This window comes from Polypterus senegalus, chromosome 3 (genome assembly GCF_016835505.1).
Source record: "Polypterus senegalus isolate Bchr_013 chromosome 3, ASM1683550v1, whole genome shotgun sequence".
Lineage (NCBI taxonomy): Eukaryota > Metazoa > Chordata > Cladistia > Polypteriformes > Polypteridae > Polypterus > Polypterus senegalus.
In genome coordinates this window covers 79,499,420-79,643,598 of record NC_053156.1, presented here as the reverse complement: position 1 = coordinate 79,643,598, position 144,179 = coordinate 79,499,420, and positions in this window count along the sequence as shown.

Here is a 144,179-nt window from a genome sequence, read left to right as displayed (position 1 = left end):
AATGCACAAGATGGTATCATCTCAGACATTTCTAGTATTGTGACTGCAGTAGCTTGAAAAATCACCAGGTGGAGCAGTGACATTTTGGAATGGTGTTTTACCATTCAAGACCTGTGTTCAAAAACTGGTCAAGGCTCAACAACAATCTTTTCTTAAATTATAGGTTTTAAACAGAACTTTTACTGTTTTTAGAATATTTCTGTATTAGAACAAGAGAAATGTTTTCATAGTTCCTTTCACAATTTTAAAAACTTAAATCACGTAACCGCTTAATCACCAATTGTAAGGAGTAGTCTGTGGCATAGTACTAATTTAAAATAAATAATCACACCCTGAAAGGTGCAGGTCTTCAATCGAGTGAGGGTGTATGTGAGTGCATTTCGCTCTTTGGTGAAGTGTGGCTGATTGTGCCACACAAATATGCATAGGAGGGTGGATCGCTTAGGTGCCTCATTGGGGCCGCAGAAAGGACCTTGCACCTACAACCAATTAGGTAGTTAAGTTAAAAGGAGCCTGCACAGGAACGAAGGCTGGAGAGAAAATCTAGGTGTGAAAAGGGAAGAAGCAGGCTTATGGGAATGTAAGCGCCAGTAGTGGATCGTGTGGCCTGTGCACAAGGGGGCTGAAGATTGTTCCTGCAGAGCTTGGCAGCAGGAGCAACACAAGAAATCCAGAGGAACTACCCCACAGAGCTGGGGATGGCAAAGGAAGGCAGAGGGAGTGGATGGTTGGTGGCACCTCGTAGATCACCATAGGATGGGTGGCAGGGACACAAGCCAGGATTGAAGGATGTCTGCAGCTGTTGGTGAACATCTCTCCGTGCTGCAAGGTCCAAATATGATAAGCCGGAGAGACGATTGTTTTAAAGGGATGCACCTGGGCTCAGGATTTTATAAGACTGCTTAATGCTATTTTTAAACTTGTTGTTATGGATATTTATTTGGATTTATTTTAACTTTCACTGTTATAGACTTTTTATGGATTATTTATTTATTTGATGAAAATTTTTGAGCACTGCATTTTTGAACACTTTTTGTTTGACTTTATTGCAATAAAAGTACTGTCACTTGATGCACCTACTCCTTGCTTAGCGTGAGTGATGTCATTTGCTCAGGTCATCCCTCTGGCATTATCTGCAGTGGCGGGTTGAAGTGGCTCCCAAAAGGACCCAGAATTGTGGAAACAACCAGCACCTTCATACCAATAACCATAAACTGAAAAACTTCCAACTACTTTAATCCTTCTTCAGAGCTCATACCCTGCAGCCGAGGAATCAGCCTAGCTGTTCTTTTCTAATATTTTTTAGCACTTCTGTGTCTTTTTTTTGTAGCCTAAAGACCAAAACTGTACATAGCACTCCAGGGGTCTCATTTATAAAACTTTGCATGGATTCAAATATGAAAATAAATGTTCGAATGCCAAAAAAAGGAAATGCATATGCCAAAAAAACAAAATTGTGTTAATAGAACCTGGCATACACACGTCTACACAATTCACATTTTATAAATCAATGACACCGTTTGAAAAACTAAAGGTTCAGCCAGTTCCATTATCGACAAGCCAGCCACCACTTATAGTACCATGACATTTGCAAATCTACTTTGCCTCAGAATAAAATCACAGGTTGACCCAGGCCACTAAGCCATAACGGTTGACAGTCTCATCTTGGCATCACAGATGACTTCTGTGTCTATTGACTGTCACTGTACACAGTTAACAAAAGCAGCTTCATTTTCACTAGGTGCCCTTATTTGAATATGACTGCAGTAAATAGCTTTGATTATGTTAGGAGAACTAGACATTGTCTTTTAATGCTGATACAAACATATTATGTTTGATGCATGTACCTCTACATCTGGGTATAACTGGGTACAACTGGGTATAGTACTTCTTTGATTGATTAGTGGCTTCCAACACAGTATGTATGAAGCTTAGTTGAGATATTCCTGACCTGTCAGCCAGTTCCCTTAGAAGTGACAACATGTAGCTGATATAAACTGATGAATAACTAAAAAGTTTATTAGTGCAAATATGCAGAATTGGCCCTCTTAAAATGGATCTAAAATAGAGTGTGTACATCATGAAATGTTTGTCACATCAACACACATTATAATAAATAGTGTTGATAAGTGAAATTTACTAAGTTATTTCTCACAGTAAATATGCTTTGTCCACTTCTGACATTGTTCACCAAATATTTTTATGGAAATTTGCCGTGTGGCTGGCTTACTTTAAGATTGTTGCTGACTTGGCCATCTATGTGTCACAAGCAGACAGGAGAAAAAATAAATGCCATGTCAGCAACTGAGATGTGGTGAAACCACCCCATCTACCCAACAGTGCTATGCAATATTTTTCCCTGTCTCTAACCACATTTGTTTCTTCCACATGTATATTCATTTTAACCCCAAAGGAATTTCAAATTCTGTGTATGGATTGTCAGTAGAATTAAAAAAAGTAAAAATGTGTCCCGAGGCCGCAAAGATTGAGAAATACTGACAAATTTCTATTCTGAATGTGTTTAAAAAGAAATAACCAAAAAAACTTGCAATATTACTAGTACTGCTAACAAATATATAATACTGCTCATTGTGTGCTCTCAACACAGCACTGTATAGCTAATTATGTAAACAAATTAGTCATGTGCTCAGCGGTGATCTTAAAACAAGCTTTAAAGGAACCCTCTCTCCCTGGTCATCAGAAAATACAGAACACACTGTGAAATAATAAAAACAAAAGGTTTATTACTATTTACAAGGCATTTCTTTATTCTTGATAGACAGTGAAAATATGAAGCACCTGCACAGATACATGGGAAACCAAAAAGAGTTTTGTGCTGTGCCTGGAGATGCAAATTCAAACAATGGAACAATCTAGTCCTTTATCACTGCTTTCTGGCATGGCCATTGTTTTTCCCAAGATTTGCACTCTCTCAATCTATATATATATAATTCACTAAGGGCAAGCAAGACGCATGCAAGACAGAGAGCGCACGCAAGACAGAGAGCCATGCCCGCCAACTCACAGAGCCTCGCCCGCCAACTGTAAGACCATTGGATACCATGGGATACGCACGACAGGGCCAGGCCCGCCAACTCCTCTGATGGCCAATGAAGAGCATTGCAAGAAGTACATACTGCGGTAGGTAGGCCAATGTTATTTTCTTGGACAGGAATGGCGGTATCTTCTTGAAAAGCAGCGTAAAACTGAATGCAATGACTGTGCATGGGGTTTGCGAGTTGACACTGAAAGGAATTGGAATGAGTTTGTAAGTGCTTCTTGAGAGCACAAGTTGTTTTGAAGCATTGCTGCAATGTTCACATTGCGTAATTTGTTCAGTGGAGTGTGATTTTAACTGTGCGTTGAGATATCTCTGCAGTCGGAAATGTTTTCGAACAAATAGTTCAGTGGAGTGTGTGTTTAAATGTACTTTGAGATATTTCTGGAGCGTGAAGGTTTTTGAGCAAATGTTGCATTGAAATTCCGGTGTGAAATGCGTTTGTAAATGTTTTTCAGTAAGAGGATAGTGGGAAGGTGACGTCCCCCAAACTGTCCTTATTCCCCAGATTTCCCTGACCCCATCAGATTCAAATTTGCCTTTTACTTTTACACGCAAGTTCCTGTTAGATTGGCGTTTGCAATGACAGTTAATAAGGCACAGGGCCAAACTTTCAAAAAAATATGCCTGTATCTGCCAAAACCTGTTTTCAGTCACGGACAATTGTATGCTGCTCTCTCCATAGTTCCATCTTTTCATTCATTTGTATCCTCAAACCCTCCCCATTTGGATTATGCTGCGTATGCTACGCCGCAGGTTGGCTTGTAATACAGTATATATTTTACATGTTTATTGCTAGTTTGTAACCATTTGCTGTATGTTATATTTGCTATTTATTCTGTCTACATTATTAATTGTTTGAGGTATGGTGACGCAGTGGTTAGCACCACTGCCTCACAGCTCAGATCACATATTTAGCCACAATAATCAATCAAGAATAGTCGGCAGACTTGTCCCTATCTCTCAGGGACAGTTAAAAGACCATTGCACCATTATAATCCACTCAAACCTGTTCAGTTTCTCCTTCCCCAATGACCTCAATGCATTTCCCAAACATTTCTGAGATTTCACTTATAAAGGAAAAGTGAATTCAACGGAGATCTCTCTTCAGTAATACTGTAATAATTGATTCGTGATATGTATTATTATTGCATATGAAGAAATTAGAAAACAAGAACTCTCGTGAAGAGTTGGGGCACCACAGGTGACCACATATAACAAATGGAAAACAAAAAATGAATAATTTGCATTCAGTTACATGGAGCCTCTTAGAATCAGTAAGTGCAGTGACTTAGTGTCCATTAATTACAACTACATTCATATAAGGAACAGAAAGGTGGTTACCAACTGCACAGTACCTTTCTCCTCATGCCCAATTGCAATCCGTTGATTCATCGATACATGTGCAACTGGGAATGATGTGTCCTACCTCCCTGCACTTGAAACACCGGAAGGAAGGTGGAGACTTTGGTTTCGGCCTTGTAATGGTTTCTTCTTCATGGTCACTGGGCTCATTTTTTGGTACACATCTGTCTTTTGGTATGGACCTCCACCTCAGTAAGCTGTGTCCTACCTGGACCTGTAATGCCTGCACATTCTCAGTCAAAACAGCCATTACCATTATGAGGTCCATCAGTTCGGTTATGTTACTTGGACAATATCCTGCCGACTATGCCACCTTAGAAATAATAAAGAAGAAAGATTGTATAGAGTTGGGGCAGCACAGTTGACCCTGTAAAATTGTGATGTAAATACAAAAATATCAATATTTAGCACACAAGTATGTGGAGCATTTTCTCAGATGTGAGTCTTCAAGTGACTGCATCAGAATGGTAGTGGAGCTGTTTATAATGCTGAGCAAGAGGGTGGGGCAGATTCAGGAGACTGTAAATGGAAAGTGACATTAGAGGTCCTTTCGCCATCAATCTTCTGATCTGAAGAGGGAGGAAGAGGAGTGGCAATTAGAGCACTTGTGTGACATGTGCGAGTCATTATTTAACTGGTTTGGCTAAATCTTCCTACTTGATCACAGCGTAACCTTGTGCTTTCTGTGTTATAGCCATTTTTGCATCAATTTACACTATTCTGAACCCATGCTGACTGTTCAGTAAAGCTCCTCTTCTTCCCATGTGTTGCTCTTTTCCTAATTATTCTTTCCATTAAAATATATGTGATGCTAGTTAATTTTGTTGGCTAATAGCTGTTTTTATGTACCCAATCACCCTTATAATATACTGGGATAATATTTTCTATTTTCAAGTCCTTAGTAATTTTCCCAATGTGCAGTGATTTTTGAAAAATATGAGTTAAGGGGTTATTTTTGCACTCATTGACCTTCTTAAGGACATAAATATAAATTTTATGTGGTTCTAGTGACTTGTTCCATTTCAGCCTATTTAATCTAAGCAGTGTTTCTCTCTCTACAATTTCCAAATCCCTCAGTACCTGCTTAGTAGTCCCTGTTACTCCTGAAGGAGGTCATCCACTTCTTTCCTTGTGAAAACTTCAGAAAAATGCAAGTTTAAAGCATTCACTTTTTCACTATCGGTATATTTTAATTCTCCCTTAGTGTTCCAGGTACACTTTAGCTCCTTCTTAACCACTCTTTTATTACTAAAATACTAAAAGAATCTGTTTAGGCCATCTTTTACCTTTAATGCAATAATCCTCTTTAACCGTTTCTTAGCATCCCAAATATTCTTTGTAATAGTTGCCCTCATGCTCTCATTCACATGTAATACAAAACAAAGGAAAGTGTAAAGTTAGATGGAACAACCATTTGTTCCCTGTACAATTGAAGATGTTAACAAAAACAATAAACACAAATAGCATATTTCCAGTCACGATTTTTCACCTAGACTACTAGAAGATGGAGGTGGAGCTGGTTATCAAATAAGGCAGGGGGAAGAGGTGGCTTTAAGAGACTAGAAACAGGAAGTTATATCATTGGTCTTCATTCAACAGTCTCCCACTCTGCAGAGGGAGGAAGAGGAGAAGCTTTAAGAGACAGCATCAACCCCCGACTCAGAGCGGAATTACCATTTGACAAGTCGTGAAGTTGTCTGCCAAGTACACATGTGTGACACGGGCCAACCCTCAATCTAGACCCATCAGGTCACACAGCCTGAACCTAAAGGTCATTTATTTGAAAAAGAGCAATAGCGTTGGTGTAGTGGGAGCCACATTGATGTTGGATCTTAAATTCTAATGGATGGCGATCCAAAAACCATCTGGTGACACACGGATTTGACTCTTTGTTCAAAACCATCAACTGAAGGAGGCATGGTCAATGAATAGAGCAAACATGCTGCAGAGAAGCTACTATTCTAGCTGTTGTATTACTATTTAAACACTAAAGCCTCCTTTTCCACTGCTGCATACTTTGTCTCCTGGACCAATAGTTTCTGGCTAAAGTACATGACAGGGTGTTCCGCACTATATATTTTATGTGTTAGCATGGCACCTAGAGCTATGTCTGAAGCATCAGCCTGGAGGGTTTAAAGCAAAGAAAAATCTGGAGCCAATTAAAATGGTTCTGACATAAAAAAAAACTGCTTCAGGTCATAAAATGCAGTCTTCACTTTTTTATCCCATATTATAATATTGTTTGCTCACTTTTTTGTGAGATTTTTCAAGATAGCATATTCAGCATATTCAGAGAAGTGAGGCACGAACCAGTGGTAGTACCCCGCTAACCCCAAAGAAGCTTGAATCTGCTGCTTGGTTCATAGACGAGACCAGTTTAATATGGTATTCACATCGGTACACTGTGGCCAGACAGTCCCCATACCCTCCCTGCAACCTCAATATTTAGCCTCAGTTAGCCAAAAAGAAAATTTTTCGGTCTTATTTGGAGACAGCATTCTGGGGCCATAAAACTCTATCCATCAGACATTGTAAGATGGCATTCCAAATTGGAGTATTCGATAACTGCAAGTGATCTCTAGGGGCGCTAAATGTGTTTTCTTCCTTAGTGGATTCTGTTAAATGAATTTGCCAGTATACTTTTGTCATGTCAAATGTGGTCTAGTATTGTGCCTTTCCGGTTCATTAAAGGAGCTCTTCCACTTGCAGCAACAGATATTTGTCAAATCGGGAGAACTGATTCAGCCGATGGAGGTTATTGCAAAAATGGCAATTGACGATTGGCTTGGGACCACAATGATATGGCTAGACCAGGGACTAAAACTCTCCTCAATAACACAAATATCTAGCATTTATTTGATCTCAAGTGTCAAGCTTCAATTCTGTGTGTTTTGCCTTCAAGTGTCAGTAAGGGTGCTCTCTGCCAATGACCCCTGGTTCTGTGATAATATCATGAACAATCAGAGAGGTTTATCATTTGCTACTTCTGAGACAGACAGAATGGCAGCTTTGAGCTCCTGTGACTGTCTGGGTACCAAACTGGAGCCAAAATTAAGCTGTCTTCTGAGAGCAAAATAAGAACAGGGTTGACCAGAGTAAAGATCTGGCTTCCATTTCTTTCTTTGTTTCAACAAAATAATGTGGTAGGCTTGTTTGGCTGGATGGCAATTTGGTTCTTTTATCAAACAGTTCACCAAGCTTTCCCTTTCACAAGCACCCTGCTGATTAGGGCAACAATTTACAATGTGAAATGGGAATGAGAATTATGACTTCACTGCATTGAACTCTCTGAGGTTTGTGCAATGGTTACATAGATGAGCCTGTGTTGTTAGCGTACATTCATTATTAGTATTTTGCAAGGGTTGAATTTTATCAAATCTATCGTAAAACCAAGATAGCAGACTATTCTGGGCCAAATGTGATTGACTCTAGGAACTTAAGGTTCAGTTATGGCAATGCCAAATGTGTTGTGGCCCAGAAATGACCCAAATGTAACCAGCCACAATTAGCGATTTACAAGGTGTATGTATTCTGGGCCAAAAGCGGCCCAGACACTATCAGCCACATGTGAAGAATGTCTGACAATACAGTTATGGGCCAAATACGGCCCAACTGTAAGCAGCGACATTTAGGAGTTGTTATGCAATTGGTATACCGGGCCAAATGTGGCACATATACATAACCAAGAATGTAATATTTTTTGGCAATTTAATAATGGGCCAAAAGTGGCCCAGCTATATTCAGTTAAATGTAAGGACTGCATGCTGTTCAGATTTTATGTAAAACACTGCCCAAATTGTGACAGTAGTAGAACCGTCACCGGATCTTTTGTCGGTGAGGGGAGTCGGAAGAACCAGCAGCAGCCACTATTTAACAAAATAAAGCACGGTAAAGAGTTGAGAGGTGCAGTGTTGAAAGGTTCATAAAGTGAAGATTCCCCCTAAGACACTTAATGTTGGCACATCATTCTGATAAATAACAGACTCCCTTTATGCTGCTAAAAGCCAGCAAGCAGCTGATTTCGCAACAGTCAGAAAGAACGAAAAGGGGAAAGCAATCGCAGTACGGATATGGTAATAGTTCTACTTCATCCATTCATGTATATTATGTCTTATTGTCGTTTAAGAATTTAGATGTAATCCCCAGGGATGTGTGAGATTGTATATACTGTATGTAGGAATAAAGTATGGATAAGGCAGTGTTCTTCCCTCTCTACCTGAATGGTAGAAGCCTATTGCCTTTAAGCGACTGGGTAGTAAATACTTAAAAGGCTCTGTGCCATTAGTAAGGGTGGGGGTGAGGATAGGTGTCGCTATTCTGCGTATTACAGAGGTTCATTTTTCCCCATGCTCAAGATTGTCTTAAATTTATTTTTCCAATCTTTTTAAGCCAGCAAGTCTCCTAGATTTTAGGGAGAACTTCAGCACTTGGAGAGAGTGAGAACTCCGTGAGAACCCTAACTACAAAGAGGACTATTTCATTTATGTTAGGTAGAATGCCCAGAGGGGACTGGGCGGTCCCATGGCCTGGAACCCCTGCAGATTTTATTTTTTCTCCAGCCGTCTGGAGTTTTTTTTTTTGTTTTTTCTGTCCACCCTGGCCATCGGACCTTACTCCTTTTCTATGTTAACTAATGTTGTCTTATTTTAATTTCTTATTTTGTCTTTTATTTTTCTTTTCTTCATTATGTAAAGCACTTTGAGCTACTTTTTGTATGAAAATGTGCTATATAAAATAAATGTTGTTGTTGTTGTTGAGAGATATGTTTCAGCTGCTACAGAGCCATTGGAACAGTTATTTAACCTTTTTCTTTCTGTAGTTTTATTTTTTTTTTTTGGTAGCTTCAGAATACAAAATTTTATGAGCCCTTACCTATAAGTACTATACACAGATTTTTTCAGTAATTTATTGAATTTGAATTGTTTGTTGGAAACGACTATTTTTGTTCTGCTGGATTGTTATATATATATATATTTTTAATTTTTGTTGTTGTGGATTTTGTCCGTTATCTCTCCCACCAATACTGGTTTGTCATTTTTTTGCAATAAACATTGGTGACCTTACTTTCAAGAGACTTTGTACTTTATCTGGATTTTGGGGTACCTTGAGCGCCATCCGGCTATGAACTACTAGCGGACACTGACTGAACACAGTGTTTCGTGACAATACAATTAAACACATGTCCAGTATGTCTGCCATTGCAGTTTTGGGAAGAAATAAGGCCTAACTATAACCAGAAACATTTAGAGGTTTTAATGGCATGTGTATTATGTGCCTAATGTTGCTCAAATGCAATTCACCATTAGGTAAAAGGTATATGTCATTTCCAATTTGGGACAACGATGGCCCAGCTATAACTAGCCACATATATCTGCGAAAGACCTCTTTGGCAGGGTCCTCTTTAACTGTAAAAATACAGGAAAAATGGTGGTATGTGCACAAATAACAAGTGAGAAAAGCAAAATAAACTATAAAAAGGTTTTACCAAATAAATAAATAACCTCAGTCCAGTGCAAAAATCTTCCTTATTTATAAAAATATGGATCTGATGCAGCCTTGAGCAAAACAAGCTCCTCTGCAGCTAGAACAATGAGGAGCCTCCACTGAAGCAGCCAGCCACTGAGCCACACTCTCCTACAAGCACTATCCCTTGTACTCTTCTTCTCTACCTCCAAGCAAGCCAGGTTATCCAACCCCTTAACGGATGATGTGTTAACACTTACAAACTGCATGTCACTTCCCTCCAGGATTACCCTGCAGCTGGACAGAACTAAGTGAAAGACAATCTGTTTCTCTTAAAACAAAACTGTACACAATACAACCTAATACAAGAAATAATAACAAAATTAATCAAGAAACAGAACACTGGGTGAAGTGATGGCTCCAGCTTGTCTGTAACAGGGAAGGCGTGTCGCAAGCAAGGCAGTATCATAAATGCATCTCTTGAAGTGAATAATAGACATTCAACCCAAGTTTAAAACTGTTCTTGAATGTGTCCTTGTGTGTATTGTTTTATTTTTAATATGATGTTTGTTTCTTTAAGAATCTTAATTTTAGGTAATACTTTTGTTGAACATAACCTGGAAAACTTTATTTGAGAAAGTACTTTGTTTAGAATTTTAACGGTCTTTAAAATGTCAAGTTGTAGTTATGTATAGTTTTATTTTCATGCGGTCTTTAAATGGACTTTTTAATATATTCTGCCAGGTTTTTGACTACTGTTTTCTAAGTTCACAAAAAGTCATTTGTTGTTTTTAAAGATAAATAAAACAGTATAATGAATGGTTACATCCAGGGTCTCATTTATAATGTGTGGATCACTAGGGGCACACCAGTGCCCAAACCCGACACAGACAGGCGTGGGGCACGAATCCCAACAGGGGTGTATCAAACTCCAACTCCCATGGAGCCCTGCGGAACTCCAAGGCACCACTACAACCCGGGGGGCTACCACCCAGCACTCCGGGAGAGGAAATGCTCTGGATACCCTCCCCCGGTCCTTCAAGCGTATTGCTGGGGCAAGGGCCCCAGCTGTATGCCACACTGCCCCTCCCTCAGCTGAGCCTTGAGGGGTGACGTGACCCATCCCACGAGGTCTGAATCTCTACAGGAGTCGATGTAGTGGGGTCCACTAGCTCATTAAGAAACTCAATAGGACAGTTCAGCATATCTTCCTCAGTTGAGTCATCAATTGAGTTTGAGCTGAGGAATGTCACAGTATCTCCTTCCAAAATGTTTAGCACCTCTTTATTTATGGTATCAACATCAGAGTTCTTTGGGCAAAGAATAGATTTTTTTTTTGCTATCTTTGAGACTTCGGCAACAGGAATTTTTTCTCCAAATAAGTCTTTGACGATATCTCCTGTGCATAAAATTTTTGAAGGGATTTCAATTATGCCTTTAGGCAAACCGTCAATGTGTGGTGTGTCACCACTGCGAACTTGGATCAACCAATTGCTGAATTCAGTGTCCACTGAACAGATATTGTTTGTAAGGTTAAGTACTTGGAAGTTTTGCCACAGTTTATTATACTTTATACATGCTTCGACAATTTTTGTCCGGTCACCATGAGGAACCACGGGGAGTGTTTGCCGAAAATCTCCACCAAGTAAGAAAACTTTTCCTCCAAAGGGTTTGTGGTTATCTATTATTTCTTTCAGCAGTTTATCGACCACTGCAAGAGCTATAGAGGGGGCCATAGTACATTCATTCCAAATGAGTACTTAGATGATCTCAAATTTTCAGCATCAGCAGAACTGAGGTGCATATTTGATATTGGAACAGGTAATTTGAACTGGGAGTGGTATGTTCTTCCACCCTCAAGAAGATTGGCTGCTATACCTGTGGAGGCTACAGGGAGTGCAATGTTACCTTCTCCACGAACTGTGCTGAAAAGGGTTTTGTAAAGATAGGTTTTACCACTACCTTCTGGACCATCCAAGAAGAAACAACGGTGGCAAAGGTTGTCATTTTTGCTTGCAGACAATATTTATTCTAAAGCAGATTTTTGTTCTCTGTTTAATGTTTTCTCCATTTCTTCAGCTGTGTGTTTTTAAAATTCCTTGTCATACGTATTCCAAAGTAGATCAGTATTTGGCATTGTGGAGAAAATCTTCACAGGTTTTGCCATGTAGTACCAGAATGTTGGATATTTCTTTAAGTGTGATGTTACTACATATTGTGCAATCATCATTGTGTTGTTTAAGTTTGTGAACTAAATCTTCAATGAGGTATTGGACATATTTTAGGAAAAGGTCATTCAAATTTTGTAATGATGCAAAAACGCAGATATATGCAAATAATTCCCTAAGTTGTTTAGGCATTGTGAATTGGACAGCATCTTCCATAGTGTTCTCCCACACTTGATCATCGTTAATAAGTCTTTTAGCTTTTGCTCCCTCTTGGAAAGTGGGATCTTCAAAGGATACTGCATCCGGAACATGCAGCAATAGTAGACGCAGACAGTAGCGCTCTGTATTTGATGTAAAATTGACAGAATACATTCGTCCAATAACTTTTTCTGCACCACATTAACGTAATTTCCAACTACAATTTTTAGAGTCAAACACATAGTGCAAAGGAATGTCAGAATATAATATGTTCTTTGCTTCCTCTTTTTGTTGATTTAATTTGAACCAAGCTGTCAATTGAGTATCACAGTTTGAAGCTCTCTGTACCGCTGTGGTAATGTTATTTGGGTTGAAAAACACTGATTGTTCTTCAGGCAAATGCACCGCTAATCTATGGATGGTATGTGATTGATAATGCATTTCAAACTTATTCAAATGCCATGCTGCTTCTGGAGCACTGACATACGTACTTTGAATTAATAAAGGTCTTAATTTTATCGTGATTCAAAGAACTTTGTTCTTGAATGACAACATTAGCACTACCTGCAAATGAGGAAGGCAAAATATATATTTTTCCAGGACTCAGGCCTGCTTCATTGGCTTCATTAAGTAAATGATTCATTATTCTTGAGCATTTTTCAATGCGCAATTTAGGCTGATTTTGACGTATATAATTGAGTCTATCGGCTTCTGTTTTTACATATGCATCAACTATATATTACTGTGTAAGGCGGCCAGCATTTAAGAACTGGTTAAAATCCTCTCTGATGGAAACACGGTAACTGTAGTATTACATTTGAGTGACTCTAACTCTAGGATTGCGTGACTGGTTTGCTAAAGTTAATAAAGCTTGTGGTCTGTTTTGCAAAAGTATGTCAATTCCCCAGCTTTGATCCCCATAGGGGAATAACAATGGGTAAATCATGGGTTCCAAATTAGGATCAAGGACACTAATTCTTTGTGTTGTTCTTTGGTTTGCATTATCTTCACTTGGTTTGCAATGTATAAGAAGATCTCTTTCAAGTGGTGGTTCTCCATCATCATTTTGAAAAATAAAAGCAACCTCATTATATTTAGGTGCGTTATAGCGCCTTTGGTCATTTTTGCGATCTTGTACTATTGTCTTGGACACTTCCTTAATAACATTGCCGGTTCTGGCAGCATCCTCTTCATATTCTTTTTCAACTTGGTACAACATTTTGCAGGCCTCTGTAAAAGGATTGAATTGCGCCATAAATGTACTTAGTGTTTGCATAAGCTCTGAATTTATTCCTGAATTGGTAGCAATTTGCATTCTTTGCTCTGCAGCTTCAGAGGGATCTAAAATGTATAATTGTGCAAACTGTCTGGTTTGGCCCTGTTGAGGATGCAGTGTTCGAAGTAATTGAAGATTTACTTTTCCTTTTCAGCAACACTGTGTAAATTTTTGATCAGAGTCTTCCTGCTTCAAAATGTTTTGCTTGACAAAAGTTGCATATGTGATTTAAATCTCCACATGTGTGGGCTATGATGTTACCCTAATTAATATTCACCATATCATTTATAAGTGCCATTCTTTCTATTTTGGCCCTTGATTGTTTTGTTTCCACTCGTTTACTCTGGGCCAGTCTCTGTAATTGTGCATGTCGCAGACATTGTAATTGTCGTTCTTCTGGAGTAAGACTTGCTTTCCTAGCTTTTTGTCTTTCGGCATCTCTCTTACGTTTTTGTCTTTGTCTTATGTCATTTATCCTCTCCTCTGTGGCTGTTGATTGATATGGTGTGTCTATTTAAAGATCTCTTATCCTGCCTCTCTTTATTTTAGCTTGTTGCTGACGAAGTGATTTTCGTTCATCCGCAGTAAGACTTGTTCTCTTTGCTCTGTGTGCTTTGACATTTTTCTGACGCTCATTTCCCTCTTCTTCAATAGATCTATTTGCTCGTCTTTGTCTTTCTCTTTGAGAATTTTTTTAAGCTCATTTTCCTGTTCTTCTATAGATCTATTTGCTCTTCTGAGTCTTTCTCTTTTAGCGTTTTTCTGACGCTCATTTTCTTTTTCTTCAATCGATCTATTTGCTTGTAATTTTCTTTGTCTTTCAGCCTTTCTTTTGTTGATGTTTACTTGCTGAGCTGACCGTTCTTCCAGGAGATGTTGCTTATATAGGATTTGATTGTCTATGTCTTTTGTCCTACTTGACGTGTCCTTTTTTTTGGGTGGCATGTTGTTAGTAGATAGTCACAGTAATATAGGCTTGTACGTCCGTAATATTTTCTCTTACAGTAATACTGGCTTGTATGTGGCTGTAATATGCGTCACTGTATTGTGTGCCTTTAATTTTCTCTTGCAGTAATACTGGTTTGTATTTCCATTAAATGCCTGTAATTTTGTGTGACAGTACTACTGGCTTTGATGTCCGTAATATTCCTTTAATTTTCTGTCACAACAGTGGGCAATCAGCAGATTCTCACCAGCATCTGATGTAATGTTTGGCGTGCAGCTGATAATCGTGCCTGTGGAGTCTCCCCAGCAAGTAATTTAATGTGTGGCATGCAGCAGCTGATATAGCCTGTGGCGTCTCCCCAGCAAGTAGTGTTCAGCTCCCCAGCAAGTATTTGAATCCGTGCTGGCGTGCAGCTGATTACTGTATGTCTTGTCTCCCCAGCAACGGTATTTATGTGCGCAGCCGCGGCTAACCAATCAGCACTCTTCCCAGCAATGATGTCCTTTATTTGCTTATCATGTGCAGTCGCGGCTAGGCCATTCACTGTGTGCTCAGCTTCCAGTGTGTGTACGTCCACGGTGCCGTGCATATGCATGGCGCAGCCCCGCGCAAGCGCACTTCACCAGAAGACACACACACACGGACACCCCTGACCCCTGGATGCATACAGGGGTTTTATTAAAGAGGATGTTTTCAAATATGTTCCACTGCTTCTCGATTGTCTTCACTCTTAAAAACTTATCCCTTTTAAACTTAAAGGTTAACTTAATAGCTTTTGTTGTTCCATGTTCACACTGCCAAAATACTGTGACCTCTACATCCTGGATTCTATCCAGATTATTATATAATGTACATGCCTCTTGAAGGACAGTATTGTGATTAGTGAAACTCAGGAATTTTATTATTAACAATTCTGGATTTTTACCAATTGGACCGAGGCATGAGAGCAGCAAAACGTGCTTATGGGTATAAAATCCAGAGTCACTTCACTGACTCAAAAGATCCCAAGCACCTATGGCAAGGCATCCAGTCTATTACGGACTATAAACTCTCCCTGCCACCCTGTGATGATAACACAGACTTCCTCAACACACTTAACATATATTTTAGCCGGTTTGAGGAAAATAATAACACAATAGTAATAAAAGCCCCTCTCACTATGGACGATGAAATACTCTGTCTTGACCACAGTGGTGTTCGGAGAACCCTACGCAGGGTCAACCCACGGAAAGCTGCAGGTCCCGACAACATACAGTGGGATGCAAAAGTTTGGGCAATCTTGTTAATAGTCATTATTTTCCTGTATAAATCGTTGGTTGTTACGATAAAAAATGTCAGTTAAATATATCATATAGGAGACACACACATTGATATTTGAAAAGTGAAATGAATTTTATTGGATTTACAAAAAGTGTGCAATAATTGTTCAAACAAAATCAGGCAGGTGCATAAATTTGGGCACCGTTGTCATTTTATTGATTCCAAAACTTTTAGAACTAATTATTGGAACTCAAATTGGCTTGGTAAGCTCAGTGACCCCTGACCTACATACGCAGGTGAATCCTATAATGAGAAAGAGTATTTAAGGGGGTCAATTGTAAGTTTCCCTCCTCCTTTAATTTTCTCTGAAGAGTAGCAACATGGGGGGTCACAAAACAACTCTCAAATGACCTGAAGACAAAGATTGATCACCATCATGGTTTAGGGGAAGGATACAGAAAGCTGTCCCAGAGATTTAAGCTGTCTGTTTCCACAGTTAGGAACATATTGAGGAAATGGAAGACCACAGACTCAGTTCAAGTTAAGGCTCGAAGTGGCAGACCAAGAAAGATTTCGGATAGACAGAAGCGACGAATGGTGAGAACAGTCAGAGTCAACCCACAGACCAGCACCAAAGACCTACAGCATCATCTTGCAGCAGATGGAGTCACTGTGCATCGTTCAACCATTAGCACTTTACACAAGGAGATGCTGTATGCGAGAGTGATGCAGAGGAAGCCTTTTCTCCGCCCACAGCACAAACAGAGCCGCTTGAGGTATGCTCAGGCACATTTGGACAAGCCAGCTTAATTTTGGAATAAGGTGCTGTGGACTGATGAAACTAAAATTGAGTTATTTGGGCATAACAAGGGGCGTTATGCATGGAGGAAAAAGAACACAGCATTCCAAGAAAAACACCTGCTACCTACAGTAAAATATGGTGGTGGTTCTATCATGCTGTGGGGCTGTGTGGCCAGTGCAGGGACTGGGAATCTTGTCAAAGTTGAGGGACGCATGGATTCCACTCAGTATCAGCAGATTCTGGAGACCAATGTCCAGGAATCAGTGACAAAGCTGAAGCTGCGCCGGGGCTGGATCTTTCAACAAGACAACGACCCGAAACCCTGCTCAAAATCCACTAAGGCATTCATGCAGAGGAACAAGTACAACGTTCTGGAATGGCCATCTCTGTTCCCAGTCCTAAATATAATTGAAAATCTGTGGTGTGAGTTAAAGAGAGCTGTCCATGCTCGGACACCATGAAACCTGAATGAACTAGAGATGTTTTGTAAAGAGGAATGGTCCAAAATACCTTCAACCACAATCCAGACTCTCCTTGGAACTTACAGGAAGCGTTTAGAGGCTGTAATTTCTGCAAAAGGTGGATCTACTAAATACTGATTTCATTTCTTTTTTGTGGTGCCCAAATTTATGCACCTGCCTGATTTTGTTTGAACAATTATTGCACACTTTCTGTAAATCCAATAAACTTCATTTCACTTCTCAAATATCACTGTGTGTGTCTCCTATATGATATATTTAACTGACATTTTTTATCGTAACAACCAACGATTTATACAGGAAAATAATGACTATTAACAAGGTTGCCCAAACTTTTGCATCCCACTGTACCTGGGTGTGCACTCAGAGAATGTGCTGACCAACTTACAGTTGTTCTCACAGACATCTAAAACATCTCCCTAAGACAAGCCATTGTTCCTCAGTGCTTCAAAGCCACTACCATTATTCCACTGCCAAAGAAATCACCAACATCATCACTGAACAACTATCGCCCTATAGTACTCACATCCATCATGATGAAGTGCTTCAAAGGGTTGGTCAAAAATCACATCACATCCAGACTGCCTGCTACATTTGATCAACTTCAATTTGCATACCTCCCAAATCGCTCCACTGATGATGCCATAACAGCTGTACTCCATCTGACACTGGCTCATTTGGAAAATAAGAACAATCATGTGAGGATGCTTTTTATTGACTTCAGCTCCGCCTTCAATACTGTAATCCCACAACACCTGGAAAAGAAACTGGAGCCATCAACAACCCTCTTTGTAACTGGTTATTAGACCAGACAGACAGACCACAGACAGTACGTCTTGGAAAAAACACCTCTGAGACTACCATCATGAACACTAGGGTTCCCCAGGGCTGTGTTCTAAGCCCCCTAATGTTTACCTTGTTGACTCACGACTGCTGTGCCAATTACAACTTGAATCACATCATAAAATTCGCAGACGACACAACAGTAGTGGGCCTAATCAGTAATGACGATGACTCTGCATACAGAGAGGAAGTTAATCAACTCATTGCCTGGTGTGGAAAAAAACAACCTTTGCCAGAATGCCAACAAAAAAAAAGATATCATCGTTGACTTCAGGAGAAAGCACATGCCACACCGGCCACTTACAATTCATGGAAACAGTGTGGAGTCAGTGAGAAGCACCAAGGTTCTGGGAGTGCACATCACAGATGACCTGACATGGACCACAAATACCACTTCTCTTGTCAAGAGGGCACAACAGCGACTTCATTTTCTCTGAAGGCTGAAACCTCCCCTCTCCTGTCCTCACAAATTTCTACAGAGGCACTATAGAAAGTATATTGACCAGCAGCATCTCAGTTTGGTATGGTACCTGCACTGTCGCTGAACGGAAGATACTTCAAAGAGTGGTGAGGACAGCGGAGAAAATCATCGGGTCCTCACTCCCATCTGTTCAAGAATTACACTACTCATGTTGCCAGAGCAGATCCATTAAGATCACAAAAGATCCCACACACCCAGCACATGGGCTGTTTGAACCTCTACCCTCTGGAAAACGTTACCGCAGTATGCACTGCAGAACGACCCGATTTAACAAGAGCTTCTTCCCCCAGGCCATCAGAATACTTAATTCTGTTAAATAATCCTTGACCTTTTGCTTTCTCAATTACTTTATTATCACAAATAGGTCTTAAGTTTACATTAAATTGTATTCATAGCAGTAGAGTGTTGTACTGTGTTAGCCATATATTGATACAGGAGAAAGTAGGGTGAAATGAAACCTTTTATCGGCTAACTAAATAGATTACAAATGCAAGCTTTCAAGGCAGCTAAGGCCCCTTCATATTAAATTGTATTGTAATATTGTACAATATTACATTGTATATATTATATATAAATATTGTATCCATATAGTGCAATAACACAATCACTGTGAAACGATGTGCAATATTTTCTTTCATATTATATTTCACCCACTGACTGGCTTACATTTATATATATCTTTTGTATTTATTGTTTGTACTGTGCTGCCTTGTGCTCTTACGCTGTCTTACCTACTTTCTGTGTAAGAAGTGAAATGTCTGTATGTTGTCTTGCGTGCACTTGTCTTTTATGCACTTGTCTTTTATGTCTGCACATTTAGCCTGGAGAAACGCAATTTCGTTCAGCTATGCATCCGTTGTTGTACTGTTGTATTGTATGAATGACAATAAAGTTCACTTACTTACTTACTTACTGGATGATTTGGATCATAATTAAGTGTGTTAATCCTGTGGCATCTAACTGCAGGTGTGAAGTTACACACGGATAGGAAAACGGCCATTACTTTTTCTGAAAATTAATGGTGTCTCCATATTCAGCATTTTCTTTCATTGTTATGATGTGAACATTATTTCTGCAATTCCTTTCTTTTAGGTCAGCCAGACGATCATACCACAATGTAGACAATGGATGTTGTAAAGATCATGGTTTGAAAGGATGGGATTCTTAGCCATAATGAAGGAAAAAAGTTTTTGAAACATGTTGACCCAAAAGATTTCATTAAACAGTCATTACATGGACATTTTTAACTTTATTCCCCTTTAACATCTTGGTTTTTATTTTAAAATCCACATTGGTTACAACCCTAAATATATTGAAGAGCCTGCTGTTTGCAGTTTAATAAATACATTCAGATAACTATTTCATTGATTAAGAACTCCAAAACCTGATTAGGCCAACAAGAAATCAGATGATCTTAATTGATTCAAACTTTGATACTAGGTTAGCACTGCAGGCAGGTGTTCTGGGGTCCTACTGTTGACATTTTAATGAGTTATCAAAGTGTTTCTGTGACCTCAGCAAACTGATGTAAAATATAATCACCAGCATCTAAACTACTTGGATATTTACTTTATATTGTGTGAAACGAGACTAGATTACTGTAGGGAAGAGAAAGAGAAATAAACACATATTAAAGAATATCAAACGGCACAAAACAATGAAAGTGAAAGACAAGATTTCCAATTTATCTAGATGAACTCTTCATGGAAGGAATCCCAAAATAAGCCGAATCATACTGAAAAGGCAATGGAAATCCAGTCATATTCTTCTTAAAAACATTAAACTGGACAACACATTAAATGTTCACAAATTAGACATTAAAAAGTAAATGAAGGGTTTTGCCCAGGATTAGGACTGAAAAGGAATATTGTATAATTTTTATATTTTATATTTTTATTACTATTCTACCATTCAAAATCTCTTGCTGCTTCACACATTTCCTGATTTTCAGCAAATGATTTCCATGAAGTGCACATTAAAGGTGTAAATATTCCCCTAAAGTATACTTATTTTAACGCAAGGTGTTTTTCCCATGTGATTCTGTACATTAAGATGTTAATTGAGCAACTTGCCACAGCAGTGCTACATGTTCTTAAAAATAAAATGCAACAATTTTTGCATTGTTCTTCAAATGGGTTTAAAGGAAGCTCAACAATATCTTTGCTCTCAAGAAAATATAACATGCTTTAGACAGCACAGCTCTACTGCTACCACTGTACTTCTTCATATAATCTTCATGACTGGAATACTTCTTGCAACATTTGGAAACCTAATTGTGATCATTTCTATTTCTCACTTCAAGAATCTTCACACACCAACAAATGTGCTGACGCTCTCACTTGCAGTTACTGATTTTCTTATTGGACTTTGTGACATGCCAATTTTTATGATAAAAGCTGTGGATGAATGTTGGGACCTAAATTAAATAGTATGCATGGCTCATCACATTTATAATACTGCTCTGACAACAATTTCTGTTACTCACCTAATATTTCTTGCCATTGATCGTTACTTTGCTGTTTGCTATCCACTAGTGTATGTAACAAAAATGACTATTAGAAGAGCCTGGCTGTTTGCTGCAGTAAGTTGGCTATATCCAATTGTATATGTGATTTGTATATCTATACTAATAAAAGGCAAAGCCCTCACTCACTCACTCACTGACTCACTCACTGACTCATCACTAATTCTCCAACTTCCCGTGTGGGTGGAAGGCTGAAATTTGGCAGGTTCATTCCTTACAGCTTCCTTACAAAAGTTGGGCAGGTTTTATATCGAAATTCTACGCGTAATGGTCATAACTGGAAGCAGTTTTTCTCCATTTACTGCAATGGAGATGAGCTTCAACGCCGTGGGGGCGGAGTTTCGTGTGACATCATCACGCCTCCCACGTAATCACGCAGTACATAGAAAACCAGGAAGACCTCAAAAAGCGCTGAAGAAAACATGCATTATATAATTGAGAAGGCAGCGAAACAATAAGAAGCGAAAGTGACATATACAACCATATTCATGAGTTCTGCTACTTCGGAAACAAAGCACGATGTAAACCTACACTTTAAATTAAGTTCATAGACAGGCTGCGCTGGCGTTTGTAATTTAGTGCCTGCCCATATAAGGCCGTCCGTCAGCGGCAATCCAATAGCAAACTGCCACGGGTAAATATTCACGGGTGAAGGACTGTGCTTATGGAGAGGAAGATGAGATGGTCAGGGTGGTGTTTGACACAAACTCAGCGAAACTGCGAGAGAAAGTTTTAAGTGCCAGGACTAAGGTAACATTAAATACAGCCATGGACATAGCACGAGATGGCACCAGCACAGCTAGGAACCTTCGATGCATGTACACCGAGTAGCTCACGTGAACTGACGCAGTGCACAGATAAAAGGCAACAGTTCCAAAGAGCGCTGAACAAAAACCGAATTACACAATTGAAAAGGCAGCAAAAAATATGAAGCGTCTCATACATACAAGCATATTCATAAATCCAACTACTGCGGAAACAAAGCACACGTTGGAAAAAGTCAATGTCCGCTAAAGGAAGACAGTGTAAAAAACCCGTGCATGCAGTGTGTCAGGTCTCAGATAAAGAAGAAGACAAGCTGTTTATTGATGCAGTAAGAAACAAATCGATGAATGAAACCTGTCATCTTTACAGCGATTGACAAACACGGAATGTAACTTGAACACAACACATCCTACAAATACGAACCTGATTGAAAGAAATAATGATAATCAAATCCTTGATGACAGCAACACTCAGTAACACTCACAAAACAAATACTGTATATTGACAGTCATGTTACGTTATTTTAAAATGTTCCCTTTTCTTTTCTAGCTTTTTAACACACTACTTCTCGCTGCGATACGCGGGTATATATATATATGTATATATATATAACCCGATCTACATACTCGAATAATGGATACTTTATTAGCCATCAGTGATTGTTTTGGTAAAGCCATACTCAGTGTATTCATTAGATGAACGGTAAAAAGTAAGGGCAAGGGGAGGATGACTTATTGAGGCATGCAGGCTGTAGTGCGCGTCAACTCTATCTGAATTGCGCGATCACATTTGAAAAATATATCTTTTCAAGTTCTATTTAGTCCATATGTGTCAAACTCAAGGGCGGGCCACATCCGCCCGCGTGTAATTATATCCGCCCGAGATCATTTTATATACTGTATTATTGTTATTAAAGCCGGGTATATGAAGCGCTGGTAACACAATAAACTACAGATCCCATAATGCAGCGCTTCAGCTGCCTTGCCGAACAGTTACGCGTTAATCAAGTCTACCTTAAGATGCTGCAAATTATTGCGAAGCTAGCTCACACGATGCTGAAGAGAAAAGTTGATTCTGAAAATAGAACCTTTAAAAACCGATGGGAGGCTGAGTATATGTTTACTGAACCCGTGTGTCTCATTTGTGGAGCTAATGTGGCTGTAATTACAGAATTTAATCTAAGACGGCACTATAAAACAAAACATCAGGGTAACCTGAAAGACCTGAATGCAATGCAGAAGATACAGAAAGCAGAAGAATTAAATAAGAATCTGACACTTCAGCGGACGTTTTACCGTGCACAATCACAAAGTGATTTCAATTGAGGCTGCTTTTATGGGAGACACAACCACTTGCCCCACTTTCCCTGTTACCAAGTAATGTTAAACCAAGTCGTCACTACGGTGTTCCCAAATCGCACTTTGCTGATAAACTGGCGCACTGAGTTTGCATGGCGCTTTGGTGACTTTGAAGAACAAAAAAAGTCCGTCTACATGCGGCTCGAACCTTTTGCATGTTTGGTAGCACATATCTGTGTGAGAAGCTCTTCTCAGTGATAAAGACTAACAAAACAGCACACAGGAGTCGCCTCACTGATGAGCACCTGCAATCCATCCTGAGAATCTCCACAACACAGAACCTCACACCAAACATAAACGAACTTGTGGCCAAAAAGATGCCAGGCGTCCAGCTCTAAAATGACATATGAGCAAAGACAACTGAATGATTTGATTTGTTATTGCTGAAAGGAACACATTTTATTTATATTTCTAGGTTTTGTTATGCAGCATGTTCATATTTGAATTTGTATAATTTTGACAGGATATATTTTTATGGAGAGCAAAATCTTTTGGGATATTTAAAATCTAAGTTTATTTTTATAAAATATAAAATTACATAAGAGTAAAGAAATTTGAATGTTTGTTCTTTTAATGTTTACTTTATTTCTAACTTGTATAATTTAGACAGGATATTTTTTATGGAGAGCAAAATATTATAAGTTGTTTAAGGTTTGAGTTGATTTATTCAGGAATAATATTCCTGTCTGTTTTTACCATTCCTACCAAAGATATTTCTGTCGACTAAATAAAAATTCCTTCTATTTAAAATTTAAATAGAACTTGAACAAATCGATAGTTCATAATATCCACGCAGACTTGCGTAAGAGCGGGTGTCATCCGTTTTAACAAACAGCGTATTGCACTGATCTGAAATAGCTGTGTGTGTATATATGTAGATATGTATGTATATGTATATATATGTTTATATATGTGTGTGTATGTATATATATATATGTATTTGTGTGTATATATGTGTGTGTATGTATGTGTGTATGTATATGTATGTGTATATGTATAGATATGTATATATATATGTTTGTGTGTGTGTGTAAATATATATATATATTTATATTTATATTTATATATATATATATATATATATATATGACAACAACACTCATCACTCACAACAGTGACAAAACAATAACATTGACAATCGTGTTACGTTATTTTCAAAATGTTTCCTTTTCTTTTTCATTGCTTCTTTAACACACTACTTCTCCGCTGCGAAGCGCGGGTATTTTGCTAGTGTAATTATATTTTTGAAACTGTATATAGTGCAGATCAACAGTGCCGAGGACTGTGTGCCATTAATGTTTTTTACACTGCTGAAGCAGTGGATTTCATATTAGCATACCTGCTTCCATTGATTGTCATCATAGCTGTATATTCAAAGATTTTTATTGTTGTAACACAGCATGCTAGAGCAATTAGAGTAGCAAAGCATGAAGGCAAATCTTTGGCACAAAAAACTGACAAAGGAGTTCATAGAAGCCAACGCAAAGCTACTGTCACAATAGGTGTATTAGTCTGTACCTTTATTATATGTATTTCTCCTACATATGTATGCCATTTTATTCAGGGACGTACATCGTCATCATTAAGATACATATTACAGTATTTCTATTTATTTAATTTTGCTTTCAATCCAATAATATATGGATTATTTTACCCATGGTTTCGTAAAGCACTGAAAATGATTGTGTCTTGTAAAATATTTATGAGAGATTCCTCTTTAATGGACCTTTTCTCAAAAAATATTTAATGTGTTATAGGTCTGTTTAATGTGCCCTTTTCAATGGGGGAGAAAAAAATTGTTTTAAACTAACACAGATTTTTGTTTTATTTTGGTTGGTTTTACTCTTTGTATGTACATACCTATATATAGCCATCTTCTTTTACCTCATGTTATGAACAAACTGAATAATTTGGTATATTAGCACAAGCTTTTTTATTATTTGTAGAATAGACTAGAGCCGCATAAAGGCTACAAATAGTGAAAGTGAAAGATTGATTTATGTAGACTTTTGCTAACTGAGGAACAGATCTCTTCAGAGTTCTGGGATCCTGGATGCAAGGTGGACCAGAAAATCTCACACAAGACACTGCTAGCACTTGTCAGTCTGGACATGGAGGTATGAGTGTGTGACAGCAGGCTGGGAATGTCTGCATGTTTGAGAGGCTGCAAGGGAGGACAGCACATCCTTTAAGTGAGGATTGTTTGAGAATGACAGCAAACTGAATGATTCATGGTTTGTATGTTTTTCAGGCATTTCCTTACACTTGTTAACATAGTACAGTGAATTCACCAGTGTAGTTAGGCACTTAGAATGCAGTGCTGCTGTATTTACTTGTTCAATAAACAAGTCTGCTATTGGGATGATGCTGTCAGCAAGAGAGCGCAAGGACTGACCGGAAATCTGGAACTGGAATTTGTATTCAGTGGGAAATGGTTGGGCAGAAGCAGCAGCAGTCTTTGCTTGATTTTAATTTAGCTGTTAGTACAGATGATGGTGAGGAATTACTATTGGCTATTAGAGGTGTGGGTAACAAACTACAATGTAATGTAAAGCTCATTAACTATTATGATTTACAGAGGCAAACAAATCTTATATGCAATCAAATTAAAAATGCTATGAGCATCATATGTCACACAAAACTGCACTTTTTACCAACATACATTTTAATTTTTCATCATCTCTCTTTGGCATTCCTGTGAAAAATGAAAAGTCTGAAGTAGGTACCATAATTGTTAGTGAATTTAAGATAATTATAAAATATACATTTTTTCTGTTTTACTGTGTGGTAGAAATTAAACATCTTATTAAAGATAAAAATATCATCTAATAGGACAAATCAGTAATCAGGCAGGAGCAAACCTATTCATTGTATCTTCTTATTATTATTTTTGGCAAAATGCCTTAGAGAGAGCATTCTTCAAAAACAGTCTGTTACAGCATGATCAGCATGGTCAGAGAAGCAAAGGAAAGAGGTTCATTTTATAAACTGTTGAATTTACATACAGTGTTGATCATTGCATACATTTACTCTGGTTGCTTTGTTGGTTTACACCCAAATGACTTATATAAAGTAAAAGTCTTGTTATATTATATTCTTGTTCTTCTTATTCCTTTGAGTGCATATAATTTCTGTCCATTCTAGTTCTTTACTGGACATCTGCTGATTTCTTTGTCATTTCTTAGCCATCGTCCAGTACATTTTATCTGGTTTCCTGATATGCCTGCAAAGGGTTCTGACATTTATTAACCCTTTATGCTGTTTCTTTAAGATGAAAGCTATGTTACCCCAAAATTATTCTTCCACAATTGCCACATGCCATTTTTAATGGGGTACTATTTCTGACTTAATATTTACAAGTGCCTGATTAGATAAATCAGTTATGTCTAATTATTGAAAATGTACTTATTATTTTGAATTATTTTTATGAACTGAAGACTTCACTACTTCTGGGTTCATGTGTTTGAAAAGTGCAGTTCTATTGAAGAACATCTTCAACTACTGAATGTTAGGTGAATTGTTGATGCCAAATTGGCCCTAGTGTGTGTGTGTGTTTATCCTGTTATGGACTGGCTCCCTGCCCAGGTTCTGCTCCTGCCTTGCACCCTATGCTAGCTGGTATACTCTCCAATCCTTAACCCTGGTCTGGATTAAGCAGATTAGAAAATAAAATGAAATAAAAGTGAATTACTTTGTAATGTGATTACTTTTTTCAGTCAGGTTTAAAAGAGGTAAAAAAAAAAAATTGAGCTGTTGAGAAATGGCAACAATACAACAACATTTATTTATATAGCACATTTTCATACAAACAGTAGCTCAAAGTGCTTTACATATTAAAGAATAGAAAAATGAAAGACATAATTATAAAAAATAAATCAACATTAACATCGAATAAGAGTAAGGTTCAATGGCCAGGGGACAGAAAAACAAAAACTCCAGACGGCTGGAGAAAAATAAAATCTGTAGGGATTCCAGACCATGATACCGCCCAGTCCCTCTGGGCATTCTACCTAACATAAATGAAACAGTCCTCTTTGGATTTAGGGTTCTCACGGAAGGGCTTGATGATGATGATGGTCACGTAGACTTCTTCCTTTTAATCCGTCCATCATTGTTGGAGCATCATGAAGCTTTGAGTAGGTGGAGGTGGCGCAGGCCACCACCACAAAGAAACCGGAAAAGAAACAGAAAAGAGAGTAGGGGTCAGTACCGATTTTAGAGCCACCATGAATAGTTGTTATGATGAATTGAACATACAGAGTATCAGGATTAAGTTAAATTACGATTAAAATGAAGTTATAAAAGGCCATGTTAAAGTAATGTGTTTTCAGCAGTGTTTTAAAGTGCTCTACTGTATCAGCCTGGCGAATTCCTATTGGCAGGCTATTCCAGATTTTAGGTGCATAACAGCAGAAGGCCGCCTCACCACTTCTTTTAAGTTTTGTTCTTGGAATTCTAAGGAGACACTCATTTGAGGATCTGAGGTTACGATTTGGAATATAAGGTGTCAGACATTCCGATATATAAGATGGGGCGAGATTATTTAAGGCTTTATAAACCATAAGCAGAATTTTAAAGTCAATCTGAATGACACAGGTAACCAGTGTAGTGACATCAAAACTGGAGTAATGTGTTCTGATTTTCTTTTCCTAGTTAGGATTCTAGCAGCTGCATTCTGCACTAGTTGCAAACGATTTATATCTTTTTGGGTAGTCCTGAGAGGAGTGCGTTACAGTAATCTAGTCGACTGAAAACAAACGCGTGAACTAATTTCTCAGCATCTTTCAGTGATAAAGAGGTCTAACTTTACTTATGTTTCTTAAGTGAAAAATGCTGGCCTAATGATCTGATTAATATGTGATTTAAAATTCAGATTACAGTCAACAATCACCCCTAAGCTTTTTACCTCCGTCTTGACTTTTAATCCTAATGTATCCAGTTTATTTCTAATAGCCTCATTGTATCCATTATTGCTGATCACTAAAATTTCAGTTTTCTCTTTATTTAACTTGAGAAAATTACTATTCATCCATTCTGAGATACTAGTCAGACATTGTGTTAGTGAATCAATAGAATCGGGTCATCAGGTGCTATTGATAAGTACAGCTGTGTGTCATCAGCATAGCTGTGGTAGCTCACGTTGTGCCCTGAGATAATCTGACCTAACGGAAGCATGTAGATTGAGAATAACAGCGGACCCAGGATAGAGCCTTGTGGAACACCATATTGGATATCATGTGTCTTGAGTTGTAATTCCCACAACTAACAAAAATTTTCTCCCTGTCAGGTAGGATTCAAACCAATTTAAGACACTGCCAGAGAGGCCCACCCATTGACTAAGGCGATTTCTAAGAATGTTGTGATCAATGGTGTCAAATGCAGCACTCAGATCTAAGAGGATGAGAACAGATAAATGGCCTCTGTCTGCATTTACCCGCAAGTCATTTACTACTTTAACGAGTGCAGTTTCTGTGCTGTGATTTGTTCTAAAACCTGACTGAAATTTATCAAGAATAGCATGTTTATTTAGGTGGTCATTTAACTGCATAATGACTGCCTTCTCTAGAACTTTACTTAAGAAGGGCAGTTAGAGATGGGTCTAAAATTTTCAAGAGCGAGGGTCAAGATTATGTTTCTTAAGTAGGGGTTTAACTACAGCAGTCTTAAGACAGTCTGGGAAGACCCCAGTATCTAGTGACGAATTTACTATGTCAAGAACATTATCAATTAGCACGCCTGATACTTCTTTGAAAAACCTTGTTGGTATCGGGTCAAGGACGAGGTGGAGGGTTTTAATTGAGATATTATTTTTGTAAATCAGGTAAATCTATCCTAGTGAAAGAGTTTAATTTGTTTATAACAGGATGTTGGGGTTTAGGGGATCCTTAGTGTTGGGGAGATATACTATGTTATTTCTAATATCATTAATTTTTGATTGAAAATACAGCGACAGCCTCACAGGTTTCACTGGAAGCACTTAGGAGGCATTCCTTTGAGCTACCTGGGTTTAGTAGGCGATCAATTGTTGAAAATAAGACTCTAGGATTACTAGCATTGTTATTTATAATATTAGAGAAATAGCAGCTCTCTCAAGACGGACAGTGTTATTGTATTCTGTTATTTTGACTTTTAATATTTCGTGGTGGATAGTAAGTTTACTCTTCCTCCATTGACGCTCAGCTCTACGGCATGTTCTCTTTAAATCAGACACTCTTTGGGTCTTCCATGGTATACCAATGCTAGAAGATTTTTTCACTGTCTTTTCAGGTGCAACTATGTCAACAGCAGCTCTCACTTTAGAATTAAATCTTTCCACCTTACTATTTACATTGTCCTCGCTATTATAGCTGGCACTATAAACGGACTGATTGCTTAAAATGTTTGTAAGTTTTAAAGCTGCTGCGAATCAAAGAAGCGTTTTTAACAATATGCTTCTCATGAGTGTTTTTATCATTATTTCTATATTAAAAGTAGAAGAAAATGGTCTGATAGACCAATATCAATGATCTGTTTTATATCAACTTTCAGTCCTTTAGTAATCACTAAGTCTAATGTATGACCTGCTTTATGTGTAGGCTGATTTATGAGTTGTCTCAAATCAAAAGAATCCAGGAGGTTCATAAATTCTTTTACTTTTAGATCACACTGATTATCTATATGAAAATTAAAGTCGCCAACTATTAGGAGTGTGTCATAATTAGTAATTAAAATTGACATTAAGTCAGAGAATTCCTCAAAAAACGACGCGTTATATTTAGGAGGTCTATACACGGATAGTATTAGAACTTGAGAATCTCCATGAATAACAACGGCGAGATACTCAAAGGACTTGAACTTACCAAAACTGACATCTTTACATTTTAATCGCTCGAGTAAATGTTAGCCAATCCGCCCCTTTTCCCTGGCGGTTTGAATGAGTAAAACTGTAATCCGGGGGGCAGATTCGATTAAAACTGACGCGGCATCTGAATTCAGCCATGTTTCATTTAGTGCAATAAGATCTATTTTTTTATCACTAATAAGATCGTTGATAAAAACGTTTTGTTAGTTAAAGCTCTGACATTTAATAGTGCCATATTTAATGTTTGGAGGTGCAGAGATGAGTACTATGTGCGTTATTGTTATTTGGAATAGGAACTAAATTATTATTATTAGCGCGCTCTGTGTATATTTTTGTTTAATCTGTGATCTGTTTTATAGTTTTAATACATTGTTCCTCTAAAATAGTGATTTTAATTAGATTATTGGAGTTTATGCCGTATTTCCTAGGTTTTCTACGTGCATTGAGATTGCTTATTACAGTATTAATGGTGTGAACTTTAACGGAAGACTCTATTAAACATTCATCATGTCCTGGCACAACAGTATTATTTCGGACGGGGTTAAGAGCAGAGATAGATAGTCAAGAAAACGAATTACCTTCGATATGTTTTCGGAGAGGACCCGGCCGAAACTGTTCGGATGCAGGCCATCACGCTTGAAGAGACGCGCCTTTCCAAAAGAGATTCCAATTGTTGATGAAGCCGACATCCTTCTTCTTGCAGAAACCCTGTAGCCAGTTGTTCAACCCTAGCAGACGACTGTAGTACTCGTTGGATCGTCTGACGAGAGGGAGTGGACCGAAACGAAGATCTTTGCCGATGGGGTCCTCTCCTTCGTGTCTCTAATCAGAGCTGCGAAGTCAGCCTTCAGGATTTCTGATTGTCGGTGCCTTATATCGTTTACGCGGCATGCAAGACGATTGATCCAACTGCCCTCTCCTTGTGTTTCGTAGACTGCTGGCGACGTTTCATTACATCTCGGACACGAGCACCGGAAAACAAGAAACAAACGATTTTGCATTAGGGCATGCGACATTAAGGTTTCTAACGATGGAATCACCTACCACTAATACATCACCAGGTGCTGAAGGCGAAATGGGGACGCGAGAGGGTCAAACCGGTTCTGAGATAAAATGCTGCCTGTGCCGATGGAGGTGCTCTGGCCTTGAACCCCGCCTGCATAGCTGAAATCCACCGAGGTCAGCAGCGGCCGCCCTACGAGACGCGGGGTGAGGTCGGCACAACGCGGGGTTGATGTTTCGCCGGTTCCAGATGGCAAGGACGGTTTATCCAACAGCCGGGCCTTCAGATTTCTCAGGTATTTCCGTCGGGACAGGAGTTTCTGAATCTTTTCATCAAGTGCTTGGAGTTCCTCAATTACGATTTCAACGCGAGTTACCCCACTGTCGGCCATTTTCTACTTCGTGCCCTAGGAGAAATGAGAGAGAGAGAGAGGTTAGAGAGCTACCGATTCCTAGGCCTCATAACAATAGTAGTTATCGTCTGAAAGCATATAACTTGAGATATATAGACTTTCAAATAGAGCATTCATTAATTCATTGCAAAGCTATATATTTATGGTGAAGTTGGTAACTTAAACTTCTGTGTGAGGTACAGTAAGTAATAAACAGAACAGAAAAATACAAATAAAAGGAATTAAGCCACCAAAGCAATACATATAATATATACTGTTGTGATGGATGGTGATGGAATAAGGTTCCCTATCTGGATGGGATGCAAGCCCTTTAGTAGCATCAGAAACAAGGTGAAGATCGTCCTTATTGTTCTGCCTCAGCAAGAACACAGGAAGATGCCACCTTGGCAGTGAGTACACTGGCCTCCCGGCAGGGTTGGACTAAGGAATAACACCTGGCTTGGAGACCAGTATAGTGGAAGGGCTATGACAGACAGCCTGGCAGGATTACATACTGCACCACCATGCTAGGTGGCATCCTTCTTGGGCAATGCTATCTATACGGAGACCCACAAGGCACACTGGGAATGGTAGTCCCATACGGCAGACTTGTCAGGTTGCAGGTAGTCATAAGGTGGTGCTGCAGTAATTAATCTTCCCTAACTTAAGAGACTTTCGATTCACCCAGAAATACTTCCATCGGGCTATGCCCTAGGACTGTAAGTACTTCCAGGTCCAACATAAAAGAAGCCACTTGACATCATCCAGGCAAGTTGGAATCAGGTGGGAGAAGGACAAAGCTCACCTGAAAGAGTGGAAGGAGAGGGGAAAAGAGGAGAAGAATTACATGTGATTGTGTTTATTAAGGAAGCCTTTTTGTAAGATATCTGTCAAAATAAATCTTTCTATTGTTCTGGGACTTGTATCTTGGTGATTGTGTCTAGGATCTGGGGTGCTGCAATGTCCCCTAGTTGTCACATTATATATATATATATATACACTGGAAACCCAAAAGAATAAGTGAAAGCATGCATACCCCTTTTAGAAGGTATCCTTATTAAGAATTAAATTAAATATTGAGAGGAAGGCCCTGTGGAACTGAATGTCGGTTTTATGAATTTTGATTTTAGCACCTGTTACAATTAGTCTGAGCCATTTTTGCTTTTTTTTAATTTTTATTTATATATATATTGTGGTCTTGAACCCAGACACAGACAGACGGACATCGTTGGATCCACCACACACTGTTTATTTACAAATATTTACAAATTAGTGCACTTGCCAGTGCCTCCAGCACCGTTCCCCAAAGTCCAGGGCACACAGTCCAACTGCCTTTCTCTTCCACCCGACTTCCACTTTCGACTGAAGGGAGGCGGCCCCTTAAATAGGAACCCGGATGGGCTCCAGCTGCTTCCCGGCACTCCTCCGCAGACACGCCCCAGTGTCCCATGTCGGGTGTCCCATGTCGTTTTCCCCCCAGCACTTCCTGGTGTGGCGGAAGTGCTGGGCTCCCGGGATATTCAGGCACCAGAGCACCGCCTGGCGGGGGCCACGGGTCCCTGCAGGGCTGGTCTCCCAAGCCCTTTACCCGAGGCCCCCAACATAACCCGGGCGGATGCCCCCTCGCGGTCTGGAGGAGGCACAAGCCCTCCTCCGGTCCTCCTGGGCGTCCCCGCTGGGCTCCAGCCCCGGCCGGATACCACAATATATATATATAGACAGGATATTTTCAAACATGAAAGCAGCTCAAAGTGCTCCACAATAGTAATACGTAAAGGGAGTTATAAAAAGAGATTTTAAATCTAACCAAAAAAAAGAAAAAAAGCAGTTATAAAGGTATATATCAAACTGTAGGAAAGGAAAACAGATGGTACATCTTTGTAGCAAATAGCATACAGTCAGGGGCCAAGGGAGGACAGGAAAACAAGAACTCCAGCCAACTGTAGAAAAAAAAAATCTCTATGGGATCCAAAGTCAACAGATCACTCAACTTCCACTGTGCATTCTCTAGTACATACATGTGTCACCACAGTATCAAGTTGGCTGCATCGTACTTTTCACAGGTGACGCTGATACAGAGCGTGAATAGCAGACAATGTAGAAAACACTCCGTACTGAGCACTGACCCATCCATAAAACAGCAAATTCGATGATTTATGTCAACAGCCATTCACCCCTCCCTCACCTTCCCCCATAAATGTTCACAACCAATAATTCACAATCCTCTACCTCATAATTTGTCTATGCAGAGGAAAACATTTTAGAATAAAGGCAGAGGGATGGAGTTTGCTAGAACCAGGAAAACAGTGGGACTGTACAGCACCCACACCAGCACTGGAGACAACCAGCTAAACGTGAAATGGCAAAAGGGTGTCAGGGTTCCATAAAATGGGTGTTGAGATAAATTTGGCTTTGATCTACTCAAATACCAGTTATGCTTCAGAAGTCTAAGTAAACACTGCCTTTAGTAAACAGGGTGATATGTGTGATGAGAGAATTAAGCCTAAAGATAAATCTTTCATAGATATTTGCAAAACCAACAAAATGTTTCACTTGTTTAATACAGTCTGGTGGTTTGCATTGAGGAATAGCAGAGACATTCTATACAGCAGCAGTAACATGTTGCCATTCATCACATTTACACTTGTTGCTGACACCCAGATTTAGGGCACCAAATAAAGATCCTTTGCATGCCTCTGATTTAAAGACAAGAACTTCTGTCTTGCACCACTGGATGCGGTATGTGGTTGCACTACCTGAAAATGAAGGTCCAATGTAACTTGACTGCATTTTTGTGAGGTTGATTAGCATGTTTCATATACGGTTGTTTCAGGGTGGAACCGGGCAAAATTTGAGGAGTGGTCATGAACACACATATAGATGATGAATGTGATTTATAAAGGTTAATTTGTGTAGAAATGTGTGTACACCAGGTTTTGTAAATGTAAATTTTTCTTGGTGTATGCCAGTGTTTCTCAACCTTTTTTCCATGTGTGCCCGATGTTTTCATATTAGCTTTTGTGGCACCCTCCCTAAAGTTTTTATGCACATTTTCAGATTTTTGATTATAATGAGATTTACCCAACAACACTAAATTTGAATTTTGGAATGCACTATTGGCAGAAGTGCTCAAGTCTCGATCAGATTGGGATCTCTAATATTTTTTTAACATCCGAATATACAGTCACACATTGCACATTTAAAATTAAAATCCATGTGATAAAATATATGTAAAATTCAAACATTTCTTCAGGTTTCATTTAATTTTAAGAAATTTTTTAGTAGTTTTAATAATTCCACATTTTAAATTATTCCATTCTATAATAATAAAAATTAAAATACAAATATTATAAATAGTCGTAAGAATACTATCATTTCTTATTTGTAAAAACAATAACTCACATACAAGCGGTTACAAAAGTTACATATAATGGTAAGAGAGAGAGGAATGAACTTGAATTATAATATTTACTTATTGGCAGACAGGCCAATACACGTGTCTAGATGAGTCTTGAAATGACAAGTGATGCCACTAATTGTAGCAGCCGTTGATTTAATTGAATTGACATGCAGAGAGACGCAGACTGGTGCCTTTATCTTTATTCATGTTTGAAACTTTACATTCTTTATGAACATTGTTATACTGTCAGAACCACAGTTAAAACTATAAACAAAAAATATAACTATACATTTTTTAACATTTTCAAAGAAAGAGAATAAATGAATAAATGAAACAAAAAATATAATCAATTGCATACCTCACTACATCTATCAAGGGTGCAACAATTTAAAAGATGACCATTTTAGAGATCAGCATTTGCCTTCTGTTATTTCCTCACTGTTTCTCCACACTTCCGGTATTCTACGTCATCACTTCCCTTATGTGCGGAATGATTTTGCGGTCTAGTGTACGGAGGTCCGGCTCTTTTGGCTCGGCTCCCTTAGAAGAGCCGGCTCTTACAGCTCCCAAATGGATCTTCATTTAGTATCACTCAAAGCCTTCTATGTTAGCCTAATTTAGCAATTACGCATGGTTTGTGTGTTGGTAAGCAATTTTTTATTCAGTGTTTTCATAAAAGCCTTACTTTTATGCATTTGTTTTTCGTTACAAAAAAGATACATTTGCTATTGTTTAACATTTTAATCAAAACTTTTAAGGAACAACTGAACACAGAACCACAGAAACCACAGCAAACAAATCAAACAAATAAAGGCCAAAGTCTTAACATTATGACACTTTAGATAAAAGTCTTCATTCAGAAATACCAGATGACTCACCTTCAATGGGTTGATACGATTTCAGCTTCTCTATGGCAACCGTGCTTTTGTGGAAAAACTCTACAACAGCCTTCACCTTGTCCACAGTTGGTTTCACCACCCTCAGCACATCTTTAATCATCAGGTTTATTGTGTGTGCAAGACATGGGTGGAGGGTCTTCTGCAAAATGTTTATGACTTTTGTTATGTTTGCTGCATTATCAGTAACACAGCACACCACTCTGTCGTCTACTTGCCACTCTCAGTAGCTCCTCTGCCAGGTTTTCTGCAGTATGTCTCTCGGCGAACTCACAACAGTCAAAAAGGCAGGATGTCATCTTAAAGTTTTCAATAAAGTGACAAGTGACGGACATGTATGAGCATGTTGTTCTGGATGTCCAGCAGTCAGTTGTCAGGCAAACTGCTGAAACATTTTGACCGTGTCTTACCACAATGCATGCTCTGTGTTATATAGTCGTGGAATAATTATTTTGGGACAAGGTTTTTCTACTGGGGAAAACATACACACGATTTAAGGCCTGGGCAAAAGTTTTAAATCCTTTGTCCTCCACAATGAAAAATGGCTGAAAGTTACTGGCTATCATTTTAGCCAGCTCCACTTATCTGTTTGGCTGGGGTAATTTGTTTTGAAATAAATGTGCTTATTTTGGTTTGAGTTACAGAAGACTGTGATATATCTGCAGTTTTTGGCAAGACAGTGGATACTGCAGCAGAAGTAGTTTAAAATAGGACAATTTTCCAGGGTCAGTGGATGGCAGCTAGAGGACAGAAGGCAAGCTCTCCTCCAGCTGCACGGACGGGTGAGCGCTTCTTAGATGTCTGTTCAGGTTTGTTGTTGACCCTGCTCTGACAGATATTTTCATTTTACAAATTCTACACTCAGCCTTTCAGTCTCCCGTATCACTGAAATGCAGCCAGATGCTGCTTCTTTTTTGGTTTTCGCTCATTTCTTTGCTATTTCCCGATGCACTTGCATTTAAATCTGGCTCCCCATCTCTCTGTCGCTTTGTGTACTTGACCTGTACCAATACACTAAATGTCTTTGGAGCATCTGCCCCCCTTCCTTCTTTCACATAATGGTATGATCCTTGTCTGTCTTTGCTTGTGATTGGCCGCATGGTCTGCCCATCAAAATAAAGTCCCACCCCCGCCTCCATGGATTCTCTGTGGCAGAAGGTTCGGCTCTTCCCAACGGTAGTTGGCTCTTTCTGTTCACTACAAAGAATTGGCTCTTAGAGCCGGCTTGTTCGTGAACGACACATCACTGTTACGGTTGTTTACACTAATACCACAGAGCCAATAGTTGACATACTCTGTGTGATTTTTTTTACCATAAACAGTTGCAATAAACAAGTTTGTTTTAATAAATAGCTTCTACTTCAATATCCATTTTTTTCATGCCCCGCCTTGTACATATTTCATGCCCCCCCTGCCCCACAGGTTGAGAAACACTAGTGTATGCATCTTCCTGTTATTCTGGGCATACGAGTATAAGGCTGCAAAAGGTGGTAACTGCTCAGAAGCACTAAGCATACGGCTCAGCGGCTTAACTACATTCAGCATAGTGAGTCTTACTATATGCTCTTCTCGTTTGTGCTCCTTTGCCCTAGCGCCTATTTTCAGTGCAATACCTAATGTGTTGTCTAGCATCTCTTCAAGATCATATTTCATGATCACAACCTTTGTTTCATCTAAGAAACTGCTGTGGAAGACCTTAATTAGTGTAGCATCATCCTGTTATGAAGATATCGGTGCTTCATGTAATTCAGTGTCTCTTCTGATTGAGTTAATTAATGTTGGATTGTGTAAGCGAGGACAGCGACACTTCACACAACTGTTGTTCCAGTGAGTGCACAATGTTTTCTTATCTAGTGCATGCACAGTCAATGGGTATAGGGGTGCACAGGACCAATGTGGAGTGATGACAAAATTTCCATCATGTGTACCCTAGAGGAGCCTTTTGCTGATGCAGACAGTTCAAATATAAATGGGACTTCATTGTTACTTGGGAAGGTTAACTCTCTTTACAACATTAAACAGTGAGCCCTGCTTAACTTAAAAATTAATTCTCATGGACTATCATTCCTGATCGAGCGCATAAAGTCTGCAGTGCACTCCTCAAACTAAGACAGGGACATAAAGCTATAAGAAAGTTTATTATTTCTACTGAAACTCTGATAGTATAAAAAAAAAAAACTTGAAGAAAGGATTCAGTGGTAATCTTTATTTGCTGTACCCCCTGGAAAAATAAACACTGGGTAGTTAAAATGGTGCATGGTATATTCTGTAGTGCTTTCATATCTACTGTGCCCCTCTGTCCCTTTTACCAGAAGGGACGGACATTTGCATAGCTCAGTATTTGCTGCAGAAATGCATGCCACCTGTATGGTGCCTGCAGCATGAATTGTGTATAGGTAAATTTCTTCAAAATGTATTTTAAATGACTATAGAAAGTCTGTATCAATTTCATATTTAAAGTGCTTCTCTGTTCTATCCAGTCAAGGGGATCTTCATTTCCACAGCTGAACCTTTGTCATGGAAATTCTCCTGTGTTTACAAAATTAACACTTGTCACAAACTTGACTCAGAGACATAGAAAGTTTTGTGGCAGCCACCCGTGTAATTGGTAGCCTGGCTGCACAGTTGTAAAATTGTATACAGCACTGCTGTGCACAAAACCAAGTCCAAAACAGAACTGTGAGGGAATAGGGAAAAGGTGGAGGCTTTTAAAGGGGAAGACAGGAAGTGACATCAAAGGGGTCGGGCTCATGAAGGTCTTTAGCCATAGGTTCGAGCCCGGACATGACATCACAGGGGCCAGAGCTGGCAATGACTCCTTCCATAGGCTCAGTCCCGGAAGTAACGTCAAGAGGACCAGGTTGAATCTCCTGTGAATGGTCTGCAGGAAAGGGAGAAAAAGAGTCAGTGCTCTCTGCCACATCCCAGTATGATTCGGAACTGCCCTTACTCAAGCCCTTTAGCTGCCTCCCATGTGCACATGTGTGATACACTTCACCGGTAAAATTGAGTAAAACACCTCTTAAAAAGACTCTAAAAAGTCTTTTATATCAATTTCTTTCCCTCCATGGCCCTTTGTCCTATCCAGTGGAGCAGACACATTTTCCTAGCTGGAGCAGAGCCATTGAAATATTTGCTTACAGCCTGCTACTTACAAAATTAACACCAGACAGCACCAGAAATGAGTGTCCCCTCCCGTGGAAGGGACAGAAGGTCAAATAGACATGAAATTGATTTTAAAAGACTTTCTACAGAATTTTAGCTCTTAGGCTGAAGTTGGTTACTTATTTGCCACCTACCTATTTGATTTGCCATCCATCTATTATCCAACTCGCTATATCCTAACTACAGGGTCACAGGGGTCTGCTGGAGCCAATCCCAGCCAACACAGAGTGCAAGGCAGGAAACAAACCCTAGGCAGGGTGCCAGCCCACAGCAGGGCACACACACCCACACACCAAACACACACTAGGGACAATTTAGTATTGCCAATGCACCTAACCTGTCTTTGGACTGTGGGAGGAAACCAGAGCATGCGGAGGAAACCCACGCAGACATGGGGAGAACATGCAAACTCCATGCAAGGAGGACCGGGGAAGCAAACCCAGGTCTCCTAAGCTACACAGCAGTACTACCACTGCGCCACTGTGCCGCCCTATTTGATTTTCCATTCCATATTGTATATTCAGCAAGTAGATGTCACTAAAAACTTATTCTTCAACATCAAAAGTTAGAAATTGTAAACTGCCACATTCACATCAGCTGTCTGAAAACCAATAACATTGGATTGCCAGAATACATATGTTTTGCTGAATTAAATTAAATTTAACTGGGGAATTTTTAATCTCACACAAATGACACTAGAATACAGAATTCCACTCCATATATTTTAAATTGCAAGAAATTGTGCTATGGAATGTTCAATGTATGGCCCTCTGGACATAGCACATTTGATCATTTCATCACTATATCGCTTCCATTCCATCCGATCTCAGACATTAACACTGCCTTCATGAATTCCATACCAAATGATATATAACCAAGTGGCCCTCACTGAAGCCTGCATAAAGGAGTATACTTAAACATGGGTTGATCCCCACCCGTGATCCATATTTATCTCCAATCATAATTACAGGTGTCACACCCCAAGCGACAGTTTTCAGGCTAAAGTGACTGTAAGAGCGATATACCTGGTTACAGTATAGTTAAGATTATGGTTGTGGGAAGGTTATCTGACTCAAATGATGGATATCTGACATCTAGGCTGCAGTGTGGACTTTTTACATTTATTGTAATTGAGAATTATGCATTGCATTTATTACTTCAACATATGGTATATCACAAACATTTCTATTAATGCATTTACGTACTACAAATGTTTGTGATGTGCCATCTATTGGAATGACAAATGCAATGCATTCTGTTACTAAATGCATTATAAAATACATTTAAATAGATGATGCACTACAAACGTTAACACTGAGGTCTACGTTGACTACTTAGATTTCAGTCTCACTGAGGGTGAGCACAGCTAGTTGATATTATAGTGCAGTTAATATGCCCTGTATTTAATAAGCACTGATCAAAATAACATCAGGTAAATGTTTTGTGCAAACTTAATATATAATACAAAATCTAAAGTTCCTGAATACAGGAATCAGATGGAGAACTTTGTTTCTTGGTGCAAAGAGAATTGTTTTCACTTTAACATCAGTAAAAATAAAGGAACTGGTTATTGACTTCCAGTGCACCAAAGAACTCTATCTCAAGTCCCTATTCAGGAGGTGGATATATATGTGGTCCACTCCTACAAGTACTTGGGAGTCCACATCAATGACAGGTTGGACTAATCACAGAACATTCTTCACATCTTCTACAAATCTGTGATTGACACTTTTATTTTCTACACTGTGTTGTACTGTGCAGTAGCATCGCTTTAAGAGAGGCCCACCAAATTAACAAGCTAATTAAAAGGGCAAGCTCAGTTATAGGACACACTCCTGACCCCCTGGAAGCAGTTGTAAAGGAGAGAATGAAAATAAAACTAATTGCCATTATGAACAATACTGCATGTTCACTCTCTGACACACTAACATTGAATGCTTTCAACTTACAAATTATTCAGCAGAAGCATGTAAAGAAACACTAATGGTGTTCTTTCGTGTGAACAGTGATATGCATATAATGCTTCACTGTGACCGTGTCTGCTGTTTTTATCTTTAGACAAGTCAGACATTTTATTTCTGTTTTGTCATTCTGGTGTGTATTGGAGATGCAGCTGGCTGTTTGTCATACTATAATATCTATCTATCTATCTATCTATCTATCCATCAAGTTTAAATCACCTTCTCCTTATTATCAAAATCAGCAGGCTATATATGTCCCAAATCAACCTTCCATCATCCAGCTAGCAGTAGCACATAATGAAGTTATCTTCACTGCAGAACATCAAGGTTTAAAAGATTTAAAAGTGGATAGAGAAACAGCATAAAGGCTTTCAGACAGGTTACAAATGCACTCACTTCAAAGGAGGCTCAGAATATTCCACTGCGATTAGAGCGCAGCCAAAGGACCCGATGTTTCGCGTGAACCCACAAGACAGGGGAGGAAGCCAGTGTACTAACCAATCTCTCTGTTCTCTCACAGAAAGGACAAACCATAAAAGAACCCGATACCTTTAATTCACCTCCAGTCTTACATTCAGATGGCCAGGCCACTTCCATATTCCACAATCACGTGTCATCCCTTTCTGATGACATCACGATCCTCCCAGGATTCCCCGCTGTTCCCGACATCCTTTTCGCCATTCCCTCCTCAGTGTGCTTCAATACAGTGGCGTAGTCGGCAGGATTGTGTCCGAAGAATGTCCAACAGGGCAGGAGCTTATTGAACACCTTTATGAACGAACTCCAAACTCTGAAGGCAGAGATGGCAAGCACCTGGACTGAGCCTTCAGAAACCAAAACACAGTTGGAGGCAGCGGAAGCGGTGAAATCAGATGCTGTTGATAGTGCCGCGGACTTACCGGTGGGAAGTCTGTGAAATGGCACACGCCCACCTCATGGGTGCCCACTTGGGAGCCTTAGAAAACTTTGGAGAGAGTGAAACTCCAGTTCCTTTGGTCTGGGATAAACGAGGAGGTCAGGTGATTTTATCAGTCCTGCCCGGAATGCCAACTCCACCAGATACCCTGGAGGTACTGTGCTTCTCTTCTCCTCATTGACATCCCCTTTGAGAGAATAAGTGTCGATCTTGTTGACCCCTTAGAGCCCTCCACAAAAGGCCATAGGTTTATCTTGGTGATGATTGATTACGCTACCCGGTTCCCAGAGGCTGTTCCCTTGTGCTCAGCCAATACTAAGAACATCACACGGGAATTAGTAGGGCTTTTTTCATGGGTAGGTATACCTAAAGAAGATCTCACAGACCAAGGTACACCTTTCACTTCGGATACTTTCAGGGAGGTTGACAGGTTACTTCGCATTACGTGTCTCAACACGCCTGTATACCATCCACAGACAGGGCTGTTTGAATGGTTTAACCAGACGCTTAAGCAGATGGTTTGCAAAGTAGTCAGTGCGGACGGTAGGAACTGGGACAAGCTCCTCCCCCTCGTACTTTTTTGCTTATCAGGAGGTCCCACAAGCCTCAACGGGGTTTTCCCCTTTTGAATTATTGTACAGGCGACAACCCTGGGGGATTTTGGATATACTGAAAGAAGGCTGGGAAGTTGAGGCCCTTCCCTCCACTAATATTTTGGAATACATTGCGCAGTTACGCAACAGATTGGCAAAGATTTGACCCCTGCTAAAGGAACACATGGTGAAGGCTCAATCAGTGCAGGTACGGAATTATAACAGAAACACCTCCTTGCAGGAGTTCCAGCCAGGAGACCGTGTTATGGTCCTTGTGCCTACTTCCAACTCTAAACTGTTGGCCCATTGGCAAGGCCCATACAAGATTAAAGAAAGAAAAGGACTCGTCGACTATTTGGTCAAACATCCCGAGTGGGTTTACCATGTCAACTTATTAAAGTTGTGGAAGGAGAGGGAAGAAGACCCTCACTCCAGCCAAACCCACTCCTTATCCTCTGACCTAATCTGGCAGTCCACCAAAAACAGGAGCTAGAATCGGTGATTCTGTCCATCCCAGAAGTGGTCAGTGAGGCACCCAGCCGTACCTCGCTGATTCAGCACGACATAGTGATAGACCCCAGGATGGTTGTCAGGGAACTCCCCCACCGCCACCCGGAGGCAAAATGTGCGGAGGTAGAGTTGGAAATCCAACACATGTTGCACATGGACATCATTGAGGAGAGCCACAGCCCTTGGTCCAGTCCCATCGTCCTCATTGCCATACCCAACGGTACATGGAGGTTCTGTAACGACTTACGCTGTCTCAATCAGGTCTCCAAATTCGATGCCTATCCCATGCCCCAGGTCGATGAACTTCTCATGCGCCTGGGGAATGCATGATATTTGACTACTTTAGATATGACTATGGGATACTGGCAAATTCCCTTAACGGCATCCATAAAGGAGAAAACTGCATTCAGCACCCCTAGTGGACACTGGCAGTACAAAGTCCTTCCATTTGGATTGCACGGAGCACCCGCGACTTTCCAGCGTCTGGTAGATAGAGTGCTAAAGCCCCACAATACCTACTGTGCCACCTACCTGGATGACGTGGTCATTTTGTCCGGCACCTGGGAGGAATGTGCTGCAGGTGTATAACATCCTCCTGTTTCTTTGGGTTAAATGAAGCTAGATATTTTGGCTACCTGATGGGAGGAGGAATGGTTAAATCACAGTGTTCTAAAATTGAAGTCATTCTGGACTGGCCCCATCCGATAACCAAGCGTCAAATACAAGCTTTCCTAGGATTAGCGAGTTGCTACTGCCAGTTTGTACCTTGTTTATTGTAGAGAGCTGTGCCCTTGACGAATTTCACAAAGAAGTGGGCCACGCTGCATGTGGTGTGAATTGAGATAACGGACTTGAAAATGGCCCTGACTACAGCACCTATATTGAAAACCCCTGATTTCTCTTTTCCTTTTATTCTCCAGACCGATGCTTCGGACACAGGCTTGGGAGCCGTTTTGAGCCAAAGCATTCATGGTGTCGAGCACCCCATGAAGTACCAGAGCCGAAAACTGCTTGACCGGAAGACAAGGTACTGTATGTGGCGGTAGAACGTGAGGCCCATGCGATAAAATGGGCAGTGACCCAACTGCGATACTACCTGCGGGAGTTCACCCTTCGTTATGGACCACACCACTCTTCAGTGGATGGCGGTGCATAAGGAGTCTAAGCCATGGGTCACCAGGTGGTTTTTGGATCTGCCTTACAGGTTCACAGTCCTTTATTGTTGGTGGTCTCTCCAGGCTAACACTGATGCTCTCTCTCATGTATATGATCTCTCAGATCAGGTCACCCGACCCGATGGGTCTGGGCTGAGGGGGGGGGGTTCATGTAACACACGCGCAATTAGAGGGCAACCAAAGGACCCAATGCATCGTGTGAATTTGCAAGACAGGGGAGGAAGCCAGTGTACTAACCAATCTCTCTGTTCTCTCACAGGAAGGACAAACCACAAAAGAGCCTGATACCGTGAATTCACCTCCAATCTTACATTCAGACGGCCGGGCCACTTCCGTTTTTCCACAATCACGTGTTGTCCCTTCCTGATGACATTATGATCCTCTGATTCCCTGCTGTTCCCAACATCCTTTTCACTGTCCCCACCTCCATAAATACTCCATCTTTTCCACGTGAAAGATGTCTTTTGTTTATGTGTACAGTTGTCTGTAAAACCATAACTTGACCTTTTTTTCCTAAACTATACGGGGACGGATCCCCAACCTTTTAACGCTGTCTCAGTTTGCTTCTTTTACACAGTCCATGTTAGGTAGATTGCCCAGAGGGGACTGGGCGGTCTCTTGGTCTGGAACCCCTACAGATTTTATTTTTTTCTCCAGCCTTTGGAGTTTTTTTGCTTTTTCTGTCCACCCTGGCCATCGGACCTTACTCTTATTCTATGTTAATTAATGTTGACTTATGTTTATCTTTTATTGTGTCTTCTATTTTTCTATTCATTTTGTAAAGCACTTTGAGCTACATTTTTTTGTATGAATATGTGCTATATAAATAAATGTTGATTGATTGATTGATTGATTGATTTGATCCCTTAAAGGTAGCCACAAAAATTTAAAAAAAAGAAAAAAGGCTATCACGAATGAATCAAGCACAAGACTTTTTTTCTGATTAGAAAGAGACTAAGCAGAATCTTTACCTTTACATAAAACTAACGAGGACCACCTGATGGCATGAAATTTGAAAAATGCCATTAATGAAACATTATTTGTACTTCTTAGGGAAAAAAAACAAACTGAAATATGAAACCCCTGTTGATTTTAAACTTGACTTGTTTCTGTTTTATGGTCAGATGATGGAAAGACTAAGGAATTTAGGAAGTTCATAGACAATATTTTTCTGGGCAATAGGTGGTCACTGTTTTAAACTTTATTATTTTTGGTTTGTGCACCATTTAAAATGCTTTCATGCTGTGAGGTGACATGAATTATTCGGCATTTAAGAATTGGTATTTACATTCATGTTGATATTTTTGTGAATAACAGTGGCCATTTTGTTTTCTGACCATTGTCAATTCTTTTACAGTGGTGTAGATAGCAGGATTTATTTGGTGATGATGGAACTGATTGACCTCACCACATTGTTGGCAGCACTAATGGAGCAGACGAGGCTCTGTGAAGACATGTTGCCAACCATGATATGAACATAGCTGAGGCGGAAGCCAGACTGACTGCACAAGAGGCATTTAGAGAAGCCTATTATAACAGGGTGAACAAAACTTATAAAACTACAACCAGCTGAAGACTAGTCCTAGCCAGGAGTAAAGAATGAGGTTCACCAGTTTTGTGTCTCCTCTCCGATATGCTAACTTTGGCAAATTTCTCAGAAGGACTGTGGTTTTCTCATTGTTTGAAATCACATTTGAATAGTTTGAGGTTGACATCATTGTAACCCTCGAACCCTCCACAAGAAGTCTTAAGTTTGTTTTGGTCCTAGATGATTATACTACACGATATCTAGAGATATATACAGTATCTATATGCATATACTTCATGGGAGCTTGTTGAAAAAAGTCCTTACACACCAAAGGACAGGCTTCACCTTGAATACATTCATACTAATGGTTTAGTGGAGAGGTTTAGTCAAATTCTCAAACAGATCTTAAGAAAAGTTTTTAAGAAACGATGACACAGACTGGGATTGGCTCCTCCATTTGGTCTTTTTTGCTTATCAGGACGTTCCAAAAAGCCTCTATGGAGTTTTCCCTTTTTAAATTATTATGCAGAAGGCAACCCCACGGCATATTGGATATTATACTGTAATGGGTTTTGCACCCTAAACATGAGGCTCAGTCTCAGCACTTTAGCAAAACCAGCTTTATTCAGCTTGAAACAGGAACAAAACGGTTATTTTTTGAAGTGGGAGCTACCACTCTCCTATACACAGATACAGCAGACAGGCAGGGTCAAGGCCAAGTAATACTGTTCCCTGCATTTACAATCTTCCTTGCATTACCCATCGCCGACAAGGGCTTATAGTGCAACCGTAATCAGCTTGGAGTTGCGCGGCAGCCCTATGAGGCTGCGGTTGCCCCGGCAATGAACAATCAATCTTTCACAGACATGGGAATTACGCTTCGTGACGCACTTTGGTGTGTCATTCCTTTGTTAGGGAGTCCCAAAAGAGTTCAGAAACCTCACAATATGAGTAAAATAAGGGTGGAGGGAAGAGTCCTCTCCTCCATAAACATTCTAGAGTTATTGCACAGGTACACTATTGATTTTCAAAAATGAGAATACTGCTTAAAGGAAATATAGAGCATGCACAGACATTCCAGACACAGCTTTTAAGGCAAGAGTGACAATTTGAACCCAAAGCAACAAAAGACACTTGAATAAGGCATTCTCTTTGTAAAAACTGTAGTTTAGGAGAAACCTGGCTGAACCTCTGGAAAAACAGCTATGGTAGTTGGAATAGTTTGGCCATTCCGTGCATTATTATGTTGTTATAAAATGATTACAATCAAGTGAATTAAATTTGTAAATGATATGCAATTAATTTCTGGGTATTTGATAAAGCCCTCGTCATGGTTAACTGCACAGAAACAGTGGCACTGCTTTGACTCTGGGTGCCGCCAGTTTGCAAAACCGAGCAGAAACTTATGTATGCATGGTCTAAAGCTGCTACGAAAAAATGTGTAACTTTACACCAAGTTTAGTTTTTATACATCTCAAAGATTGCATGGAAAGAGAAACAGCCGTATACAGTATTATTTTGCGTAAGCACCATTTATATACGGTATGAGGCCGCAGAAAATTGAAAACCGAAGCACCTCTAACATCACTTCTGATGCCCGTCCTCATGGACCCACCTCTGCCTGCCTGGCCTGTACTCAACTGGAAATGTCACCATCTTTGTCAGTCATATCTGAGAGTCGCACCCTTTGTGACATTTCTTTTGCTAAAAGCTCCATTTTGTGGTGTCTTCTTTTACAACACTTTATATATATTATATATATAATATATGTTGATATATGCTATGTGTTATGCACGTTAGAAGTTCTATATTCTCCATATTCTATATACTGTTGTATATGTTCTGCTTAGTGCTATTTCACTGTTTCAGTCTCTTCTCAAAAGCATTCCCCTTTTGTGTAATTATTATTATATCTGATTTCATCACTACTGTTTTTGATTAAGATCTATCTAATGGAAATAGGAGTCTTTTTTCACGTATATGACAAAACTATAGATATTACTGAGGGTTTCATTGATTCTTATAGCTATATTATGTTATAAATGGTAAAATGCAGGTTTGGGGTGTTAAATTTTAGCTGATATTATGTGTATCAAGTGAAATTTTTGCTTACTTTGAGTAACATCTTTTATTAACTCTCACACCTCAGAGCACAAAACTCTCAGCAGTTCATCTTCCACTCGTAGGGATGATGTCAGCACACCAGTATGTCTCAGTCCCAAGAGAGTGCAAATGTTTCCAATAATTTTATGTAGAAGATTTTAACTATAATGATATTGACTATGGACAATATTAACTATCTGATCCTAACAATGCTGTTTGTACTTATTTTTGACTCAGTAAATGGTAGTAAAGAAGGTAATTTACCAGATAACCAGCCTCCAGAATGTCCATAAGAATGCTAGAAAAGTAGTGTCTCTGTGCCTGTCAAGTGGCAATACAAAGAACCAGATTTATGAGATGCATCATCTGATTGTCAGTCAGTGTGATGCAGCTAGTTTGTGCTGCCTTAGCAAATTTAAATATGATTTTAAATGCAAACATAGTCCCTTAACAAGTGGATAAAATGCTATTATAAATGAATGCCTGTCCCTTATTCTACTCAAACAGGAAACAACTGAGATGTCTGAAGAAAAAAAGAGTGCCATCCTCAAAGAGAATCCAGATGTACTGTATGTTGCAGTAGAAGATGTTCAGAGAAGAGTACCAAGATGACAGGGGCAAAGTCTATACAGTTAGGTAGGCTTTAATGATTCAAAAGCATTCATACAAAGAGTAATTATACAATATTGTATGATTTTATTATGTAATGTGATTGTTGCTAATTTGAATTGTAGGTGTGCACCTGAAGGTGGGTTATGATCCACATACCTTACACTGGAATCCATTTGAGTGTTGGGCTTGGCTACAGTTCTTCAACCAAGATTTGAAAATATTGCATCTGGCAATCCAGCTAAGGTCCATGAGGCTGAGCAACAACTCACATCATAGTGTGCATCCTTAATGTGGTCCACGACGTAATATTCCATGGTAATCATTTTTGGTATTAAATATTTTTACTATTGGTATTTGATAGGCACCTTAATTTTAATGTGTATTTTGAATAAAACCATGTGCTCTTTAACTAATTAAAACTGTCATGTAAATGGTGCCATAATCATTGATAATCAGCCACTGACAATCTGTGAGATCTTCTGGACTTTCATTATCAACGAAGCCCAAAAAGACTGTGGAGGTGAAGAGCTACCTAACAGATACCTATCTGAACAGGTGTGAAGATGTTCTTCTAAATTTGGCAACAAAGCCTAGCTCTATGTGCAGCTCTTTGTGAACTTTCCAAAGAATATCTGTATCTGTTGGACATGGGGATGTGAAAGTAAGCTTGCACTCAAGTTGGTGAATGCATCTCTTTTTCAAGGTTCCTGGGAGTCGGTACCCTAGTGTTGACTGAACCTATGTTTGCAGTTAAATTTATGTTTCATGAAATATATTACCTACTCTGAAATTTTCAATTATATTCCTAACTGATGCTTCTTTTAATGTTTACTTTGTATGCAAGTTAAAGTATTGTAGAAAGTGTTTATTAGCTGTAATTCTAGACTGTATTTTAGAAATTTATTTTAATAATGTTTTCTAATTTGATCACTTTATTAATTGTTTGTGTAAGAAAAACATGTTCATACTATTCTGCAGTCGCATATGATATTGGAACTTAAGCAGATACCACAACTGTCTACATGACTCACTGTTATACTACATTTTTCTTTGTGTCACTATATCTGGACAATACTGTTATGAGTTTTATTCACATGTGCATGTTAAATTTGGCACACAGGGGCTCAGCAGTTAGAATTGCTAGCCAAGCATTGGATTAGATAGCCAAAGACAACTGGAGGCTTGTATAGTCAGCTTAAACACAGAATAGGGTATTTCTGTCTTCTGTCAGCACAAAATCTTCTTTCCTTATTGGGAGAATGAGAACCAGTATGTAAGCACTATGATATTTCTGTATTTTGTGGAGGAGGAATTCAGCCCTTGTTTGGAGACAGAGAAGACCAGCAAATGAAGAAGAACAGTATAAAGGCTTGGACAGCAGCCAGACCCTTCGAGGCTGTGTCGACAAAGTTCGAAAAACCTCCCAGCGTGGGGACGAGAAATGGCAGTCTGTGTTGATCGAGATTCCCACCTGGATAAAAAGTCTGTCCATTTGCCTCCCGTCTGTAACCACATTAACCGTCAGTAAATGTAAGCTAAAAGATATTTTTTCTCATGTGATTCTTGTACCGCCGTAATCACGATGGGAGGGATATCGCCTTTTCTGGTATATTATGATATTTTTTAGTTATTTAATATGCCAAAATTTCAAAAGAACACATTTCCAAGAGAGCTAATGCCTCTTCAGGAAACATCCACTGCATCAAATCTTCTAGAATGAATCTTAAACAATAAAGAACTACTTAAGTACATTTAGGCTTGGTATAATGCCAAGTAGGTATTAGGTGGACTTTTATACCCTGCAGAATTTTTAATTTTTTTTTAAATAGTATTTTAAATACTATTGTACTTATGTCCAGATTTGTTTCATTAGATTCGAGTCTCTAATGATAAGGAGTCAACTTTATCTATTACTTGTACAGTATATGTGTTGTATATGTGGAATTGATTCATTTTTACCATTTTTAGTAAGTTGCTTATTCATTCTTATTCTTACCTATTATTTATTATTTTTCTTTTCTTGCAATGTTATCTTTGACATCTTGTAAAACATATTGATCTACATTCTTTGTATGAAAATTTGCTATAGATAAAGATTAGTTATTTGTTAAAAATTAACTGAACACTTTACTTAAGTGTCATTACTTCATTAGTCTTTTTAAAAGCCTTCTGTCTTTTATACTGCTTTTATTATGTATAGTCTACACATTAAGATTTGTATAATAATTTTGATTTTTATTATTATGCAAAATACAAGTAGTGATAAACCTGTCAAAATTATCTATCAGCTGTAGCCAAAGTTTAGTTTAGACCGTTATGTTTTCTGGTTATAACTGTAGATTAAGATTTTAATGTAGATTGATTGGCAGATTTAAACACCCAATTCGATGTTGGCTCTGGCATTCTAAATCTTTTCTATGAGTGGAGTCAACATAGAATGATTAGAGTTGGCTTAACACCTTGTAATGATTTTAAATTTTCCATGAGGCTTGCTGTATTGTTTTGTGAAGCAGAACCATCTGTAGATGTCCCAGTCAGTCACATGGCACACTCAGTTGTATCAAGCGACAGACAAATGTGGAAGAAATGCAGCCACTCCAAACAAACATGAATCAGGCTAGAAATTGAGCATGAGCCTCTGGTGCAATTGTTTGAGCCATAGCTCTGCATACACTAGATTCCTGTACTAATTAATGTTGTTTTTAACTAAATCTATCAAGTCAACATCGGACCAATTCCTGCTGTATGATTGCTCGCTGATGTTTTCTGACTCTCTTAAATCTTACCATTATCTGCAATTATGAATTTCCGTGCAGAAACAGATATCACAACTGCATAAATGTTCAGTTTTTGTCAGTGATTTTCAGTGTTCATTGTCTCGCTGACAGACAATGAAATGTCATGGTATGTGCTGTTAATACAAATGGCCAGGAGATGTCAATAAAGAGATGAGTGTCAAATGCTTAGGAGCCTCGAAACAATTTACGACCTAATTGCTTTACAAGGTTTTTCCCCACCAATTACTAGATTAGTAGAACCTCATGCACAGATGGGTGCCTCTCTAAGTGATATCTAATCAAATGAGATTGCCAGAGGTGGACTGCAACCAAGATCTAGACACATCCCAAGGATAATTAAAGAAAACAGGACCAAAGTTTGGAGTGACAGAGCAAAAGGTCAGTTGTCAGTTTGTTTCCAACCTCCTTTGTCCTGAACAGGGTCGCAGGGGTCGGCTAGAGCCTATACCAGGAAGAACAGAGTGTAAAGCAGTTAACAAATCCTGGAGAAAGTGCCAGTCCATCGCAGGGCACACACAACTACACACTAGGACCACTTTAGGATTGCCAATTCACCTAACCTGTATGTCTTTGGACTATTGGAGGACACCAGAGCAACCAGAGTAAACCCATAATGAATGAATAGTTATAAACATGAAAGATTTCAATTTCTGATTTTTAAAAAATGTACAAATCTTTGCAAGTATATTTTAACTTTGTCATTATGAACTATTAAGTGTAGATTGATAGGCAAAAATGCTAATTCACCCATTTAAAATTAAATGTACGAAACAATAAAGTGTGCAGAAAGTGTACAGGTCCGAATACTTTCTGAATCCACTGTATTAATGCAATATATTTAATGTATGCAACTTTTATACCTTTTAAGTACAGTATGTGATAAATTTCTCTCTGTTTTAATGGTCCAAACTGAACTTAAGCCAATTAATTTAACCACAAAAAAGCACATAAACAAGAATACTTCTCTGAAAAGTTTTACTTTCGAAAGTATTCAGAAAACACAATTAGAAGCACAATCAGCAACAAACCAATTAGTGGCTCACTTGCTGCTACTGCGGTATTCCTCGACAGGGCAAGTGCAGATTGTTGAAATAAAGCAGGAATTTAAGTGGCAATGCTAAAGCATCGCTCCAGCTACCCAAACACATAGCCATTTTATATGGATGACAATATCGAGAGAATATGAGAGAACAACAATTTATTTCTCAGCTGGATTACATATCACCATTTACAATATATTGGTTGATTTTGTATGTACACATCTTACCTGTTTTCAGTGTCTATAAATGGTACTCCTCATATAATTTCTATATAAATTTTAATCTCACAAAGCCATGTGCTTCTTTATAGGCAAAGAACAGTGAAATGACTAGATAATAAGTTTAGTTTAATTAAGATTGAGATTCCTATTGTTAAAGTGAGTGGACAGAATTGAAGACCTTCAATTTACTTTAAGGATCACATAAGCAGTTCTCGGTAATCTAGATTTAGTCTAGGACAAAAAAAAAGTGTTAAAAGTGTTAAATACAAAAAACAAAAAAAAAAAAGAAGTGTTATCTTCAAGCCACAGCCTCATTCCTCCATAGTTTGCAAAGAAACACCTCTGGGGATCTTTTCTGCCCGCTGCTATAAGTTAATGCAGTGCTTTCTCCTGACATTCCAAACTAAATACCTGTGCTGTTAAAGTTAATTTCACAATTTCTGCACAGTTTACAATGATGTATTTAATTTGTGATAGATTTATTATATTACTTGTCCTGTAACTCTGCATCTTTGTATTTTTTATTTTTCTGCTGCTGAATGCATCTAAATTTCTCACTGGGATTAATAAAGTTAATGTAATCTAATCTATTAGACTGCTGTATTTGGCAGGGGCCACATTTATTCTTGCATCTAGGTTTTCTTATTGTAGGCCTACTGCCATCTCAAACACCCACATGCATACATTAGAACATACCACAGAATACAAAACATAAGAACATTAGAGAAAAGAAGCATAATTTGTTGTTGTTTGTGCAAGGGATGGACGTCTGAGTAGCTACATCTTCTAGGTTTCCAAATTTAAGTAGCTACTGAGTTGGTTAGGCAGGATCCAGCATCAGTTAAACACATAACAAAAGAAGTCCAATAAAGTTTGTTTTAAAAAGTATTGACTGCACTAGCTTGAAAAATCACCAGGTGAAGCAGTAAAATTCTGAAATTTACCATTCAAGACCTGTGGTCAAAAACTGGTCTAAGCTCAAAAACAATCTTTTCATTAATTATAGGCTTTAAATTGAACATTGTTTAATCTTTCACTGCTTTTTAAAAATATTTCAATATTAGAACAAGAGAAAAAGTTTGATAAGAACATGCCACGCCCAAAATTACATCAAGTCAAGATCTGAAGTTCTCTAAAGTCCTACTGTCTAACAAACTTCTTGGAAATTTATTCTATGTGCCTATGGTTGTCTTTATAAAGAAAAACATTTTAATGTTTGTTTGAAAATGACCCATAATAGGCTTCCATTAGTGACCCTGGATTCTTGTTGAACTCACTTTTGTTCCTCATTGAAGTGGGGCACAGGTTTTTCACGTTGAACACATGTGCATAGGAGGGTGGATTGGTTAGGTGCCTCATTGTGTGTGCGGAAAGGATGGCTCCTCGCATCTGCACCCACTTAGGTAGTAAAGTTAAAAGGAGCCTGAACAGGAACAAAGGCTGGAAAGAAGATATATATGTAAAAAGGGAAAAAGCAGGCTTATGGAAATGTGAGCACCAGCGGTGGAGTGTGTGGCAGGCACTCAAAGGTGCTAAAGATTGTTCCTGTAGAGCTTGGGAGCAGGAGCAACACAAGGGATAGAAAAGGGAGACAGAGGACGTAGAAGCTCGGTGGCACCTCGTAGATCAGCATGGGATTGGTTGGCCGGGGACACAAGCCAGAATTAAGGTTGCCTGAACCTGTAGGTTAACATCTCTCCGTGATACCGTGTCTGAATAGGATAAGCTAGAGAGACATCTCTTTTAAAGGGATGCACCTGGGCTTGAGGTTTTACCAGACTGCTTCCTGCTGTTTTTAACCTTGTTTTTATGGATATTTATTTAGACTTATTTTAACTACCACTGTCAATGACTTTTTATGGATTATTTATTTGATGAAGATTTTTGCGCAGTGCATTTTTTAACACTTTATGTTTGATTTTATTGTAATGAAAGTACTGTCACTTGATGTACGTACCCATTGTTTGGCATGAGTGTTCTCATTTGCTCAGCTCATCCCTCGGATTCTTTATCGGCAGGGATGGGTTGAAGAGTCTCCTGGAAGGACCCAGAGCCAACCAGCACCTTTACAACTTTTCACTTTCAGGTGAGGCTTTGCCAGTGCATTATACAGCTTAAACCTCCCTTGACTTAGACTCTACACATTATACTATATAACTGAACAGTCTAGTGTTCAGCCCACAAAGGCGGGCACATCCCTCATATTTTCAGACCACTACATTGGCTCCTTGTAGTGGCATGTATTATGTTCAAATCCTTCATGCTTGATCAGCAGCTATATATATGGAGACACTTGTGTGGTCCTGTGCCCCTTCTTGACTCTCAGGTCAGCTGATGAGTGGCATCTGGTGTGTGGCATTAAATCTCTGTCCAGACTCTTTACACATGCAGCTTCTAGCTGGTGAGATTAGCTTTCCACTTTCATTCGAAATTCTTACCTTTCAATTTGTTTAAGAAGCATTTGAAGACTCTTGTTTGTTGAATTTCTGTCTGACTGATACTAAGTGTTAAGGTATTACCTAAGAATTTTAACACCTTGTATTTTACTCTGTGCTGTCCACTTGCACTGATCAATCTTATAATTGTATTTTCTAACTCTTATACATAAACAGTCCACATACTGATGTTTATTTGTATTATGTTAACATCTTTTGTAAGTTACTTTGGATAAAATCATCTGCTAAGCAAACAAATTTAAATGTTAACATTCTGTTAGCATAAACACTGCCTAAAGGTTGGTAGAGATGTGTCCACTATGACTCCTAGGTCCATCTCATAAGGGGCATTTTCAAGTTTCAGACCTCCCATTGTGTATTTAAGTCTAACATTTTTACTTCCCATGTGTAATACTTTATATTTACTTGCCGCTTCTTTAAGTTACCATCACTGCTTGGGTTCCAAATTAAAGCCAAAATTAAGCTGTCTTTTGAGGGCAAAATAAGAACTGGGTTGACCAGAGTATAGATCTGGTTCCATTCCTTTCATTGTTTCTACAAATTAATGTGGTAGACTTGTTTGGCTGGATGATGATTCGGCTATTTTACCAAACAGTTTACCAAGCTTTTCCTTTCACAAACACCAACAATGTCAATTGGGCCAACAATTTATGATGTAAAGTGGGAAAGAGAATTATAACTTCATTGGACTGAACTCTCTGAGGGTTGTGCCATGGTTATACAGCTTATACAGCTATTAGCGCACATTCATTATTTGTATTTAGCAAGGGTTGAATTTTATCAAATCTGTTGAGCAACCCAGATAGCAGATAACCAGCCACAAATATCGATTTATATGGTGTATGGATTTTGGGCCAAAGATGGCCCAGACACTATCAGCCACGTGTGAAGTATTTCTGGCAATACGGTTATCACTAGAATTCCTGAAGCCCACCTTAAATTCCTTTGCACCTCTCCAACACTGTCATCATGGCACTGGCAGATGTAAACAGCAGCGTGGAGTACTGAAGTGACTTTAGGTGCAGGTAGAAGTCTCATTTTACTTAAGGTGCCAAGCAGAATTGTTGTGCAGTGCAGCACTCTATTAGCCAGCGAAAGCACTGTGAAGAAGATGTCAGTAGTAGTAAAGGAGTGTCACCATTATACATCATAGAATTTTGACAGGTGTATGCCCCACCCCCCTGGCATTTCCGGTACCCACCGTATGCCACCTGGTTAATGGGCATTTACCCCCTCTGTCTGTTGTCGGGTGCGCTGTTTGACCGGCATCGACCCTTTTGTCAGACGTACGAAAGGAAAATGGTTGGCCGATCTTAGCCTTGATCCTAAAAACTGGGGCCGATCACAGGTGCAGACCACGTAAGCTACAACAGACTTTATGCAATGCTAAAATCAATCCAGCTCTGTGACTGTGATGGCTGACAAGTGTTTGAGAAAATATACACAGGTCTTGAGACTTCAGCCTTGAAGTTGAACAATATTTCACACTGTGCTTAAATACGTCACTGGCCATCTTAGAGTCACTCTATGGGGAAAAAAAAGAAAAGAAATGTCAAGCGAAAAAACGTGTTTGAATGGATGAGTGGACAATACACTTACAGTGTGCACAAACCAGCACAGCTGAGGCTCAAGAGAACCAGAACAATTGTTTCAATGATCGATGACCAGTGGCAAGTAGATTTAGCAGAGATGTCTTATTACTCAAAATTCAATGATGGATATAAATTTATACTCACATGTATCGATGTGCTCTCAAAATATGCTTGGGCTGTGTAAGTAAAAGGCCAAGACAGAGAAAGAAGTTTGTAGGGGTTTTAGTTTGATCTTTAGACAGGGTAGAGTTCCTAAGAAAGTACAGACAGACCAAGGCAAAGAATTTTATAACACGTTGGTACAAAAACCACTAAAACAGAACAATATTGTACATTTTTGTCACAAACAGTCATGTAAAAGCCAGCATAGTAAAACGATTCAATAGCACCTTAAAGTCCAAAATGTGGAAATATTTTACATATGCCAATACTTTTCAGTATATAGATGTCCTGTCAGACTTTCTGCAGAGTTTTAACCACAGTTTTCACACCACGATTAAAACAAGACCTGTAGATGTGACTCCTGAAAATGCTCTGAGTGTTTGGAAAACAGTCTATGGCAGGTCAGTGCAAAGAAAATCTACTCTGTGCACTTTGAAAATAGGTGATTATGTCCGAGTTCCAAATTAAAAGGTGTATTCAAAAAAGGCTATGAGCAGTCATTTACAGATGAGATATTTATTATCGTGGACTGTTTTAAACGGATCAAAGCTGTATATAAACTAAAAGATTACACAGGTGATGAAATTCAAGGGACATTTTATGCAGAAGAGTTACAAAAAATAAACCCTGATGCTAACCAGGTGTACCGCATCCAGAAAATTCTAGCCACTCGCGGGCGTGGTAGAAACAAGCATGTGTTGGTAAAATGGCTTGGTTGGGACAAGAAAGTTGGGTCAAGGCTTCAGAAGTGAAAGACAAGGAGTTGAGAAAGCAAGAAAAAATATCTAAAGTCAGAAATGGATTTTACGTAACAATGCTGAGTAATTCATTGGCCAGAACTTTTCCCAACAACATGACAGCATCATTCACCGTTCAGGTAGCCAAGACAATATAAGTGCCCAGAGACTGGGAAGTGGCATTGGTGGAACTGACTTACCCAAAAATGTTCAATTCCATCACCCAAGAAGCACAATTTACACTAATGAATGAGGAAACGAGAGCATGAAGTGACAGACCCAGAGACAGGATGTACAAGAAGGGTTTAGAGAGAGAATCTATTACACACCCAAGGAAACTGGCAGTGCAGCCCAAACAGGTTTGATCCATTTTAAAACAGTCCACAATAATAAATATCTCATCTGTAAACAACTGCTCATAGCCTTTTTTTAATACACCTTTTAATTTTGAAACTCGGACATGATCACCTATTTTCAAAGTGCACAGAGTAGATTTTCTTTGCCCGGCCCTACCATAGATTGTTTTCCAAACACTCAGAACATTTTCAGGAGTCACATCTACAGGTCTTGTTTTAATCGTGGTGTGAAAACTGTGGTTAAAACTCTGCAGAAAGTCTGATAGGATATCTATATACCGAAAAGTATTAGCAACAACAACAACAACAACAACATTTATTTGTATAGCACATTTTCATACAAACAGTAGCTCAAAGTGCTTTACATAATAAAGAATAGAAAAATAAAAGACACAATAAGAAAACAAAATAAATCAACATTAATTAACATCGAATAAGAGTAAGGTTCAATGGCCAGGGGGGACAGAAAAAACAAAAAAACTCTAGACGGCTGGAGAAAAAATAAAATCTGTAGGGATTCCAGACCATGAGACCCCCCAGTCCCCTCTGGGCATTCTAACTAACATAAATGAAACAGTCCTCTTTGGATTTAGGGTTCTCATGGAAGGGCTTGATGAAGATGGTCATGTAGAATTCTGCCTTTTAATCCATCCATCATTGTTGGAGCATCATGAAGCTTTGAGTAGGTGGAGGTGGCGCAGGCCATATGTAAAATATTTCCACATTTTGGAGTTTAAGGTGTTATTGAATCGTTTTATTATGCTGGCCTTTACATCACTGTTCGTAACAAAAATGTACAATATTGCTCTGTTTTAGTAGTTTTTGTACCAATGTGTTATAAAATTCTTTACCTTGGTCTGTCTGTAGCTTCTTAGGAACTCTACCCTGTCTAAAGATCAAACTAAAACACTGAGAAACTTCTTTCCCCGTGTTGGCCTTTTACTTACACAGCCCAAGCATATTTTGAGAGCACATCGATACATGTGAGTATAAAATTATATCCATCATTGAATTTTGAGTAATAAGACATCTCTGCTAAATCTACTTGCCACTGGTCATCGATCATTGAAACAATTGTTCTGTTTCTCTTGAGCCTCAGCTGTGCTGGTTTGTGCACACTGTAAGTGTATTGTCCACTCATCCATTCAAACACGTTTTTTCGCTTGACATTTCTTTTCTTTTTTTCCCATAGAGTGACTCTTAGATGGCCAGTGACGTATTTAAGCACAGTGTGAAAGATTGTTCAACTTCAAGGCTGAAGTCTCAAGACCTGTGTATATTTTCTCAAACACTTGTCAGCCATCGCAGTCACAGAGCTGGATTGATTTTAATGAAGCATTATGTAAAGTCTGTTATAGCTTACATGGTCTGCACCTGTGTAAGATATATTAACTGGGTTTTGTTTAGCCTGCCGTTTGGGTTCCGAATCTCAGAATGGGCACACTTGTCTTTTACTAGTATCTAAGCCTGAGGAAATGCATCTTTGTGTTTCCAGCATCTGTCAACAGATCAGTATTAAAAGATTTATACACATGGTGTTTTATAACCCTTGTGTGGATTAAGAATTGTGAAACAGAGTAAAATTCATACTCTTAACTGTCTGAAGCAGTTTGTTGCTGAAGTAAACACTTTCGGCTTATACAAAAGATGCAGCATGCAACAAAGTCCAAGATTCGGACAGTAGCTTTTGAACTTGTCTCTAATCACCATTACTGTTATTTTTTTAAAACCAACATTAATTTACAGAAACCTAAGCAAATTGCATTATCCATGCTAAACAAGATCTGTTTGTGTTATATTTTCTGTCGACTAACTGTTTGTATTTTGTTTTGTTTCTGTTATCAGAGGAACCAAGACTCGGCAGCTAGAACAAGGAAAACCAGGTCCCTGCCCAGCATGACACGTAATACAACCTGTAGAAGGTTTTCTCCTTATATTATATCTAATAAATAAAAATTCATTATGAGCATTATTGGTCGCTCAGTCGTCTGGGCTTATGTGTTTGACTCTGTTGAACATTTAGGGAAAAAATGTACTGAATGTTAAGAGAAAAAATACATACCAGATGGACACATTTGTAATATTTGGTTCACTAAACTAATTATTGCATATAGACATAGCATCAATAAAGTTATTGTTTTTAAGACACCTTGTTGTCTTCTACTTTATGATTTGCTTAATAAAGGGCATGGTTTTACAAGGTGGGCGAGGTAACAGGATGCCCATGGGGTGTTTTGGGCTGTACTGCCAGGTTCCTTGGGTGTGTAATAGATTTTCTCTAAAGTTTTCTTGTACATCCTCTTGCTGGGTCTGTCACTCATGTTCTCTGTACTCTCTGTACACAACCCCCCCGGCGCTGTACGCAGATAGGAGCAGGATGCCTGCTCCACCCCATTGATGACTTACCTTTTGACACCTTACAGGGTCCCGAAGGTCCCTTTCAGATCACAAAGATGATCAGCCCCAGTTTTTAGGATCAAGGCTAAGATTGGCTGACCACATGACTGACAAAAGGGTTGATGCCGGTCAAACAGCGAACCCGACAACAGGCAGAGATCAGAGCGTGGGGGAGAAATGCCCATTAACCAGGTGGCATACAGTGGGTGCCGGAAATGCCAGGGGGTTGGGACATACACCTGTGAAAAGTTTATGATGTATAATGGTGACGCTCCTTTACTGCTGATGTCTGTTGTTTTGGTCCTGCCTTTGTTCAGTCTGATAGCGGTCACGGGACATTGTATCTTTGATTTCCAGCACAACAAATAGTTCTGAGATGGCATCAGCCACAGCGCTGCTCTTATGAAAAGAATGGAGATTAATGCCATCAACTCAGAGAGGGAGAGGCAAGTTTGTACCACGTGAACGTCACTGACAGAATAAAACTGAATAATATCAACTTCCTTCTCTAATTCCGGGCATATACACAAGGAGCTTGATTTTCAGTTACAAAATGTGCTCCCTGTGGTGTGGGATGTACCGTACGCTGCCTGTCAACAAGGATTACTGTATTTTTTTGTGAATGTCAAGAAACAGTCGTATCATTGTTCTTTTTTGAACAATGCCATTAGTTGTCAGAATTGAATGAGGCACGACCTCCTGAGGCAAAGTTTCCATCTGTGATGTCTTGTCTAACATCTCTGTTGAAGTGTCAGCATTATATGGCATGATGCTATAATAGTCGGTTCTGTGCTGTTCCACTATTGTTTTGTGACCAGTCCAACCCATGTATTATGGGATGTTATGGACTGTGCATAACAGTCACCATTATAGTTCGAGTGGCACCCAGCAAGGTAATCACACATGTAATCACAGGTAATCACACATGTTCCTTTTCCATTGGGTTTTCCCATGGACACAGATTAGACTGGTTTTCCTGGTTTGCCATTGTTATGGAAGCATGTAGTGGTAAGCAACAATAGAAATGTTATTCCCAGATTTGATATGTGCTGTCACCTTATTCCTATTGATTATCCTCACACGTGTATAAGGAAGAGAGGGGGTTAGCAAATGCACAATACCTTCCTCCTCTGGCCCATCTGCAATTTGTTGGCTTGTCAAAGTAAGGACAGGTCAGGATGATGTGTCCCATATCCCTACAGTTGAAACATTGGAGGGGAGGAGGAGAGTTTCAGGCAAGGCAGATGGAAGAGTAAGGTTCAGGAGGACAGAAACTGGAAGTGACCTCATGGGTCTTCAACTGTTAATCTTATGCTCTATAGAGGGAAGAAGAGGATTGGCATGAAGAGACTGCACCAATTCCTGACTCAGGGTGGAATTACAGTTTGACAGGCCCTAAACTTTTCTCCCAACTGCACATGTCTGATGGTAATCATTGCAGTTATTAGTCCAGCACATCTTATTAAGTTGTTTTTCTTTTCTTTTTCATCTCCTTATTTACTCACTGTGTAGTTTTTCCAGTTTTCATTGTTTCCAAATTTTCGGATTCTATGTTCTATATTATATGTAAAATGTTTTTAAATGTGTTCCACTGATTCTAGATTCTCTCCACTGTTAGGCTTATCCCTTTTTAACTTTTCTGCATATGCTCATAATTTGTCCTTATAAAGGTCAACTTAATAGTTTTAGTTGTTCCATCTTTGCACTGCCAAAATACTGTGACCTCAACATCCTGGATTCTTTCCTGATTATTATAAAATGTTCATGCCTGTTGAAGGACAGTATTTTCATCAGTGAAACTCAGCAATTTTAGTATTAATAATTCTGGATGCTTAGGATCATAATTAGGTGTGTTAATCTTGTGGCATCTAACTGCAGGTGTGTTTTTACACAAGGATGGGAATACAGCCATATTTTTATGTGAAAATTAATGGTGTCTCCATTTTCAGCATTTTCTTTCAATGCTAGGCAAGTTGGCCAGACGATCAAACCACAATGTAGACAATTGATATTGTAAAGATCATGGTTTGAAAGGATGGGATTGCTGGCCATAATGATGGAAAAAAGTTTCTGAAACATGTTGGCCCAAAACAGGTCATTAAACAGCCATTTTATGGACAGTTTTAACTTTATTCTCCTTTAACATCTTGGTTTTTATTTTAAAATCTCAATTTGTTATACCCCTAAATATGTTGACGAGCCTTCTGTTTGCCTCTTAAACATACCCAGATAAAACTATTTCATTGATTAATAACTCACAATAAATCACAAATTAAGCATAAAGTGAATGGAAGGGCTTTGCTCAGGATTAGGATCGAAAACGAATATTGCATATTTTTTGTACATAACTGTATATAGGAAAACAATATTTTTGTTATTCCACCATTCAAAACCTTTTGTGCTTCACACATTTTCTCATTTTTCAGGAAACGTTTTCCATGAAGTCCACATTAAAGGTGTAAACATTCCTCTAAAGTATACTTAATTTAACGCAAGGTGTTGTTCCCGTGTGATTCTGTACATTAAGTTGTTAATTGAGGAAGTTGCCATAGCAGTGCTACTTTGCACATGTTCTTAAAAATAAATAGGCATCAGTTTCTGCATTTTTCTTCAAATGGGTTTAAAGGAAGCTCAACAATATCTTTGCTCCCAAGACAATATAACATGCTTTAGACAGCAAAGCTCTATTTCTAACACTGCACTTCTTTATATAGTCTTCATGACTGGAATACTTCTTGCAACATTTGGAAACCTAATTGTGATCATTTCTATTTCTCACTTCAAGAATCTTCACACACCAACAAATGTGCTGACGCTCTCACTTGCACTTACTGATTTTCTTATTGGACTTTGTGACATGCCAATATTGATGATAAAAGCTGTGGATGAATGTTGGTACCTAAATGAAATAGTATGCATGGCTTCAGTATTTTATCATATTGCTCTAACAACAATTTCTGTTACTCACCTAATATTTCTTGCTATTGATCGTTACTTTGCTGTTTGCTATCCACTAGTTTATGTAACAAAAATGACTATAAGAAGTGCCTGGCTGTTTGCTGCAGTAAGTTGGCTATATCCAATTTTATACACTATTTTTATATGCCATTATACTTTTAAAACTTTATATAGTGCAGATCATCAGTGTCAAGGAATATGTGCCATTAATGTTTATTACACAATTGAAGTGGTGGATCTTATATTAGCATACCTGCTTCCATTGATTGTTATCATAGCTGTATATTCAAAGATTTTTATTGTTGCAACACAGCATGCTAGAGCAATTAGTTTAGCAAAGCATGAAGGCAAATCTTTGGCACAAAAAATTGACAAAGGAGTTCAAAGAAGCCAACGCAAAGCTACTGTCACAATAGGTGTTGTAGTCTGTACCTTTATTGTATGTGTTTCCCCTTTATATCTATGTCAGTTTATTCAGGGACGTACATCGTCATCTGTAAGAAACATATTACAGTATTTCTATTTATTCAATTTTGCTTTTAACCCGGTAATATATGGATTATTTTACCTATGGTTTCGTAAAGCACTGAAAATGATTGTGTCTTGTAAAATATTAATGAGAGATTCCTCATTAATGGACCTTTTCTCAAAATGTATATAAAGTATTATAGGTCTGTTTTATGTGCCTTTTTCAATGGGAGAGAAACAATCATTTCAAGCTAACACAGATTTATGTTTTATTTTGTTTGCTTTTACCGTTTGTCTGTACATACCTAATATATATATAACCATCTTCTGTTACATCATGTTATGAATAAATGGTATAATTTGGTTTATTACCACAAGATTGTTTATTATTTATAGAATAGACTATTGCCATGTAACAACTACAAACAGTGAAAGTTAAACTTTGATTTATTTGAACTTTTGATAACTGATGTACAGATCTATTCATAGTTCTGGTATCATGGCTGGAGTTTGAACTAGAAATCTCATTCAAGACACTGCTAGCACTTCCCTGTCTGGCCATGGCAGAATGAGTGTATGACAACATGTTTCAGAGGTAAGTGAGGGTTGTTTAAGAATGACAGTGAACAAAATGATTCATAGTTTGTATCAGTTTTGGAGGCATACACTTGTTGAATTCACCATTTTAGTTAGGCACTTATAATGCAGTGCTGCAGTATTTACTTGTTCAATAAACAGGCCTGTTATTGGGATGATGTTGTAGCTATCAGCTCTCAGCAGGAGTACGCAGGGACTGATGAGAAATCAGCACATATTTTAACTGGAGTTTGTGTTCAGTGGGAAACGGTTGGGGAGAAGCAGCAGCAGTCTTTACTTGATTTTAATTTTTCTTTTAGTACTGATGATGGTGAGGAATTATTATTAGAGTTGAGGGTAAATAAGTACAATGTAATACATTACTGTAACCTAATAACCTTACTTGCATTACGCATGTTTAATCAAATAATATGCAACTGCCATAAATTATTCTGAGTTTTATTTGGAAAGAAAACTTCTCAGTTGTGTAGTGCATTAAAAGAATATTATTAACACAGGGAAATTAAATCTAGTTAAAGGAAGATAAACTGTAGTGAATCACCGTGTGCCCAGGAACTTCTAAATGTACAGTCTTGATCTAGCAACTCATTAGGTATTACATTCAAAGATGTAAACAAATTTTTGATATGCAATCAAATTAAAAATACTATGAGCATCTTACATAAGATTGCACTTTTTCCCAGTATACATTTCAATTTTTCATCACCTCACTTTAGCATTCCTGTGACAAATGAAAAACCTGAAGTAAGTACCATAATTGTTAATGAATTTAAAACAGTTAATTATAAAATACACATGTTTTCTGTTTTATTGCTACATGCCACTTTTGATAGGGTTAAGAGCATTAAGAAGGGAGAATCAGAAAAACAAGGGCATGTTGATAGCGTTACACAGTCAACACTGCATGAGGCTGATCCCTCCCGATTAAAACGTTGTCTCTTCTGCTGGCTGCTATACCAGCAATAATTTTACTATTTCTGACTTAATATTTGAGTAGATAAGTGAGTTATGTCTAACTATTGATAATGTATTTATTATTTTGAATTATTTTTATGAACTGAAGATTTCTCTACTTGTGGGTTCATATGTTTGAAAAGTGCAGTTCTAATGAAGAACAACTTCAACTGCTGAATTCATTGTTTTTAGTTATTCCCTCCTTTTTAAAATACTGAACGGACATACAGGTGTCATCCTTGTACATTCTTGTATGTCCTGGGTCTATCTATGATGTTTAAACCACCTCCTCCTTATAATCAAAATCAGCAAGCTGCTGCTGCTATCCATGACCCAGGTCAACAATCCATTGTCCAGCTAGCAGTAGCACACTACAGAAGATCAAGAAAAGTGGCATTAAATTTGAAAAGGCCATCAATGAAACATTATTTGTGCTCCTTAGAAAAAAGCTGAAATATGAAGCCCTTATTGATTTTAATGTTGACTTGTTCCTGTTTTATGGTCAGATGATGGAAAGAATGACAAATTTAGAAAGTTCACAGACAATATTTTTGGGTGCTCAGCAGGTGGTCATTGTTTTAAATGTTATTATTTTTTGTTAGTGCACCATTTCTAATGCTTTCATGTATTGAAGTGACATGAGTTTTTTGACAGAATCTGTATTGGCATTCATGTTGATATTTTTGTGAATGGTAGTGGCTATTTTTTTCTGAGTATTGGTGGTGTAGATGGCAGGATTTATTTGGAGTTGATGGAACGGACTGACCTAACCACGCTGTCTGGTAGAAATTTAACATATTATTAAAGAAAGAAACGTCCTCTAACAGGACAAATCAGTTATCAGGCAGGAGAATAGATGTTCATTGTATCTTTTATTTACTCCTTGCCAAATGCATGTTATAGCATCGTCAAAATGAACAGAATGGTTCAGAAGATTAGAGGAACATTTTATAACCTATTGAATTTACATACAGTGTCAATCAATGCATACATTTTACTCTGGTTGGTTCACTGGTTTACACCGAAATGATTAAAATAATATAAAGTCTATTATTATATTCTGGTTCTTCTTATACCTTTTGAGTTAATCTACCACCCTTGAAATTTCTATGCATATAACAACTGTCCATTTTCATTTATAGGACATCTACTGATTTCTTACTCATCTCTTAGTCATCCTTCAGTACATTTTGTATTTTACATCAACCTTTCTTCTGGTACATTTTTTATTTGACCATCTCAGTATTTTTCCTAAATCAATTCTTTTATTTCAGTGTACATTATCTGTTGATCACTTGACCTTTATCTAGTTTTCTGGTGTGCCTGAACAGGTTTTTGACATTTATTAACCCTTTATGCTATTTCTTTAAGATGAATGCTATGTTTCCCTAAAATTATTCTTCCGCAGTTTGTGGCAGCACTAATGCAGTAGGTCGAGGCTCTGTGAATGCAGGTCAATAACCAAGATACGAACATAGCTGAGGCAGAAGGCAGACTAACTGCACAAGTGGCATTCAGACAAGAAAGGGCTCTGGGACCTTTCCTGGTATTAATGCCATTATGTCCTAGATATGAAAGTAAAGTATTATTAATTTTCAATGGAAAAAGAGCATGGGGTCATTGGCTGTATTTGGACTAGACATACAAAATTAGATTGCTCAATAAGCCTATTGCGACATGGATGAACAAAACTTATAAAAGTACGACCAGCTGAAGACTAGTCATGGCATGATATAGAGTGACTACCGATGGACAAACACCATCATGAAGAATAGCAGTTTAAGATAGACATCCCTCGGGTTATTTTACCCGATAGTTGAAACCATGGAGAAATTCTGCAGAGATAATTAAAGGGATACTGGTTCATGACTGGTCTATGATCAATGTCAGGAGAACTCTACCGTTACCCAATGAGTACTCAAGCCTAATTAAAAATAGGGATCCCTTAACTCAGAATGCCTCCACAACTTTTCTATCCAAAAAGAGGGGAGCTGAAGGAGTGGTCAGTGGCCACAATCTCCTGGTGTCCACTTCAGATTAATCTGAGATGTCACAGACTCTGGTAATGCCTACACAGGTCAGCCCCAAACCTTTGTCTCACTTACACTTTACTTTTAGGCAACTACCAGCATCCTTTAAGAGAGAACAGTAGAAAAAATGACTCCTTGAAATTTGGTAGAAATTCTGTGTTTTTAGTGAATGGTCAATCCAGCACTAATTCCATGCCACAAGGGGTATGTTTTGTATTAGATAATATATGTCATGTGTGTGAGAGGTCAGAAAGCTACTGTTATTTCTGCATACCGACCAGCTATAGTCTTGTGTGCAAGCGCATGCACACCTCTAGTTGCCCATTTGGAGTACACTATTATTGGCCAGGGGTAAAGAAGTAGGACAGGAGACACAAAACTGGTAAACCTATGTGCCAACTTTGGCAAATTCCTCAGAAGGCCCGTAGCCTTCTCATTTACCTAAAATTGATTGACATGTCATTTGAACAGATTGAGGTCAACATCATTGGATCAAAGTATAACATTTAAAAACCTCAGAGTATCACCCTCAAACTAATGGCTCAGTTGTATAACCAAGGCATGAGTGTCCATGAATTTAATTCTGGAAATCGTATTCTCATGTTGGTTCCTACATCACATTCATAATTATTTGTGCATTGGCAAGGACCCTATAAAATAATAGAGCATAGAGGGCTAGTTGATTATTTAGTAAGAGAGCCCAATTATAGGCCACAAGAAAAAGTCTATAATGTCAATTTGGTAGTTATGGAAGGATAATCAGCCGCCTCCTAACTCCAACTTTGCTCAGTTCACCAATGTCATTACCGCCCAATTAAATTTTAGTCACAATTTGAACCCAAAGCAATGGAAGACTCTTGAATAAGCTATTCTCTCTGTAAAAGCTATAGTTGATAACAAACCTGGCTGAACCTCACTAGTTCTGCATGACGTTGCTACCAGGTCTGAGGTAATTATCAGGGAATGTCCCTATCAGTTCCCAGAGGCAAAGTAGTGCTCAAAGTTAAAAGAATGTTGGACTAAGAAATGATTGAGGAAAGTTTTACTTCTTGGTCCAGCCCAATGGTGTAAATAACAAAGCCTGAAAGGAACTGGCACTTTGCAATGGCTACCTTACAACATCTGTTGGATACAGTCATATGGCCCAACAATGAATATAGTGCCTCCTACCTAGATAATATCATCATATATTTTGGCACATGGAAGGAACAGTTGAAGCATCTGGTAGTGGTTCTTTCCTCACTATGTGAAGCCAGACTCAGATATATAAAAATCATGTTTTTTCGGAATGACTGAGACCAGATATTTAGACTACATAGTGGGTGGTGATGGAGTTGTGAAAGCACAATGCTCCAAGGTTGCTGTAATTCTAAACTACTCCCATCTGCGAACAAAGTGACAAGTGCAGGCATTCTTGGGGCTTGCTGGGTACTACTACTGGTTTGTGCCTCGTTTCTACAAAAGAGCAGCACCTCTGACTAACCTAATATGGAACTGAGCATCTAATACTGTGTTATAAAATTCATAAACTGAAGAAGCTTTTTGTGACTCCACATCTGCTGCCCTCACATCTGCACCTGTATTCATACAGTATCTGTATTTTTCTTTGTTGTGTATTTTACAGAATGATGCTTTGGACACCGGCTTGGGCTCTGAGCTGAGCCAAAACACTGATGGTGTCTATTACCTGCTCATGTACCTGAGCCAACATAAGGCTCTAGAGATCAAATGGGCCATTCAGAAGCTGAAGTACAGTACTACCTGTTGTGATGAGAGTTGTGTAGATAAAGATGTAATAACATTTGGGATTGTCAAATAAAGATTGTCAAAGAAACAAAGATATACAATGAAGAGACAATAACGGTGTCAAATTCAAAGGAAAAAAATCACAAAAATCAAAATTAAAGGGTCAAAAAAATGAAAAGGCTCTAACCCCACACTAACTGAGCAGCTTTCCAAGAACAATAAAAAGAATGGCTACACTACAGATGCAAAATGACAAGATAAGAGCTCTAATTACAAAAAAAAAAAAATCTAGAGCTTTGCTAGGCTTAATAGGAGCCTCAATGACTACTAAGCTCAGTGCTGTGCCACACAGCCTCTCTTCTCCTTGTATATTCTCTCTTTCTTTCTAATAATCTCAATGATTATGTTAATCCGACCTCAGGCTATGGCCTCCCCATCCTTATGAAATTCAGCTTTGACCAATTTCTGCCTATTAGTTACAGTGGCACTTGGGTGCATTGTGCTTCCCAATTGGTTAAGATATTCATATGACCATAGGTCAACACAGGTCAAGCCAATTACTACTAGATTATGGCAATGGAGCAAATGTTTAATATTCCTTGATGTATAAAAACAAACCTATTGTAAATGAGTTAGTGGCAAAGTCAGTGTGAAAATTGTTCAAATAGACTGAAATTGCTACTTTTTTTTTCTCCTTTTGATCTTCGGTTTAATTCCTCTTTATTTCTTCATATTCAATTGCCTCTCTGGCTTCTGACCTCTTGCCCATTTCTGTTGAATATCCTTTTCATTGCAGTTCTAATACAAAAGAAACAAAGAAATAAAAAGAAATTCAAAATAAATTACCACCCACGTTTATTAAAAGTGAAGCCCCCGTGTGACTCATCTGCCGACTGCCCATCACCACGTGTCTGTGCCATTTCGAAGCACTTGTGGCGCTCGCATACGAACACTCATATTGCTGATGAGCAAACTAAGATGGACCCATGGCCTGACGCCTTTTAACAGTAAGCTTCCTTTTAACACCTACTGTCAGTAATTAAAGAACAACTATTAGAAGAGCCTGGCTGTTTGCTGCAGTAAGTTTGCTATATCCAATTTTATATAAGTGGTACCTCGGTATACATCCTGTGTTGACGCGAAAAATTTTACTTGGTATACGACCTTTGTTTGGAATACGACTCGTGTGCTAGAACACCGCGCGCTACCCTTGTTTACCTCTCTCAAGACAAAGCCACAACTGCCCATAAGCGTCAGTATGCCAGTTGCTAGCATTCAGAGAACAACCCACGCTATAACACTTTGTGAATTTTCACGTTATTTTGTATTTTTTCACATAAATTTGAATTGATTGTTGAAAAGTATGAAGGTGGCATGCATATCCGGGACATGGCTGCTTCATACCGTAGGCCAAGAACGACGGTATCTACGATTGTGAAAAACAAAAACGTTATTAAAAAGTAAAGTGAGGTTAAGTTTTCATTTATTTCATCTAATTGCTTTTGTATTTATGTATTTTAGTGTTAAGCAGTGTTTAAATTATTTTATACAACCCCATCAATGTACAAAGTATAATATGCCAATTACAATAGGATTTTTTTTCATGGGAACAAATTAATCATTTTCCCTTTATTTTTTATGGGAAAAATTATTTTGGTATACGTCCTGTTTGGTATAAGTCAAAGGATCTGTAACGGATTAAGGATGTATACCGAGGTACCACTGCATATCATTTTTATATGCCATTATACTTTTGTAACTTTATATAGTGCCAATCAACAGTGTCAAGAAATGTGTGCCATTAATGTTTATTACACAATTAAAGTGGTGGATCTTATATTAGCATACCTGCTTCCTTTGATTGTTATCATAGCTGTAAATTTTTATTGTTGCAACACAGCATGCTAGAGCAATTAGTTTAGCAAAGCATGAAGGCAAATCTTTGGCACAAAAAATTGACAATGGAGTTCAAAGAAGCCAACGCAAAGCTACTGTGACAATAGGTGTTCTAGTGTTTACCTTTATTAAAGTATATATGTTTCTCCTACATATCTATGCAATTATATTAAAGGACGTACATTGTCATTAGTTCATCATTAAGAAACATATTACATTATTTGTATTTATTCAGTTTTGCTTGGTTAACAAAAATAAGAATGTTGTTCAAAGAGGGACACAGAAAAGGAAACCACTGCTGTCAAAAAATTTGAAAAAATGTAAAAAATTTTCGCAGCATGTCTCAAGTTTGCTGAAGAGAGCCTGGATGTTCTACAGTTCTTCTGGGAAAATGTTCTTTGGACAGATGAGACAAAAGTTGCACCTTTTGGCTCAAATACACAATGCTGTGCTTGGAGGAAAAATGTCTCCAAAACCTAATCCCAACTGTAAAGCATGGAGGAGGGACCATCATGGTTTGGATGTGCTTTACAGCCACAGGGACCTGATTGCCTTGCAGTCATTGAGGGAACAAAAAATTCAAAGATATGTCAAGATATTTTATAGATGAATATAAGGGCAGCAGTCCATGACCTCGGGCTTAACATGGTTAGGATAGTGCCCCACGACAATGACCCAAAGCACACAAGTACATCAACTAAAGAATGGCTAAAAAAGAAAATTTGTGTTTTGGGATGACCAAGTCAGAGTTGTGAACTTAACCTTATTGAGATGCTGCGGCACGACTTAAACAGGACTCTGCCATCAATACAACCCAGAAATTAATGAACCAAAATGGAGTTGCAGTGAAGACTAGATCAAAAGTCATCCTCAATGCTTTGCAAGTCTTATAACACAGCTACAGGGACTGTTTGATGGAGGTTGTTGCAGCTAAAGAAGGATCAACACATTATTAAGATCAAGAGTTCACTTCCTTTTTCCAGTCTGCACTGTGAATGATTACTCAATGTGCTCGATAAAGAAATGAAAAGTACTATTGTTTGTGTTTTATTAGCTTAGTCAGTTTGTGTTTGTCTATAAATGTGACTTAGATGAAGATCAGACCACATTTTATTAGTATTAGTAATTAGTGCAGAAATCTAGGTAATTCCAAAGGCTCAATTAATTTTTCTTGCAACTGTTTAATGAGAATAACACCCCCTATAACTCCATGTTAATTGATGTATATTTTAAAGATAAGTTTAGTAAAAAGAAGTATCCAGTATGTTTGTCACTTTCCTATGCACCTTGAGCTTGGGAAAGGTGCTATATAAATAAAATGAATTATTATTGTTAATTGTCTTATCCAGGCTAGAGTTACACACAATGGAAAATTATATTTTTGAAAACTCTTATTTATAAGAATAGGGTGACTTGCTGTAAAATTATATATAATGTAACAAAGATTTTGTTGACCTGTGCCAATATTTTTATTTATTTCTGTGTAGAATCTGAATTGTGACTTCTTGTTGTTAAGGACACAATAATAGTGTGCTCAAGTACTATCAGCACAACAAAACCAGGAAATGGTAATGCAGCCTAAGAAAGTGGTCAGGGAATAAGCAATACGTCAAAACTGGGATGGCAATCAAAACCATGTAACCAGAAACAGAAAGGGTAAAATGAATGCAAAGGTTAAAGTCAAAAAGAGATTGCCACCTAGTGCTAGAGCATACTTGGAAGTAAAGATAATTATTGTTAAAAGTGTCAGTGTGAAAAGTCATCAATTACTTTTGTACAGTACAAAAGTTCTCCAAATGTGAATAAATCAAAAACGTTTTCAGTGTTAAAGTGCATAGAATTAAATAAATGCATCATTTTGTTCGCTTTGCTAAATATAATCACTGCTTAGTTAAGAATTTTAGTAGAATCAATGAATTCATTCATTAAGAATTTTAATATGTCATTAACCAATAAATTCTCCAGGAAATTTTGCTTAACACTGTAACCTAAATAGTCGTTTGACTTGTTAAAAGAACTGTTTTCTTAGGCACCAACATTAGTCAGTCAGTCAGTCCCCAACCCACTATAACCTAACACAGGGGTCTGCTGGAGCCAATCCCAGGGCGCAAGGCAGGAACAAATCCTGGGTAGGGTGCCACACACACACTAGGGACAATTTAGAATCACCAATACACCTAACCTGTATGTCTTTGGACTATGGGAGGAAACCCACGCAGACATGGGGAGAACATGCAAGCTCCATGCAGGGAGGACCAGGGAAGCGAACCCAGGTCTCCTTACTGCGAGGCAGCAGTGTTACCACTGCGCCACCGTGCCGACCCAGCATCAACATTACTTACCTTGAATTTGAAATTGCGGTTGATGCATCCTATGTTGGAGTGGGTGCTATCTAATTCCTTGGAACAAAGTTACAATTTTGGTCATTAACAGTTACTGGCTCTCAAGTGATTAAACTGGCTTGAGGTGATGAAATGTTCATTTGTTATTTTCACAAATCATAAAAATCTAGTGAAGATCTTGAATACAGTGAAATGACTAAATTAAATCTTAAAGTATTATCAGTCCAAAAATCTGCAGAAAATACTGAATCTACAGTATACCTCCAGGAAGTTACTGTTTCCACCAAACTTAAGGAATTCTTTCTTGGGTGCATAGTTCTAAATTGTTTTGCCAACTTGTAGTTTCTCAGACTTGGAAATTAATACAACTGTACCATTAAAGGAAGAATATGAGATGAGATGTCAGAAAACGTGTGTGTGCTTGTGAGGTTTGTTACAGATCTAAGGGGTGTTCTGGTTTACGTCTTGGGCTACTTTAGTGCATTCCTTCTTCAAAAACAACCTTAGATGTACATTACAGTTGATTTTTTTCAACAACCTTCATCTTTCACAACAATATACTTTATTACCATTTATGTGGTAGTAGATGAATTTTCTAAAAATGAATATTTTAATCCTTTGAAAAAGTCTGCTACAGTCAATAGGTTGGTTGATATTTTATGGAAAGCTGACATTTTAAGGGTAAACGACTTTCCAAAACCAGATTTTGTGCCACATTTTGGAAATGATATCGAAATATGAGATTGGTTTTATGGAACTAAATTTGATGAAGCTCCTAAATCTAAATCATAAAACAAATATATAACAATACATATTACATAAATAAATGTTGACTGGACACTACCACAAATGTACTTGATAAATATTACTTTATATAACATAAATATATCTAACATTGAGTACAAACTTCCTAATATGTGCCTATAAATTGAGTTTATTCAAATAGGTGTGTCCAGCTCAAAAAATGGAGTAGGTTTAATTCTGGGAAATGCATTGCAGAAAGGTAGTTCCACTTAAAGTAGCACTACAATGGCAATAAAAAAGCACAGCACAAATAATACTTCAATACTTAGCTACTAGTATAATACCTGCTTCCTTTCTATCCCTGCTGTAATACAATATCCCATATTTAAGCTCTTAAAAACCAGATGAGTGGGCTCTGAATTAGAAATTTTATTTTTACTCTCCAGTCATGATCCTAGGTTATAAAGCTGTAATGCCAACAAATTAAGTTACTTATTTTGCCTAAAGATCTTATAAGATGTTTTTTAAAAAGACCTCCTTTTGTTAGTAATATTGTGGCTTACTGTTTCTTCCACGGTTTATGTGTCAGGACAGAATTGGGATCAAACTGTACTAATTATTTTTTTTCAAGCAGCATAGGATCTCGGACTACATTATGAGAAGGAACAACCTGCACTCAATGAGGTAGCCATGCATTTTCAAATATGCCCCTTCGAACATGCATAGCTCAGTTCTTTATGCAGGACATGAGATACAGCAAACTGACAAGAGGTCTGGTGAGTTTTGTTTTTGTGCATTTATTTCACTCAAGGTTAGTCCTTAAGGGTGTAAGGAGCAGTTTTTCTATACATATTACTAGCATTGATTAATAATAATATCAAGGAGGGGTCTTGATAAATTAAGGTGCAGTTCTCCTAACCAAACTGGTATTAAATAAGCAAATATGTGTCAATACCAAAGCGCAGTTCAAAGTAGTGTATTAAGCACTGTTGAATCAAGTCCTGCTGAACACTTGGCTGTAAATATGGGCTGGATGTTAATAAATTGAATAAGAAATGGCAAAAATGACAGCACGAATGGCACAGTGGCTCGCGGAAGGTAATTTTAACTGGGCCAGATGGACTAATCTGAAGGATATATAGTCAACCCTCGTTTATCGCGGTTAATCCGTTACAGACTCTTCGGAAGAGTGACGCATCTCCTTGGGGTGCGTTCAGCCCCCCTCTTCACAACATGAGCAGCAGAGACGCGATGTGGCTGGCAAGCAAAGCAAGCGAGGGGAACCCCCTGGTGTGTATATATATATATATTGTAAAAGAGATAGGAGGAGACAGCAATAAGGTTTGGGTTTTTCCGGCCCCGTATATTGTCGGCACTCCACAATATACTCAAAATAACAGTCAACAAAATATAAGGGAATGGCATCGCGGCCATTTTAAAGAGGAGGGGCCGGAAGTGGAGGGATGCTGGGAAGGAGCCGTGAGGGATGATGGGATCGATGATGTCAGGAAAGATGGTGGAGGAAGGGCGGAAGTAGACGTAGTGCGGGCAAAACTCAGTCTTATGGTGGCGGAGCGTCTTTTTTTCTGAAAGGAAGCACAGGAAGAAAGTTAGTACCCCGCCATTCCCTACCGGCGAATGTTTTCCCAGGTGTGTTAAGATCCTTCCGCGGTCTCCAACTCGCGTGTGCGTGACACTATATATATATATATATATATATATATATATATATATATATATAAATACACAGTCCAATACCACAAGCGACACACAAAAATGATGATTATATAAATTATTGCAAGAGCAAGTGTTGAGACTCCACTATTCTCCTTACCAAAATTCAGCGGCGGAGAATTCGATGTGTGGGAAGGCACACAGAGTTGGTCACCCCAGTTTGTGGACTATTTGACAATTGTTTTTATCTCTTTTATATCACAACGGTGGAAATACTGTACAGCACTGAGCTACCCAAGAATGTTTTTTTTTTCTTTTTTCTTTCTTCTCCACCCACCAAATTTCTCCTCCCTTAAATAATCAGTCAGTAACCTTTATTAAAACTCCTGGCATGAACTCCTGCATACACTATTTACAGTGCTGACTGAAAGTCTCCAATGAAAAAAAAAAATGCAAAAAAATTAGGGAAACCCATATATACACAAAAACAAAAATAAAGCTGTGTTACTCCACAGTAATCCAAGTCATGAAGCTGCTCCTCCAAGCTGGGTGCATTATTTGGTTTACCAACAAAAAGATTACAAATACATAAAAAGAAAAATGTGTATAAACAAAAATAAACTGTGCAATATTAACCACAACCCGATAAACACCTCTACCAAAGCTAATCAAGAGATATTTATCAAGATATATATAAGAAGAAAAAACGATTTACAAAAATTCGAGGCACAAGCCGCAGTGCTTGGTAAAATCATTAGAACACTCCACCAAGTACCTCACACAGCGCGATCTAGCCAGAAGGCTCTGCCTAGAGGCTGGAATTTCCCTTTTGTATTCAACGCCTTCGCGCCGACCAATTAGAATCTACTTGAACCTGTCCAATGTCATCCTTCTACTTGCATGTGACAACGTGTACACACTCAGCTGTGCTGCCATTTTAGATGCGAACTGCATTTCTCTCAAAACTCAATATAAGCCTTTTTTTCTTCACCTGGGCTATTTCCCAGACAACTACCGATACAGGATCGCTTTTACATGCCATGGCAGGCTGTAACTATGGTGCTTCTCATTACAAAATCTGTAATGATTTGCCAATAGTGAAGTGCCAGGCTACAAATATCAAGCATTTCAAAAAATGTCAACAATCCCACTTTTTTAATTCAGCTTTTTTTTTTAATTACTTGCATCGGTTGTAATTGATTATAAATTGCACTGCATACATTTTGTCAGAGTTAACCTATGCTGTTTTTTCTCAGTTTTCTTTTTTCGGTTTCATTTCAGTGGTGCCATCTATTAAGTTAGCTCCAGCTGCCTGGATGCTGGAGAAAAGAAAAGCTCACAAGATCATTTTGAAATGGAATTGTGATTGGACTGAGATGGACACGTTTATGTGTACATTGGGATGTGCAAAGGGGGCTGTGCGGACTTTGGCCTGGGATCCTTGATGGCTGCAAGTTTATCTTTCTCTCTGACTATTTGAACACGCATTGTATTTATTACAAAGGACAAGAACCTCTCCATTTGCTGCTTATTTACTTTTAAAATGCCTTCAATTTTCTTTCTAACTGTATATTTTTGTAGATCAATTTGAGCTACAGTTGTAAGAAAACATGATATGGAAAATTTATTTCTGAACAAATTTTGAGGAACTGATTAGGAAACATTTCAGTTTAAATACAGTATAAGAAAAATGTTATGGGGTATTGCTGGAGAATAAATCTTTGAGTATGAGCAGTGTCTTTTTGAAAGGACAATTTTATTGTTCATAAAGCTAATGAAGCATCACCCCTTTTAACAAATTTAATAAATCAGCCACATTGTTGGTCATTTTCATTCTGTGTTTCAGTTAAATGCATTTACCATTTATGTATCTTTATGCTTACTGATTTTTCTGCTCTTTTTAACTCACACTGTTATTTATGTATACAGTTTTTTTAAAGAAATATTGTTTATTCATTTGTCATGTTTATTTCTAAATATACCATTTATTCAGTAAAAAAGTATGAAAAAATGTATTTCCTTTTTTTTAAGTTATAAAAATTAACTGGCTTTGTATTAATATAGTGAAAAAAAACTAATTGTAAATACACAATTTTTTTTTACTTTTTGTTTCTATTTGCTTTTTGATAGAGTGTCAGTGCTGAAGGACTGTGAAACAAAGTCTGCCTGCCACTGCTGTGTTTCTGTTTTGCGTAAATAAACTCACATCTTTCACCCTTTAGTTTTGATCTGTGTCTCTTCTCTCCGCTGATCCTGTTTGGCTCATGAACTGATATCCAGAGCTTAGATTGGAACAACTTTAGCACTACATGAAATATCAGAGACATTTAGATTTGACAAATGGTTGATTCAAATGATAACAGTTCACTCACTTAATTTAAGTCTGTGGATGGAAGAACGTTTTTGTAAGATTAATAGCTGTTGGAATAAAGGAGGATTTGAACCTGTTGCATTCTTCATTCTTTCAGCCTCTGACCTGATTGCAACAATTGAGAATAGAATAACAAATCTTAACAAGTGGAAAGTCACAGTTAACACTGGCATAACGGGGACAATCATCATAATGCCATGCAATACAATGTTAAATTCTTTTGTTAAAAAAGGACAATTTATTTTTATGAAACTGGTAAGCTACATTCAGTGTTGTAAACCTGATTCCTTAAGACAAATGCCAATTTTATTAATAATAATTAATATTTAATGACATTTTTTAAAGAAACACAGTTTGTCCATAAAGGGCAATTGCAACAACAGATCACAATGGAAAGGGAACTTTATAAAATTCATTACATGACTGGAAAAATAAAAAAGACTACATACTTATATATTGTGACACTAGAGGGCGCTGTCGCTTCTCTAACAGATGTCCAAGATGCCAGGTAAAAGTACTAAGAAATATTTTAATTCCTTTCTTTCTTTTATAAACAGTGCCTCTAAGCACCACAGCCATAGTACATTGGCAAGTAAATACAATAATCACACACAATAATATTCACAATTCTTTCCCTGTCTCCTCCACTCCTTCACTCCTCCCAGCAAGCTCTGTCTTCTACCTCCCAACTCCAGCTTGCTTGCTAGGTTCCCAGCAGTCCTTCAAATAGGGTCAGATGGAGAACTTAAATTGTCTTTCACCCCGGAAGTACTTCTGGGCTCCTGCCCCTGCGACTCAATAGTTACTTCCAGGCTATGTAAAAAGTATGAGTCCCCAGGATCCCCTGCAGCGTCTCCTGGTGGCACCCACTGTACCCAGCAGGGATGTGAAGTTGAACTACAGATCCCATGTTGCCCTGTGGGAATCCAGGGCACCACTAGGCTGCAGGGAGGCTTCCATCTAGCGTCTTGAGGAAAGTAGCGTCCCAAAGAGGTTGCCTTCCCCCATCCTTCTAGGCGTATATATAGGGCGTCCTATATATATCACAATATATTTCCCTATTTTATTTTTGTCATCTAAACTTGCTTTGTTGTGTAATGAAAATTAGAAAAATAACCTACAACGAATCTCTGCAGAACAATGGAATAATTCCATAATATTCTCATTATGTGGAACTGAAATTAATATGCACTACTGTCAGTGGATTGGCATGACACAGTTTAGATCGGGCGGTGCTGTAAAGTGGAATTTTTTTTCTTCATTAAGCGCATGGGGACTTGACTCAGCCCTGTGGGGCATCTTGAGACTTCTCAGGATACCCTCAAGGTTGCTGGATATCATGGCTGGCCACAGAGTGGAGGCAGAACCTCTGCGTTTTTCATAGTTTATTCCGGAGTTTGTCAGGGGTGTGTTCTTGCTCCTATTCTGTTCAGTGCTTCATGGACTCTGTGTTGGGCAAGGTCATGGAGTCCAGAGGCTGTGGGGAATCTGTTGGTGAAGAAAAAATTACTGATCTTGACTTTGCCGACAATGCTATGATTTTCATGGAATCAATGGGGACTGATAGGGGCTCTCAGAAGACTCAGTGAGGTGTCTGAGTGACTGGGCTTGCGAGTGTCCTGGATAAAAACCAAGACCCAGGCCTTTAATGACCTCCTGGGCACAGCCATCAGCAGTGTCTCTCGGCAGCTACGTTCTCTGTCTCTGGTGACTCTTCCTATGAAGTAAGTAGACAGATTGAGAGACCATGGGGCATCATGAGGTTGCTGGAAAGGAGCATGTGGTGCCACTGATATCTTTGCTAAAGGATGAAAGTCCAAGTCTTTAGAGTCCTAGTGCTTCCTGTTTTGCTATATGGCACCAAGACGTGGATGCTATCCAGTACCTGACACGAAGACTGAACTCTTTCTATACTGTGCCTCTTCTGGGAATCCTGGGGTACCACTGGTTTGACTTGTGTTGAATTAGTGATTGCTCACTAATGAGGCACATTACCTGCATTGTGAGGAAGCATCAGCTAAGGCACTATAACCATGTGATGCATTTCCCTGAGGGTAATCTGGCTCTCAGGATTCTCACTGTTGGGGACCTGAGCAGCTGGACCAGGCCAATGAGATGCCCACGTAACACCTGGCTGCAGCAGATAGATGGTCATTTCTGGTGGGGGGTGGGATGGAACTGGACCACGTGTCTGCCTGTGGGGCTGCCAAACAGGATCCTGAGCTGTTTGGCATGTGGTGGGTATGGCAACACTTTGTACCAGTGCATGCTCCCCAACCTGACCTGACCTAACCTGTGCTCATTTTCTAAACAGCAGATAGGGGGCATGCAATTCTATGGCTCTGCTCCAGTACAGGAAATGAGTGTCTCCTCCAGTGGATGGGAGGCAATGGCATAGCGTAGAGGAAAAGATATAGAAGACTACCTGCAATCTTTTTAAATCAACTTTGCATAATTTTAGCTCTCCTATGTTATTTTTTTAAGTAGCAGATAGGGGACACACGATTCTGCTCCAGCTGTGGAAATGAGTGTCCGTCGCTTCCAATGGATTAAAGTGCTAAGAAAGGTTGCCTGATAGGCTTGTTAAAGAACTGTGAACTTACTGTAAAAATGAGATCCCTCCCCACTTTAAAGGAGTGAAGGGGTGGTCATGACAGGTATCCAATTTTTTTTGATAGAATTTCAAATATTTTATTCAAATGGTTTTAATAACTCATATGGCAAAGGCTTTGAAATGGATTTTTTCCCCCTCATTTTATGCCCTGGAACAACTACTTGTCTAAATGTTTAAGAGCAAGGGATCATTATAGTGCGAAACTGGAGTGCCACATTTTTTTTAGACATTTGTCTTTTGAATGTCTTTGTACAGAGTTATTGGGTGTCAAATAATTAATTTTTATTATTATTGATATTTTCCTAAATATTGTTTTCTGTTTTTCTTTGTTGATGAGCTCCCGTTGAAGAATTTATTTGTAACAGAACATACAGTGCGCATGCCAAAGTGACTGAAAATACAACTATTTTTCAATACTATTTTAACAAAGTTTACTGTCCTCTGCAGAGCACCCTGGTAAAACAACAATGATGTTTAATACACCTGCAACCTTAGAACGCAGACTTCAAGACAGCTGTGTGTGAGGAACAGTGGGCAGGCAGCTGTGCATGTATGTTTACTGACAGAGAGGGCAGCATTATGCACAGAGAGATCGTTAAAGCAAAGCAGAAACACAAGGACATCCATAACAGACATACCCTTAATGCACTTGTGCCAAATCAGAAGGGACACCAAATTCAACGGGTCACACAAAACCTTCATAACAGGTAGATACTGGTCCCTTTTTCTTATGTACCAGTTTCTAATGATATTATTAATGCATGCATTTACAGTTAAATAGATTAAATTAGACGCAATTCTCTATTCCACCCTTTTACTTTTTGCAGAGGCATCACTGGAAAAATTTCCTCATTTTATGCCATCAGTGATTAAAACAACAATAAATGCCAAGCTTGCAGACCTCAGAGAGAAGAAAAAAGTCCCCAGAATCACAGAAAAGAAAATACCCTGATGCTTTTTGTCACCCTTCTGTTATTTTAGTATTTTATGTTATATGTTACAGTGGTGTTCTTCACATTTGTCTGATGCACCTGTTAAACAATAAATATTTTTCAGTTTCTTTCTACCTGTGTATGTATTTGAAGCAGTTGTGGCTACTTTTTACTGTATTTATTAGGGAAATAAATATGTGAAATGCGTTTTTTCATTAATATTTTGAGCTGCATTGTTTATAAAGAATTTCAGAAATCTATTCTTATAGAGCCAGTCATGTGTTTGTCCATTTAGAAAAATCATAGGCTGTATTTGGCTGAAGGGAGGGACCTGGTTGATGGATATAAACACCAGGATTTAAGGTTCATAGGAGTCGAATTTATGAGTGTGTTAACACCTTGCATACACAGTATGACATGTATTAATTATGTCCATACAACATAGTCTATATATATATATATTTTTTTTTTAAATAGAAGTAATTTTAAAACATACTTTAATACTCATGTGGCCTTTTATATGAGACATTGTAATTCCATACTAAAATAATATAAATATCTTAGAAAAAAGTATAGTAAATTATGTAGTTATATGGTCAGTATTTTGTAAGATTTCCTTTCAAATTTATATATATGTTACATATATGCCATATAGGTTTCATGTGTGAGGTTTTCTAAGAAAGTGGCCATAATCTTGCAAGAAATAAACTATGTGCTATAGGAAAAAAGTATGACAAATATAGAATACATATCACTTATATAATAAAATTCTAAATGGTAACATATAGTAATTTAGCATTCTGGCCATATAGAATCCATACTGCATTTTGCATATGGGCATACACAAGGAAACAAATGTCCTTTGAAAACAAGGAGATTAGACAAAGATTTTGTAACACTTTACAAATTGTTAAAATGAACCTAGTTCAATTTTATAAATGAAAATTTTCAGTATAATGTCTTCCCTACACCTAAGCTAAACAAAATGATCAATCTGAATTTAAATCGTTATATAGTTTTTTACCCGGAAGAACAGCAAATTCTTGTTATGTTCAAAACATAACAATAAAATTGATATAATTTTGATATATATTGACATAATCAATAAAACTGTATTTCCAATTATTACAGAGAAAGGATATTTAAAGTTTAGAGTAAGGCTAGGATAAACTCTCTCAAAGCATTCATACATTTTATTATATAATTAAAATATTAAGTAAAACAAAAAAAGTAAATCAGTTGCTTTGGTGTTAGTGTTTAATGCTTATTCACAAGTTAATGTTCATTACACAAAATGAGGATTCACTATGGCTGCCTATTCTGCTTCCAGATTTCTCCTTCATTATATTATATTATATTATATTATATTATATTATATTATATTATATTATATTATATCTGACCTCAACATAATTTTAAGCTTTGATTGTACAGCTTCTGACATTTCTGACATGGAATATTCTTGAAAAAAAATGTTTAACAACAAAACCTATGAAACAGACATAAATAAAAAACGTTAAAAATGTTGGGGGAAAAGGTTCATTAAAGAAGAATCTGTTTTAAATATGTTGCATGAGACAATAATTTTTAGTGCTTTACGAAACCAAGGATAAAATAATCCATATATCATTGGGTTAAAGGCAAAGTTGAATAAATAGAAATATTGCAATGCACTTCTTACAAAAGTTGATATACCTGTATACCCCTCTATAAACTGACATAGATATAAAGGAGAAACACATACAATAAAGGTAGAGACTAAAACACCTATTGTGACAGTAGCCTTACGCTGGTTTTGAACACTTTTATCCTGTTTTTTTGCCAAAGTTTTGCCTGCATGCGTTGCTAAACTAATTGCTCTAGCATGCTGTGCTGCAACAAAAAAAATCTTTAAATATACAGCTAAAATAACAGTCAATGGAAGAATGTATGCCAATATAAGATCCACAGTTTGAATTGTGTAATAAACATTAATGGCACATGTTCCTTGACAGTGGTGATCTGCACTATATAAAGTTTCAAAAGTATAATGGCATATAAAAATAGTATATAGAATAGGATATAACCAACTTATTGCAGCAAACAGCCAGGCTCTTCCAGTTGTCATTTTTGTCATATATATCAATGGATAGCAAACAGCAAAGTAACGATCAATAGCAAGAAATATAAGATGAGTAACAGATGTTGATGTCAGAGCAGTATGATAAAATACTAAAGCCATACATACTATTTCATGTAGGTACCAACATTCATCCACAGCTTTCACCATCATAACTGGCATGACACAAAGTCCAATAAGAAAATCAGTAACTGCAAGTGAGAGCGTCAGCACATTCGTTGGTGTATAAAGAATCTTGAAGTGAGAAATAGAAATGATCACAATTAGGTTTCCAAATGTTGCAAGAAGGATTCCAGTCATGAAGATTATATGAAGAAGTACAATGGTAGCAGTAGAGCTGTGCTGTCTGAAGCATGTTATATTTTCTTGGGAGCAAAGATATTGTTGAGCTTCTTTTAAACCCATTTAAAAGCAAATGCAACAATTGCTGCTTCTTTATTTTTAAGAACATACAGCACTGCTGCGAGCACTTGTTCAATGAAGTATTTATTCACAAGAGCACATGAAAAACAAAAAACAATTTCCCTTAAGAGATATACACATTAGGGAAATATTTATACCTTTTATGTGGACCTGATGGAATTAATTTACTGCAAATGAGAAAATGTGTGAGCCACTGAAATGGTCTATAAAGAAGCATAAAAAAGTCTTCCTTATACAGTTATGTACAGAAATACACACTTTTCCTTTTCCAGACTAGACAAAACCCCTCAGTCACTCTTACTGCTTTAACTTGTGATTGGAAAGGTCCACGTAAGGTGTTGTCATTCCTCATGCAGTGCTATAAGTGTTGTGTTCCAACAGGAACTATGTAAATTTTCACTGCCTTTTCAGTATAATTCAGGTTACTGTGGAGACTTAGAGAAATTAAACCTTTTGTCTCTATATTTTTGTATTTTGTACACACTTTGAAATAATTTTATATACCTTTATCCATTTTTGTCTGGTTTATAGCAACCTTCTCTTATTTCAACAAATATTAACAAACTCCAAGCCATTTCCTATGTCTGATCAAACACAATGTCCATGTTTTACAATAGTATGATCAACGTTACCAACTTCTATCAGATCTTTCCATTAATTTACAAAGATATCAAGTATGATTACCAAACACCTCTCTGCAATACTTACCCCATATCACCCCTTTCTTTAATTATTTCAGTCCTAAATGAGTTTTGAGGCTCCTACTCAAGGGAACTGTTTATCTGGGTGTATTTATGAGACTCCATCATTTTTAGGCCAAGGATAGTGTGGAGTGATAGAATGAAATCTGACCCTGATATTGGTACAACAGTGGTATACAGTAATCCCTTCTCGATCGCGGGGGTTGCGTTTCAGACCCCCCCGCGATAGGTGAAAATCCGCGAAGTAGAAACCATATGTTTGTATGGTTATTTTTATATATTTTAAGCCCATATAAACTCTCCCACACTGTTAACATTATTAGAGTCCTCTAGACATGAAATAACACCCTTTAGTCAAAAGTTTAAACTGTGCTCCATGACAAGACAGAGATGGCAGTTCTTTCTCACAATTAAAAGAATGCAAACATATCTTCTCTTCAAATGAGCGCCGTCAGGAGCAGAGAATGTCAGAGAGAGCGCTCGCTAAGAAAAGCAAAGAATCAAAAAATCAATACGTGCTTTTAAGTATGCAGAAGCACCGCGTTAAAGCGGCATTTTGTAGAGGAGCGTCCGTATCTTCTAGGCAAACAGCCTCTGTGCAAACAGCCACTCTGCTCACACCCCCTCCGTCAGGCAGAGAGAGTGAGAGAGAAAGAAAAGCAAACAATCAAGCACCGCGCGGGAACCATATCTTATATCATTGAGGAGTTTTAGTTAATATGTAATACATGCTCTGATTGGGTAGCTTCTAAGCCATCTGCCAATAGCGTCCCTTGTATGAAATCAACTGGGCAAACAAACCGAGGAAGCATGTACCATAAATTAAAAGACCCAATGTCCGCAGAAAGCCGCGAACTAGCGAAAAATCCGTGATATATATTTAGATGTGCTTACATTTAAAATCCGCGATAGAGTGAAGCCGCGAAAGTCGAAGCGCAATATAGCGTGGGATTACTGTACCACTGTATTTGTAAAGTGCCTTTCATTCTTTATAGATTATAGAAAATAATCAGCTGGTAACATTATACCCTGTGATATATTGTCTGGAATGGCATTTACTCTGAAATGGGCCAATAGTGTTTTTTAAGCAAGTACAAGTGATCAACTTGTGATTACTATAGCATAAAGTCCCAATAAACCATAGGAAAAAGCCCCCAGAAGAAGAAGGATTCATTAACCTTTGGCTTGTACTGTACATATAAAGGACAGATGAAGACTCTTTTCAAATAAAAATATTTATCACACAAAAAATACTCTTCTTGACAAATAGCTGACAATAAAATACCAAGGAGACAAAAAGCACAGCAGGAGTCATCTGAAAGGCAATAGTAAATCAAACAAGTTTCAAAGACAAATTCAGCAAGAATGGTCAAAAAATGGGGCCTTAACGTCACAAATCCAGGAAATCACAAAAAGGCACCGTAAATCTCTATAACTTGCTGAAATGACCAGGCACATTCAAAAGACTCGTAAGGGACTGCTTGCTTTCTCAGACTTTATAGGGCTGAAGGCAGTCCCCTTGATAGTGATAGGTAGTTGGCCCTGTCTCTTGGGGAACCTCCCACAAAACACATGGAATATGGTAAAAGGCACCTAAAAACTAAATATTCAACAGTATTGACAAAGACTACATAATTATACAAATAATACACATGAATCACAATATTAACATAAGCTGGGGTGAACCATGATTGAAACATATAATAGACTGTTAAGGGTTTTCCAGAAGAATGGTAAAATATGTTTTCCAATGTCAAAACAGTAGTCAAAATATGTATCCAAAAGTTTAAATGGAAAAACCAAATTGTTTTCAAAACAAAACAAAGTTATAACCAAAGTGATTTCCTCAAGGATTTGTTTTTCTGTAGCACAGGACTTTACTATTTTTTCCCTTAGCATAATTAAATATTTAGACTTAATGTGCACAGCCATCTTATATATCATGGCCATCATGATGTCATAGGTCACATGGTACATGCATGACAAACCTAGTAAAAATGCAGCAGCTTCATAACAACCAGAACCACGAAATGGCAGCACTCATGTTAAAAAATAAATGGTGGTTGCCATAGAAAAAATGAAGAAAATGGTGATGCAATGATCACAAGTAACTGAAAAAAAGTAAAAATAAAACAAAAACAAAAAATGGAGGCGAAGAGCTTTCCAACAGAGAAAGCAACAGAACTAGGTGACTTTGGGGTTTAAAACACATAGAAACTGAGATTATGTAAGAAGATGTAAAGTACCATTACTGTCAGTGCACAAACAGTTGAAATGTCATTTGTGGCAAAGTTGTAGGTGGAAAAAAAAATATATAAAAACAGTACAGGTAAGATACATCTCTCTATTATAAAAAAAAAACTTGTGACGAGAAAAGACTTTTTCCCGGGGGGACTGGACATGATCGTCTGAAGAGAGACAGAGAGACACTTTCACTTCCTGCAAGATGGACAAGTCACGTCATACTTACAACCATCAGACACAAGTCCTGTGATAAACATGCAGAGCAGGTTAGAGATAATGGAAGCAGGAAAATTCTGGCAATCAGGGTGTGTATATCTGGGTGAGGAACAAAGCAATATGATCAGATTAGCTGGGGTAGACAGGAAGGCAGTGCTTTGTAAGTGTTTGCTGAATTACAAGTAATGTGGTCTACAGTGCTATTTCCTTCAGTAGGAAAATCAATAAGCTAATAAGTTTAGAGAGCTCAGCCTTAAGGTTATCATGATTAAAGTCCCTGCTATAATAAACACACCTTCTGGATGAGAGTTTTGCCGGCCATTTATAACGTGCAGTTTAGCCAATACTATCTTTATATTCGCTTGTGGAGGAATGTAAACTGTGGTTAGAAACACTACAATTACTGTCACAATTAAACATGTATAATTAATTCATGTTAAATAGAGTTTTTTGTCAAATACTAAATTACTGTATAATATTATTTATATTTGGCCAATACCTACATTTAAAGTAACTTACATGTTCAAGATTCATTAACAATGTTTAATTTCTGCAGTTGAATACACAGTCAGGTTAAATGATTTGCACAGGCAAAGGCTGCGAGCAAATGATTTCAAAACATTTTCAGCCTGCACAAAATGTAGCAGAATTTTATGTGTAAATACATTACAGTAATCCCTCGCTATATTGCGCTTCGACTTTCGCGGCTTCACTCTATCGTGGATTTTAAATGTAAGCACATCGAAATATATATCACAGATTTTTCGCTGGTTTGCCGCTTTCTGCGGACAATGGGTCTTTTAATTTAAAGTACATGCTTCCTCAGATTGTTTGCCCAGTTGATTTCATACAAGGGACGCTATTGGCGGATGGCTTAGAAGCTACCTAATCAGAGCATGTATTACATATTAACTAAAACTCCTCAATGATATAAGATATGCTTCCTGCGCGGTGCTTGATTGTTTGCTTCTCTCTATCTTTCTCACTCTCTCTGCCTGATGGAGGGGGTGTGAGCAGAGGGGCTGTTTGCACAGACAGGCTGTTTGCCTAGAAGATACGGACGCTCCTCTAAAAAATGCCGCTTTATCGCGGTGCTTCTGTATACTTAAAAGCACGTATTGATTTTTTGATTGTTTGCTTTTCTTAGCGAGCGCTCTCTCTGACATTCTCTGCTCCTGACGGCGCTCATTTGAAGATAAGATATATTTGCATTCTTTTAATTGTGAGAAAGAACTGTCATCTCTGTTTTGTCATGGAGCACAGTTTAAACTTTTGACTAAAGGGTGTTATTTCATGTCTAGAGGGCTCTAATAATATTAACAGGGTGGGAGAGTTTATAAGGGCTTAAAATATATAAAAATAACCATACAAACATATGGTTTCTACTTCGCGGATTTTCACCTATCGCGGGGGGGTCTGGAACGCAACCCCCGCGATCGAGGAGGGATTACTGTACTCCCAAACACTGTATGGTAATATGGCTACTGCTTACTCATTATATACTCTTAAAAATACAAACATGACAAATACCCTAGGAAGGATTTTTCATACGTGCGGTGGCACAGTGGTAGCGCTGCTGACTCACAGTTAGGAAACCTGGGTTCGCTTCCCGGTGTGCTGTGTGTGCTTCCTCCGGTTTCCTCCCACAGTCCAAACACATGCAGGTTAGGTGCATTGGCGATTCTAAATTGTCCCTACTGTGTGCTTGGTGTGTGTGTGTGTGCGCCCTGTGGTGGGCTGGCACCCTGTCCGGGGTTTGTTTCCCGCCTTGTGCCCTGTGTTGGCTGGGATTGGTGGATATAGCAGGTTGGATAATGGATGGATGCATGGGTTTTTCATATTTGCAATAACATTTTCTTTCTTTTAATGACCGGTTCCTGTATTATATGGGAAGATTGAATTTTATTGCTAAATCCAAGCTAGTAGTTTAAAGTAATTGAGATATATTCTTTTATAGATAGATAGATAGATAGATAGATAGATACTTTATTAATCCCAAGGGGAAATTCACATAATCCAGCAGCAGCATACTGATACAAAAACCAATATTAAATTAAGGAGTAATAAAAATGCAGGTAAAAACAGACAATAACTTTGAATAATTTTATCATTTACTCCCCCGGGTGGAACTGAAGAGTCGCATAGTGTGGGGGAGGAACGATCTCCTCAGTCTGTCAGTGGAGCAGGACAGTGACAGCAGTCTGTCGTTGAAGCTGCTCCTCTGCCTGGATATGACACTGTTCAGTGGATGCAGTGGATTCTCCATGATTGACAGGAGCCTGCTCATCGCCCGTCGCTCTGTCACAGATGTTAAACTGTCCAACTTCATTCCAACAATAGAGCCTGCCTTCAGCACAAGTTTGTACAGGTGTGAGGTGTCCTTCTTCTTTATGCTGCCTTCTCAGCACACCACCGCGTAGAACAGGGCACTCGCCACAACCGTCTGGTAGAACATCTGCAGCATCTTATTGCAGATGTTGAAGGACAATAATATAATTATAATATATATTATATAATATATATTATAATTAAAATAGAAGTATGAAGTTTGCTTGTTAGATATAATTTGCGAAAAGGACAAGTACTCAATGATTATTGTGAGCACCTAAATGAGGAGATGCTAACACAAAAATGCAATAACAAATAAGGGGAAGCAAAATCAAAAACCTGAGGCGTAACCCTGACTACCTAATTTCTGACAATAACTATACCTGAGAGAGTGACAGTGAAAGTGGGAGAATTTATCCACTGAAGGATAGTGGATTTCAATGGTGCAGTCATATTTAACCCAGAGGTAATTGAACTGACCCCCCAGATTGACTTGTGAAGCCGAGGAACCTGACCAGTCTGAAAGCGTGGTACACTAAGGTGCTGAAGAAACCAATGATCATATAATAGCCTGGCCACAGCCAACAACCCTAAAAATGACAAATACTGACCTAGCTATAACCTAACAAAATGCAAAACGGTTAAAAAAATAATGGTGTAGCTATGTAAGACAATCTCTTTTAAACACTTGATTTTGAAAGGATGTTTTAGTGGGGGAGTGAATCAAGTTACTTCTCTGTACATTACAAGGAGAACAATTGTTCTTAAAAAATGTGTGCTAACTTCCAAGTTAAAAAATCAAACATTAAAATAGCAAAAAGCTGTTAAGACACAGGAAAACACCTCATCAACATCATTAAAATAAGAGTTACTGGTACAAAAAGAATAAAGGATTGTTGCCATCTTATTTAAATATTGTCTGTAAGAAACATAAATGGTACTGTACCCTAAACATTCATGGTATTCTGTCACATAAAAGAATTGTATCTCTAACTTTGAGCATTATCATGTTTTGTACTTTGTCTCAGAATATTACTTTCAAATGTCTCAAAAATATGTCTTATTAAATTTACTTTTTACTAGTGAGTGTAAATTCAGGCTAAATATGCATGTAAACATGTAGATAAAGCCAGAAATGCATATATACATGCATACAAATTTAAGGAATAAATATTTGTGACATGCTTACTGAAAACCACATTACATCTCTCTCTATGAACTGTGATTTAATTGCACCATTATGAAGTCTATACCTTGATTGGTACTTAATCCCCCAACAAAGACAGAAACTCATTCTCATTAAAATGTACAGGAAGCTAACCATCCAGTAAACATAATGCAACAAATGGAAAGACAAATTCAAATTAACTATAACTGTAAAAAAACATTTTAATTCACAGATAAAAGTATTGCTGGATTATTAAATTTCAGGAACTTGTGAAAATGCCACATGCATGGAGTAACCCCAAAAGCATGAACAATGTAAATGAAAAATTATTGAAACTGGTTAATAAATACTAGCCATATTAGTTACTCAAATTTCAAAGTATTAAATTAGGTTAATATAATCATTGCGGTTATGACTTTTGTCATTAATCTACCTAAACTTAAATATTTTTTGCTTACCCAAATTATTATATATTAATATGGTTAATTTATAGATTGTAATTATGGGACAAATGTATCTATTTAAATCATTTAAATGAGTTGGTCGGAAGATGGACATCTGAGATGGAACTCCATTAGCAGTTGTGTTATTTTACTTTTTTTTATCATTCTAAGGTATCCTGCATTTACTGAACCCGAGGGGCTTCGAGTACAGCAAATGCAAGCATATATAAGCTTGACTGGCAGAAAAAATGGCTCAGAAAAGACAACTAATGCTTCATATAAGTGTAAACAGGCTTCAAGTTCAAGATATGGCCTAGCAGAGACTGACCTGGAACAGACAGGCGAAAGAATGGATCTCCTGGGGCCTAACGCCACAGCATTGCCTTCAGCCAGCAACGAAAATGGGAGTGAACAACAACAGCAACATTTATTTATATAGCACATTTTCATACAAACAGTAGCTCAAAGTGCTTTACATAATAAAGAATAGAAAAATAAAAGACACAGTAAGAAAATAAAATAAGTCAAAATTAATTAACATAGAATAAGAGTAAGGTCCAATGGCCAGGGGGGACAGAAAAAACCAAAAAAAACTCCAGACGGCTGGAGAAAAAAATTAAATCTGTAGGTATTCCAGACCATTAGACTGCCCAGTCCCCTCTGGGCATTTTACCTAACATAAATGAAACAGTCCTCTTTGGATTTAGAGTTCTCACGGAAGGACTTGATGATGATAGTCACGTAGACTTCAACCTTTTAATCCATCCATCAATGTTGGAGCATCGTTAAGCTTTGAGTAGGTGGAGGTGGCGCAGGTGAATGTGCAAGTGAGTCGGGCCAGGAGACCTTGTCAATTCTGGAAGGTTCATTGAAAATAATAATGGCCTCACTTTCTGCGCTGTCAACTACCCAGCACAAGCCAGCAGCACCAACTCCGACTGGGCTTGTTAATCCATCTGTGGACTACTGCAGTAACTGTAACTCTTAGGGAGGATATAAATGAGATAAATAGCAATATAAAGAAGATCACAAAGGATATAAGGAAAGGTATAAAGGTAAAAATAAGAAGCTGTTTCAGGATATTAAAGACATGGAGAAAAGTTTAATTAATCGCTTTGAGGCAACCTTTAAAGGTATGCTTGAAAAAATCAAGGAAAAAAAATACAGGAAAATGTGACAAAGTTTGAGTTTGTGACTAAATTTAGAGCACTTGATGCTTAGCTTCCAGATGTTAAGCAAATGTTCACGACTCAAATTGGCTTCCATCACTTTCGAAAAAGCAATGGTTACTAAATCCGAATGCAAAGTGCTTAGAGACGGACTAGCTGTGCTGAAAGATGGATATAGAAGAAATTATATCAGAACTATTCTCTCAAATAATTGGAGAGGACTTCAAATCAGGCACAGGGATATCAGCAGCTTACCACATACTTGTACTGTACGTGGATGAAATGCCTCAAAACCTAGAAGCCTCACTGTACATTAAAGGAATTACCATCTAAAATGAATCTGATGTTGCTTCTCAGACTGAAATAACAGAATATATTTGAAAATAACTGCATTTGCCCTAATTTTTCACCTTAAACAGCTGCTAAATGTGCCGCATTAAACAGCATTAAGCAGTGCTTACACAAAACAAAATTTAGATACAGATTCTTATATCCTGCGGTGGGCTGGCACCCTGCCCAGGGTTTGTTTCTTGCCTTGCAACCTTTGTTGGCTGAGATTGGCTCCAGCAGACCTCCATGACCCTGTAGTTAGGATATAACGGGTTGAATAATGGATGGATGGATGGATTCTTGTATCCTGCATTGAGAGTGGACTTTCAAGGCAAGTTCCACATTTTTTGTTATCCAAATGAAGCAGAAACAGAGCTAAAAAAAAAAGTTGATCCTGATACTTTTTACAAATTGTCTGTGAGTCACATTGTGTCCTGGCAAGGCAAAGAAGACTTTACCTGCAATGTGGACTATTCCCAGTGAGACTTTTGCCGTAATTTTACATTTTATTTCTTTCCCTGCTACTTTAACGTTTTGGTTACAGTTATATTTGTATATGTATGTGTATATGTATGTATGTATGTATGTGTATAAAAATATATCCACATACAGTTGTGCTTGAAAGATTGTGGACCCTTTAGAATTTTCTATATTTCTGCATAAATATGATCTAAAACATCATCAGATTTTCACTCAAGTCCTAAAAGTAGATAAAGAGAAACCAGTTAAATAAATGAGACAAAATATACTTCATTTCATTTATTTATTAAGGAAAATAATCGAATATTACATACTTGTGAGTGGCAAAAGTATGTGAACCTTTGCTTTCAGTATCGGGTGTGACCCCCCTTTGCAGCAATAACTGCAACTAAACGTTTCCGGTAACTTTTGATTATTCCTGTACACCGGCTTGGAGGAATTTTAGCCCATTCCTCCGTACAGAACAGCTTCAACTCTGGGATGTTGGTGGGATTCCTCACATTAACTGCTCACTTCAGGTCCTTCCACAACATTTCAATTAGATTAAGGTCAGGACTTTGACTTGGCCATTCCAAAACATTAACTTTATTCTTCTTTAACTATTGTTTGGTAGAACAACTTGTGTGCTTAGGGTTGTTGTCTTGTTGCCTGACTCACCTTCTCTTGAGATTTAGTTCATGGACAAATGTCCTGACATTTTCCTTTAGAATTCTCTGATATACTGTAATTCAGAATTCATTGTTCCATCAATGAAGGCAAGCCATCCTGGCCCAGATGCAGCAAAGCAGGCCCAAACCATGATACTACCACCACCATGTTATACAGATGGGATAAGGTTCTTATGCTGGAATGCAGTGTTTTCCCTTCTCCAAACATAACGCTTTTCATTTAAACCAAAAACTTCTATTTTGGTCTCATCCGTCCACAAAACATTCTTCCAATAGCCTTCTGGTTTGTCCACGTGATCTTTAGCAAACTACAGACGAGCAGCAATGTTTTTTGGAGAGAAGTGGCTTTCTCCTTGCAAACCTGCCATGCACACTGTTGTGGTTCAGTGTTCGCCTGATGGTGGAGTCATGAACATGAACATTAGCTAATGTGAGAGAGGCTTTCAGTTGCTTAGAAGTTACCCTGGGGTCCTTTGTGAAGTCGCCGAATATTACACGCCTTGCTGTTGGAGTGATCTTTGTGGGTCAACCACTCCTGGGAAGGGTAACTATGATTTTGAATTTCCTTCATTAGTACACAATCTGTCTGACTGTGGATTGGTGGAGTCCAAACTCTTTAGAGATGATTTTGTAACCTTTTCCAGCCTGATGAGCATCAAAAACTCTTTTTCTGAGGTCCTCAGAAATCTCTTTTGTTTATGCCATGATACACTTCCACAAACATGTGTTTTGAAGAGCAGACTTTGATAGACCCCTGTTCTTTAAATAACACAGGGTGTCCACTCACACCTGATTGTCATCCCATTGATTGAAAACACCTGACTCTAATTTCACCTTCAAACTAACTGCTAATCCTAGAGGTTCACATACTTTTGCCACTCACAAATCTATATATATAATTCACTAAATCCATGGCAAGCAAGACGCACGCAAGACACAGCCACACCCGTCAACTCACAGAGCCCCGCCCACTAACAATTCACTAAGCAGCTCACCATGGCATGCAAGACAGACCATGGGATATGCACGACAGAGCCCCGTCCACACTCACACATGAGAGACACACACGAGAGAAACACACAAAATACACACACAATATACACACACAGGCGCGCGCGAGAGAAACACACACACACACAGATAGACTTGAGACGTTGATAATTATGCGGTGTATGTTACACAGCGGGTTGGCTGGTATGTAATATTTAGTCATTTTCCTCAATAAATAAATGACCAAGTATAATATATTTGGCTCATTTGTTTAACTGGTTTCTCTTTATCTACTTTTAGGACTTGAGTGAAAATCTGATGATGTTTTAGGTCATATTTATGCAGAAATATAGAAAATTCTAAAGGGTTCACAAACTTTCAAGCACAACTGTATATGAATGTATATGTATGTATATATATATATTATATATATGTTGTGAAGTATCATCTTCTCGGAATAAAAGAAGCGTCACAAAAATAATGTCTTGGGGACCGTACCTGTATAATGTCCATAGAACAAGGAAAAAACCACAAAAAGATGTTTAGGTGATCAAAAGCAATTGTATATAGTAGTTGATAAATGGTACATGATAAGATCACATTTATATACAGAAAACAAAATGGAGACAGGAAATGGTTGGTGGGATATGATGTCAATGCTTTGGGACAGAAACAACATCATCAACAAAGGACCAGATGTGATGTCATCAGAGTGAGTTGGTTGTGTTGTCATCAGGGAGTGCTGGAGATTTTGTCATGACGTGGGCCGGAAGTGACGTCTCGGCAGCCATTTTGGAACCTGGAAGTACGTTTTTTATTTTTCCTCAGATTTCCTGCTGAGAAGAACAAGAGAATCAGGTTAGTACCATATGATAGCCCCTTGTGTTGCGATGTTTCACTCGCCTTTAGGCTTTTTGACTGCCTCCTAAGGCTTCTCGCTCCACCGTGGCATACCTGGTCTCCTGGTACAGCAGTTTCCGGCTGAGGTACATGATAGGGTGTTCAGCACCATCGATGCATTGGCTGAACTTGGCACCTAATCCTGTGTCTGATGCATTGGTCTGGAGTATGAAAGGAAAGGAAAAATCAGGAGATTTCAAAACAGGTGCTGATGTAAGGGCCAATTTTAAGTCACCGAATGTAGTATCAGTACGAGCAGCCCATACCACTTTTAAGGGTGCTCTTTTCTTTCTTAAATTGGTTAAGGGTGAAGCGACCTATGAGAAATGAGGTACAAAACGTTGATGGGGCCAGTTTATGATGCATCAATTTTAGAGCATTGTGGTTTAACAGTAAAATAGATAGCCTAAATATTTGGCTTCCTTTCACCCAAAGAAACATTTCTTGGGATGAATACGAAGTCCGGCTCGTGCTAGTGTGGACAGCACCGTTTTTACCTGCAGTACATGTTCCTTCCACATGCCGGAATAAATAATGTCATCCAGATAGACGGCACTAAATGAATTGTGGGGCCGTAGCAGTCTATCTACCAGATGTTTGAAGGTTGTTGGTGCCCCGTGCAAACCAAAAGGAAGGACAGCGTACTGCCAATGTCCACTTGGAGTACTAAAAGTGGTCTTTTCTTTACCGGAGGGCGTTAAAGGAATTTGCCAATACCCTTTTGTCATTACGAGCATAGTTAAGAATTGAGCGTTATCTAGCCTATCGAGTAGATCATCCACTCGCAGCATTGGATACTCATCAAACTTAGAGACCTGATTAAGGCATTGGAAGTCATATTAAAACATCCACGATCCATCGGGTTTAGGAACCAAGACAACTGGACTAGACCAGAGGCTGTAACTTTCTTCAATAACATCTAACTCCTGTCTGATTTCCAACTCTACTTTCATCTTCTTTGCCTCTGGGAGCCTATAGGATTTTTCTCTGACAATTATCCCTGGGTCAGTGATGATGTCATGTTCAATCAGAGTGGTCCATCTCGGAAACTCGTTCACTACTTCCAGTACTGACAGGATAGCCATTTCTAGGTCCAATTTTTGTTCCGGGGTCAAATTTGGTCCAAAATTAAGACGTGATTTTCTACGGTTTCAGCAAATTATATGATATACTTGCTCATTTGGTCGACAATTCAGTTGTTTTACCAAATAGTCTACGAGTCCTTTTCTTTCCTTAATTTTTTAAGGGCCTTGCCAATGTGGCAATAATTTATAATGGAAACTAGGAATGAGTACCATTACATGATCACCTGGGCCAAAATGGTAGTGTTTCTATTGTAATAATGAGATTGCGCTGCTTGAGCCTTTTCCAGTTTTTAAATGTTTTATCTGGAGTAATTTAGCCACCTCCTTGAACATCTCCGAAGTGAAAGGAGTCCCTTGATCTGTAAGAATCTCTTTTTGGATTCATACACGAGTGAATATCTCTACTAGTTCCCGTACAATGTTTTTTGAAGTAGCTGAGCGCAATGGAACAGCCTCTGGAAATCGGGCAGCATAGTCTACTAAAACCAATATATATTTATGGCCTCTTAGTGAGGGTCCTAATGGTCCTACGAGGTTGATACCGACTTGTTCGAAGGGAATATCAATAAGGGGAAGAGGGGCAAGAGGAGCATGGTCCCTCCTAGGAATGTGACGAAGTTGGCATTCTGGACATGAAGCACAAAATCGTCGGACATCCTCATTTATCCCAGGCCAATAAAATCTTAGTTTTATTCTCTCCAGTGTTTTTTCGGTGCCCAGATGGTCTCCCAGAAGGTGGGCAGGCGCTAGTTCACATACTTGTTGCCAATAAGAACGTGGCACTAAGAGCAATGTCCTCACTTCACCCTCATGTTCTGCCACTTGATACAAGAGTTTATATTTTATTACAAAGAAAGGCTTTCATGGTAGGGGATCCTTGGACAAGTGTCCGTTAACTGACACTACTGCATTCCTAGCAAATTTTAAGGAATCATCATTCCATTGCTCCCTTTTAAAGGAGGACGGCGTAAGTAGAAATTGAGAGGACAAACTCTGAATAGGTTCTTGTTTGACCTCAGCTAGAGAAGTTTGTCACCACGTCCTCTGCGTTAACTGTACTAGCTCCCGCAGGGGTCGATGGGACATCAACTCCATCACACTATATACTAGTGTGGGTCCTAGTGGCCGTCGTACATGGTGTGGAAGCAGTTAGAGTAGATGAATCCTTCTCCATTATTAAACCCTAATTTCTTTCAAGAACAGTTATGTTTGTACTGCTATTATTTTTCGTCTAGCCTCTCCCAATTATGACTGGAAAGGGGGATCCGGTAATACTGCCATAGTCAATTTTCTCATAGTATGATTTATTGTCACCACACAATTGGCAGTTTTATAATACTGGATATCCCCATGGAAACATGTTTGGATGGTTTTTATGTTAAACCATTGTTGGGTAAAACAAATCGGAAAGCAACAATGGAAACGTTACTCCTGGAAAAGAAAATCGCCCGCACCTTAAAGCTATTTATAAGCACTTCATCTGTGTATGGAAGGGACAAAGGGTTAATCACAACAGCACAATACCTCTCTCCTTTAGTGATCGAGCAGTCAATTAGTTCATTGGGGCATGCAGGCACTAGATGTTCAACCTGCCCACACTTGAAACAGCAGGGAAGGCCAAAATGTTTATCCTTGAGTCAAATGGCAGGCTCGGGAACTCGTCGAGTAGGCTCAGGTCCTGTCTTACATGCCTGTTGGGTTCGACGAGAGGACCATTCTGACCACTCCATTTTGCAAGCCTCCCAGTGACGATCGGCGAATTGGATCAGGGCGTTTTGTTTAGGGACTTGTTGGGCGATATTATCGGGGAGGGTATGCATGAAGGTCTCACATGCCAGAATTTCGGCCATTTTTTGAGAGTTATTTATGTCTGGCCTTAGCCAGTGACATACTTTACTCCATGCTTCAACAGCCTGGGTATGAATAGGCCGCTCTGGATCAAATTGCTACTCCCTTCATTCTTTTGCCTGCTGTGCCGGAGAAACACCATAGCGTTTAAACACTTTGGTTTTCAGAGTGTCATAATCAGCTCCTCAGTTAGGTCATAATAAGCCCTCTGTGCCACCCCCTTCAGGAAGGGAGCCAGTAGGTATGCCCATTCAGACCTAGGCCATGCGTCAAAAAATAGGACTCGATTTCGTCCCCCTCATTTAAATAAGTGAGCTTAGTGGGAAGTGATCGAGTTGCCTCCGTCCATACCGTGGCTGCAGCCCGAGCCTCGGATTCGGCAAGCTGGATCCGAGTCTCATTCATCTGTACCTTCAGGGTACATAGTTCTCCTATTATGGTGGATACAACAGTATTTAGGTCCTTTTTTCCAGTAATCTTTCGAACAGTCAATCCTGCCAACTACACCAATTGTGAAGTAATGTCTTCTTGAAGTAAAAGAAGCGTCACAAAAACAAAGTTTTGGGGACCGTACCAGTATAATGTCTGTAGGACAAGGAAAAAAAACAACAAAAAAAGATGTTTAGGTGATCAAAAGCAATTATATATAGCAGTTAATAAATAGTACATGACAAGATGGCATTTATATATAGAAAACAAAATGGGGACAGGAAATGGTTGGCAGGATATGACGTCGATGCTATGGGACGGAAACAATGTCATCAACATAGGACCGGAAGTGATGTCATCAGAGTGAGTTGGTTGTGTTGTCATCAGGGAGTGCCGGAGGTTTCGTCATGACGTGCGCCGGAAGTGAGATCTCGGTGGGCATTTTGGAACCTGGAAGTATGGTCTTTATTTTTCTTCAGATTTCCTGCTGAGAAGAATGAGAGAATCAGGTTAATACCGTATGATAACCACCTGTCTTGCAATGTTTCACTCACCTTTAGGATTTTTGACTGCCTCCTAAGCACACGTGTGTGACAATGTATACTTTTCTTTTTCCAAACAGTGCTGTTTAACAGCACTCCCTTGGATTATTGTATTAGGATTGTATTATCATAAGTTATCTGCATCTCCATGGATACTGTTTATCATCATACCCTTGGTTTATTCTTTTGAGACTGTTCAAGATTATATTCTATATTTATAGAATTTGGACTGCATTGCCAATAGATATCTCTACTCTATTCCTTCTACACTGCTGCTTGGGGGTTTGTTTTGTTCTGGATGTTCTCTATCTCTAGGTATGTCAGATGAGTGGGACTTTGTGAAGTGTGGTCTAACCTCAATTGGGGAGGCAAAATGGGGCAAAAATTGTCAGCTGGAATGTCAAAGGTCTCAATCACAAATTAAAGAGGAGAGAAAATATTCTGTCACTTAACAGGTCTAAATGCTAAGATAGTATTTTTAAAGTAAATTCATTTAATCAGCAAGGATCAGTTTCAGTTGCAAAGAGACTGGACTGGCCAAATATTCCGCTCCAGCTATACAAAGAAAACTAGATGTGTGGGAATCATAATTCATAAAACACTTTAATTAATAGTGCCAGATATAGTATCAGATCCTAAAGGGCAATATGCGATAGTTATGGGCAATTTATTTAATTGTAATGTGATTTAGATAAAAATCTACCACCAATGTGGATAGTAGAGACTTGACCCTAAACAAAATTGTATCCCTTCTTAATTTGAACACTCACAAAATTATAATGGCCAGAGACTTTAATTATGTTTTAAATTCACGCCTGGACAAGTCTTCAGTTACAGGGGCGATTACATCTAACACTGCAAAAATAATCATACAGTTTTTAATTGATCATAACCAAGCAGATTTCTAAATCCATACTTAAGAGAATTTTCCTTCTTCTCACTAGTACATCATTGTATATCGAGAAAATGATTACTTTTTTATAGATAACAATATCTTGTCCACAATCAAATCTTGCAAATATGACACTATTATCTCCGACCATGCCTGTCTGATCATGGCTCGCATTACTATGCCCCACATACTCGTCTCACAGCTGGCGTCTTAACCTCCTTTCATTTGCTGATGAGACTGTACAGAATTTATATCCAAGCAAATTGATTTCTTTTAGAGAAAAATGCATCCTCATAGGTTTCTGCTGGAATACTCTGGTAAACCCTGAAGGTATTTTTAAAAGGAGAGATTATCTCATATCTCTCCTACAAAAATAAATCGGAAATCAAGTAGGCCACAGAGTTAATCAGTGAAATTACCAGAATAGATCAAGGACACACCAGGGGCCCCATGCATAACACCGTGTGTAGAATTCACACCATAACATGGTGTAAGCACAAAAGTGGAAATGTTCGTAGGCACTAAAAATTCCAGATGCATAAATCTGTGTGAATGGCAACTTCCATGTCTTCCGCTACATAAATCCCAGTCAGCGTGAAAAGTATTTTACGCCACTTTAAAGATTCAAATCAATATAAATAGCCCTTAAGCTCAGTCTTCTGTGAAAAGACAATGGCAAAAGCACAGGGGAAAATAGAAGAATTTCAGCGAAACCAAGTCGAAGCAAGGAAAAATGTACTATTTGTTGGTTTAAAAAGTGGTATAAACAACAAAAGGAAGTTGATTGAGTGACACAGAGTGTTGGAGAAACTCGAAAGCTCAAGTTCACAAAGTCGCACAGTGCCCGAAATAAAAAAGAAGTCACATATCACTGTTGCCGTGAAGAGGCGAGTCATAGCCCACCGTCTGAGTGTCATATGAAAGCTTATTAGGGTACAGAGAAAAAAAATAGGCACACAGTAGGGAAAAAAGCACGAAATGTCAACTATAATCTCGAAATTTCCACTTTAATCACGTAGTTTATTTCGTCATTAAAGTAGAACATCATAAACTTCATCTTAAAATCGTTTAATTTACTAGTTTCTCAAATCCTATCATAACTAAAGCAGCATGTTAAATGCTTTGTTTTGTTTTTGATCTTCTATGTGATCTTTGTGTGTGAATCACAATGTGCTTCCGGGCTTTCTCTTCCTCCGACAGGACACAGAATCCATTACATTCGTAATATTACAGCTGTCTGAATAATTAAAATACTGAGATGTATACATGATATCATTTTCATGATGAGAGAAGTTAAGGTATGTTATTAAACATGGGAACACAGTAGCGCAGTGATTGCTCATGTCTCACGCAAGATGCTTGCTGCGCTGTGTGCAACCTTCAATGAAACACTTTATTGTAGCAGTACTCTCCCTTTCAAACGTACTAACCCTCAATTCCTGTCCTTATTTTTCTTTCTCCAAATACCCAATCGCCACACAATCAGCTCTGTAATAGACGTTAAGCCATCTGTAAGCTTAGAACGCTGATTCTTTCAAACTTTTAAGGAACACTGAAATATCTTCATAGTACGTGTTTAATTATTCTATCCATCAGTCCTTTTTCCAGTGTTGCGCCAGCCCCAGCAAGAATACAGCATGAGGCAGGAACAATCCATGAATGGAGCGCCAGATCCTTGCTAACGTAGCCACACTATGTCCTCACATGTTTAATTATTAACAATATAGATTATTTAAATGAAGTTAAAATTTTATCTGTATAATATAATAAACATATTTTGCTGCATTTCATCTTAAAAATATTGTCATCATATGTAAATACATGTTTTATAAAGTGGCTAAGGTTGTGCAATATTATAACTGTAGTGCAAGTTTACAGTGAGGTAATTGTACTTATAAGTACAAACAGTTCTACAAGGAGAGCTTGATTGAGTGCGTTTATAGTTCTTGGGATGAAACTGTTTCTGAACTGCGAGGTCCATACAGGAAAGGCTTTGAAGCGTTTGCCGTGTGAGAGCAGTTCAATAGACAGCATGGCTGAGGCAGCGTGTGCTTGATGCTGTATCCCAATAATTCTCTTTCCGATCACCTGCTGTAGATCTGTGATTCCTAACACAGTGACATAAAGAGTCTGAATGGTGCAGTGAGAGTAATATGGAAAAAGATGATCTGCTGTGGCAACCGCTAATGGGAGCAGCTGAAAGAAGAAAAAGAAGGTGCAGTGAGAGTAACAACGCTAAAGCAGCTATGGTATTTGGAATAGTTTGGCAATTCCCTGGACCATTATATTGTTACAGGTTAATTACAATCAGATGCCTTAAACTAATTAACAATATGCAGTTAGTTTCTGTGTATATGATAACCACACAGGAACAGTAGCACTTCTTTGACGCTGGGTGCTGCCAGTTTGCAAAACCGAACGGAGAACTTGTGTATGCCAGGGTTGGAGCTACCGTGAAAATGTGCGTGGCTTTACGCCAAGTTTAGGTTTTATACATTGCGATTTGAGCGTGGAAATGATTGTATGCAACATTTTTGTGCATACTCACCGTTTATACATGAGGCCCCAGGAGCCTCATGTATAATGCCGTGCGTAGAATTCACACTAGAACATGGCGTATGGGCAAAAACAGAAATGTGTGCACATACAAAAAAACTCCAGATGCATAATTCCACATTCTTCTGCTACATAAATCCTGGTCAGCATGAAATGTAACACACGTGCCCACCCTGTTTCCTCCCATAATTATGCCTCTTTGATTATGCAAATCAATATAAATAACCCCTTAAGTTCAGCCTTCTGTCAAAAGACAATGGCAAAAGCATGGTGAAAATAGTAGAATTTCAGAAAATACCAAGTGGAGGCAAGGAAAAACGTACTATTTGTTGGCTTCAGCAGTGGTATAAACAAAAAGAGGAAGTTGATTGAGTGACATAGGGTGGCAGATAAACTTGAAAGTTCATGTTCAGAAGGTTGCACAGTGCCAAAATAAAAAAGAAATGGTCAGATCTGAAAGTCGCCGTGAAAAGTGGAGTTTTAGCCCACCGTCTGAGTGTTTTATGGAAGCTTATTTGGGTACAGAGAAAAAAGAATAGGGACACAGTGGATAAAAAAGTTTGAAATGTCAACTTTTTTTTAAACATTTTATTAAAATCAAATAACATTCCATACACGAAAGTCAAGTTTAACAAAACTAGGTTCGAAACAAATCAACCCCCATGTGACAGAGAGTTTCGGTCATCTCCATGCTCTGCTGATGATGTGGCAAGCAAAGTTGAAGTTGATGGTTCCAGCTCGCGAGGAGTAGTTGACAATGCAGAAGGTAAGGCCATTTTCAGTTTCAATGAATCTTCTGGAATCAAAGAGCTATCCTGGCCCAATTTATTTGGCCCAATCGCTTCCACTTTTGCTCTCGACTGGAGACAATACAGTAGCATCAGGTCACAGGAAATCTGTACTTTTGCCTATCTGTTCCAGGTCAGTTTCTGAAAGGCCAGTACCTTGAACTTTGTCTTGATGCCTGTCTAGGCTTGGATGAAGCTTTAGCTGTCTTTTCTGGTTTTTTATTTTCTGAACCCTGTTTCTGCCGGTCATGTTAATATATACTTGCAGATACTGTAATTGAGCCTCCTGAATAAATACAGGATACCTCGGGATGATAAAAAAAGAGAAAAAACGGAGATCTGCTTCAGATGTCCATCTCTCATAACAGACGAGACCAACTCCCCGAAATATCAACTTTAACTTTGAAATTTCAACTTTTATCACAAAGGTTATTTTATCATTAAAGTAAAACATCATACACTTCACCTTAAAATTGTTTAATTTACTAGTTTCTCAAATCCCATTGTAACTAAAGTAGCATGTTAAATGCTTCATATTCTATTGTTCTTCCATGTGCTCTATGTGTGTGGATGCGTACATGCTTCTTAAACGGGCTTTCTTTTACACCAACAGAACACAGAATACATTACATTAATGATATTACAGCTCTCTGAACAATTTAAATACTAAAATGTATACTTGATATTATTTTCATGATAATAGGAATTAAAACATGGGCTCACGGTCCACGGCTCCAGAGATTGTTCCTACCTCCTGCAAGAAGCTTGCTGTGTCATGCGCATGAAATAATAATTGATGAAATAATTTATTGCAGCAGTATTGTCTCTTTCAGCTGTGCTAATCTGAATTCCAGTCGGGAGGAAACAATCCAGTACATACACGAAATTTGTCAGGCATATGGGCTTTCAAATCCACTAACAGATAACCGTAAGGGGCCCGCGTAGAGTCCTCAAAGGCCTCCAAGAAAAATGTACCCCTCCCAGGGTACATTTGATGAGCTAAATTAGTGATTTGTAGCTTATCTCAAGGGTTTTTAAAGAGGGTGATGTAAATGGCATTCAGATTTGTTGTTCTACTTTTCTTGCCTTGAAAAAAACAATTTTGGACCAAGTAAATGATGGACAAATTCCAGTGATAAGTATATTTTGTGAAGGCCCTTCTATCTCTTCGCTATGACTCGCCTGTTTCATCAAAGTGTCGACGATCACCAAGTTAACTTGGTCGGGATGCAGTAGTTCATCGTCACTTAAGAAGGAAGATAACCCCTCCAAAAATGTTGTTTTTGGAAATTGTGCTAACAGTTTGTCGTACGTGATTGTTGTTATTGTTTACATCCCCCCTCGAGCGAATGCGGAGATAGCGAGTGACTTCATCCATTCGGCAGTTGCTAAGGTACAAAAGCAGCACCCTGAGGCGCTTGTCCTAATTGCTGGAGACTTTAAACATGTAACGCTGAATAAAACATTACCTGCCTTCTCCCAGTATGTGGACTGTAACACCCGGGGAAATAGGACTATTAACCTAATTTATGCAAACGTTAAAGATGGATACAGCGCCACCCTGCTGCCTGCACTTGGGAAAGCAGATCATAACCTGGTTCTGCTTCAACCTCATTAAAAACCAAGGGTGAAGGTGCTACCTACAACCACACGATCATTCAGTAAGTAGTCCCCTGATGCAGAGCAGGCTCTGAGAGACTGCTTTGGAACTACAGACTGGGATATACTGCTGGGGTCACATAGTGAGAACATTGAAGAGGCTGTTGACTGCACAACTGATTACATCAACTTCTGTATGGACATTGTAGTTCCAGTAAGAACAGTACGCTGCTATGCTAATAACATGCCATGGATTACAAGTGACATCAAGGGCCTTTTGAACCAGAAGAAAAGGGCTTTTAAAGGCGGTGATCAGCATAAGCTCAATTGCGTGCAGAAGGAACTCCAAGTCCAGCTCAGGGCGGCGAAGGAGCAGTACAGGAGAAAGCTGGAGCAGAAATTGCAGAATAACAGCATGAAGGAAGTGTGGGATGGGATGAAGATCATCGCTGGCTGGTTGAAGCGGGATGCCACCATCGAGAGAGACGTGGAAAGAGCAAACCAAATGAACAACTTCTTTAACAGGTTTGACCACCCTAACCCACTCTCACCTCAGAGTACTGCATCCTCCAACCATCCTTCTGCTGATACCAGCATAGGTGAGACATCCCCACCCACAATTACAGCAGCACAGGTGAGCAGAGAGCTGAGGAGACTTCATGCCAGCAAAGCAGTGGGTCCAGATGGTGTATCACCACGACTGCTGAAGGCCTGTGCGTTGGAACTGGGGAGTCCTCTACAGTGCATCTTCAACCTGAGCCTGGAACAGGAGAGAGTCCCGAGGCTTTGGAAAACATCTTGTATCACCCCAGTCCCAAAGGTATCACATCCTAGTGAGCTGAATGACTTCCGGCCTGTTGCTCTGACGTCACACATGATGAAGACCATGGAGCTGCTGCTGCTTCACCACCTGAGGCCACAGGTCCACCACGCCCTCGACCCTCTGCAGTTCGCATACCAGGAGAAGGTGGGAGCGGAGGATGCCATCATCTATATGCTACACCAATCCCTCTCCCACCTGGACAGAGACAGTGGTGCTGTAAGAATTATGTTTTTGGACTTCTCTAGCGCCTTCAACATAATCCAACCTCTGCTCCTTAGGGACAAGCTGACTGAGATGGGAGTAGACTCACACCTGGTGGCATGGATTGTGGACTATCTTACAGACAGACCTCAGTATGTGCATCTTGGGAACTGCAGGTCTGACATTGTGGTCAGCAACACAGGAGTGCCGCAGGGGACTGTACTTTCTCCGATCCTGTTCAGCCTGTATACATCAGACTTCCAATACGATTCCGAGTCCTGCCATGTGCAAAAGTTCACTGATGACACTGCTATTGTGGGCTGCATCAGGAGTGGGCAGAAGGAGGAGTACAGGAAGCTAATCAAAGACTTTGTTAAATGGTGTGACTCAAACCACTTACACCTGAACACCAGCAAGACCAAGGAACTGGTGGTGGATTTTAGGAGGCCCAGGCCCCTCATGGACCCTGTGATCATCAGAGGAGACTGTGTGCAGAGGGTACAGACCTATAAATACCTGGGAGTGCAGCTGGATGATAAATTGGACTGGACTGCCAATACTGATGCTCTGTGTAAGAAAGGTTAGAGCCGACTATACTTTCTTAGAAGGCATTCAACATCTGCAATAAGATGCTGCAGATGTTCTACCAGACTGTTGTGGCGAGTGCCCTCTTCTACGTGGTGGTGTGCTGGGGAGGCAGCATAAAGAAGAAGGATGTCTCACGCCTGGGCAAACTTGTTAAGAAGGCAGACTCTATTGTAGAAATAAAGCTGGACAATTTAACATCTGTAGCAGAGTGATAGGCACTAAGCAAACTCCTGTCAATCATGAAGAATCCACTGCATCCACTTAACAGTGTCATCTCCAGGCACAGGAGTAGCTTGAGTGACAGACTTTTGTCACTATCTTGCTCCACTGACAGACTGAGGAGATCGTTCCTCCCCCACACTATGCGACTCTTGGGAGAGTTGGGAAATCAGGGAATATAACCATTTTGTTGTACACCACTCTGAATCTTTTTCTGAGTGGACAATTTTAAAACGTCAGATTCATTTTGTTCCTATAAATCTGTGTGCCATGAACCGTTATTTTTTTCGCGAGATCATGGTTTACAAAACTATGCACTAGATCCATTAATGAGTATAGGTTTACCGATTGAACCATTTTGTGATTGAGAGTAACTCCCTTGACCTTCATACAGACCTTGCCTTTGAACGTTTTGTACGCGTACGTTTTCGGCCCCCAGAAGCAAATTCTTCTATGAAGTCATCAGGATCTAGTTTGCTGGTTAGTTCACCTAAATAGTCACCAAGCAGCGGCATGTACTGTCTGGGCACTTCCGTGAAGATAACGGAATCTGTATCATAATACAGAATCCTCTGCCCTAAACAATCCAACATATCGTACAATTCTAGGCGGGCATAGGCCGTTATGAAAGCGGCTATCATCACATTGACTGGACTAGGTATAAAGTATTTTTCATCCGCATACCTCCACAGCACTTGAACAGTTTCCTCGCTGACAAAGCCAAAATAGGAGATCCGATACTCGTCTGAGAACAGGTAATCGAAGAATTCTTGGGTGTGTTTAACAAACATAATGGTAATTTGGTTAGGCTTCTGACCGAATTTTCCCCAAAGAGAATTCAAAAATAACTTGGAAATTTGTCTCTTAGTGGGGTTTGAGGCTATGTTTTTGCGCTCCAATAATGCGCCTTCTTTTACGAAATAGTCATCAACATAGCACTTGCGGGACGCCTCGTCCTGGGCCCTTGATGGCCAACCAGAACCTTCCTGTGAGCCTTTGAGATGAATTTTGATGTAATCGGAAAATAAATCTGAGGTGCTGTGTTTGTAGTGCCATATCTCATGATTTTTTACAATGTTGTACCCTTTCTCTAAGGCTTAGTTATCTAGTTTTTCAATACTGCACCAGGTTCCTGTTAAAGACCTTTCCCGATCATTGTGAGAGCAAAGGTTGGTTGATGTCTGGGTTTCTGCACAAGTACAGCACAGAGTGAACATCAGTTTACCACAAATTCTTAAAGGAAGGACCGGAAAATACAATTTGCGAGGGACTAGCATGGTGATTTTAATGAGCCCGAGTAATGTTTAAGATTGCCGACGTCCTCAAAAACAAAGGTTGGACGGCCGATCGGATAGGTCTTTCATTTGTTGACATAAGGATACAGATTTGTAAAATCATAATAATGAATTTGCTCGTCACCTTGAACCTTATGATATAATTTGATAGCATTGGTGCACCCTCCAAACAGGGCCTCATTGGGATTGATAGGTTCAGGAAACTCAAATCACTTTAAGAAATCCTGAAGCTCCTAGTCTTTTTTCATGCATTCACACTCATGCTCCCAAAGCACTCTAACCTCCAGATTAAATTTTTCACACAATTTCTTCAGTTTGTCGTCAAACATTTTAAACGATTCTACATAAGACGTACCCATGAAAGAATGTTTGGCTTGCACATCGTAGTACTTTGGACAACCGTGATAAAAGCAGCCAGCAAAATCAAAGGGCGTCTGTACTACGGCGTAACCATCTAGATAAAATGACCCCATCTTTACTTTACCGTGATTCAGGGCATGCTGAATGGTTATTTTTTCCTTCTCGGAAAGAAACATCAGTCATTGAATGGAAGCATTAGAATAAGCTTTGTGAGTGATTTTGTAATTATCACTCTGAATTATTCCAATTGATATATTAGGCATGCAATTTTGTCTAAACATGGACAGGCAGAGAAAAGCTAGGTTCATACACTGAAAAGGGACAATTTTACCAATCCTGAGCACTTCCTCTCTAAATTTCATGCAAGCTGTTCTCGAAATAACAATGTAGTTTCTACAATAGTAAGCCATTTCTTGTCTAAAGTTGAAGGTTTCACTTTTAATTGATTCGTACCAAGACAAAAATTCCTGTCTTTCCTTGCCCATCATGTGCTGATTGCTGTAATATTTAGGATCTGGGTGCGGACCGATGTAATTTTGATTTTCAGCGGTGTTAAAGAAATGGGGACAGTACTGTTTTTCAGCCTGGAATCCCATGGCTTTGGGCATGCTGCTCAATTTGATAGGTAAGAAGTTCAACAAGTCGATAAATCTCATGTCATAATCTTCTTCTACAAAACACATTAGTTTACATCCCTGAGTGGTAACAATTGGAGTTTGCTCGCTTCGACGAGATATTTCATTAGGAAATATCCATCATACCCCTTAGAATTGTAAGCTATGAATGTGTAATCTTGGTATTTTGGGCGTCGATATCTGTGGAAGAACTTTGGGATGTGGGTTCCATTATCTTGACAGCACTCAAAATCGTAGAACACGTACTTTTCGTGGACTGGTCTTTGCGTTAAGCTTTGAATAAAACACTGATTATTTTCATCCGACTCTTTCATTACAACTCTACAAACGCGACAGTGTCTGGGTCGACACTTGTGAGGTTTTGACTCGGCTTTCACGCTGCATCTCTGGTTACAGAGAGTGCAGACTTCAAGGACGTCGCAGATGCTTTCAGACTGATGCATCTTTTCATTAAATTTATGTGTTTTGTGGAGCTCGAAGCAAAACCCTGATCGGAAAAATTGAGTGCAATCGGGACATCGAAAAGCCACACCATCAACCCATCGGCAGTCTGTAGATAAACAGACGTCACAGTGATGGTTGCAGCGATGTTGTGATGGGATAGAATATCCCTTGTATCAGAAATATCAGATGTAGTCAAATCCCAGAAATCCTTTTAGATTCAAAATATCGTAATAATGCTCATTGTGTAAAAACAGGAACGCCCGCTTTGGTTTTCTGGCAGAGGACACTTCAAATTTTAATAGAACGCTAGTGTTCGGTGCCCAGTACCAGACAATAATTTTAATACCCATAAGCCTCTCAAATTTTTCAACATCTTGAAAACGCTACTTTCTGATCTGGTGATAATCGTATGTCAGGGCCTCTCGATCACACAATATCTGGTTGTTTCTGAATCTATCATTTAATACAGCCAGCAAGCCCCTGGCAAAACAAGCACTGATCATCCGGGTTGAAGGAGATCCATAGGTGCTTCCGTTTCTTTTGCACGATTATATCACCACCAGATGGGGCCCTCACAACCTGAATGATTAGCATCAGATTGGAATCGGCTAAAATAGTAGAGTGACTCTGGAGAAGTAATTCAATTTGGTTAAAAAAGTCTTCAACAGAAAGTGTACCAGCGGGGGTTAGGGAAAAAACACTGGGATTGAAACAATCGGCCTGTAGTTCTAGCTGAACTAGATCCTCAGGATTCAAAGTACTCAGAAAACGGTCTAATATTTGCTGAAGGTTGTCTTGTATATGATTAAAAACTTTGCAGAATGAATCAAGTTTGTAGGCCTCTGAAAAATTTTAACGGTGTCTAATCTCGATATTGTTACATTTTGGACGCTCAGTTATAGACAAATTATTTAATCTAGAGGTAGAGGGATGCGGGGAGCTTACTAAGGGCTCTGGAGACGAAGGATTTACCGTATGCGATGTAGATGGCTGTGGAGAGTTGGCTTCGACACTCAAGTTTAGCCCGAACGGATTAGTCACTCCAGCTCCGGCTTGAGGCTGTAAGGCTGAATTATCATCACCAGGTGAGTGTTGAAGACGGACCTTAATTGTACCTGAGGTATAAGATTGTATTACAGGGCTGTTCAATGTAGTCAAGTTGTCAACAGGTAAGTGTTGAAGTGGAAGTCTACTTGTACCTGATGTACCTGAGGTAGAAGGTTGTGGGGATTTTACATTCATGTCTAGGGTGCTAGGCTGTTGTGAAGGACCTTGATCTGAAGACGTTTCGTCCTCAGAAGAGGTATTCTTCAATAGCTCCAGCAGAGCCTTAACTACGGCTATTTCATCAGAATTTAGAACCTGAAGCAAATTATTAATGAGGTCAAAATTGTTGATCGGATATGTAACTGGGGATGGTGCTTGAAAAATTTGAGTAGATCGCGGTGGTGCGGGGATTTTAGGGGGCTTTATAGAATATTCAAAGTTATCAGACATCTCTTTCAGTAGTCTCAGGTTTCCACTGGAACAATAACAATAATTATATTTCATTTAGTCCTATCCAAAAAAATATAAATCATTGTTCTAAGATAATGAAGACGCACCATTTTGTCTTTTGAAGTGATTCGGAGTCATCTTCTGTTCTTAGCGGCAAGCAGGGTAATGGATCAGAGTCCGAATGAAGACAAAAAAGAACAGGACTTTTGGACAGTGATTTCTTTTAGCAAATGTGTGCCCTTTGCCACCCATTTTTAAAGGACAACTGTGTAATGGGTCTTACTTCTAAGCCTTTGGCCGGACACTGAAAATTCCAGTATTTTTTAAAAGATCACCTTTGTAATAAGGAAATGGTTTTAAGCAGGCAGATGTCTGCCCCCTGGAAGATATGCCCTGAGGTTAAAAGATTTATGTGTGAACATCTCTTGCCTCAGCATAATGTTTGATCAGGAAACACACCTGCTGCCTCTGAAGTGTGAATCACCCCTTCTGGCCCCCAGGCCCTCACTGCCATGCAGGAAACACATTTTTTGGAAGGAGATGAAAAATGACCGCCGTATTTGTGGAGTAGCGAACTGGTGTTTTAAATGGCTTTTTCTATCATCAGAATGGCAGAGTTGGATAAGGAATTGGACTTAAGATCTAAGGGGAAAATTCCTGCGTGGATTCGAATCCTGCTTCTGGTAGATGGTTATTCAAGTGTGCTCAGTTCACTCTGGGTGTGTCTGAGTACAAGTCTCACTTTTAGAAAGTTAAGTTCCTTGCTTCCGCAATGTGGATCCTTAACTCAGCTGAAAATACAGACCTGTACTTGATTAATTAAAATGAGGGCATTTAATAGAAAAGGGCTTGTTTTAGATAGATTTTTTATATAAATTATAAGTATAAAGCAAAGGATAGATTTTTGATACGTGATTTAAAAGGGGACTGCTGTATACCTCTGTGTGATTTTTAAAGGGCTAATATCGAACTAGTTATCTCATGCTTTACACACAATAGCTAGAATCCTTTAACTTCAAAACTTTAAAAGCACAAAATGGACTTCTGTTTTCTGAGTTAAGGTTTGGCTGAGCGCTCACGAGCCTACACACATAAGGGGTGGGGGCTTGCACACAGATGTTCGTTCACGTGCAGGGGCTCACAAAGCTGGGTGCCCGTCAGCTTTGATCTACACAGGCACTTGCCTGCTTGAACGCACACCCGCGCACAGCCCCTGTCAGTTCATTTCTGTGTGCTTCGAGCTCTTGTCTCAATGTGTAGAGAGAGCAGGAACCCAGCTGTGTGAGGGAAAAGCTTTTTTCAGCTTAGAGCCTGTCATTTTGCCTTTCTGTGAGATGAAAGAATCAACTGCTAGAAGCCTGCCTTTCGACAAGAGGATTTTCTGTGAAATGGTGAAAGGTTGATTTACTGCAGGACATGTAAGCAGACTTAGATAAAAAAAAAAAATTACAAACTATAAAGTGAAGGTTAGATAGATATTTTAATCTTGTGATAATATTAAAATAATAGATAGAGGCTAGGGGATGATCTAATTCAGTATACAGTAATCCCTCGCTATATCGCACTTCGACTTTCGCGGCTTCACTCTATCGCGGATTTTATATGAAAGCATAACAAAATATATATCGCGGATTTTTCGCTGCTTCGCGGCTTCTGCGGACGTGTCTTTTTTACTTCCTGTACATGCTTCCTCAGTTGGTTTGCCCAGTTGATTTCATACAAGGGACGCTATTGGCGGATGACTGAGAAGTTAACCATTCAGAGCACACAGTTAAGTTCTCCTGACTGAGAAGCTAACCAATCAGAGCACGCAGTTAAGTTCCTGCCTGCTGAATGCAGTGTTAACCAGGATGTCTCGTCTCGCTCATTCAGCATCAACGTGTTTGTCTGTGTAAAGAGTTGTGCTCTTTTGTGTTTATCTTTGTGCATAGTCAAGCCCTTCATTATGGCTCCAAAACGATCTGCTACTGCTTCAGGGGCCGTGCCCAAGCGCAAACGGAAGATGTTAACGATTGGCGAAAAGGTAAACGTTTTGGTTTTGTTGAAGGCTACGATTCTTTTTATTTAAAAAGTAGGAAAGGAATATAAGATCTACGGCCGCATAGTTCTTTTAACCAGGGTGCAAAACGAGTTGTAAGTGGATGTAATAAGGCAGTAGTCTGGATGGAATCTGTTTTAGGGATTTGGATTGAAGAAGAACAACGGCAGTGCTACACAGTCGCCTGAAGAGGCTCCTTTAGAAGAGCTGTAACGCTCTCCTTTGTTGTGCAGTAAAATTAAACTCATTGTTATCGGACAAGTCATCGTGTCATTGCTGGTGAGTAACCATAATTAATTTTCTACTTACAGTACTTAGTACATGTACGTACGTTTAGTGTCACTGTACACACATTTACTGTATACAATTTTTCTTGCATTGTACATATTTATTGCTGGTGGCCTGTCTATCATAATGGCTATAACATATGTGATATCGGAGACACTCAATATCTTTAAAATAATATTTAGGTTTTACTGTATATAAACAATATGATCTTGACACAAACCTTGGCCAATCAGGTTGAGGGGCGGGATTAAGTCGGTGCGGAAGAAGGCTGTAATTCACCACTCAACCAATAGGGGGCGGGGCCATCAAGTCATTAATTATTTTTGATTGACATTTTGACATATACGCCCTGACTATATACTACTTTGGACACCTTCCTTTTTATCATTGCAGATTAGTTCAAATATTTAGGGGTAAACATCACAAGCAAAGACAAACCTCTTTTTCAACAAAATGTTGCTGTTTGCATGGACAAAGTTAAACAAGATATGCATAGACTGTCTAACCTCCATCTTATTTTAGCAAGGAGAATTGACGCTGTCAAGAAGAATAATCTCCATAAGCTTCTTGTTCTATTTCAAAACATCCCCATATACAATAACAAATCATTTAAAAAAAATTAGATTTAATCATAACCTCATTTAATTTGAATTCAAAATATCCATGCATCCTAATGGCAACCCTACAATGACCTAAATCAGAAGGCACTTTTGCCTTCCAAAATTGTTTATTTTATTACCGAGTGGCAAATATGCAAGCTATAAAAACCTGGACATTTACACAAATAGATGAACACACACTAGCCTGGTCTGCAATAAAAAGGAAATCCTGCTTTACTTCTTTATATTTCTTGCTTTGTACACCAGTAAATACAAGTTATGGTCATTATACTAACAACCCAATTGTCCTTCATTCACTCAGAATATGGAACCAATTTATGAAGCAGTTCAAGTTAGAGAATATTTTATCTGTGGCACCTCTACATGATAGCCACCTTTTTCCACCCTCTCAAACTTACACAGTTTTTAATGTTTAGAAAAACATATCGGTTTAAATTATTTAGAGATATGCATAGAATAATGTATTTGCATCTTATGAACAATTACACTCCAAATTTAGTTTCCCATCAACACACTTTTTCCGCTATCTCCAAATTAGAAACTTTGCTAAACGAAATCTGCTCAGTTTTCATTACCTCCCACCAATTTCTCTTCCAGAAGAGATATTGATCAGCCTTGAAGACTCAGACAGCATTTCTATAATATATAAAACTATTTTAAACTCCCTTTCTTTTAAAGATCTCAGAATAAAGTGGGAAAGGGATCTCTTACTTGTGTTTCAGAAAAGGAGTGGAAGGCAGCCATGCACAGAATTCACTCTAGCGCCATATCCATCCATCCATTTTCCAACCCGCTAAATCCGAATACAGGGTCAGGTTTATTTTTTTTTTATTGAGCACATCTATCTCGTTTAAAATTGTCCAAAATGTTTCCAGGGCAAGCTCTAACCTTTGAACCTTGCAATCCAGCTCCAGCTTCACTAGACCACATGTGCTGGGCGTGTACCAAATTAACATCATTCTGGACAAAATATTTTATCTATCAAGCATCCTTGGTGTTACAATCACTCCTAATCCATTAATAACTATGTTTGGTGTACTTCCACATGGGCTTAAAGTGGAAAAGGACAAATTGATTATAACTGCCTTTAATACACCGCTGGCACAAAGACTTATCTTGCTCAACTGGAAGAATCCTAACCCACCTCTTTTAAGTCAGTGGGTAACTAATGTTATATACTATTCGAAATTGAAAAAAATCAAATTCTCACTTAGAGGATCTGCTCAAAATTTTTAAAAACCTGACAGGATCTAATCAATAACATTTTAGAATAAGCATTTATATTGGGGAGAAAGACTCCTTCTCTCTTTACTAATTTCAAACGTTTTACTCTGGCTGTTGACCTTCTGCTCTTTGTAGTGGGTATGGGTTGAACTGAATTTAGTTTTGTTATGTTTGGCTTGATTGTATGAAATGTTACATGCTTTTAATAAATTCAATAAAAGATAAAATACATGAATGGATGAGCTAAATAATTTAGAAGAAAACACATATGAATATTTGTGTGTAAAGTTAATATAGTAGTAAAAAATAGTAAGATGACATGCAACAGAATGATCAGTAGCTCATTTGTTGTCACATTTTCTTGAGAAATCTTAGGGGCAATAGAGTGCTACAGCTGCCCAACCACATAGCCATCTCAAATAGGCAATGACATATCAATGTTTTTAATTTTACACATGTGATGTGTGTTTTTAAAGCTTGTTGATTAAAAGTGGTTTGAAACATGCAATAATTTGTGTTAAGTCTCTTCAGCAGATATAGTTTTTGATAAAAAATAACTGTCTTTTTATAGCATTCTGAAAATCTCAAAGTACATCAGTTTAACTGAAGAAATTATTAGAACAGTTAACTGTTAGTATAGCATCAAACAGTGTTCCATAACCTGAAGAGAAAATGAACCAACCTTTCACATTAATCATCTTCACTGCAGAAGGAAGGATAAACCTGTACACATTTTAATTAACAATGGAAGTTTGAGCAAACAAAGCTAAAAATAAACATTAGTGTAAAAAATATTTAAAATCATTAACAGTTTTAAAAATTGCTTTTTGCTCTTACAAGTCCAATAAATAGACCTTTATTGTAAATTGCATCTGGGATCTCCAGAAAAAATACACTTTAGACACATAAATATCTATTGCATCACTAAATAAATAAAAAAATAAAACTGTCCAATAGCATAATATTTTAGATAGATAGACAGATATAAGAAATATTATTTTAAAGTAAACAAAACATGCAGCAGATTGTAGACTTTTAACACTAATGACATTTTCAGACCTCACTGCTGCTTTTTATATGGTACATCATGACATTTTTTTGTTTAGACCTAAGAAATTAATTAAATATTGTTGGAAATGACCTTGCATGGTTTAAATCGTACCTTAACGACTGACAGCAATTTGCTGCTGTTGTGGGAGCTGTGCTTTCTTCAGGCTCCTCAGAAAGTGAAGCATCTGAATACCTTTCTTGGCCATTGCTGTCATGTTTATTGACCATGACAGGTCCTGGGTGATGTGGACTCCTAAGAATCTGAAACTCTGGACTGTCTCCACCCTCTCACTGTTAATGCTTATTGGATGGTGACCAACGTAGTTCAGTCTCCTGAAATCCAGAATCAGTTCCTTTGTTTTCTTGGAATTGAGTGCAAGGTTCTTGTTCTGGCAGACTCTACAGATTCTTGACCTCTTCTCTATAGGTTGCTTCGTCATTATTGGAGATTAGGCCTAACACTGTGGTGATGTCTGCAAACATTATTATGATGTTAGTATCATGGGTAGGTTTGTAGCCGTAATAGAGTAACGGAGAAGGCTCAGTACACAGCCCTGCGTTAACCCAGTGTTCAGTGTTACTGTTGAAGAGAAGTGCTTACTCATGCGCACAGTTTGTGGTCTATTAGTGAGAACATGTAAATTCCAGTTTCATAGGTGTGAGTTGAGACCCAAGTTTTTTTTGTTGTTATTGGTGTTGAAGGCTGAGCTATAGTCAATGAACAGCATCCCTGTGCTCCAGGTGTGATAGAGCAGTGTGAAAAGCAAGTGAGGCAGCATCCTCAATTGACCTGTAGCCTTGTAAGCAAAATCGTATTGGTCCAAGGGCAAGGTCCAAGGTGGGGATGTTGTTCTTAATGTTTCTAAGAGCAAGTCTTTTAAAGCACTTCATAACAATAAGTCACATGCCTTCAATAGGTCTTGGACCTCCATGTTCATTCAGGGTTTCCTGTTAGGAAAAGTATGGATACTGTTAATAATTGTGACACAGTCCATACAGAAGTTAATGTAGGATAAGAGAGAGGAGGCATTGGCATTAAGTCTGTGTAATTTTCCATTGTAGCTGCCTGTTTGAACAGTTCTCAATCAGTATCATCAAAGCAGTCCTGATTTAGCTGTCCAATTTGAGTAGTAAACAGTCCGGTCTGCAAGCTCAATAGCTGCATTGGGGATGTTAATGTTCAGCCAGGTTTTGATGAAAAAAGAGGTGCAGCTGTTCATTCTGTGGGACAAAATCCATAGTCTCAGCTCGTCGATCTTATAGACTGGATGTTTGTGATGAACAGGCTGGGTAGAGCTGGCTTGTTTGGGGAGTTTTTTAGTTTAGCATGAATGCTGGCTCTCTTACTCCGCTTCTGCTTCCTCTCCAATCACCATTTACGCTGCCTCCTCACTGAAGTGGTAATCCAGGTGGGCATGATGTACTGAGAAGCTTCTCCAGGATAGTGACAGTTGGTAGTGGAATAAAGCCCTTCATTCCAATATCCAGTATTTCTTACAAGCTGTATGTTATGTTGAACTCTAATAGGCTGAGTACAGTTGCTCACTGTGCTTAAAGATAAAATAAAGACAATGCACGCCTCCATCCTTATTTACTGCACGCCTTGAGCTGTACAAGGCAGTATGTGTGTTTAATGCATCAGTCATGTTGTCACCCATGGTTTCTGATTTGGGTAAGTTCTGATGATCACTGAATGATCTCATCCATGAGATTTTGAATATATCCTATCACTGCTTCCATAAACACAATTATGTCATCATTACAGCTGCATCTGAACATATCCCAGTCAGCTTGAGAAAGGCCTTTTATAGATCTGTCTAAATTGTGATCTCAAGCATAACTGGAGCCTCCTGCTTTAGCTTCTGTTCATATCTGGGCATAACAACCAATGACAACACAATAAAATCTGTCCGATGGAGGAAGCAACTGGGCTTTATACCCATAGATCCAATATCCTTCCCCCTCTGTTAGTACATGTGAAATGGTGATAAAACTTCAGTTCAGCATTACCCTTTAGAGACTACTCTTGTTGAAATTACAAGCCATAGTGAGGGCAGCATCACGTGTCTCATACAGTTCCATTTGAGCAGTGTCAATGTTAGCTTTGTGTGGAATATAAACAGCAGTGATAATGACCAGTGCAGGATTTACGTATAAGCTACACAAGCTATAGCTTAGGGCCCCCGCCTTCTTGGGGCCCCCAAAACAAATCATATTTGGCACTTACATAGAATATCTGGACTTATAAAGGGCCCCATGTCTCAAATAGCTTAGGGCCTTATCAAGTCTAAATCCAGCCCTGATAATGACTGATGTAAACTCCCACAGAAAACAAAAAGGTCTGCATTTAGTCAAGTGATTCAGGTTGGGCGATCAGTAGTGTGATGAAACAGTTTAATTCCTGCTGTCACACCTGTTGTTGAAAAATAACCTCCACTTTCTGATTTGCAGGACCGCTCTGATTTGTCCATATGATACACAGAGAGAGATTCAGCAGGCTGAATGTAATAGAGATGTGACCCCTGGAATGTGGTAGTTTAATAGTTCTCAGAGACTGAGACTCCAGTAAAAGAGTTATAAATAGAGCACAGAGGATGACAGTGTATCTAATTGTTTATTGTTAATCTTCCACAAGTCATTTCAAAAGGACAGTGGGGAAGTGAGGTTGTACTATTGACACCACATGTTTGGCCTGGCTAAACCAAGAGTTGGAAAGCACTGTCTCTTAATATTTGTATTGTAAATACAAACTCTGCTTTTTCTTTCACTTTTTTTAATGGGTTTGAACCTCAATGCACCTCACAGAATTCTTCATTTCAAGAAAATTAATCCCGTGAGGTCCATATTAAAGGTGTTACTATTTCCCTAAAGTAAACTTCTGTTAAGTATCTAGTTTTCTGCTGTAAATGAAAACATCACAGAGCAACAAGCCACAGCAGTGCTTTGTGTTCTTAAAAATAAGTAAATGGTAATTGCTGCCTTTTCCTCAAATGGGTTTAAAAGAAGCTCAGTATCATCTTTGCACTTTACAAAATATAACATGCATCAAAACAATCAAATCTGTTGGTAGTGATGTGCTCCTGCATACAATCTTTATATGTGGAATACTTCTAGCGACATTTGGAAACTTGACTGTGATCATCTCCATCTCTCACTTCAAGCAACTTCACACGCCAACCAATGTGCTGACGCTCTCACTTGCAGTCGCTGATTTTCTTATTGGACTTTGTGATATGCCAGTTTTTATGGTGAGAGCAGTGGATGAATGTTGGTACATAAATGAGACTGTTTGCATGGCTGGAATATTTTATCATGCTACTCTGACAACTGCTTCAGTTACTCACCTAATTTTTCTTGCTATTGATCGTTACTGTGCTGTTTGCTATCCACTGGTGTATACAACAATGGTGACAATTCAAGCAGCCTGCTTATTTTCTGCAGTAAGTTGGTTATATTCAATTCTGTACACTATATTAATGTACCATTACACATTTGAAACCTTATATAGTTCAGATGAACACTGTATAGGAGATTGTTTGATTGCAGCTTATTACACAATTCAAACTGTGGATTTTGTTCTGGCATATGTACTACCCTTTGCAGTTATTGTTACTGTATACTCAAAAATTTTTATTGTTGCAGCAAAGCATGCTAGAGCAATTCATGTAACAAAAAAGGAAGGTAAGTTTTTGAGACATAATCGGAATAAAGAATCTCAAAGAAGCCAACATAAAGCTTCTATCACAATAGCATTTTTAGTGTGTACTTTTCTTGCATGTGTTTCACCTGTATATTTATGTCAATTTATTGAGGGATATACAAGTATATCAACATCAGTTAGAAATGTATTACAATATTTATATTTATTCAATTTTGCCTTTAACCCAATCATATATGGACTATTTTATCCTTGGTTCCGTAAGGCATTTAAAATTATTGTTAAATGTAAAATATTTAAGAGAGACTCATCCTTAACAGACCTTTTCTCAAAAAAACATTAAAAAGCATGAAATCTGAAATATGAAAAATACAAAAAGATTAAAAACAATATATGTTATAATAAACATTTTAAAAGTGACCTAAAATATCAATATCTTAAAGCACTAAATAGTGTTTGAGCATGGTCACCAACATTAGCCCTTCTACTACCTAACATCCTCTCTCCAGGCTTCTTGTCCTTCACAGTGAACTGTTTATTTAGGAACTGCAAGCTTTTGACAAGTAATAAAAACCATTACTGATTACTTTTTATGTATTATTTTTATATGTCCATAAAGTCTAATTATATGATGCACATTGGAAATAACCTTTAATGTGTGTTACAAGGGATTATCTTCTGGTATTATCATTGAAATAAAATATTTATTTCTTTGTAAAGAATTGAACAAGCCAATTTTTTCGTGTACTGCTTTTTTAAAATGTCGATACATTTGCAGTTAGGATGATATAAAAAATGTGTTAGTATATAACTCACACACTTTACAATATTTAGCTCACAACTATTTATGCTACACATTTCATTTTTCTTGCTTTACTTGTTTCTATGATGTTCACAGGTCTATGCAACAAAATGCTGTGTAGTAAGTTGACTGTATTTATCTTATTATTATGCCATTATATTATGTATGTATTAGTATGCCATTATAGACTTAAAACCTAAAATAGTGTGAATCAGCAGTGCCAAAAAGTTTATAATGTTTTTTAAATAGTGGTATATGTACATTCCTTAGCTGTTTTAATAATGATATGTTGAAATATTTTTATTATTAACATTTTAAACTGAATTTTTTGTCGAAAACTAAATTATAGTATATTACTATTATTATTTTATATTTGGGCAATGCTTGGATTTAAGTCATTTTACATTTGGATAGTCCAGGTTAAATGATTTTCACAGGGTCTCACACAAAATACAGGTTTTTAGTTAAAAAAAAAATGTTTTATTGAATTTTGAAAGACGCATATTGTTAAGCCCAAGCTAGTAGCTTCGGGTAATTGGATTACAATCTTTTATATTTATAAGTATGAAGTTTGCCTGTTAGATGAAGTTTGAAAATAATATACTGTAGGTCAGAATATTATACTGACAAGCCAGCTATATAAAACTGACCTAGCTATAGGCTAACATAATGCACAAGTTTATAAATAAAATATAATGCTGTAGATATGTAAAACGTCTCTTTTTAAACACGTTATTCTGATAGGAATTTTTTTGGGGATGAACTAATTTACATTTCAGTACTTTGCAGGAAGAACAATTTTTTCTTTCATCTTGCGTTCTTCACTAATTTTCAAGTCTTTCACAGAGGACAGAAGCATAAAACATTAAAATAGCACAAAGCTGTTAAGACACAGGAATACACATCAACATCATCAAATCCAGAGTTAATGATACTAGAAGAATAGAGGATTATTGGCATCCTATTCAGATACTGTCTGGAAGAAATTGTCTAATACAATGATACAGTGTCCTAAACATTCAGAATATTACATCACAACAAAGAATTGTATCTCTGACTTTGAGCTCTTCCATGTTTTGCAATTCTCCTTAGGATGTTAGTTAGTCTTATTAAATACTGACCTTTTGCTGACACAAAATGCAAGTATATCTATATGGAGATATGTCAAGATATGTTAAGCCAGTCATACATATGAACATAATACACTAGCATAACAATAATTTGAAGCGTAAATCATCACGTCATGCTTTCTAAAAATTACATTGCAGCCCAAACGCACCCCTCTGCACTGTGATTTAATTGTGCCATTATGAAGTGTGCATCTGTAACTTGATTGGTACTTTATACTCCAACAAAGACAGGAATTAATTCTCATTGAATGTAAATCTAACCATCCAGTAAACACTACAATCCACAAATGGAAGAAAAAGTTCATTTCAACTATAACCATAAATAGCAATTTAATTCACAGATAAAATGGTTTGCTGGATTAATTTATTTCAGGAATGTGTAAAAATGCTACATGAATTAACTGAGTACATCCAAAAGCACGAACAATGTTAATTAAACTTTATTCAATTTAATTGAACACTCCCAACAGTAGTAACTCAAAATTCAAATGATAAAAATAGGTTAATGTAAATCATTAAAGATATTCATACTTTTTTTCATTTGTCTTAAGTATCTAAAATGTAACAGTTTTGCTTATGTAATATATCATTCAATAATATATCTGATATGTGTTTATTTTACAAGTCGTAATTAAAGGACAAATTTCCATCAATCATTTAAATGATTTAAATAAGGCAATTAATTTACCACACACTTACGTTTTCAATAACTGTTACAAACTTTTTCAATGAAATATTCACAGGGTTGTAAATAATGCAAAAAATCTACTCAAGTCAAAGTGTTATAAAAAAATTAGCAAAAGTAAAAATATTTGACATGGGAGCTACTCAACTAAAAGTAAAAAGTAGTCTCAGAACAAAGCATTCAAGTAAAAGTACAATTTAAAAAAAGCCAATACTGTGTAAATATCCTAAAACTAGTAACAGCGAACTGCACGATAACGTGCAGTGAATACACTTGACTTGAGCATTCCTAGTTTTCATCCTCTTTCTCTGTCTCTGCTTAGCATTCGTTTGCTCAGAGCTTGATGCGCTTGCAGCTTCCTGAGCAGCTGTTTTTTTCTCCACCCCAGCGGCTGGCTGCTTCTTTTCTTTCGTCTGCATCTTTTTGCGTTAAAACTGATTAAGTTAGTTTTTGTGTTGCAGTTACTTAGTACTTTTTCTTTAATTTTTCACTTTTCGCTGGCACTTAACTCTTCAATCTGCCTCGAGAATGATTAGCAAAGGTGGTAGGGAATGACAACGGCGCCCATACGCTTGCGCTGCATGGCCGCCCTGCAGCTCGCTGCCGAGAGTTGATTCTACAATAAAATAAAATAAAAATAAATAGATTCATAAAAATCATCACCCCGAAAGCGGACAGTAGACGTAACGTAGTATATGTGTACCACATTTCAGGTCAATAGTTCAAACGGTTTGCGAGATACAGGTGATTTTAAATCCTGAACAGACAAACAAACAGCCACGGTTGCGTATTATATGTAAAGATAGCAGATTTATTGATTTTAAATTGTAAATACTATTGTACACTTCTAGCACTTTGTAAAGTGCCTTGTATTCCCATTCATTGGAATGAGATATAATGTTATAAATGCAGACCACATATTTTATTGATAGAATACACAATAATAAATAAAATACTAATTCAATAAGGCTTTTTTTGTTCATTAATCATGCCAATTGTGAAGAGATGGTCAAGCAACACAACATTCTGTTGTACTGATATGGACTGATCTTTTTGTCTGACAGTTTCTGACGAACATGTCATGCATAGAGAAGTGGTCATCCAACTTATTCTGCTATATTGCCATATTTCTTCTTTTGTGTTTTACAACATTTCAGAATTCTGACACTTGGGAATGAAAATACATGTCACTTGGCATATATATGCTGAGTTGGAAGAAAATTTCCTATGGAATTTTCTAACTGTGGCTGTCTAAATATGGTGGCTTTGAACAGGTGGTCATCTGACACTAACTTTCTGCTGTATTACTGTGAACATTCGGAGATCCGGGTTATCTTCCCGGGTCCTCCCTGCGTGGAGTTTGCATGTTCTCCCCGTGCCTGCGTGGGTTTCCTCCGGGCGCTCCGGTTTCCTCCCACAATTCCAAAGACATGCATGTTAGGTGGATTGGCGATTCTAAATTGTCCCTAGTGTGAGCTTGGTGTGTGGGTGTGTTTGTGTGTGTCCTGCGGTGGGTTGGCACCCTGCCCTGGATTGGTTCCTGCCTTGTGCCCGGTGTTGGCTGGGATTGGCTCCAGCAGACCCCCGTGACCCTGTATTCGGATTCAGCGGGTTAGAAAATGGATGGATGGATGGATATCTGTCTGGTTTTGTAATATCTCAGCATTCTGACACATTGGAATGAAAAGCTAAGTGTACTAGCATACATGTGCTAACTAACAAGAACTTTTACTTTTATAATCCTTTTAACTGTGGCCCACTAAACATAACACTTGTGAAGAGATGGTCAACTGTCATAACTCATTCTGCTGTATAGCAATGGACTTATCTTTGTATTTTACAGAGTTTCAGAATTCTGACACTTGGTTCTGAAGCAAAATTTGTTTTACTATATACACTCACTGGCCACTTAATTAGGTACACCTGTTCATCTGCTTGTTAACATGAATATCTAACCAGCCAATCACATAGCAGCAACTCAATGCATTTAGGCATGTAGACATTACCAAGACGACATGCTGAATTTCAAACTGAGCATGAGAATGAGGAAAGAAGGTGAATTACATGACCTTGAACATGGCATGGTTGTTGGTGCCAGATGGGCTGGTCTGAGTATTTCAGAAACCTCTGATCTTCTGGGATTTTCATACACAACTATCTCTAGGGTTTATAGAGAATGGTCTGAAAAATGGAAAATATCCATTGAAGAGGCAGTTCTATGGGTGAAAATGCCTTGTGGATTCCAGAAGTCAGAGGAGAATGGTCAGATTGATTTGAGCAGATAGAAAGGCAACTGTAACTCAAATAACCATTCCATACAAGCAAGGTATGCACAAGAGTATCTCTGAATGGACAAAAGGTCGAACCTTGAAGCAGATGAGCTACAGCAGCAGGAGACCACACCAGGTGCCACTCCTGCCAGCTAAGAACAGGCAACTGAGGCTACAATTTGCACAGGCTCACCAAAACTGAACAATAGAAGACTGGAAAAATGCTGCCTGGTATGATTTGCCTCAATTTCTTCTGAGACATTTGTATGGTAGGGTCAGGATTTGGCATCAGCAATAAGAAGTTGAGCAACTTTTAACACTTTGGGCTCCTTAGTACCAACAGAGCATTTTTAAATGCTACAGCTTACCTGAGTATTGTTGATGACCATGTCCACCACTTTATGACCGCAGTGTACCCATCTTTTGATGGCTACTTCCAGTAGGATAATGTGCCATGTCACAATATTCTAATCATCTTAAATCTGGTGTCTCGTACATGACAATGAGTTCACTGTATTCAAATGACCTCCACAGTCACCAGATTGCAATCCAATAGAGCACTTTTGGGATGTGATGGAACAGGAGACTAATCTGTGTGATGCTATCACATTTCCAGCACCTTGCTGAATCTATGCCATGAAAAATTACGACAATTCTGAAGGCAAAAGGGGGTCCAACCTGGTACTACCAAGGTTTACCAAGTAGTGGCCGGTAAGTATATATGCTGACTTACAAGAAATCTTGCTTTGCAATTTTTCTAACAGTGGTCTTCTGAACATGCATGTGTGAAAAGCTTGTCAGTCAACAAATCACATTCTTCTTTATTTATAAGGGGCTTATTTTCCAGTTTTACAATTTCCCCGAATTCTGACATAAATAAAACTACATAAGTAGTAACATGCATGTGCTGAGTAAAGAGAAATTTTACTTTGAACTTTTTTTTAACTGTGGCCCACTGAATATGGCCTGTATAAAGAGTGCTCAACCAACACAGCCCATTCTGAAAGACATGCTAAATATCTTTTACAATATCACATAATTCTGACACTTGGGTATAATGTCACACATGTCCTGGTATTTATATGATGACTTAGAAGAGAGTTTATTGTGGAAATGTTTAAATGTGGCCCTCTAAACATGGCATGTGTAAAGTGGTTGGCATCTGGTACAACACATTCTGCTACATTGATATGACTTGTCTAATTTTATTGTAATATATATTTTTGCTTTTATCCTTTCATCAAGGAAAGCAATATTTAAGAAACATAAATGATACACTTTTGGTGTTTAGAAAACTATTTTTATACTAGACAACTGAAAAACTTATGGAGCCACAAAAAGGAAATGAGCAGAAAAAAACATTTTTTTCTTGTGCTCTAAAGATGTACAATGGTGTGAAAAACTATTTGCCCCCTTCCTGATGTCTTATTCTTTTGCATGTTTGTCACACAAAATGTTTCTGATCATCAAACACATTTAACCATTAGTCAAATATAACACAAGTAAACACAAAATGCAGTTTTTAAATGATGGTTTTTATTATTTAGGGAGAAAAAAAAATCCAAACCTACGTGGCCCTGTGTGAAAAAGTAATTGCCCCCTGAACCTAATAACTGGTTGGGCCACCATTAGCAGCAATAACTGCAATCAAGCGTTTGCAATAACTTGCAATGAGTCTTTTACAGCGCTCTGGAGGAATTTTGGCTCACTCATCTTTGCAGAATTGTTGTAATTCAGCTTTATTTATGGGTTTTCTAGCATGAACTGTCTTTTTAAGGTCATGCCATAGCATCTCAATTGGATTCAGGTCAGGACTTTGACTAGGCCACTCCAAAGTCTTCATTTTGTTTTTCTTCAGCCATTCAGAGGTGGATTTGCTGGTGTGTTTTGGGTCATTGTCCTGTTGCAGCACCCAAGATCGCTTCAGCTTGAGTTGACGAACAGATGGCCGGACATTCTCCTTCAGGATTTTTTGGTAGACAGTAGAATTCATGGTTCCATCTATCACAGCAAGCCTTCCAGGTTGTGAGGCAGCAAAACAACCCCAGACCATCACACTACCACCACCATATTTTACTGTTGGTATGATGTTATTTTTCTGAAATGCTGTGTTCCTTTTATGCCAGATGTAACGGGACATTTGCCTTCCAAAAAGTTCAACTTTTGTCTCATCAGTCCACAAGGTATTTTCCCAAAAGTCTTGGCAATCATTGAGATGTTTCTTAGCAAAATTGAGACGAGCCCTAATGTTCTTTTGCTTAACAGTGGTTTGCGTCTTGGAAATCTGCCATGCAGGCCGTTTTTGCCCAGTCTCTTTCTTATGGTGGAGTCGTGAACACTGACCTTAATTGAGGCAAGTGAGGCCTGCAGTTCTTCAGACGTTGTCCTGGGGTCTTTTGTGACCTCTCGGATGAGTCGTCTCTGCGCTCTTGGGGTAATTTTGGTCGGCTGGCCACTCCTGGGAAGGTTCACCACTGTTCCATGTTTTTGCCATTTGTGGATAATGGCTCTCACTGTGGTTCGCTGGAGTCCCAAAGCTTTAGAAATGGCTTTATAACCTTTACCAGACTGATAGATCTCAATTACTTCTGTTCTCATTTGTTCCTAAATTTCTTTGGATCTTGGCATGATGTCTAGCTTTTGAGGTGCTTTTGGTCTACTTCTCTGTGTCAGGCAGCTCCTATTTAAGTGATTTCTTGATTGAAACAGGTGTGGCAGTAATCAGGCCTGGGGGTGGCTACGGTGTGATACACCACAGTTAGGTTATTTTTTAACAAGGGGGCAATTACTTTTTCACACAGGGCCATGTAGGTTTGGATTTTTTTTCTCCCTAAATAATAAAAACCATCATTTAAAAACTGCATTTGGTGTTTACTTGTGTTATATTTGACTAATAGTTAAATGTGTTTGATGATCAGAAACATTTTGTGTGACAAACATGCAAAAGAATAAGAAATCAGGAAGGGGGCAAATAGTTTTTCACACCACTGTATTTGTGCTCCCCCTATAGGGTGTGTTAATGTTTTTTGTTTTAAATTGATGTGAACAAATCTAATTGTTTAAGATTTACAGCAAAAACATGCCCCTGATAATGTTAAGTGACACTAACTTTTAATACACCAAAGATTAAAATTTGAAAATACAGGTAAAATTCCATTACACAGAATATCTTTACAAAAAGAATTTCATTACATTCAAGTATTTTTATGGTCCTGACAGTTTCTCCATATGACACGAGTCTATAGAAATCTCATTACTGCAAAGTACATTCAGCAGATACTTTCATTATAACGAAGTGCCCAAAAGACCTTGAAATGCCTGAATGAATCATCCACAGAGCAGTTAGTCCTGTGGTCGCAACTCAGTTGTGCACAACGATCCCCAAACAGGAACACTGTTATTTTTTTTCTTTCTTCGAACATTCCTCATACTGTTTTTTTTTTTTTTGCCTTTTTTGTTTCCTGTGGTTTTCAGTGATACCTTTTGCTTATTGCTTATCAAAATTTGAAAAACATCCATTGGAATTTAACTCAGTGTCGCCCTCCTATAGAAATAGCAGACACGAAAATACAATAACAGTTCATATTACGAAAAAAAAGCCTAATTTTTTTGCAGCTCTTGATTGTGCCAAAAATAAAAAAGACGTTGCCAGTGAATTTGGAATTTCACCCTCGACACTATCAACTTTCTTGAAAGAGAGAGCAAAAAAGGAAGACAAATCTCAGGTTGCAAACTTATGTGAACTGCTGCATTTGAAGACGTTGAAAAAGCAGAAAGAAGGGTAGTAAAGTCAGGTAGAACTATAAGCCTTCCTGAACGGATGAGTTTTGAGTTGGTTTTTAAAAGAATTCATGGAAATGGCTGATCTGATTAATTTCGGTAGGTCATTTCAGAATCTGGGCGCTATACATATATTGGTATGGGGTACAAGAAGACTGCCAGAATCAAAGGACCTTAGTGGGCGGACAGGCACATAGTGATGGAGAAGGTCGTTTAAGTCTTTGTGCGTAATTAGTAGGATTTTATATTCAATTCTGTAAGACACAAGGAGCCAGTGAAGGAAAAGCAGGATGGGTCTTACGTGCTCACTGCTGCTGGTTCAAGTAAGGACTCATGCAGCCGAGTTTTGAATTAGCTGGAGCTGTGATATAAGATTAGAAGGGGCACCTGCCAGTAGAGAATTACAATAATCGATGCGGGATGTGATAAAAGCATGGACAAGTTTCTCAGCGTTAGTGAAGGTGAGGAATGAGTGAACACTTGATATTTTATGGAGGTGAAAGTAAGAAAGTTTCTTAATGTGATTTATGTGGGCGGAATAAGAAAGGGAGGAATCAAAAATGGCACCAAGATTCTTTGCAGTTGAAGCAGGTCTGATGAGATCACTGCGAAGAATGACTTGAAGGAAGCTTATTTTATTAAGTGGCACTTTAGTCCCAAATTGCAGGAGTTGCAATTTAAATTTTGGTGGAATTTAAATTTAAAGAGTTCTGCTCCATCCAGGTTTTAATTTCACTGTGGCAAGTTGTGAGTTGAGAAAGCTCTGATGAAGTTCCACTTTTAACATTGAACTAGAGTTGAGTATCATCTGCATAGAAATGATAACCCAGTCCATTGCTGTGAATAATATGGCCAAGGGGAAGCATATAAATACAAAAAAGCAGAGGACCAAGGAGAGAGCCCTGTGGAACTCCTTGTATGACTGGCGCTGAGCTGAACCTGCTGTTGCCAAGACTAACAAACTCTTGCCTATTAGTCAGATAGGACTTGAACCACTGGAGGCCAGTGCCAGACATACCCAGCATGTTCTCCATTCTGGACAGTAGAATGTCATGTCTGACAGTGTCAAATGATACACTGAGGTCTAACAGAATTAATATGCTGACAGAGTTTGCTGCCATAAGCAAATCATTGGTTACCCGTAGCAGAGTAGTTTCACAGCTGTGTTGCACCCTGAAATCAGACTGAATTGTTTCCATCAAATTATTAGAAGTGAAGTGGTTGGTCAGTTGGGAAGCTTTACACACTTAAGAAGTTTTGACAGAAAAGGTAAGGTGGAAAATATGCCAAAAATTGTTAAGATTGTCAGCATCAAGGCCAGACTTTTTCAACATGGGGGTTATAGAAGCGATTTTAAAAGTGAGTGGCACAATGCCAGTGTCAAGGGGTGAGTTTATTATTGTTATAATGGTCTGGGATTATGGCATGAAGGAAGGATTTAAGTAGTGTGGTGGGGATGGGGTCCAGTACACAAGTAGTCAGCCTCATCTTACAGAGCAGGTCATTAACAAAAGCAGATGTGACTGGTGAGAATTTAGAGAAGGAGCTGGATGGAGTTGGAAAACAGGGAAATATATAAATAGATGATGTATTTATGTTAGTTGAATTATTTACATCTTTAATTTTATTACAGACTTCAGTAGAAGGGGTAGTTGGGCCAGATGCGGGTTGGAGTAGTGTATTAACTTCAGAGAAAAAAAACTCTTGGGTTATTGTGGCCACTTTCTATTATTCTGCCACTAGCCAACCCGCGGCGTACCATATGCTACATAACCAGGCCGGTTTTTTAATGATTTTTAAGCACAGGGAGAAAATTAACATTTGAAAAATCGGTAATGCAATAATTCAGCAAGAAAAGCAACATTGTAACCAACACACAATCGTCCGTGACTGAAAACTGGCGGACCGCCATCGCTCATGTGCCCACCTCCAACTCATCACTTGAGTCGTAGTCGTTTTTTCACAGTCCAGATGCACCTGTGACTCACGTGGACTTTCCGTGTTCCTGCAGGAGCATCTAAGAAGACGCACGTTTGTCGTGGATGCGAATTGCTGTATATAGCGTGTAAAACAGTTTTCTATGGTGCACGCGGTCGTGCGGCGTAACCGAAAACTCGGTTTTTAAAGACTGCTTAATTCATTGTGTTTTAACCTCAGTTGTAAAGGACTGTTTTAAGGATCCCATGAAATACCCCTCGCACACCATTTTACACGCTGCATATGGCGATTCACCTCCGCGAGAAACATTTCTCTATAAACAGTCAACGTGGCTTGGACGTGCCAGGAGTTGGTGGGTGTGACTCCTTCCTGCGTGCGCCATAGGTGTCTTACTTGTCCAATTGTTTCTAGCTGCTCAGTAAATCCACTGAACTGTTTTATCTAATGCTGAATGAAGGGCTGTGTTATAGTGGTCAACAAGACTATCTAGTGTTGATGGAATAGGTGAAGACAGTAAAAGATCAGAAATGGATCCAGAAAGGATAGAGGGACAGATATTTTTAAGGTTTCTGTTAGAAGTTTGTTGTTTACAGGTAGGAGGAGGGAGAGATAATGAAACAGTGAAAAGTACTGGTTTATGGTCAGATTGTCCCAAATCAGTGTTGTAAATGTTGGCAACAGATAGTCCAGATATACAGAGCAGATCCAATATATGACCACCTGAGTGGGTGGGAAAATCAGCATGTTGTGTCAAGTCAAAACAGTCCAGTAAGGATAGGAATTCATTTCTCAGTTTAGATGTGGGGATGTCAATATGGATGTTGAAATCACCAAGAAGAATGACTCTCTGGGAAAATGAACTTAAGTGGGTTAATTGTTCAGTCAGATCAGATAAGAAGGATGCATTGCATTTTGGAGGACAATAAAGAACAATGAGTAAGACAGGACCTGATTCCATTATTAGTTTAAGAGCCAGACACTCAAAAGACAATGGACAACCAATTGGGATTCTTCTGATGTTTAAATCCACTCTGACAATTACCGCACATCCTCTGCCTTGTCTTGAGCTATGAGGCTCTGTGAGGAAAGTGTAACAAGGTGGTGTCGCCTCCGTGAGAGACGTAAATTCATTCGGTTTTTGCCAAGTCTTTATTAAACACAGCATATCAAGTTTGGTGTCAATGATTAATACTAACAGCACCAATGTTTTGCCATTAAGAGATCTCGAATTAAACAATGCAATATTAGTTGATGAGACTTCTTTTTGCACAGAGCAGTGGCCGGAATTTATTTTCACATATTGTAAATTTGGCAGCTATCATGTTACAATGAAACAGGAAGGTCTCAGTCAGTGTAACTGCAGCAGAAATGCTGTAAGAATATCTGTTTTTCTATTACTTACATTTGTCAATTAAATCTTTTAAACTTTGTATTTTATTTATGTGCTTTAATAAATACTTTTCATATTAATATTGGCTGGATTCCTATATTTTCTGGTATAAAAGGTTCAAGTGGAGGTGTCAACTTAGGGGTTTCACTGATTTGCTAAACAGGGTTATTAATGTTAAATACAAATCTGTGAGACTATGGCCTCCAACAGATAACTAAACTTGTTAAAGTCAACACCAGGTGCAAGAACCAGAGATCTGAGACTGCAAGCTGAACTTTACAGGCCCAAAATCTCCAAATCACCAAATCTGTTACCCCTTAGCCTGAGAAAGAGAGTCAAATAACCTGGGTATCCTACCAGGCCCAATCATATACGCATGTATTCTTTGGTCCAAAATACGTTAAGTAGTTCTCTCATGAGAAACGGACAGACATATAGACAGACGAGGATTTTTTATATAGAGAGATTTTCTATTTTATACTTTCGTAGATTTAGGTTTTTCTACATTTACGTGTTATTTGTGACTGTTTTGGTTCTTAATCCAAAGAAGCAACACACAGATGTGCTCCACCACTGAAATGCTTTATAACAAATTCTTCACAAACCCCACACAGCACCATGATATTTAAGATACAGCTGTTCCCTTACTAAGCACTGAAATTAAACTCTTAAAATTACTCACTGCTTTGGTAATCTCTTTTAAATGTGTCCTACTAAGCAGACTGTTATAAAACTGACCGTATCATTTTTTCACAAGAGTAACTGTAAAATGATTGTACAACTTTGAGGTGTCTAAATCTTTGAAGAAAAGTGTCCCTTCACTTGTCTGTTGTATTTTAAAGGATTTCTGATGCCAGAACAATAGAACAATAGAAGTTTACTCTTCTATTTCTACTAATGACATTTGTATTTAATATGTTGGTTGTCTTATTTAATTTACTGTGGATGAAAATGTTAGCCACAATAAGAATGATTTAAGCTCACTAACAGAATTTCAATAATTACATGACTTTTACATGAGATCATATCTTCTTATTTAATATGCTATTGTGGCTGTCTGTTTGTCTGTAGTTCGCAAATTGTTTGACCTTGTGATATATGGCAGGCCAGTCATCCCGGCCAATACCCCCAGGCCGCCAGGTGGAGCGCTCCCTGCAGCATGGAGGTGCCCCGAATGCCAGCAGGGAATTATGGACAATGGAGTTTTCATCCAAAGCCCTGCTGGATACCACAGGGGCCGCTAGAAGGCGCTGAAGGAAGGAGCAATAAGTATTTTGCCTACAACCCAGAAGTGCATCCCAGTCACATGGACAGAGAGACCGAAACACTTCTGGGTTGTTGGATAACATGATGTTTGTAATGGTAATTACATGTGCGCATGGAAAGTGAGTAAATATGTTTTTTGCGCATGTGTGAGAATAACGTGCACCTTCGATTGTTGTGTTTTCGAGTCTTGAAAAATAAAGATCATTCTAGCAAGTGAGAAACGGTGTACTTTGTAGACACAACATTTGGCGATGAGAATGGCTGAACTTTCGCTGCCACCCCCACCTCCTTTCTTACCATTACCTGATGATCCTTCGTTGCCTTCAACTCGCTGGTTTGAATCTTTCCAAACTTATCTGATCGCGATTGGCTTGGACTCCATAGCTGACGTACGCAAGCGTGCCATCTTGCTTCATTGTCTGGGCGCAGAAGGGCAGCATGTTTTTCATACAACTCATACGATGCGGCAGTTCAGGCCCTCAAGAAGCACTTTTCTGGAACACAAGCGTTCTTTTACGGCGGTTTCACTTTCGTCAGCATTGTCATTTGGTGGGTGAGTCAATCCGACAATATACAGTGGTATGAAAAACTATTTGCCCCCTTCCTGATTTCTTATTCTTTTGCATGTTTGTCACACAAAATGTTTCTGATCATCAAACACATTTAACCATTAGTCAAATATAACACAAGTAAACACAAAATGCAGTTTTTAAATGATGGTTTTATTATTTAGGGAAAAAAAAATCCAAACCTACATGGCCCTGTGTGAAAAAGTAATTGCCCCCTGAACCTAATAACTGGTTGGGCCACCATTAGCAACAATAACTGCAATCAAGCGTTTGCAATAACTTGCAATGAGTCTTTTACAGCGCTCTGGAGGAATTTTGGCCCACTCATCTTTGCAGAATTGTTGTAATTCAGCTTTATTTGAGGGTTTTCTAGCATGAACCGCCTTTTTAAGGTCATGCCATAGCATCTCAATTGGATTCAGATCAGGACTTTGACTAGGCCACTCCAAAGTCTTCATTTTGTTTTTCTTCAGCCATTCAGAGGTGGATTTGCTGGTGTGTTTTGGGTCATTGTCCTGTTGCAGCACCCAAGATCGCTTCAGCTTGAGTTGACGAACAGATGGCCGGACATTCTCCTTCAGGATTTTTTGGTAGACAGTAGGATTCATGGTTCCATCTATCACAGCAAGCCTTCCAGGTCCAGAAGCAGCAAAACAACCCCAGACCATTGCACTACCACCACCATATTTTACTGTTGGTATGATGTTCTTTTTCTGAAATGCTGTGTTCCTTTTACGCCAGATGTAACGGGACATTTGCCTTCCAAAAAGTTCAACTTTTGTCTCATCAGTCCACAAGGTATTTTCCCAAACGTCTTGGCAATCATTGAGATGTTTCTTAGCAAAATTGAGACGAGCCCTAATGTTGTTTTTGCTTAACAGTGGTGTGCGTCTTGGAAATCTGCCATGCAGGCCGTTTTTGCCCAGTCTCTTTCTTATGGTGGAGTCGTGAACACTGACCTTAATTGAGGCAAGTGAGGCCTGCAGTTCTTTAGACGTATTCCTGGGGTCTTTTGTGACCTCTCGGATGAGTCGTCTCTGCGCTCTTGGGGTAATTTTGGTCGGCCGGCCACTCCTGGGAAGGTTCACCACTGTTCCATGTTTTTGCCATTTGTGGATAATGGCTCTCACTGTGCTTTGCTGGAGTCCCAAAGCTTTAGAAATGGCTTTATAACCTTTACCAGACTGATAGATCTCAATTACTTCTGTTCTCATTTGTTCCTGAATTTCTTTGGATCTTGGCATGATGTCTAGCTTTTGAGGTGCTTTTGGTCTACTTCTCTGTGTCAGGCAGCTCCTATTTAAGTGATTTCTTTATTGAAACAGGTGTGGCAGTAATCAGGCCTGGGGGTGGCTACGGAAATTGAACTCAGGTGTGATACACCACAGTTAAGTTATTTTTAACAAGGAGGCAATTACTTTTCACACAGGGCCATGTAGGTTTGGATTTTTTTTCTCCCTAAATAATAAAAACCATCATTTAAAAACTGCGTTTTGTGTTTACTTGTGTTATATTTGACTAATTGTTAAATGTGTTTGATGATCAGAAACATTTTGTGTGACAAACATGCAAAAGAATAAGAAATCAGGAAGGGGGCAAATAGTTTTTCACACCACTGTACATCCATGCTAAGGGAATTAGCAGGGCACTGCAATTTTGGTCCGCTTCAGGGATTATTGATGGAATCTGACGAACTCACACTAGACAAAGCGATCGAGATTGTGTGCCAGGTTTAATCAGCAGTGCAGAGTGCGGCGCAGCTGACAGCAGCTCCTACTTTATCAGTGCAAACGTTACAGCCCGTTTTCAGTGATAACTGTGCTAAGACAGCTGCCCCAGTCCTGCAAGCACGGAGAAACCCTAACATTTCAGGACAATATTATGGGAATTGTGGCTCTACTCTTCACCAGCACAGGGGCTCAAGTTGCCCAGCAAGAGGTCAGCAATGTAGAAAATGCAACAAATTTAACCATTTTGCAAGATGCTGTAGTTCGTCCCAAGTGCCTGTTTCTGGGCAGCCCTCACCTTCACATTCAGCACCAGCATCCATGCAGTGCAGTCTCTTTCTTCTAACTTGAAGACTTGTGCAGTATATATACAGGATGTGTGCATACCTTTGCTTTTGGATACAGGCGCTAAAGTGTCTCTTCTTAATTATGCTACATACAAGCAGTTTTATTCTAACTTACCTTTGAAGAGGCCATCTATAGCTCTGGCTGGTTATGGGCACACTAAGATTGATGTTCTGGGAACGTTGCTGTTACATGCTTGTTATAGAACAAGATCTTTTTTTGAATTTTGCTTTTATGTTACAAAGCAAGGAGCCAATATTCTGGGTATTGACCTTTTCATTCAGCCTCAGATTTACTGTTCTCGATTACGATGGTGCAGAAATCCTGCAAGTCACTTCTCCATGGGTGCAGAAATGGCCTGGATTAATCCATTTATACCTCCTGTCATTCAGCCACTGCGCCGAACACCACTAGCACTGAGAGATGATGTTACTGCACATTTGAAACAGCTTCTGGAGGAAGGGATTATAGAACCAGTTAGTGCATCGCCCTGCATCTCCAATCTTGTAATTGCTCGTAAAAAGTCAGGCGGGTTGCGTCTTTGTATTGAGCTTTGTGCAGTTAACAAGGCTGTGGTCCCAGACAGATACCCACTACCAACAGGAGATTATATCTCAATTTCATGGTTCCACTGTTTTCACTAAACTGGACTTACAAAAAGGCTACCTGCAGATACCACTACATCCTGATAGTAGGGATCTCACTGCATTTGTCACACACCTTGGGGTGTTCCGTTATACCCTCATACCATTTGGGCTTTGCTCAGCGCCCAGTTGTTTTCAGAAAATAATGTCATCACTCTTTGCTGGGATGTCAGGAGTATGTGTGTATCTGGATGACATTGTAGTGCACGGAGCAACACTCTCTGTCCATAATGAAAGGCTACAACGTGTGTTACAGCAGCTTACAAAACACAACCTCACCTTAAATGATGATAAGTGTATCTTTGCAGCAACAGAAATTGATTTTGTTGGGTTCCACTTATCAGCTGAAGGTATTAAACCCCTGCAGTGGAATGTGGATGCTGGCCCAAACATATATCTGATCAACTGATCCCATTTGCACGTGTAAAAGAGGAACTATCATGTTGGAATGACACCTCCATTGCTCGGGGTTATTGTGCTGTGGTGCCACAAAGTTTGCGGTCTTGTATTTTGGCGATGGCTCATGAGGGTCACCTAGGAATTTTCAAAATGAAACAGAGGTGCCGAGATCGGGTATGGTGGCCAGGTATTGACAACAATATAGAAGTCCTTGTTAAGGATTGCTCTGCTTGTCTGGTTAGTGGAAAGACAGGGTTACCTACTCCTCCACCACTTCAGCCCCTTCAGTGGCCAGCACACTCATGGGAGCACCTGCAGCTAGACATTTGCGGTGAATTTCACAGGGCTCCTTCCCATCATCATGTTCTTGTGGTTATATATGATCTGCACTCTAAGTGGCCTGAAGTTGTTCCTGTGAATACAGTCACTTCAAAGACTGTGATCAACATACTGGAGGCTCTGATAGCCCGTTTCGGACTTCCACGTGTAATCACAACTGACAATGGGCCTCAATTTATCTCAGCAGAATTCACATCATTCCTAAAGAATCATGGCATTGAACATCGCAAGACAGCTTATTATGCACAATGCGACTCTTCAATTCCACCCTTGGGGTAAACGTTAACATTATTCAGAGTTAGTATCTGTTTTTACCTGCATTTTTATTACTCTTTAATTTAAAATTGTTCTTTATGTATGCTGCTGCTGGAGTATGTGAATTTACCCTTGGGGATTAATAAAGTATCTATCTATCTGTCAATCTATCTATATATCTATAACCCACAGGCAAATGGAGGGGTAGAGAGATTTAATCAGTCACTTAAAAATGGTATCCGGGCACATCTTGCTCAAGGAGGTTGCAGTTTTATACTGCTCTCAACCAAACCCTACTTCACTACGGGCAACTCAACCACTGAAATCACCAGCTAAGTTAATGATGGGTCAAGAACTCCCACTTCCACTTCCACTCGTCTTTGCCCAATGGCTTTAAGACATTCTGCACCCTCAGCAGTTGTCAAAGTCAGACAAGGGCAAAAGAAAATGAAACAGCAATTTCATCAGCGGTACAGAGTGAAGTTGTCTAATATCAGTGCCAGTGACTGAATGAGAGTATGGAAGTTACATCGTGCTGATAAGCTGCACGCCTTTCTTTCTTCACCTCTTCAAATTACTAGGAAATTCAGGCCAGCCACATTTCTGTTACAGGATGGCTCTCACTGGCATGACCATCGCCTGCATAAAGTGTCAGCACCTGAACTTAACATACCAAGGTCTGAGTTTCATAGCACCCATTGTAGGTCAGCAGCTCCATCAGATGACAGCTGTAGCAATGCATCTGTAGTGGCACCTCAGATCTCCCAACCATCAGTTGCTCAACAGAAACGACCCAAGTGGGTATGTCAACGTCCATGTCATTTACGGAATTTTGTCACATCCTTTAATACTTGACTTTTGGGAAGGGGGTGTTGGATAACATGATGTTTGTAATGGTAATTGCATGCACACATGGGTGCATATGTTTTTTGCGCATGTGTGAGAATAGCGTGCACCTTCGATTTTTGTGTTTTTGACACTTGAAAAATAAATAGCATTCTAGCAAGTGAGAAACAGTGGACTTTGTAGACACAACACGGGTCAAGGACAATAAAGGACTCTGGGAAATCCCAGACAAATGAGCTTAGTCTGGTGGCAGTGTGACAACGCGTCGGGGAGAGGAAGAATTGATTATTGATTATTGTATGAGTATTGTGGAGTGGAGGGTGCTTGATGCACATTATTGTCTAAATAAAACAACTATTTGGACTTTTATCTGGTGTCTGACGGCTGCTCCAAGGGTTCAAGGGGATGAGAGCATCCCCTATCTGTCACAGTGGCGTAGTCGGCAGGATACTCTGGCCGTCGGTTTGGCAGAGGACCTGTATATAAAAATTTCTGTGGACAGAGAACCCCAAGAAGGCAGGGTCATGATACGCAGAAAAAACAAAAACATCGCCACCAACCCTGTTACCATCTCCGTTATGGGAAAAAAAAAGCTGAAGCAGAGCGGCAGCACCAGCGGAGGAGCCCCACTCATCATGGCCGACACTCGGGATGAGCTTCAAAGCGGCTACACGGGTCGGCAGAAGCCTCCAGGGAAAGAAGACTACAACGAGGTATATGCCGGGGATATAATTGATAAGATCTTTAAAATTACTCATTTTGTACCGTACACACAACTTAAGAGAAGGTAATCCGGAAGCTTTGTGGGGGGCAGGAGAAGCTCCCGAAGACGGTGGTGCACTGTTGTTCGAGCCAGTGAGAAAAGCAAAGGACTTCCGCATGTTGGGTGCCGGCAAGGGACATGTGACCCAACCCAATGGATTGGGGGAAAGAGAAGGTCCGCGTCCTGCTTCGCCCAAGAATCTTGGACTTGGACTTTCCAAGGGGAAAGGGGGAGTCGAGCAAAGCACTGTAAGGAGGGCAGGGAAATGGCTTATTGATCCACCGATAAATTAATACAGGTGGATCGCAGTCAGCTAAAGATGGCGGGCCGGTCTTTTAAAGAGAACTAAAAATCCCAGGTAACCTTGCAAAGCCCGTCAGAGCATGTGCCAGCAGCAGATGTGCTCATTGGCTCCCGGCCGGAGGGTAAGGCGAGTGATTGTTTAAGCCTGCCTTCGGCCGAATTAAATAATATTATAGATATGTGGGAACTCGAGAGGCTAATCGAGCCCGTGCAAAGCTTTTTACAGATGCTGATGACAATAAAGAAGATCATAAACGATTTGGGAGAAACAGCCGAAGTGCCTCTGAACAAGGTAAATGAGTACCTGCGGCGGTTGGGTCGAGACCCTCTCTTGATAAATACAGGTGACAGGTGAGTATTGCCGGTACTGTACATCAGAGAGGGACACAGTGTGATCCGGGCCCGCTATTAATAAGTAGCGGATGCCAAGTCATTGTGAGCCCTACAAGAAAGTGAGGAACATTAACAGAGCGGTATGGGGAAGGGTGGCTCGAGCCGGAGGAGCTGGATGGTGCTGCCTCCCAGAGCGATGCGATCCTGAAGACCCCAACCTTTATTATGGCTAAAACAAAAGAGGTATAAACAGTAAAGGGTCTCTTTAACAAATAGAGAGACTCAGACTGTGGGAAAACCCTACATTAAACAGGAGATCCCAAAAGTGAAACGAGGATCTCATAACAAACTAGAAAAGGGTGGTGAAAGCTCAATGGCGGCCGTGGAACCTTCCTCAGTGGAGAAAAGGGCGGAGCCAGAATTTCCGGAGTGTTTCCAGTCTCGTCGAGGGATACAAATAGGGGGGCGGTGGCTGTACTTTGAATGCCACTGGCTGTGCCACGTATGGTGAAGTTGTCCTAGAAGAACGGGGCAGAAAATTTTCTACAATGTTCCCCCTAGGTTCTCACGGGTATATCCACAACATTGCCAAGGCCCAACCAATGGACCCTCCTGGAGGAAGATGACCCTCGCGGGGCTGGACGCTTTAAACCAAGGTTTTTCGCTGAAAGGTGAGAACTATGATATATGGCCGGCCGGTCATTGCGGCCAATATCCCCAGTCGATGAGGTGGAGCCCTCCCTGCAGCATGGAGGTGCCCTGAATGCCAGCAGGGAATTATGGACAATGGAATTTTCATCCAGAGCCCTGCTGGATACCACAGGAGCCGCTAGAAGGCGCTGCAGGGAGGAGCAACAAGTGTTTTGCCTACAACACGGAAGTTCGTCCTAGTCACAATGACAGAGAGAGGAAAACACTTCTGGGTCAAGGACTATAAAGGACTCTGGGAAATCCCAGACAAACGAGCTGAGTCGGGTGGCAGGGTGACAACTGGGAGAGTCTGGAAGAGGAGGAATTGATTATTGTTTGAATTATTGATAATTGTATGAGTATTGTGGAGTGGAGGGTGCTTGGTGCACATTATTGTCTAAATAAAACAATTATTTGGACTTTTATCTGGTGTCTGGTCAGAGGGTTCAAGGGAATGACAGCGCCCCCTATCTGTTGAAACCTATTGACCTGAAATTTGGTACAAATATACTATGTGACGTCTACTATGTGCTTTTGGGGTGATGATTGACCTCCAAGGTTATTCCTCTTTTTATTTTTATTTTATTTATTGTAGAATCTACTCTTGGCAGTGGCCAGCAGGGCAACCGCGTGGCGCATGTATACGGGTGCCATTCTTATCCCTACCACCTTCACCGTCACTTCCCCTTCCTCTTAAACCATTCTTGAGGCAGATCAAAGCTTAAGTGAAAAATTAAGGAAAATGTACTAAGTAATTGCAACACAAACACTGACAATCTGTTTTAATACAAAAAGATGCAGATGACAGAAGAGAAGAAGCGGGCCACTAGGGTGTAGAGGCGCAGCTGTTCATCATGTGGGACAAAATCCATAGTTTTAGCCCATCGATCTTGTTGACTATAGACTGGATGTTTGTGACAAACAGGCTGGATAGAGCTGGCTTGTTTGGGAAGTTCTTTAGTTTAGCATGAATGGCTGTCAAATGTAGTGAGATAGCCTCTTTTATCACACCCTGGATGTGCTCTAGGTTCTCGGTGATGGTCTTCCGGCAGCACTTCCTAGTGTGGCAGAACTGCTGTCCTTACACCCGGAAGCACTCCGGGCGTACACAGTTCCTGGTTCGGCAGCACTTCCTGGTGTAGTGGAAGTGTTGTCCTCCAGGGCTCTAGGACTGTCCAGGCACCCCCTGGTGGTGGCCACGGGGTCCCAGAGGTTTGAGCTTTCCAGTTCCATTTCCGTGGCCCTGGTGGAATGCAGGGGGGCTGCCGTTTTGCACCCAGGGAAAGATAGTGCCCCTCTCCCAGTCTGTCCTTTTTCCAGGTGCGGCAGGATCCCTGGTCCTCTGCCACAGTGTGCTTAATACATCAGACATGTTTTCACCCATGGGTTCTGATTTGGGTACGTTCTGATGATTACTGAATGATCTCATCTATGAGATTTTGAATATATCCTATCACTGCTACCGTAAACACAATTATGTCATCATTACAGCTGCATCTGAACATATCCCAGTCAGCTAGAGAATGGCCTTTTATTGATCTGTCCAATGTGTGATCTCAAGAATAATTGGAGCCTCCTGCTTTAGCTTCTGTTTATATCTGGGCATAACAAGCATGACAATACAGTCAGATCTGTCCAATATGTGAAACAACTGGGCTTTATACCCATCTTTAGAGATCCAATTTTCTTCCCCCTCTGTTAGTACATGTGAAATGGTGATAAAACTTCAGTTCAGCATTACTCTTTTGAGACTACCCTTGTTGAAATTACAAGCCATAGTGAGGGCAGCATCACGTGTCTCATACAGTTCCATTTCAGCAGTGTAAATGTTAGCTTTGTGTGGAATATAAACAGCAGTGATAATGACTGATGTAAACTCCCACGGAAGACAAAATGGTCTCTTTTTAGTGCATCAGGTTGGGCGATCAGTAGTGTGATGAAACAGTTTAATGCCTGCTGTCACACCCGTTGTTGAGAAATAATCTCCACTTTCTGATTTGCAGGACTCCTCTGTTCTGTCCCTATGATAAACAAAGAGAGATTCAGCAGGCTGAATGTAATAGAGTTGTGACCCCTGGAATGTGGTATTTTAATAGTTCTCAGAGACAGAGACGCCAGTAAAAGAGTTATAAATAGAGCACAGAGGATGACAGTGTATCTAATTGTTTATTTTGTTAATCTTCCACAAGTCATTTCAAAAGGACAGTGGGAAAGTGAGCATGTACTATGAGTACTGAGAAAAGCACTACATAAATGTAATGAATTATTATTATTATTATTATTATTACTGTTGACACTACATATTTGGCCTGGCTAATCCAAGAGTTAGAAGGCACCCGAGACTTGTCTCTTAATATTTGTATTGTGAATACAAACTCTGTTTTTTCTTTCACTTTTTTTAATGGTTTTGAAACCTCTATGCGCCTCATACAATTCTTCATTTCAAGTAAATTAATCCCATGAGGTCCATATTAAAGGTGTTACTATTCCCCTAAAGTACACTTCTGTTAAGTGTCTAGTTTGCTGCTGTAAATAAAAACTTATTACATAGCAACAAGTCATAGCAGTGCTTTATGTTCTTAAAAATAAGTAAATGATAATTGCTGACTTTTACTGCAAATGGGTTTAAAAGAAGCTCAATATTATCTTTGCACCTTACAAAATATAACATGCATCAAAAAAATCAACTCTGTTGGTAGCGATGTGCTTCTGCATACAATCTTTATATGTGGAATACTTCTAGCGACATTTGGGAACTTGATTGTGATCATCTCTATATCTCACTTCAAACAACTTCACACGCCAACTAATGTGCTGACGCTCTCACTTGCAGTCGCTGATTTTCTTATTGGACTTTGTGATATGCCAGTTTTAATGGTGAGAGCAGTGGATGAATGTTGGTACATAAATGAGACTGTATGCATGGCTGGAATATTTTATCATGCTGCTCTGACAACTGCTTCAGTTACTCACCTAATTTTTCTTGCTATTGATCGTTACTGTGCTGTTTGCTATCCACTGGTTTATACTACAATGGTGACAATTCAAGCAGCCTGCTTATTTTCTGCAGTAAGTTGGTTATATTCAATTCTGTACACTATATTAATGTACCATTACACATTTGAAACCTTATATAGTTCAGATGAACACTGTGTAGGAGATTGTTTGATTGCTGCTTATTACACAATTCAATCTGTGGATTTTGTTCTGGCATATGTACTGCCCTTTGCAGTTATTGTAACTGTATACTCAAAAATTTTTATTGTTGCAGCAAAGCATGCTAGAGCAATTCATGTAGCAAAAAATGAAGGTAAGGTTTTGAGACATCATCGGAACAAAGAATCTCAAAGAAGCCAACATAAAGCTACTATCACAATAGCATTTTTAGTGTGTACTTTTCTTGCATGTGTTTCACCTGTATATTTATGTCAATTTATTGAGGGATATGTAGGTATATCAACATCAGTTAGAAATGTATTACAATATTTATATTTATTCAATTTTGCTTTTAATCCAATCATATATGGACTATTTTATCCTTGGTTCCGTAAGGCATTTAAAATTATTGTTACATGTAAAATATTTAAAAGCGACTCATCCTTAATAGACCTTTTCTCAAAAAAACATTGAGAGGCATGCCAAACAATTAGAAAGCACGAAATCTGAAATGTGAAAAATACAA